Source organism: Eleutherodactylus coqui, chromosome 5 (assembly GCF_035609145.1).
Source record: "Eleutherodactylus coqui strain aEleCoq1 chromosome 5, aEleCoq1.hap1, whole genome shotgun sequence".
NCBI classification, from domain to species: Eukaryota; Metazoa; Chordata; class Amphibia; order Anura; family Eleutherodactylidae; genus Eleutherodactylus; species Eleutherodactylus coqui.
Window position 1 is genome coordinate 39,325,551 of NC_089841.1, and position 115,171 is coordinate 39,440,721.

General features: G+C 45.4%; 1 protein-coding gene across 1 annotated transcript; it reads right to left on the minus strand.

The window, feature by feature from the left end:
- Positions 1 to 34,843: 34,843 nt before the first annotated feature.
- On the minus strand, positions 34,844 to 107,832 carry LOC136629101 (zinc finger protein 585A-like). The gene is made up of 11 exons (XM_066605235.1): positions 107,805 to 107,832; positions 69,025 to 69,191; positions 48,921 to 49,021; positions 48,627 to 48,806; positions 48,424 to 48,544; positions 48,277 to 48,341; positions 47,014 to 47,116; positions 41,548 to 41,639; positions 39,656 to 39,835; positions 39,450 to 39,573; positions 34,844 to 38,256 (listed from the first exon to the last, which is right to left on the minus strand). Exons 3-11 carry the CDS (start codon positions 48,996 to 48,998, stop codon positions 35,984 to 35,986), a joined length of 3,216 nt encoding a protein of 1,071 aa, XP_066461332.1. The 5' UTR covers positions 48,999 to 49,021; positions 69,025 to 69,191; positions 107,805 to 107,832; the 3' UTR covers positions 34,844 to 35,983.
- Positions 107,833 to 115,171: the final 7,339 nt, after the last annotated feature.

Below are 115,171 nucleotides of genomic sequence, written 5' to 3' on the forward strand. Positions count from 1 at the left end.
AGCAGTTTGGGGCCTTTTTAAAGCCCCAAGGGCTGCCATTTCAGATTGCATATCAAGTCATGCCAGATCACAGTACCCAGTTTTCCATGTGGAGCCTGACAAGTGCCTTATATAGTGGAAGAATAACGTTCTCGTTCCTCGCCCCTATAACTCTTTTAATGCACTTTAAAGGGGTGGTCTCGCGAAACCAAGTGGGGTTATACACTTCCGTATGGCCATATTAATGCACTTTGTAATATACATTGTGCATTAAATATGAGCCATACAGAAGTTATTCCACTTACCTGCTCCGTTGCTAGCGTCCTCGTCTCCATGGTTCCGTCTAAATTCGCTGGCAGCTTGCTTTTTTAGACGCGCTTGCGCAGTCCGGTCTTCTCCTTTCAGCACGAGCCGCTTCAGTGTGCTCCCCGCTACAGCTCTTCTGCGCATGCGCAGACGAGCTGTCACTGCTCGGGAGCGCGCTGGAGCGGCCATTCTGTACCTTCCTCTGTTAGAGGAAGGTGCAGAGCCGCCCAGCTGTCCGGAGAAGCCGCCCAGCTGTCCTGCCGTCCAGGTAAGTGATGGGCCGGGGGGGCTGCCGCTGCGCTGGGGGGGCTGTCGTCGCTGTCGCTGCGCCGGGGGGGGGGGCTGCCGCTGCGCTGGGGGGGCTGTCGCTAGGCCGGGGGGGCTGCCGCTGCGCTGGGGGGGCTGTCGCTAGGCCGGGGGGGGCTGCCGCTGCGATGGGGGGGCTGTCGCTAGGCCGGGGGGGGCTGCCGCTGCGATGGGGGGGCTGTCGCTAGGCCGGGGGAACTAGCGCTGGGCTCCGGAACCTAGCGCTGGGCTCCGAAACCTAGCGCTGGGCTCCGGAACCTAGCGCTGGGCTCCGGAACCTAGCGCTGGGCTCCGGAACCTAGCGCTGGGCTCCGGAACCTAGCGCTGGGCTCCGGGGCCTTCACCTGGGCTGAGGGTCTAGCACTGGGGAGCCGGGGGCTAGCGCCGGTTACCTGCTGCCTGGCGGTGGGCGACTGGTCGGCGGCTGCGGGGCGTCTGGTCGGCGGCTGCGGGGCGTCTGGTCGGCGGCTGCGGGGCGTCCGGTTGCCATGGAGACACAGCTGGCGGCGTCTCGGGAGCGCGCACGTCGGGCTGCAGCGAGCGACGGGGGAAGAGCCGGCGGCCATCTTGAGGAAACTTTTATAAGTTGCTGAAATGCTGGAACGGTAAGTACAAACCAGCTAGGAAAGTAATTTACAGGGGTAATTAGTAATGTATGTTTAATTAGGGGGACTGGGCAAAAAAAAAAAAAAACTGCTTCCTCGAGACATCTCCTTTAAGACTTTATTTGCTTTTGCAGCAGCTGACTGGCATTGATTGCTCCAGTTAAGTCTACAGTCATATAGAACCTCCAGGTCTTTCTCCATCTCACTTTTCCCTAGCAGTACCTAGGAAATAGTACATTGGTGACACCCGTTTCTCCTGCATAACCTTACATGTATCAATATTGAACTTTATTTGCCATTTTTCTACCCAAGCCCCCAGCTTATCGAAGTCCGTTTGTAGCCACATATTATCCGCCTTTGTATTAATTATCTTCTATAGTTTCGTATCATCTGCAAACATCAATATTTTACTGTGCAGTTCCTCCAACAAGTCATTGATAAATATATTGAACAGAATGGGGCCTAATACTGAGCCCTGTGGCACCCCACTAGCAACGGTGGCCTAATCAGAGTACGAACCATTTATTACCACCGCCCGCTTTCTATCTCTGAGCTACTTCTTTACCCAGATACACACGTTTTCACCCAATCCGAGGTGTCTCATTTTACATATCAATCTATTATGCGGCACGGTGTCAAATGCTTTACAAAAATTTAGATAGAAGAGATCAATAGACTCTCCCAGGTCCAGCCTAGAACTTACTTCATTTTTGAAGATGATCTAATTGGTCTGACATGATCGACCCGTCATGAACCCATGCTAGTGAGGAGTTTTACTATTGTTTTCCTTGAGGTACTCTAGGATGGCATCTCTCCAAAACCCATTGAATATTTTTCCAATTATTGAAGTGAGGCTTACTGGCCTGTAGTTACCAGTTTATTTTTTAAACGCCTTTTTGTATATTGGAACCACACTTGCAATGCGCCAATCCAGTGGTACAGCCCCGGTCTCAACAGTCTCCCTAAATATAAGAAATAGTGGTCTATCTATCACATTACTTAGTTCCCTTAGAACCCTTCGATGTATTCCATCTGAGCCCGGTGATTTTTTGATTTTAATCCTTCTTAACTATTTCCTCCTGTGTTAGGCGTGCAATATTTAGTGTGTGTGTGTGTGTGTGTGTGGGGGGGGGGGGGTATTATTCCCCTGCATCTTGTGTGACATTTTTTTTTATTCGTGAATACATTTGAAAAAAGCTATTTAATAGATTTACCTTCTCCCCATCGTCCTCTATGTTTTATCCTGTATTAATTGTAAAGGGGCCAGTGCCTTCAGTGCAAATCCTTTTACTGCTTACATAATTGAAGAATAGTTTAGGATTATTTTTGCTCTCTTTGGCAATCAGTCTTTCTACCTCCTCCATGACAGTTTTTATCTTTTCCTCACATATTTAGTTTTTTCCCTGTATGTTTTTAGCGCTTCTTCACTAACTTCTTGTTTAAGTAATTTAAATGCTTTCTTGTAGAGCCACATTGGCTTCCTTCTACTCATAGTGCTTTTATTTTGAAAGGGTATGAAAAAGTATCAAATGAAGTAATTTGGATGTTTTTAAACTTCTCCCATTTCTCGCCTGTACTCGGGCTTCATACGCGTCATAGAATACCTGGAATTGTCATGGAATTTTCTAACTTGTCATGGATTTTTGTTTTTGTCATGGAATTTTTTCTGAGTAATAATAATTTCTGAGATTCTTGTGTGTTTTACTTATGTTTGTCCAAAACTATTTCTTTATTCCATTAGAATCCAGTATTGTGTTTAACACTATAGATAAACATAACTAAAAAATACACAAGAATCTCAATACTCAGTCTTAACCCTTTGCAATCCAATCTTGGATTCAGGGTTTCCTAGGGGGCTTTCTCTTTCTGCCATCTGCTGGCTAGGGCTGGTATTGCGGTATGTGACATGCTTGAGAGACCCCTGACAATAGAGCAGCCAGTAATCCACAATAAGAATACCCTGCCGGACATCATCCGACATCGGAGCTGTACAGCCTTCAATCAGAATGTCTTTAGATGTCAGTGGATTGGAATGGGTTAAAAATACAAAAAATATTTCAGATTTTAAAGTGCATTGTAGTTTTGCTTTCAACCGCCCTCTCATGGTTGAGGATTTTTTTTATTGAAAAAAAATTATTTAACGGGGAATAGCTTGACTTAGCAGGGTGTGTCTTATTATTTTTATATGTAAAAAAAACTAGCTTACTTGTCACGCGTTGCTGCGAAGACAGACAGACATACATTCATATATTTATATATCTCAACCAATCGCAGTGCAGCTTTCATGTTACCTCAACAGTATAATATATAGCAACCAATCACAGTGCAGCTTTCATGATACCTCAGTAATATAATATATAACAACCAATTACAGTTCCGCTTTAATTTTAACTCAGCAGTATAATATATAACAGCCAATTACAGCGCAGCTTTCATATTACCTCAGTAGTATAAGAAAAAGCAACCAATCACAGCGCAGCTTTTATTCTGCTCCAGCAATATAAGAAATAGCAACCAATTAAGCGTCTCATTTATTTTACCTCAGCGTTATAATATATAGCAACCAATAACAGCGCAGCATTCATGTTACCTCAGCAGTATAATAAATAACAACCAATCACAGCGCAGCTTTAATTTTAACTCAGCAGTATAATATATAACAACCAATTAGAGCGCAGCTTTCATGTTACCTCAGCAGTATAAGAAATAGCAACCAATCACAGCGCAGCTTTTATTCTGCTCCAACAATATAGGAAATAGCAACCAATCTCTGCCTCTCTGCACTATTTGCAATGAGAGGAGGCATGACGGGGCGGGGCTAAATACTGGGAATTAGCTCCGCCCCCGCCCTGCCTCTCCTCATTGAAAATAGTGCAGGGGTGGAGAGGAGGCAGAGAAGGGGCCGGAGCTCAGAGCACTGCTCCCGGCTCTTCCAGCCTCCTCCCCCTGCAGAGAGAGATGCCGTATATCGGCTGGGCGTGAAAACCCAGCCGATATACGGTCGTCTGAATCCACCCTAAGAGTAATTTTGAGCTGATCAAATTTTTCTTTACTAAAGTTTAGTTTTTTCTCTTGTTCCCTAATAGGGCTTCCTATTGAATGACATCTGGAACTTTTTTATATTGTGATCACTATTTCCCAAGTGTTCCTCAGCCTGCACTCCTGTGATTCTGTCCAGGTTATTGGTTAATACTAATGTTCTCTGAAAAAGACAAAAAAATGCAATACCTGATGCGCTGCAGAGCAGGCACAGTCGCCGCAGGGCAGGCACAGTCGCCATAGGGCAGGCACAGTCGCCGCAGGGCAGGCACAATCACCACAGGGCAGGCACAGTCGCCACAGGGCAGGCACAATCGCCACAGGGCAGGCACAGTCGCCACAGGGTAGGCACACTCACCACAAGCACACTCGCCATGGGGCAGGCACAATCGCTGTAAACTCTAATAGAATGTAGTCAGCTAGACTATGATATTGAGGAACAAATTGTTCACTGCTGACTAATGTGCAATCACCAACTCAACCCAGCCCAGATTGGGGAGGAGCGATGGCAAACAAATCTTGCTGTGGATGACCTTTGGGGGTCCTTGTCGTAATTAATAGGAATGTTTGCATCCTTCCAAATTAATGTTATGAGGCTGTGTGCACAGCCAGAAGCAATCACACTGATACAAGTTCACTATAAGAAAACGTCCTCATTTCTGCTTTATTTGTGGGCGCAGAGCCTCTTTTAAAGAGTTTAACATATCTGCCCTTTTTGGGCATGCCAAAGATTACATAGATACAACGTATTGATTAATAATTGGATAATCGTCTTAAGATTCTTCCTTCATCCGGTCATCTGTTATTCGTGGCGTTGCCGGTCACGTGGTATCAGTCCGGGAATGGGGGGGGGGGAGATGAGATGAGTGAGGAGTTGTCTTGGGTACCATGTGTGGATGGTCCGGTATGATGATTGGAGATTATGACTTGAACTATTATTTGCATAAATTTCCCGTATTATTTGCATAAATTTAGCGTAAACTGCTTATGTTGACTAGCGCATCTGCTAAGAAGCGGTAATGTTAAAGACTGCGATTTCGTGTGTTTGACTTGTCTTAGCTAAAGTCTGCTAGCAATCGGGAAGTAGAGTGTTCCACTTAATGTTAAAGTCTGTTAGAGTATAGGGAATGGAGAGTTTCATTGTACATATGAGGAAGTGGATATATGAGATATATAAAAATATATGTGTGTAAGCAAATACAAAATGGAAAAAATACTGTTATAGCTATTGTGACAACACGAGGGTTACATATCAAGCCAAACGGCCACTTTTCTTCTTTACTTGCACTTTATTCACACAATCTTTATCAGCAACATAAACGACTGGGTCTCCAGAGCAATAATCAATAATTGACACTACAAAAGTCTCTGTTCAAGTTTTAACCCTTTACAGTCCGTAGGGCAAGCAGATAAATCCTCAGCTGAGGAGACTATATAAATCCATAGAGTCTCACAGACCTGTGAATGTCCAGAGCGCAGCTGGTCCTCAGTCTGTCATGCCTTCAGACCCTTAGTCCCAGGGCAGGCGTACTTCAGGGGTCCTGCTACCTCTCGCAGCGCCTTGTCCACAGCGCCTCTCCGCTCACAAAGGGAATCACCGCAGCCTGGATCTCCCAACCACACACCTCTCCTAGGTGTGGAGGTGAGGGGCGTCTCCCTCTCCACCTCTGGCCTTCTTAGTCACACACTGGGCTTAGCAGCCCCAGCTCCACTGAGCTGTCACACCATCTCTGGTGTTGAGGTGAGGGGCGTCTCCCTGTCCACCTCTGGCCTTCTTAGCCACACACAGGGCCTGGCAGCCTTACAGCTCCACTGAGCTGACACACTGGGCCTGGCAGCCCTGCACTCTTCCTCTGCAGTGGGAACAACCCTTTTTTATAGCACTGACCACACCTGTGGGTGTTTTCCTTCTTACTTCAGGCATCAGACTGATTGTCTGTTGCCCCCTACAAGCCATCTTCTGTAGCGCACCCCTACACTATATAGAAGGTAAGAAATGTATAGTATGCGTAAAACTGTCTATTACAGGTCCACTGTCCACTACATATGAAATGTATGTCCAGTCCACTGTCACAGAAATATAGATTTTGCGTATATCCACTACAACCTACCCTGCAATGTGAATCATACCAAAGAAGGATTATAGACTAAACTGGAGTAACCAATGCTAGTCATCTGATGCAAAAGCTAATAAAGTATTGGGGTGCATTAAAAGAGGTATAGGGGCGAAGAACGAGGACATTATCCTTCCACTATATAAGGCACTTGTCAGGCCCCACATGGAATACTGCACACAGTCCTGGTCACTGGTGCTCAGGAAAAATGTTACAGTGCTGGAGGGGGTTCAAAGACGGGCAACTAAATTATTACATGGAATGAAGGGACTGAAATACCCAGAGAGGCTATTCAAATTGGGATTATTTACTCTAGAAAAAGGACGGCTAAAGGGCGATCAAATAACTATGTATAAGTACATGAGGGGACAATACAGGGATCTCTCCCATGATCTGTTTACACCCAGGACTGCAACGGTAACAAGAGGGCATCCGCTACGTCTAGAGGAAAGCAGGTTTCATCACCAACATAGAAAGGGGTTCTTTACTGTAAGAGCAGTTAGACTGTGGAACTCTCTGCCTGAGGATGTGGTGATGGCAAAATCCATAGAGGAGTTTAAAAGGGGACTTGATGTCTTTCTGGAGAAGAAGGATATTACAGGATATGAATCTTAGGTTAATTGTTAATCCGAGTATACAGGCAGGTAGGAACTATTAGGGGTTGATCCAGGGAACAGTCTGATTGCCATTAGGGAGTCGGGAAGGAATGTTTTTCCCCAAAAGGGCTAATTGGCTTCTGCTCTTGGGGTTTTTTGCCTTCCTCTGGATCAACAAAACAGGAGGATAAACAGGCTGGACTAGATGGACATTGTCTTCATTCGGCCTTACAAGCTATGTTACTATGTTAAGCCAGCCAAAGATGGTGTGCCCCACCATACAGGATAGCAACTTTTTTGGCTTTTTCAGTGAATGTTTTTGTTTTTTTGCTCTCACCTCTGTGATTTTAATGTAGTTAATAGTGAGATAGCATAGGTTCTGGTGGATGTGTGGTGGCCTCGTCGTGGCCCCTCAGCCTATGCGTTTTGGCCAAAATGCAGAACTAACACCAGCATTTATTAGTATGTATCAGTATTTTTTGTATGCAGTTTGCTGGAGATTTTGGGGGAGCCCAAGATGTCAGACAGTGTGTCCCACTTTGCAGATACAGGGCAACCCACTACTTGTCAGTGAGAGTTGCTATCCTGTATGATAGGGCACACCCATCTGTAGCTGGCTTCTTTGGTATTGGTCACATGTGCGGGCTAGGTTTGTTTGCAGTCGCTCCTCCCCATTTTGGGCTGGGTTGAGTTGGCGACTGCACATTAGTCGGCATTGAACAATTTGCTCCTCAATATCATCCACGTGCCGGCCCTATGGCGATTGTGCCTGTGGCGACTGTGTCTGCTCTGCAGCATATTAAGTATTGCATTTTTTGGCTTTTTTAGTGAAGGTTTTTGTTTTTTTGCTCTCACCTCTGTAATTTTAATGTTGTGTAGGCAATTAAAGGGTGAAGTTGTGGATGGAGTATATCTCCCTCCCAGGCTTTAGGTCTGGACAGGGTGGTGGTCCAGTCCACAACTTCACCCTAGCTCTCAGGAAGCGCAGCTGCAGGCACTGATCCCAGTACTGGAGCTGAAAAGAATGCAGCTCCAGGAGGTCAGGGCCTGACAGCCTGAGGAGGAAGCCTCTGAGCACCTTGCATGGTGCAGCTTTCATTTAGTGATTCTTGCATGGACTTGAGCACCTTGTGTGGTGCCTTGTTTTATCCTTCTTTATGGTTCGGTGTGTCTGTGCCAACCCTATCCCCCCGGAAGGACTATTACATTTGGTGCTCGGATGCGGGCAGCAATCCTGACCGCTAAGGGCAAGGACAAGACACTCGGTGAATGTCCTGGGTAAAGTCTGCGACCGCAATGCAAGCGCCAACCCCGGCTATGGAGGAGCTGTGGGCACAGATGGACCAGCTGACAGATGTCCGGCTCAAACATTCTGCCTTAAGGAAGGACGGGGCCCCTACTACAGCTAGGCCCAGGGAGACTGTGCAGAAGTTCCTGCAAAAGATGACTCCCAATGATTATGCTGAGGCCTATCTGACCTCGTGAAAAAGAACCGCCGAGCGAGGGAACCGCCCCAAGGCTCCACCCTCGAAGGCTCACCTTCTCTCTTCTTCCCTCCAGCTGTTTGCAATGGGAGTGAGTGGGACGGGGGTAGAGCTGAGAAACCACCCCCTCCCCACCCCTTGTCAGCAGCCAGCAATGGGAGGGGTGGAGCTTAGCTCCACCCCCATCTCGCCCCCTCCCATTGCAAACAGCCGAAGGGGAGGATAGAGGAGAGAAGAGGGAGTTTAGCAATCACGCTGCTAAACTCCCTCCCACCTCGCTTCTGTGGCCGCTATCATTGGCTCCCATAGGAGACCATGCAGCAGATAACGTATTCCAGCCAGAAGGATAGTTCCAGGACTATCTTTTTGGCCCGGCATGAAAGCGCTCGACACTATATTGGCCCAGCCGGGTGCTTTTATGCCACGGGAATATGGCCATATGATCTGATGCATTGGAATCCAATGCATCAGATCGTAGCATATATTAGCCGTCCGTGAAAACGACGTCCGATATAAACTTGTGTGAAAGAACCCTGAGGGGTGGTAATGGCAAAAGCAATAGAGGAGTTTACAGGGACTAGATGCATTTCTAGAGCGCTATGATATTACAGGATATAGACATTAGGTGACCAGCGGGGTTGTGGATCCGGGTCTTGGAGTTAGGTTAGGAACTCAAAGGTTGATCCAGGGATTATTCTGACTTCCATTACAAAGTTGGGAAGGATTATTTTCCCTCAAGGGGGATAATTAGCCTTGCCTAATTGGGTTTTTTTTTGCCTTCCTCTGGATCAACAAGGGGGGTGGAAACAGACTGAACTAGATGGACCCTGTCTCCTTTCAGCCTAACCTACTATGTTACTATATTACTATGATAAAATGCATATACTGATAATTAAATATTAATTAAAAAATGCATATGTTGGTGCTTATATATTCATAAAATGCATATTTTGATAATTACAATTAATAACTATTATTTAATAAAAATATGGTTCTTAATGCAGATACTATGATTGTGGGTAGTGATAGAAATCTATATATATATAAAATTGAATGTATGCGTGTCTGCCTCTCTGTCTGTCTGTTTGTCCTTTATGCAAATTCATCCGATCGCCATGAAACTTTGGGAAGTTGTTGAGTACACTCCTGGGAAGATTACTGGCATAGTACATCTATCCTATGATAAATGGCGCGCGTGCGAGCGTCATCGACAGTTACTCCCCCCACCCCCACATAGATCGTTTGATTTCCAACATTGCCACTAATTCTTTCCCTTCCCGATGTCATAAAAACTTGAAATTTGGCACGAGCATTGATTATGTCATAAATAGGAACAGGTAATGGGTCCCAACTCGATTATTCAATTCTATGCGAAAAAGAATTAGCGTCCAAATTTTACGTACGGAATCTAATTCTTCAACTTCCCGATGTCATAAAAACTTGAAATTTGGCACGAGCATTAATTATGTCATAAATAGAAAATGCTAATAGGTCCCAACTCAATTATTCAATTCTAAGTGCAAAAGAATTAGCGTCCAAATTTTACGTACATAATCTAAATCTGTCACTTCCCAATGTCATAGAAACTTAAAACTTGGCACGAGCATTGAATATGTCATAAATAGGAAAAGTTAATGGGTCCCAACTCGATTATTCAATAATATGCGCAAAAGAATAAGCGTGCAAATTTTACGGACGGAATCTGATTTTCTCACTTCCCGGTGTCATAGAAAAGTGAAATTTGGCACGAGCATTGATTATGTCATAAATAGGAAAAGTTCATAGGTCCCAACTCGATTATTCAATTCTAGCGCAAAAGAATTGGCGTCAAAATTTTACGTGCGGAATGTTATTTTTTCACTTTCCGGTGTCATAGAAGCGGGAAATTTGGCACGAGCATTGATTATGTCCTAAATAGGAATAGCTAATGGGTCCCAACTCGATTATTCAATTCTATGCGCAAAAGAATTAGCGTCCAAATTTTACGTGCGAAATGTAATTTCTTCACTTTCCGGTGTCATAGAAACAGGAAATTTGGCACAAGCATTGATTATGTCATAAATAGGAAAAGCTAATGGGTCCCAACTCCATTATTCAATAATATGCACAAAAGAATTAGCGTCCAAATTTTACGTGCGGAATGTAATTTTCTCACTTTCCGGTGTCATAGAAACGTGAAATTTGGCACGAGCATTGATTATGTCATAAATAGGAAAAGCTAATGGGTCCCAACTCGATTATTCAATACTAGCGCAAAAGAATTAGCGTCCAAATTTTACGTACAGAATCTAATTTTCTCACTTTCCGGTGTCATAGAAACGTGAAATTTGGCACGAGCATTGATTATGTCAAAAATAGGAAAAGCTAATGGGTCCGTACTACATTATTTAATTCTAGCGCAAATGAATTGGCGTCGAAATTTTACGTACGGAATGTAATTTCTTCACTTTTCGGTGTCATAGAAACAGGAAATTTGGCACGAGCATTGATTATGTCATAAATAGGAAAAGCTAATGGGTCCCAACTCCATTATTCAATTCTATGCGCAAAAGAATTAGCATCCAAATTTTATGTACGGAATCTAATTTTCTCACTTTCCGGTATCATAAAAACGTGAAATCTGGCACGAGCATTGATTATGTCATAAATAGGAAAAGTTCTTAGGTTCCAACTCGATTATTCAATTCTAGCGCAAAAGAATTGGTGTCGAAATTTTACGTACGGAATGTATTTTTCTCACTTTCCGGTGTCATAGAAACAGGAAATTTGGCACGAGCATTGATTATGTCATAAATAGGAAAAGCTAATGGGTCCCAACTGCATTATTCAATTCTATGTGCAAAAGAATTAGCATCCAAATTTTACGTACATAATCCAAATCTCTCACTTCCCAATGTCATAGAAACATGAAATTTGGCACAAGCATTGATTGTGTCATAAATATGAAAAGCTAATGGGTCCCAACTCAATTATTCAATTCTAAGCGCAAAAGAATTAGCGTCCAAATTTTACGTATGGAATCTAATTATCTCACTTCCGGATGTCATTTCATATAAAGGAAACGTCGCACAGTTGCCTCCACGTGGGGTTTCCTGGGTAACGCAGAGAACTATGCAAAATGGTGAATATATGTTTTTCCTCAGTATCTCTAAAGTAACCACGACTTCATAAGATTTTCCGTGTGAACACCAGATAAACACCAGTACCAAATTAACTCGGGCGAAGCTGGGTATATCAGCTAGTATATATATATCAACCAATCGCAGTGCAGCTTTCATGTTACCTCAGCAGTATAATATATAACAACCAATTACAGTTCCGCTTTACTTTTAACTCAGTAGTATAATATATAACAGCCAATTACAGTGCAGCTTTCATGTTACCTCAGTAGTATAAGAAAAAGCAACCAATCACAGCGCAGCTTTTATTCTGCCCCAGCAATATAAGAAATAGCAACCAATCACAGTGCCTCATTTATTTTACCTCAGCGGTATAATATATAGCAACCAATAACAGCGCAGTGTTCATGTTACCTCAGCAGTATAATAAAAACCAATCGCAGTGCAGCTTTCATGTTACCTCAGCAGTATAATATATAACAACCAATTACAGTTCCGCTTTAATTTTAACTCAGTAGTATAATATGTAACAACCAATTACAGTGCAGCTTTCATGTTACCTCAGCGGTATAATATATAGCAACCAATAACAGCGCAGTGTTCATGTTACCTCAGCAGTATAATAAATAACAACCAATCGCAGTGCAGCTTTCATGTTACCTCAGCAGTTCAATATATAACAACCAATTACAGTGCAGCTTTCATGTTACCTCAGTAATATAAGAAAAAGCAACCAATCACAGCGCAGCTTGTATTCTGCTCCAGCAATATAAGAAATAGCAACCAATCACAGCGCCTCATTTATTTTACCTCAGCGGTATAATATATAGCAACCAATAACAGCGCAGCGTTCATGTTACCTCAGCAGTATAATAAATAACAACCAATCACAGCGCAGCTTTAATTGTACCTCAGCAGTATAATATATAACAACCAATTAGAGCGCAGCTTTCATGTTACCTCAACAGTATAAGAAATAGCAACCAATCACAGCACAGCTTTTATTCTGCTCCAACAATATAGGAAATAGCAACCAATCTCCACCCCTCTGCACTATTTCACTATTTGCAATGAGAGGAGGCATGATGGGGCGGGGCTAAATCCTGGGAATTAGCTCCACCCCCGCCCTGCCTCTCCTCATTGAAAATAGTGCAGGGGGTGGAGAGGAGGCAGAGAAGGGGCCGGAGCTCAGAGCACTGCTCCCGGCTCTTCCAGCCTCCTCCCCCTGCAGAGAGAGATGCCGTATATCGGCTGGGCGTGAAAACCCAGTCGATATACGGTCGTCTGAATCCACCCTAAGAGTAATTTTGAGCTGATCAAATTTTTCTTTACTGAAGTTTAGTTTTTTCTCTTGTTCCCTAATAGGGCTTCCTATTGAATGACATCTGGAACTTTTTTATATTGTGATCACTATTTCCCAAGTGTTCCTCAGCCTGCACTCCTGTGATTCTGTCCAGGTTGTTGGTTAATACTAACGTTCTCTGAAAAAGACAAAAAAATGCAATACCTGATGTGCTGCAGAGCAGGCACAGTCGCCGCAGGGCAGGCACAGTCGCCATAGGGCAGGCACAGTCGCCGCAGGGCAGGCACAATCACCACAGGGCAGGCACAGTCGCCACAGGGTAGGCACAATCAACACAGGGCAGGCACAGTCGCCACAGGGTAGGCACAGTCGCCACAGGCACACTCGCCATGGGGCAGGCACAATCGCTGTAAACTCTAATAGAATGTAGTCAGCTAGACTATGATATTCAGGAACAAATTGTTCACTGCTGACTAATGTGCAATCACCAACTCAGCCCAGCCCAGTTTGGGGAGGAGCGACTGCAAACAAATCTTGTTGTGGATGACCTTTGGGGGTCCTTGGCGTAATCAATAGGAATGTTTGCATCCTTCAAATTAATGTTATGAGACTGTGCGCACAGCCAGAAGCAATCACACTGACACAAGTTCACTATAAGAAAACGTCCTCATTTCTGCTTTATTTGTGGGCGCAGAGCCTCTTTTAAAGAGTTTAACATATCTGCCCTTTTTGGGCATGCCAAAGATTACATAGATACAACGTATTGATTAATAATTGGATAATCGTCTTAAGATTCTTCCTTCATCCGGTCATCTGTTATTCTTGGCGTTGCCGGTCACGTGGTATCAGTCCGGGAATGGGGGGGGGGGGGAGATGAGATGAGTGAGGAGTTGTCTTGGGTACCATGTGTGGATGGTCCGGTATGATGATTGGAGGTTATGACTTGAACTATTATTTGCATAAATTTCCCGTATTATTTGCATAAATTTAGCGTAAACTGCTTATGTTGACTAGCGCATCTGCTAAGAAGCGGTAATGTTAAAGACTGCGATTTCGTGTGTATGACTTGTCTTAGCTAAAGTCTGCTAGCAATCGGGAAGTAGAGTGTTCCACTTAATGTTAAAGTCTGTTAGAGTATAGGGAATGGAGAGTTTCATTGTACATATGAGGAAGTGGATATATGAGATATATAAAAATATATGTGTGTAAGCAAATACAAAATGGAAAAAATATTGTTATAGCTATTGTGACCACACGGGGGTGACATATCAAGCCAAACGGCCACTTTTCTTCTTTACTTGCATTTTATTCACACAATCTTTATCAGCAACATAAATGACTGGGTCTCCAGAGCAATAATCAATAATTGCAACAACAAAAGTCTCTGTTCAAGTTTTAACCATTTACAGTCCGTAGGCCAAGCAGATAAATCCTCAGCTGAGGAGACTATATAAGTCCATAGAGTCTCACAGACCTGTGAATGTCCAGAGCGCAGCTGGTCCTCAGTCTGTCGTGCCTTCAGACCCTTAGTCCCAGGGCAGGCGTGCTTCAGAGGTCCTGCTACCTCTCGCAGAGCCTTGTCTACAGCGCCTCTCCGCTCACAAAGGAAATCACCGCAGCCTGAATCTCCCAACCACACACCTCTCCTAGGTGTGGAGGTGAGGGGCATCTCCCTCTCCACCTCTGGCCTTCTTAGTCACACACTGGGCTTAGCAGCCCCAGCTCAACTGAGCTGTCACACTGTCTCTGGTGTTGAGGTGAGGGGCGTCTCCCTGTCCACCTCTGGCCTTCTTAGCCCCACACAGGGCCTGGCAGCCTTACAGCTCCACTGAGCTGACACACTGGGCCTGGCAGCCCTGCACTCTTCCTCTGCAGTGGGAACAACCCTTTTTTATAGCACTGACCACACCTGTGGGTGTTTTCCTTCTTACTTCAGGCATCAGACTGATTGTCTGTTGCCCCCTACAAGCCATCTTCTGTAGCGCACCCCTACACTATATAGAAGGTAAGAAATGTATAGTATGCGTAAAACTGTCTAGTACAGGTCCACTGTCCACTACATATGAAATGTATGTCCAGTCCACTGTCACAGAAATATAGATTTTGCGTATATCCACTACAACCTACCCTGCAATGTGAATCATACCAAAGAAGGATTATAGACTAAACTGGAGTAACCAATGCTAGTCATCTGATGCAAAAGCTAATAAAGTATTGGGGTGCATTAAAAGAGGTATAGGGGCGAAGAACGAGGACATTATCCTTCCACTATATAAGGCACTTGTCAGGCCCCACATGGAATACTGCACACAGTCCTGGTCACTGGTGCTCAGGAAAAATGTTACAGTGCTGGAGGGGGTTCAAAGACGGGCAACTAAATTATTACATGGAATGAAGGGACTGAAATACCCAGAGAGGCTATTCAAATTGGGATTATTTACTCTAGAAAAAGGACGGCTAAAGGGCGATCAAATAACTATGTATAAGTACATGAGGGGACAATACAGGGATCTCTCCCATGATCTGTTTACACCCAGGACTGCAACGGTAACAAGAGGGCATCCGCTACGTCTAGAGGAAAGCAGGTTTCATCACCAACATAGAAAGGGGTTCTTTACTGTAAGAGCAGTTAGACTGTGGAACTCTCTGCCTGAGGATGTGGTGATGGCAAAATCCATAGAGGAGTTTAAAAGGGGACTTGATGTCTTTCTGGAGAAGAAGGATATTACAGGATATGAATCTTAGGTTAATTGTTAATCCGAGTATACAGGCAGGTAGGAACTATTAGGGGTTGATCCAGGGAACAGTCTGATTGCCATTAGGGAGTCGGGAAGGAATGTTTTTCCCCAAAAGGGCTAATTGGCTTCTGCTCTTGGGGTTTTTTGCCTTCCTCTGGATCAACAAAACAGGAGGATAAACAGGCTGGACTAGATGGACATTGTCTTCATTCGGCCTTACAAGCTATGTTACTATGTTAAGCCAGCCAAAGATGGTGTGCCCCACCATACAGGATAGCAACTTTTTTGGCTTTTTCAGTGAATGTTTTTGTTTTTTTGCTCTCACCTCTGTGATTTTAATGTAGTTAATAGTGAGATAGCATAGGTTCTGGTGGATGTGTGGTGGCCTCGTCGTGGCCCCTCAGCCTATGCGTTTTGGCCAAAATGCAGAACTAACACCAGCATTTATTAGTATGTATCAGTATTTTTTGTATGCAGTTTGCTGGAGATTTTGGGGGAGCCCAAGATGTCAGACAGTGTGTCCCACTTTGCAGATACAGGGCAACCCACTACTTGTCAGTGAGAGTTGCTATCCTGTATGATAGGGCACACCCATCTGTAGCTGGCTTCTTTGGTATTGGTCACATGTGCGGGCTAGGTTTGTTTGCAGTCGCTCCTCCCCATTTTGGGCTGGGTTGAGTTGGCGACTGCACATTAGTCGGCATTGAACAATTTGCTCCTCAATATCATCCATGTGCCTGCCCTATGGCGATTGTGCCTGTGGCGACTGTGTCTGCTCTGCAGCATATTAAGTATTGCATTTTTTGGCTTTTTTAGTGAAGGTTTTTGTTTTTTTGCTCTCACCTCTGTAATTTTAATGTTGTGTAGGCAATTAAAGGGTGAAGTTGTGGATGGAGTATATCTCCCTCCCAGGCTTTAGGTCTGGACAGGGTGGTGGTCCAGTCCACAACTTCACCCTAGCTCTCAGGAAGCGCAGCTGCAGGCACTGATCCCAGTACTGGAGCTGAAAAGAATGCAGCTCCAGGAGGTCAGGGCCTGACAGCCTGAGGAGGAAGCCTTTGAGCACCTTGCATGGTGCAGCTTTCATTTAGTGATTCTTGCATGGACTTGAGCACCTTGCGTGGTGCCTTGTTTTATCCTTCTTTATGGTTCGGTGTGTCTGTGCCAACCCTATCCCCCGGAAGGACTATTACATTTGGTGCTCGGATGCGGGCAGCAATCCTGACCGCTAAGGGCAAGGACAAGACACTCGGTGAATGTCCTGGGTAAAGTCTGCGACCGCAATGCAAGCGCCAACCCCGGCTATGGAGGAGCTGTGGGCACAGATGGACCAGCTGACAGATGTCCGGCTCAAACATTCTGCCTTAAGGAAGGACGGGGCCCCTACTACAGCTAGGCCCAGGGAGACTGTGCAGAAGTTCCTGCAAAAGATGACTCCCAATGATTATGCTGAGGCCTATCTGACCTCGTGAAAAAGAACCGCCGAGCGAGGGAACCGCTCCAAGGCTCCACCCTCGAAGGCTCACCTTCTCTCTTCTTCCCTCCAGCTGTTTGCAATGGGAGTGAGTGGGACGGGGGTAGAGCTAAGAACCACCCCCTCCCCACCCCTTGTCAGCAGCCAGCAATGGGAGGGGTGGAGCTTAGCTCCACCCCCATCTCGCCCCCTCCCATTGCAAACAGCCGAAGGGGAGGATAGAGGAAAGAAGAGGGAGTTTAGCAATCACGCTGCTAAACTCCCTCCCACCTCCCTTCTGTGGCCGCTATCATTGGCTCCCATAGGAGACCATGCAGCAGATAACGTATTCCAGCCAGAAGGATAGTTCCAGGACTATCTTTTTGGCCCGGCATGAAAGCGCTCGACACTATATTGGCCCAGCCGGGTGCTTTTATGCCACGGGAATATGGCCATATGATCTGATGCATTGGAATCCAATGCATCAGATCGTAGCATATATTAGCCGTCCGTGAAAACGACGTCTGATATAAACTTGTGTGAAAGAACCCTGAGGGGTGGTAATGGCAAAAGCAATAGAGGAGTTTACAGGGACTAGATGCATTTCTAGAGCGCTATGATATTACAGGATATAGACATTAGGTGACCAGCGGGGTTGTGGATCCGGGTCTTGGAGTTAGGTTAGGAACTCAAAGGTTGATCCAGGGATTATTCTGACTTCCATTACAAAGTTGGGAAGGATTATTTTCCCTCAAGGGGGATAATTAGCCTTGCCTAATTGGGTTTTTTTTTGCCTTCCTCTGGATCAACAAGGGGGGTGGAAACAGACTGAACTAGATGGACCCTGTCTCCTTTCAGCCTAACCTACTATGTTACTATATTACTATGATAAAATGCATATACTGATAATTAAATATTAATTAAAAAATGCATATGTTGGTGCTTATATATTCATAAAATGCATATTTTGATAATTACAATTAATAACTATTATTTAATAAAAATATGGTTCTTAATGCAGATACTATGATTGTGGGTAGTGATAGAAATCTATATATATATAAAATTGAATGTATGCGTGTCTGCCTCTCTGTCTGTCTGTTTGTCCTTTATGCAAATTCATCCGATCGCCATGAAACTTTGGGAAGTTGTTGAGTACACTCCTGGGAAGATTACTGGCATAGTACATCTATCCTATGATAAATGGCGCGCGTGCGAGCGTCATCGACAGTTACTCCCCCCACCCCCACATAGATCGTTTGATTTCCAACATTGCCACTAATTCTTTCCCTTCCCGATGTCATAAAAACTTGAAATTTGGCACGAGCATTGATTATGTCATAAATAGGAACAGGTAATGGGTCCCAACTCGATTATTCAATTCTATGCGAAAAAGAATTAGCGTCCAAATTTTACGTACGGAATCTAATTCTTCAACTTCCCGATGTCATAAAAACTTGAAATTTGGCACGAGCATTAATTATGTCATAAATAGAAAATGCTAATAGGTCCCAACTCAATTATTCAATTCTAAGTGCAAAAGAATTAGCGTCCAAATTTTACGTACATAATCTAAATCTGTCACTTCCCAATGTCATAGAAACTTAAAACTTGGCACGAGCATTGAATATGTCATAAATAGGAAAAGTTAATGGGTCCCAACTCGATTATTCAATAATATGCGCAAAAGAATAAGCGTGCAAATTTTACGGACGGAATCTGATTTTCTCACTTCCCGGTGTCATAGAAAAGTGAAATTTGGCACGAGCATTGATTATGTCATAAATAGGAAAAGTTCATAGGTCCCAACTCGATTATTCAATTCTAGCGCAAAAGAATTGGCGTCAAAATTTTACGTGCGGAATGTTATTTTTTCACTTTCCGGTGTCATAGAAGCGGGAAATTTGGCACGAGCATTGATTATGTCCTAAATAGGAATAGCTAATGGGTCCCAACTCGATTATTCAATTCTATGCGCAAAAGAATTAGCGTCCAAATTTTACGTGCGAAATGTAATTTCTTCACTTTCCGGTGTCATAGAAACAGGAAATTTGGCACAAGCATTGATTATGTCATAAATAGGAAAAGCTAATGGGTCCCAACTCCATTATTCAATAATATGCACAAAAGAATTAGCGTCCAAATTTTACGTGCGGAATGTAATTTTCTCACTTTCCGGTGTCATAGAAACGTGAAATTTGGCACGAGCATTGATTATGTCATAAATAGGAAAAGCTAATGGGTCCCAACTCGATTATTCAATACTAGCGCAAAAGAATTAGCGTCCAAATTTTACGTACAGAATCTAATTTTCTCACTTTCCGGTGTCATAGAAACGTGAAATTTGGCACGAGCATTGATTATGTCAAAAATAGGAAAAGCTAATGGGTCCGTACTACATTATTTAATTCTAGCGCAAATGAATTGGCGTCGAAATTTTACGTACGGAATGTAATTTCTTCACTTTTCGGTGTCATAGAAACAGGAAATTTGGCACAAGCATTGATTATGTCATAAATAGGAAAAGCTAATGGGTCCCAACTCCATTATTCAATTCTATGCGCAAAAGAATTAGCATCCAAATTTTATGTACGGAATCTAATTTTCTCACTTTCCGGTATCATAAAAACGTGAAATCTGGCACGAGCATTGATTATGTCATAAATAGGAAAAGTTCTTAGGTTCCAACTCGATTATTCAATTCTAGCGCAAAAGAATTGGTGTCGAAATTTTACGTACGGAATGTATTTTTCTCACTTTCCGGTGTCATAGAAACAGGAAATTTGGCACGAGCATTGATTATGTCATAAATAGGAAAAGCTAATGGGTCCCAACTGCATTATTCAATTCTATGTGCAAAAGAATTAGCATCCAAATTTTACGTACATAATCCAAATCTCTCACTTCCCAATGTCATAGAAACATGAAATTTGGCACAAGCATTGATTGTGTCATAAATATGAAAAGCTAATGGGTCCCAACTCAATTATTCAATTCTAAGCGCAAAAGAATTAGCGTCCAAATTTTACGTATGGAATCTAATTATCTCACTTCCGGATGTCATTTCATATAAAGGAAACGTCGCACAGTTGCCTCCACGTGGGGTTTCCTGGGTAACGCAGAGAACTATGCAAAATGGTGAATATATGTTTTTCCTCAGTATCTCTAAAGTAACCACGACTTCATAAGATTTTCCGTGTGAACACCAGATAAACACCAGTACCAAATTAACTCGGGCGAAGCTGGGTATATCAGCTAGTATATATATATCAACCAATCGCAGTGCAGCTTTCATGTTACCTCAGCAGTATAATATATAACAACCAATTACAGTTCCGCTTTACTTTTAACTCAGTAGTATAATATATAACAGCCAATTACAGTGCAGCTTTCATGTTACCTCAGTAGTATAAGAAAAAGCAACCAATCACAGCGCAGCTTTTATTCTGCCCCAGCAATATAAGAAATAGCAACCAATCACAGTGCCTCATTTATTTTACCTCAGCGGTATAATATATAGCAACCAATAACAGCGCAGTGTTCATGTTACCTCAGCAGTATAATAAAAACCAATCGCAGTGCAGCTTTCATGTTACCTCAGCAGTATAATATATAACAACCAATTACAGTTCCGCTTTAATTTTAACTCAGTAGTATAATATGTAACAACCAATTACAGTGCAGCTTTCATGTTACCTCAGCGGTATAATATATAGCAACCAATAACAGCGCAGTGTTCATGTTACCTCAGCAGTATAATAAATAACAACCAATCGCAGTGCAGCTTTCATGTTACCTCAGCAGTTCAATATATAACAACCAATTACAGTGCAGCTTTCATGTTACCTCAGTAATATAAGAAAAAGCAACCAATCACAGCGCAGCTTGTATTCTGCTCCAGCAATATAAGAAATAGCAACCAATCACAGCGCCTCATTTATTTTACCTCAGCGGTATAATATATAGCAACCAATAACAGCGCAGCGTTCATGTTACCTCAGCAGTATAATAAATAACAACCAATCACAGCGCAGCTTTAATTGTACCTCAGCAGTATAATATATAACAACCAATTAGAGCGCAGCTTTCATGTTACCTCAACAGTATAAGAAATAGCAACCAATCACAGCACAGCTTTTATTCTGCTCCAACAATATAGGAAATAGCAACCAATCTCCACCCCTCTGCACTATTTCACTATTTGCAATGAGAGGAGGCATGATGGGGCGGGGCTAAATCCTGGGAATTAGCTCCACCCCCGCCCTGCCTCTCCTCATTGAAAATAGTGCAGGGGGTGGAGAGGAGGCAGAGAAGGGGCCGGAGCTCAGAGCACTGCTCCCGGCTCTTCCAGCCTCCTCCCCCTGCAGAGAGAGATGCCGTATATCGGCTGGGCGTGAAAACCCAGTCGATATACGGTCGTCTGAATCCACCCTAAGAGTAATTTTGAGCTGATCAAATTTTTCTTTACTGAAGTTTAGTTTTTTCTCTTGTTCCCTAATAGGGCTTCCTATTGAATGACATCTGGACATTTTTTATATTGTGATCACTATTTCCCAAGTGTTCCTCAGCCTGCACTCCTGTGATTCTGTCCAGGTTGTTGGTTAATACTAACGTTCTCTGAAAAAGACAAAAAAATGCAATACCTGATGTGCTGCAGAGCAGGCACAGTCGCCGCAGGGCAGGCACAGTCGCCATAGGGCAGGCACAGTCGCCGCAGGGCAGGCACAATCACCACAGGGCAGGCACAGTCGCCACAGGGTAGGCACAATCAACACAGGGCAGGCACAGTCGCCACAGGGTAGGCACAGTCGCCACAGGCACACTCGCCATGGGGCAGGCACAATCGCTGTAAACTCTAATAGAATGTAGTCAGCTAGACTATGATATTCAGGAACAAATTGTTCACTGCTGACTAATGTGCAATCACCAACTCAGCCCAGCCCAGTTTGGGGAGGAGCGACTGCAAACAAATCTTGTTGTGGATGACCTTTGGGGGTCCTTGGCGTAATCAATAGGAATGTTTGCATCCTTCAAATTAATGTTATGAGACTGTGCGCACAGCCAGAAGCAATCACACTGACACAAGTTCACTATAAGAAAACGTCCTCATTTCTGCTTTATTTGTGGGCGCAGAGCCTCTTTTAAAGAGTTTAACATATCTGCCCTTTTTGGGCATGCCAAAGATTACATAGATACAACGTATTGATTAATAATTGGATAATCGTCTTAAGATTCTTCCTTCATCCGGTCATCTGTTATTCTTGGCGTTGCCGGTCACGTGGTATCAGTCCGGGAATGGGGGGGGGGGGGAGATGAGATGAGTGAGGAGTTGTCTTGGGTACCATGTGTGGATGGTCCGGTATGATGATTGGAGGTTATGACTTGAACTATTATTTGCATAAATTTCCCGTATTATTTGCATAAATTTAGCGTAAACTGCTTATGTTGACTAGCGCATCTGCTAAGAAGCGGTAATGTTAAAGACTGCGATTTCGTGTGTATGACTTGTCTTAGCTAAAGTCTGCTAGCAATCGGGAAGTAGAGTGTTCCACTTAATGTTAAAGTCTGTTAGAGTATAGGGAATGGAGAGTTTCATTGTACATATGAGGAAGTGGATATATGAGATATATAAAAATATATGTGTGTAAGCAAATACAAAATGGAAAAAATATTGTTATAGCTATTGTGACCACACGGGGGTGACATATCAAGCCAAACGGCCACTTTTCTTCTTTACTTGCATTTTATTCACACAATCTTTATCAGCAACATAAATGACTGGGTCTCCAGAGCAATAATCAATAATTGCAACAACAAAAGTCTCTGTTCAAGTTTTAACCATTTACAGTCCGTAGGCCAAGCAGATAAATCCTCAGCTGAGGAGACTATATAAGTCCATAGAGTCTCACAGACCTGTGAATGTCCAGAGCGCAGCTGGTCCTCAGTCTGTCGTGCCTTCAGACCCTTAGTCCCAGGGCAGGCGTGCTTCAGAGGTCCTGCTACCTCTCGCAGAGCCTTGTCTACAGCGCCTCTCCGCTCACAAAGGAAATCACCGCAGCCTGAATCTCCCAACCACACACCTCTCCTAGGTGTGGAGGTGAGGGGCATCTCCCTCTCCACCTCTGGCCTTCTTAGTCACACACTGGGCTTAGCAGCCCCAGCTCAACTGAGCTGTCACACTGTCTCTGGTGTTGAGGTGAGGGGCGTCTCCCTGTCCACCTCTGGCCTTCTTAGCCCCACACAGGGCCTGGCAGCCTTACAGCTCCACTGAGCTGACACACTGGGCCTGGCAGCCCTGCACTCTTCCTCTGCAGTGGGAACAACCCTTTTTTATAGCACTGACCACACCTGTGGGTGTTTTCCTTCTTACTTCAGGCATCAGACTGATTGTCTGTTGCCCCCTACAGGCCATCTTCTGTAGCGCACCCCTACACTATATAGAAGGTAAGAAATGTATAGTATGCGTAAAACTGTCTAGTACAGGTCCACTGTCCACTACATATGAAATGTATGTCCAGTCCACTGTCACAGAAATATAGATTTTGCGTATATCCACTACAACCTACCCTGCAATGTGAATGATACCAAAGAAGGATTATAGACTAAACTGGAGTAACCAATGCTAGTCATCTGATGCAAAAGCTAATAAAGTATTGGGGTGCATTAAAAGAGGTATAGGGGCGAAGGACGAGAACATTATCCTTCCACTATATAAGGCACTTGTCAGGCCTCACATGGAATACTGCGCACAGTTCTGATCACCGGTGCTCAGGAAAAATGTTACAGTGCTGGAGGGGGTTCAAAGACGGGCAACTAAATTAATATAATATAATGGAATGAAGGGACTGAAATACCCAGAGAGGCTATCAAAACTGGGATTATTTACTCCCGAAAAAGGATGGCTAAGGGGCAATCAAATAACTATGTATAAATACATGAGGGGACGATACAAGGATCTCTCCCACGATCTGTTTATACCCAGGACTGCGACGGTAACAAGTGAGCATCCGCTACATCTAGAAGAAAACAGGTTTCATCGCCAATATAAAAGGGGGTTCTTTACTGTAAGAGCAGTTAGACTGTGGAACTCTCTGCCTGAGGATGTGGTGATGGCAAAATCCATAGAGGAGTTTAAATGGGGACTTGATGTCTTTCCGGAGCGGAAGGATGTTACAGGATATAAATCTTAGGTTAATTGTTAATCTGAGTATACAGGCAGGTAGGAACTATTAGGGATTGATCCAGGTATTAGTCTGATTGCCATTAGGGAGTCAGAAGGAATGTTTTTCCCCAGAAGGGCTAATTGGCTTCTGCTCTTGGTTTTTTTTGCCTTCCTCTGGATCAACAAAACAGGAGGATAAACAGGCTGGACTAGATGGACATTGTCTTCATTCGGCCTTACAAACTATGTTATTATGTTAAGCCAGCCAAAGATGGTGTGCCCCACCATACAGGATAGCAACTTTTTTGGCTTTTTCAGTGAATGTTTTTGTTTTTTTGCTCTCACCTCTGTGATTTTAAGGTAGTTAATAGTGAGATAGCATAGGTTCTGGCGGATGTGTGGTGGCCTCGTCGTGGCCCCTCAGCCTATGCCTTTTGGCCAAAATGCAGAACTAACACCAGCATTTATCAGTATTTTTTGTATGCAGTTTGCTGGAGATTTTGGGGGAGCCCAAGATGTCAGACAGTGTGTCCCACTTTGTAGATACAGGGCAACCCACTACTTGTCAATGAGAGTTGCTATCCTGTATGATGGGGCACACCCATCTGTAGCTGGCTTCTTTGGTATTGGTCATATGTGCAGGCTAGGTTTGTTTGCAGTCACTTCTCGCCATTATGGGCTGGGTTGAGTAGGTGACTGCACATTAGTCGGCATTGAACAATTTGCACCTCAATATCATCCATGTGCCTGTCCTATGGTGATTCTGCCTGTGGCGACTGTGCCTGCCCTGCAGCATATTATGTATTGTATTTTTTTAGCTTTTTTGGTGAAGGTTTTTGGTTTTTTGCACTCACCTCTATGATTTTAATATTGTGTATGCAATTAAAGGGTGAAGTTGTGGATGGAGTATATCTCCTTCCCAGGCTTTAAGTCTGGACAGGGTGGCGATCCAATCCACAACTTCACCCTAGCTCTCAGGAAGCGCAGCTGCAGGCACTGATCCCAGTACTGGAGCATAAAAGACTGCAGCTCCAGGAGGTCAGGGCCTGACAGCCTGAGGAGGAAGCCTCTGAGCACCTTGCATGGTGTAGCTTTCATTTAGTGATTCTTACATGGACTTGAGCACCCTGCGTGGTATTTGAAAGACTATTTCTGTTTGCTGTGCTGGGAAATAAAACTGAGGAAAGTTTTATCCTTCTTTATGGTCCGGTGTGTCTGTGCCAACCCCATCCCCCTGACGGACTATTACATTTGGTGCTCGGATGCGGGCAGCAATCCTGACCGCTGAGGGCAACGGCAAGACACTCCATGAATGTCCTGGGTAAAGTCTGTGACCGCGATGCAAGCGCCCACCCTGGCTATGGAGGAGCTGCAGGCACAGATGGACCAGCTGACAGATGTCCTGCTCAAACATCCTGCCTTAAGGAAGGATGGGGCCCCTACTACAGCTAGGCCCAGGAAGACTGTGCAGAAGTTCCTGCAAAAGATGACTCCCAATGATTATGCTGAGACCTATCTGACCGTGTGAAAAAGAACCGCCGAACGAGGGGACCACCCCAAGGCTCCACCCTCGAAGGCTCACCTTCTCTCTTCTTCCCTCCAGCTGTTTGCAATGGGAGTGAGTGGGACGGGGGTAGAGCTAAGAACCACCCCCTCCCCACCCCTTGTCAGCAGCCAGCAATGGGAGGGGTAAAGCTTAGCTCCACCCCCATCTCGCCCCCTCCCATTGCAAACAGCCGAAGGGGAGGATAGAGGAGAGAAGAGGGAGTCTAGCAATCACGCTGCTAAACTCCCTCCCACCTCCCTTCTGTGGCCGCTATCATTGGCTCCCAAAGGAGCCCATGCAGCAGATAACGTATTCCAGCCAGAAGGATAGTTCCAGGACTATCTTTTTGGCCCGGCATGAAAGCACCCGGCACTATATTGGCCCAGCCAGGTGCTTTTATGCCACGGGAATATGGCCATATGATCTGATGCATTGGAATCCAATGCATCAGATCGTACCATATATCGGCTGTCCGTGAAAACGGCATCCGATATACACCCGTGTGAAAGAGCCCTGAGGATATGGTAATGGCAAAAAGCCATAGAGGAGTTTAAGAGGGACTAGATGCATTTCTAGAGCGCTATGATATTGCAGGATATAGACATTAGGTGACCAGCGGGGTTGTGGATCCGGGTCTTGGAGTTAGGTTAGGAACTCAAACGTTGATCCAGGGATTATTCTGACTGCCATTACAAAGTTGGGAAGGAATTTTTTCCCCCAAGGGGGATAATTAGCCTTGCCTAATTGTTTTTTTTTGCCTTCCTCTGGATCAACAAGGGGGGGTGGAAACAGGCTGAACTAGATGGACACTGTCTCCTTTCAGCCTAACCTACTATGTTACTATATTACTATGATAAAATGCATATACTGATAATTACATATTAATAAAAAAATGCATACGTTGGTGCTTATCTATATATATAAAATTGAATGTATGTCTGTCTGCGTGCGTGTCTGCGTGCGTGCGTGTCTGTTTGTCCTTTATGCGCTACTACACCATTCATCCGATCGCCATGAAACTTTGGGAAGTTGTTAAGTACACTCCTGGGAAGATTATAGGCATAGTACAAATATCCTACGATAAATGGCGCGCGAGCGTCGTCGAAAGTTACGCCCCCCCCCACGTAGATCGAGTAAGTAAGCCACCTGCTATTGTGATGTCATCACTGATGTCATCAACATCGGACGCCCTTGAACATGCCCCAACATGTTCTATAAAGCTGCATTGTGATGTCATTAAGGCTCTATTATGACACGTACAGCTTGGAACCACTAGAGCACGCCAGCCAATTACCATTGGAGTTGGAAGTGGGTAAACAAGTACTAGGATATCTTCCTAAGAAGCCACAGCAGCCGGATAAATTGTATGTTCCACCCAACGGCTATTTTATTCAGCCCGTACACTCCTGGGAAGATTATAGGCATAGTACAAATATCCTACGATAAATGGCGCGCGAGCGTAGTCGAAAGTTACGCCCCCCCCCACCCCACGTAGATCGAGTAAGTAAGCCACCTGCTATTGTGATGTCATCACTGATGTCATCAACATCGGACGCCCTTGAACATGCCCCAACATGTTCTATAAAGCTGCATTGTGATGTCATTAAGGCTCTATTATGACACGTACAGCTTGGAACCACTAGAGCACGCCAGCCAATTACCATTGGAGTTGGAAGTGGGTAAACAAGTACTAGGATATCTTCCTAAGAAGCCACAGCAGCCGGATAAATTGTATGTTCCACCCAACGGCTATTTTATTCAGCCCGCAAGGGGGAAGCAGCGGCCTACAAAATCTAATTCTCTCATTTCCTGATGTCATAGATAGATAGATAGATAGATAGATAGATAGATAGATAGATAGATAGACTGTATGCAATAACCCAGATAGATAGATAGATAGATAGATAGACTGTATGCAATGACACGTACAGCTTGAAACCATAAATACTAGAGCACGCCAGCCATTTACAGTCAGTCTCCATTGGAGTTGGAAGTGGGCAAACATGTACTAGGCCAGTGATGGCGAACCTTTTAGGGACCGAGTGCCCAAACTACAACCCAAAACCCACTTATGTATCGCAAAGTGCCAACACGTCAGGGGGCGGGGCTTATCACAACGTATGATTTTACCCCCGTCGTTCTAAAAAGGACAAGGCTGTTTCAGAATAGACCGGGTGCAGATTCTGACTGCTTTTTGGACGCGGAAATACTGCAGAATGTCCTCAGCGGAGATTTCTGTGGAAAATTCTGCAGCATTTCCGCATCTAAAAAGCAGTCAAAATCTGCACCCGGTCTATTCTGAAAGAGCCCTGCCCATTTCTGCCACATGTACACATACCCCAGCGGTAATAGTGACACCTTCACCCCAGCGATAATAGTGACATCCCACAGCAGTAATAATAGTGACACTCCCCCCATTAGTAATAAGAGTGACATACCCCAGCGGTAAACCTCAGTGGTCGCTGCTGCCGTCATCTAGATATATAAAAACGTAGTATGTATGTATGTCTGTCTTCGCAGCAACGCGCGAACATGCCCCAACATGTTCTCTAAAGCTGCATTGTGATGTCATTAAGGCTGTATTATGACACGTACAGCTTGGAACCACTAGAGCACGCCAGCCAATTACCATTGGAGTTGGAAGTGGGTAAACAAGTACTAGGATATCTTCCTAAGAAGCCACAGCAGCCGGATAAATTGTATGTTCCACCCAACGGCTATTTTATTCAGCCCGCAAGGGGGAAGCAGCGGCCTACAAAATCTCATTCAGGTAGGTAGGTTCAGTTCTTGGAGGTTGGGGAATGCTTATGGGCAAGGCCTTATGTCTCATCCCAACTCGATTATTCAATTCTAAGCGCAAAAGAATTAGCGTCCAAATTTTATGTACGGAATTTAATTCTCTCACTTCCCAATGTCATTGAAACTTGAAATTTGGCTCGAGCATTGATTATGTCATAAATAGGAAAAGTTAATGGGTCCCAACTCGATTATTCAATTCAAAGCGCCAAAGAATTAGCGTTCAAATTTTACGTACGGAATCTAATTCTCTCATTTCCTGATGTCATAGATAGATAGATAGATAGATAGATAGATAGATAGATAGACTGTATGCAATGACACGTACAGCTTGGAACCATAAATACTAGAGCACGCCAGCCATTTACAGTCAGTCTCCATTGGAGTTGGAAGTGGGCAAACATGTACTAGGCTATCTTCCCAAGAAGCCACAGCAGCCGGATAAATTGGATGTTCCACACAACGGCTATTTTATTCAGCCTGCAAGGGGGAAGCAGCGGCCTACAAAACCTCAGTGGTCGCTGCTGCCGTCATCTAGATATATAAAAACGAATGTATGTATGTCTGTCTGTCCTTTATGCATTACTACACCATTCATCCAATTGCCATGAGACTTTGGGAAGTTGTTGAGTACACTCCTGGGAAGATTACTGGCATAGTACAACTATCCTACGATAGGTGGGGGCGTGTGAGTATCGTCAACAGTTATGCCCCCCAGACAAAGATCATTTGATTTCCATTACAAGCACGAAAGCAAAAGGCATTATGAGAAACGGGATGCGCGTTCAACTACAAAATGATGCATCCGCCGAACGTTTCGGGAGACAATTGCTGGATATTGAGAATGCTGAGGTAACATGAAAGCTGTGCTGTGATTGGTTGCTATATATTATACTGCTGAGGCAACATGAAAGCTGCGCTGTGATTGGTTGCTATATATTATACTGCTGAGGCAACATGAAAGCTGTGCTGTGATTGGTTGCTATATATTATACTGCTGAGGCAACATGAAAGCTGTGCTGTGATTGGTTGCTATATATTATACTGCTGAGGCAACATGAAAGCTGTGCTGTGATTGGTTGCTATATATTATACTGCTGAGGCAACATGAAAACTGTGCTGTGATTGGTTGCTATATATTATACTGCTGAGGCAACATGAAAGCTGTGCTGTGATTGGTTGCTATATATTATACTGCTGAGGCAACATGAAAGCTGTACTGTGATTGGTTGCTATATATTATACCGCTGAGGTAACATGAAAGCTGCGCTGTGATTGGTTGCTATTTTTTATATTGCTGAGGCAGAATAAAAGTTGCGCTGTGATTGGTTGTTATATATTATAAAGCTGAGGTAACATGTGAGCGCGCTGCGATTGGTTGTTATTTATTATACCACTGAGGTAACATGAAATCTGCGCTGTGATTGGTTGTTATCTAGATATATAAAAACGAATGTATGTATGTATGTCTGTCTTCGCAGCAACGTGCGACGGGTAAGCTAGTATATTCATAAAATGCATATTTCGATAATTACAATTAATTACTATTATTTAATAAAAATATGGTTCTTTATGCAGATACTATGATTGTGGGTAGTGATAGAAATCTCTCTATATAAAATTGAATATATGCGTGTCTGTCTGTTTCTCTGTCTGTCTGTTTGTCCTTTATGCGCTACTACACCATTCATCCGATCGCCATGAAACTTTGGGAAGCACAGAAGAATTAGCGTCCAAATTTTACGTATAGAATCTAATTCTCTCACTTCCCGATGTCATAGAAACTTTGAGTACACTCCTGAGAAGATTGCTGGCATAGTACATCTATCCTATGATAAATGGCGCGCGTGCGAGCGTCATCGACAGTTACGCCCCCCCCCCCCACATAGATCGTTCGATTTCCATCATTGCCACTAATTCTCTCACTTCCCGGTGTCATAAAAACTTGAAATTTGGCACGAGCATTGATTATGTCATAAATAGGAAAAGCTAATGGGTCCCAACTTGATTATTTAATTCTAAGTGCAAAATAATTAGCGTCCAAATTTTACGTACGGAATCTAATTCTCTCACTTCCCGATGTCATAAAAACTTGAAATTTGGCACGAGCATTGATTATGTCATAAATAGAAAAAGTTAATGGGTCCCAACTCGGTTATTCAATTCTAAGCGCCAAAGAATTAGCGTCCAAATTTTACGTACGGAATCTAATTCTCTCACTGCCCGATGTAATTTAACACAAGCATTGATTATGTCATAAATAGGAATAGTTAATGGGTCTCAACTCGATTATTCAATTCTAAGCGCAAAAGAATTAGCGTCCAAATTTTACGTATGGAATCTAATTCTCTCACTTCCAATGTCATAGAAACTTGAAATTTGGCACGAGCATTGATTATATCATAAATAACAAAAGTTAATGGGTCCCAACTCGATTATTCAATTCTAAGCGCAAAAGAATTAGCGTCCAAATTTTACGTACGGAATCTAATTCTCTCACTTCCTGTTGTCATCTATATATATAAAAATGAATGTATGTCTGTCTGTCTGTCCTTTATGCATTACTACACCATTCATCCAATCGCCATGAATCTTTGGGAAGTTGTTAAGTACACTCCTGGGAAGATGACTGGCATAGTGCATCTATCCTACGATAGGTGGAGCGCGTGCGAGCGTCGTCGACAGTTTGCTCCCCAGACGTAGATCGTTTGATTTCCATCTCAAGCACGAAAGCAAAAGGCATTACGAACAACAAGATGCGTGTTCAACTACAAAATGATGCATCTGCCGAACATTTCGCAAGACAATTGCTGGATATTGAGAATGCTCAGTTAAAATGAAAGCTGTGCTGTGATTGGTTGCTATATATTATACCGCTGAGGTAAAATGAATGCTGCGCTGTGATTGGTTGCTATTTTTGATATTGCTAAGGCAGAATAAAAGTTGCGCTGTGATTGGTTATTTCTCTTACTACTGAGGTAACATAAAAGCTGCGCTGTGATTGGATGTTATATATTATACCACTGAGGTAACATGAAAGCTGCGCTGTGATTGGATGTTATCTAGATATATAAAAACGAATGTATGTATGTCTGTCTGTCTGTCTTCGCAGCAACGCGCGACGGGTAAGCTAGTCTATATATATATATATATAAAGACGAAAGCCCTCACTGACTCACTGACTTACTGACTGACTGGCCAAAAGTTCTCCAACTTCCCGATGTCGTAGAAACATGAAATTTGGCACAAGCATAGACTATCTCCAAAATAGGAAAAGTAATTTGGTCCAAACTCGATAATTCAATTCTAGCGCAAAAGAATTAGCGTTGAAATTTTACGTACGTAATCTAAATTTCTCACTTCCCAATGTCATCGAAACTTAAAATTTCGCACGGGCATTGATTATGTCATAAAAAGGAAAAGTTAATGGGTCCCGACTCCCAACTTGATTATTTAATTCTATGAGCAAAAGAATTAGCGTCCAAATTTTACGTACGGAATCTAATTCTCTCACTTCCCGGTGTCATAGAAACTCGAAATTTGGCAGGAGCATTGATTATGTCATAAATAGTAAAAGCTAATGGGTCCCAACTCCATTATTCAATTCTATGCGCAAAAGAATTAGTGTCCAAATTTTACGTACGGAATGTAATTTTCACACTTTCCAATGTCATAGAAACGGGAAATTTGGCACGAGCATTGATTGTCATAAATAGGAAAAGTTTATAGGTCCCAACTTGATTGTTCAATTCTATGCGCAAAAGAATTAGCGTCCAAATTTAACGTACGTAATCTAATTCTCTCACTTCACGGTGTCATAGAAACTCGAAATTTGGCACGAGCATTGATTATGTCATAAATAGGAAAAGCTAATGGGTCCCAACTCCATTATTCAATTCTATGTGCAAAAGAATTAGCGTCCAAATTTTACGTACGGAATGTTATTTTCTCACTTTCTGGTGTCATAGAAATGTGAAATTTGGCACGAGCATTGATTATGTCATAAGTAGGAAAAGCTAATGGGTACCAACTCGATTATTCAATTCTATGCGCAAAAGAATTAGCGTCCAAATTTTACATACAGAATCTAATTTTCTCACTTTCTGGTGTCGTAGAAATGGGAAATTTGGCATGAGCATTGATTATGTCATAAATAGTAAAAGTTAATGGGTCCCAACTCGATCATTCAATTCTAATTGCAAAAGAATTAGCGTCCAAATTTTACATATGGAATCTAATTCTCTCACTTCCCGATGTCATTTCATATAAAGGAAACGTCGCATTGTTACCTCCCCGTGGTGTTTCCTGGGTAACGCAGAGAACTATGCAAAATGGTGAACATATGTTTTTCCTCAGTATCTCTAAAGTAACCACGACTTCATAAGATTTTCCGTGTGAACACCAGATAAACACCAGTACCAAATTAACTCGGGCGAAGCCGGGTATATCAGCTAGTATTATATATAATAATACATTATTAATGTAGGATGCTTTATTCATGGTCATTTCATACAATGTATGGCTATAAAAGGTATTACTATAATTTTACCAACAGTAAGTTGTTTGTTTTTTTCAACATAATTTACATTTTTTCTAGGTCCTCATTTAGACCCCGGGGTGGAAGGGTATCTAAACTTTAAAATCCAAAAGCAGCTCTCAGTTTTTTAAGTATTAGAAAAGTCCAAGATTGATAGTTTCAAGTGGCGTAATTTTCAATTTCGAGACATCTTGGTTGAGGTATTTCAAAAGATGTTTCGAAACACTAGGTTTCCAAAAAACGTAAAGTATATTAATGTTTGTTAAGTCTTGTACACAAGGGGTTCACGGATCGAAGGCCACATGGGCATTTAATCATGTGAATCACGTATACAGTAGCACAACTCAAATATTGTGTTAATTTGCAGGGAGTTTGGTCTTTCTTTATAAAAACTTTCTTGTTGGCTATTGGTACAACACTTACACCTGTTGAGACCACATCTAAAAGCCCTATGACGGAGTTTAATGCATATATGTGTGTGCACTTTATACTACGTATTAGTTATACTTCATAGAGGTGTTTTGTATACACTAAAACGCGTTGTCCTTGTATTTTATTGTATGTTATGTTTTTAAACTAAATAAGAATATTTATTATCATCATCTTCATCATCACTCAGTTTCCTGAGTTCACCAACAGTAACTACTCTGGTTATCACCACTTGGAGGAGTTTTTTTGTGTTTATCCATAACTCCTTCCTTCAAAGTAAGTTTCCTCTTTCTTCATTTTTAACCTTGATAAATGGACACAGAATCAATAGCCTTCTTATGAGCGCAGGATTTTTTGTAATTGTTTTTCTATTAACTTTGTTTTTTGCTCCTGAGAACTCCTTCGGAGTTCTCTGCAATCCTTGCAGCTCCCCATCATGGGAATGGATGCCTTAGGCATAAGAGAGATGTATACTGATACGAAGACTGGGACTCCAGGTGTGGCACCTGGATATCCTTTATTGGATCCAGGCGTCCACACCAGGTGAGTCCCTAGGTTTTATTTAAAGTATTCTTCTTTATATCTTCTCGAGGCGCCTTCCTAACTATACCATTTAGGCCTCACTCAGACGAGCGTGTGTTTTGCGTGCGCATAATGCATAAAAGAACCAATGGGTTCCTATAGAAGAGTTTATACGCGCAAAATCTGAAGTGCAAAACAGCGCGCATCTAAAAAAGATAGGACATAGGTGCGCGTTTTGCAGGAGTTTATCAAACTCCTGCACATGGAACAGATTCCTCGCTGCTTACAGCAGGACATTTAAAAGATGCTTCTATTTTGAAAAACTGTGCTGTCACAGTGTTCAGTGATGAGGGGACCTTCGTGGAGCAGCTGCTCCAGTGAACGGGGAAAGTTTCACGAGCAAACAGTTTTCCACATAAGAGAGGAGCATATTTTTTTCGCACACATAGGCACACAGAAACATGTCTGAATGAGGCTTTATTGTGTAAAAGTAATTAAAAAAAAAATCAAAATCTTATTAATCCAAATACCAAAGTTAAGCTGTTATTTGGTATATGCCATAAAAATAAAAATGAAAAAAACAAAAACAAACAGAATTGCTGGTTTTTTGGTTCATCTTCCTCCAAAAAAAAAAACACAATAAAATGTGATTTAAAAAAGCCTTATGGTAAAGGTGGAAACGACAACTCGCCCCATATAAACAAGGTCTCACAAGCTCTGTCGGGGTAAAAATGCAGTGAGGCAAACACCAATTAAATTTTTTCTTTAAATGTTTATTGTGCAAAAGTAATAACACATAAAAAGGCTTTATAAATTTGTCATCAGTTTAATCGTATTGACACGCAGAATAAAGATCATGTCATTGATACTCTGCAGTGAATGCTGTATGAAAAAAAAAAACACATGACACAAATCTAGGGTTTTCCAATGTACCCATAATAGAGATGAGCGAGCATACTCGCTAAGGCTAACTACTCGATCGAGTAGTGCCTTAGTCGAGTATCTCCCTGCTCGTCTCTAAGGTTCGGCTGCCGCTGCGGGTGACAGGTAGGTTGCGGCGGTGAGCAGGGTGGAGCGGGGGGGTGGGGGGGGGTGGGGGGGAGGCGGGGGAGAGGGAGAGAGAGATCTCCCCTCCGTTCCTCCCGCTCTCCCCCGCAGCTCCTCACCGGCAGCCGAATCTTTGCTCCCGAGCTGGCAGGTACTCGCTAAGGCCACAGCTCGATCGAGCAATTGCCCTTAGCGAGTATGCTCGCTCATCTCTAACCCATAAATGTTTTTATAGTTAAAACAATACAATAAGTTTAGCCCAAAGTGTTGCCATTAAAAACAAGCCCCCCTATTAGCAGGTCTATCAAAAATGAAAACCTCATGGCTCTTGCAAAATAACCAAGAAAAAGGGAAAAAAAGTTGGGTCAATAAGGGGTTAAGACTGGTAATGTAAATGCTAGTTGTTAAGCTGAATGCCGCTGAAGTAAAATGCACTAAGTTTTAGAGATCTATGTCTCTTAAATTTGTCACATCTTCTAGCAGTCAATGTTCTAGGAAAATCAAATCCACCGACTGGTGTAGATTGATGGTGTAATGTAAGCTAATTTATAGTAAGTCTGTCAGGCCACAGGAGACCATGTCCACCCAATTTGTAGAAAACTGACAAGCACTATGAACGTTGGAAGGCAGACACAATATTTTGTGCTATGATGTGTGGCAAAATTTGCAGCTTTTTGACAGAAAGCTGGTGCAGGAACATTGATAAATGCTCTTCCCCATCAGCGCTCCATATTACCTTTCTTTTGTCTGACTTGAAACTTTTCTTTGACAGTCAAAGTTTCAATTTTTATCTCATGCCTTCTGTCAGTAAAATTATTTTGAAAAAAAAAAGGTTACTTTTCCAAGATAGCTCTTTGAAATTCAAGAAGACTTAATTTTGGGGTAAAACATTTCACCCATTCTCAACATGAAAAAGCATTCTCCCCCGTGTGACTTCTGTGATGTCTAACAAGCTTTGATTTCTCTGTATAACATTTGCCACATTCTGAACATGAAAACGGTTTCTCTCCTGTGTGAATTCTCTGATGTTTATCAAGATTAGTTTTATCCTTAAAACATTTGCCACATTCTGAACATGAATATGATTTCTCTCCTGTGTGAATTCTCTGATGTCGATCACGCAATGTTTTGTCCTTAAAACATTTGCCGCATTCTGAACATGAAAAAGGCTTTTCCCCTGTGTGAATTCTCTGATGTCTATGTAGATCTGAATTATACATAAAACATTTGCCGCATTCTGAACATGAATAAGGTTTCTCTCCTGTATGAATTCTCTGATGTTGATCAAGACGCGCTTTATTCCTAAAACATTTGTCACATTCTGAACATGAAAATGGCTTCTCTCCTGTATGAATTCTCTGATGTTGATCAAGACTTGCTTTATTCCTAAAACATTTGTCACATTCTGAACAGGAAAATGGCTTCTCTCCTGTATGAATTCTCTGATGTTGATCAAGACTTCCTTTATCCCTAAAACATTTCCCACATTCTGAACAGGAAAATGGCTTCTCTCCTGTGTGACTTCTCTGATGCCTAACAAGCTTTGATTTCTCTCTAAAACATTTCCCACATTCTGAACAGGAAAATGGCTTTTCCCCTGTGTGAATTCTCTGATGTTGATCAAAATTTGTTTTATCCTTAAAACATTTGCCACATTCTGAACATGAAAATGGTTTCTCCCCTGTGTGAATTCTCCAATGTTTATGTAGATCTGAATTATACCTAAAATATTTGCCACATTCTGAACAAGGATATGGTTTCTCTCCTGTGTGAGTTCTCTGATGTTGATCCTGACTTGCTTTATCCATAAAACATTTGCCACATTCTGTACATGAAAATGGCTTTTCCCCAGTGTGTCTTCTCTGATGCTTAACAAGCTCTGATTTCTCTTTAAAACATTTGGCACATTCTGAACATGAAAATGGTTTAGCCCCGGTATGAATTCTCTGATGTTGATTACGATTTGATATAGTAGAAAAATATTTTCCACATTCTGAGCATGGAAATGACTTTGCCCCTGTGTGAATTCTCTGATGTGCAATAAGATCTGATTTATACAGAAAACACTTCCCACACTCTGAACATCGAAATGGCTTGTCCCCTGTGTGAATTCTCTCATGTGTAACAAGACCTGATTTATACAGAAAACACTTCCCACACTCTGAACATGAAAATGGCTTATCTCCAGTGTGATTTCTATGGTGGGTTGCAAGTTGTGATTTTCTATGAAAACATTTTCCACATTCTGAACATGGAAATGGCTTCTCCCCTGTGTGAATTCTCTGATGCGTAGCAAGCCTTGATTTATGAAAAAAGCATTTCCCACATTCTGAACATGAAAATTGTTTCGCTCCTGTGTGAGCCCTTTGATGACTGAGAAAATGTTTTTTGTGGATGAAAGATTTCCCACATTCTGGACATGAAAATGTTTTTCCTGTGTGACTTCTCTGATGTTCAACAAAATAAGCTTTAGTTGAGAAACATTTCCCACATTCTAAACATGAAAATGGCTTCTCTCCTGTGTGAGTCTTTTGATGTGTAGTTAGAACAGACTTCCTGCTAAAACACCTTCCACAAACAATACATGAAAATGGCTTCTCACTTGTGTGAACAATCTGATGTTGATGCAAAGTTGAGTTTGAAGTAAAACATTTCCCACACTCTGGACATGAAAATGGCTTCTCCCCTGTATGAATCCTCTGATGTCTTACAAGCTCTGATTTATATAAAAAACATTTCCCACACTCTGAACATGAAAATGATTTTTCTCTTCTGTGAGTTATTTCATGTGTAGTAAGAGCTGATCTATGGTTAAAACACTTTCCACATACAGTACATGAAAATGGCTTCTTCTCCGTATGAACTCTCTGGTGTTGAGTGAGTTGTGGTTTAGTTTTAAAACTTTTTGCACATTCTGAACATGGAAATGGTTTCTTCCCTGTGTGAGCTCTTTGATTTTCTCCCCTTCTGTGACCTTTATTTACCTTATCAGTCAGTGATGAATCAGATGATGGGACCTGTATAAGAGGATCAGATGATGGATCTTTGCTGTGAAGAGCTGAGGGGATAACTGGGATAATGGCAGGTTCTTCATATGTATCTTGTGTAAGACTACAATCATCTGCGTTACACTTGGCAGATATCAGACGTCTATCTGAGCTCCTGGTACAGTCATCTGCCAAGAATAAAATGGATTTTACTATTTATTAATCAAAATGGCCTTAAAATAATATTTTAAAACATTTCTATATAACAATGTCATTACAAATTGCAAATCATGTAGCAAAATGCAATTAGTAATTGACTAAGACAGTAAAGGCAAAACAGATCAGTCTAATAGTAGACCGCTTACTGAGTAAATCATGATGTTTGACCACAGGTTGTTCTTTTGCAGAATATCCACTTTTGTAGTGAAGCCTCCAAATTATTTATAAAAAATTCTTTATAGTTTTTGCTTTCATTACAATAAATGCTTCTTAATAATAGGGAGCCCCTAGCTTATCTGAGGGGCATGCAATACATTTTGCAGCACCGCCCTCCACAAGCCTCGGGTTCTTGCCCTGGTAGATTTCTGAGCTCAAAGAACTCAAGAGGAGATTTTTTGCCTAACTGTAAAATCCTTTTCTAGTAGTCTTTATTGGGGGAGACAGGACCATGGGTATCGGCTGCTGCCAAGAGTAGCACTAAGAGTGAAAAAGTTAGCTCCTTCTAGGCAGGTTACAGCCACCTATAGCCACTGAACTAATCAGTTTGTATGCCAGCAGCCGGAGAAAAACAAGCTGAAGATAACTGGTATCAGAACACCAAAAAAACTGATAAAACTCAACAACATAGTACAACTGAGAAGGGTATAGTAAGATGGGAAGAAAATGGATGGTTGTATTGTCCCTTAATGAAGGCTACAAGAAATGGATTTTATAGTAAAATAAAAATCCTCTTTTCTCTCTCATTTCATTGGGGGAAACCATGAGATGTCTTAAAGCAGACCCTGGGGTGGGAAACAGAATGAAAAAGGCTGAATGCTGAGTCACTGTTGCCTGTGAAACCTTAAGACCAAGACTCATCTGCACCTTGTACAATTTGTCAAAAAAAGTGTGGCCAGAAGACGATGTGGCGGTTCTGCAAAGCTGAGTGGATTAGGCCTGGTGCTGCACTTCACATGAGCACCTACTGAGTGGGTAGAGGGCGCCAAACTCCTAACAGGGAATGTAGACCGTTCACTCTGTAAGCCACTAGAATGGCTGAGAAAATCTGACGGGGACATCTCTCTGGTGTTCTTCTCTTACTAGTTATAACTGGAGGAAACACAGACAGACACTGAAGTCATTCTCTACATAGAAATTATGTCCATTTAGTCATGTCTTTTACCTGGTGATGGGAGCGGCTGGCGGGTCTCCATCATGGCCTCCTTGTACAGATCCTTGTGTCCTTCTAAATACTCCCATTCCTCCATGGAGAAATAGACAGCAACATCCTGACACCTTATAGAAACCTGACAACACAATATACAGTCATTACCCAGAAGCCTCCAGTGCTGTTACTGTATAATGTCCCAGCATTCCCTGTAGCGTCACCTCTCCAGTCAGCAGCTCAATCATCTTGTTGGTGAATTCTAGAATCTTCTGTACATTGATGTCCTCGTGTATCAGGGGGTGAGGTGGGGGCCTTGTGATTGGGCTCAGGGGTCTCTCCCATCCATCACACACAGGGGCCCGACAGCCATCACTAGAGGTCTTCTTCACTACTGTGTAATCCTGTATATGGAGAGACATAAATAAATGTCATTACAGACATTTCCAGAGCCCATCACCTCTCCAGTGACATCATCTGTTATTATCATAGATAAGAATGATGTGACATCAGAATCTCTCCCCTCTTTAACCCCTTAAGGACATGCTGTTTAGTCTTTTTAGGGATTTTACCCATGTAGTGGTTTAACTGCCCTATTTTTTCCTTTAGCTATCTACATTATTTTTGTTGCATTTTTTTTCCATGACATATAGGGCTATTTTTAATATTTTTTCACTGACTTTTTTCCCCTGTTTTTTAGTTTTATTGGGGGCAAAAAGCTTAAAAAAAAAATCAATTCATATTTATTAAAATTATGTTTTTTAAATTGGTATACTAAAAAAGTATTCTGTAATTTTCTTTTACTTAGATAGTAAAAAACATAAATACATATAGTGTTCCCCGAAAATAAGACATCCCTGAAAATAAGACCAAGTAGATGTTTTGCTGAAGTACTAAATATAAGGCCTCCCCCAAAAGTAAGACCTAGCTCTGTCCCTGCTGTGCAAGTCTGCTGTGATGAGCCTCCCTGGTGGCCAGAAGCTGAATATCGTCCCTGCTGTACAAGTGGTCCAGTAACTGCTGTGGGTGATCGTTACAGTCTCCAGCCAGTGTGTGGGAGCCAAGTACTTTACAGCCCTTATTTTTGTGGCCCTGTGTGCGAGTCAGGCAAGACAAGAAGTACTCATTTAAGGACAGTGCTATTGCTAGACATGACAGATTTGCATCAATGATTCTGAAAGTCACAAGAAATTCACCAGGAAATTCAGGGTTTGGATTGTTATGATGTTCCAGAAGATGAGGATATGACTGTCATTGAATAAATTTTGCTTTGTGTTCATAAATATTGGGATCGGTAAATGTATCATAGATTGTTGTACATGGAAATAGTGGTAGTAACAAGAAATTCTTGATCGGATTCACAGTTTGTCTGGTTATGCTGGTTTGTGATGACAACTACTGTACAGCATTTCATAAATGTTAATTTTTTTGTTCAACAATAAATGTAAATTCTTTTTCATGGAAAAATAAGACATTCCTTTGAAAATAAGACCTAGCACATCTTTGGAAGCAAAAATTAATATAAGACACTGTCTTCTTTTCAGGGAAACAGGGTACATATGTCCCCCATGATGTCATACAAGACCTCTGGGAAGACATTCACATGTTTTGGGTTTGTTTTTACTTTTTACATTTTTCCACTGTAGCTGGGGAATCCATAGGAGCCCCAATTACAGGAAAAAACATTCCCTGTTGAGACATTAATCACTGGCAGAGCTGGTCAGGGTCTAGTATGACCCTGTAGCTCTGCTGTAGCAGGGAATCCCGGTGGTCACGTGACCCCCGGGCTCCCGTAATGAAGGTTACACTTCCACTTGTTAGTACATCGCGCTTATTGAGCGCTGTGCACTCGGGGAAGGAGAAGACAAATAGGGTTAAAAACCCGTCCTGCCTTCTCCCACGGGTTATCAGCTATGACTAAGAGCTGACAACCCGTCTTGTCTCTGATTTCTTGCAGAGCAGGAGGCTTAAATACCCGCACTAATTTTACATACAGCTGGGATTTAAGCCCCAGACCAGGCACCATAAGTTTACTGTGCCTGGTCCTTAACAGGTTAATGGTCAACTGTTATTACCATAGATAAGAATGATGTAATGTGACATCAGAATCTCTCACCTCTCCAGTAAGCTGGAAGAGTATATTTAGGGTGAGATTTATAATGCTCTCCGCCATCTTGTTCCTGTCCTTCTCCATCCTTGTGTAGGCACCTGAATAGAAATATGAGGCAACATTAAAGTCACGCAAAATCCCAGAATTGTTGCTAGAATGGGGGAAGCTTTAATGGATATATTATTTTATCAAATTCAAATGAATCACAAAGAGAACCATCCTAAGTTATTGTGCTGTAAGGGAAGATCTAGAAGGGGAGCTAAATAAGCTTATTTAGCCAAGTATACCAGACAAAAGGCATATATAAGACAAAAAGAATAGCCTAATGGTTATACCCTCCAAAAGAGAATGATCTAAAATTATATACTTTGTTGAATTATGCGCTTATAATAGACAAAGAATAGGTGGTTGAACTAAATCCTTACTGAGTGCATAAATTAGCTAAATATATATTGCTAGGCAGGCTTTGAGGGCAATTGTCTTAAGCCCCTAACATAGTCACACAGCATGCAGTGTTTGCGGTGATTACATAACTGTTAGCAACCAATAGTAGGATGCCCAGTGTGTCAGTTAATAGAGGTGCTATATAAGCAGCCATGTTATAATATCCCAGTAAACTGCTATGCTGATTATGCAGCAATCACAGTCGTGACAGAGGTCTCTGTCAGGCGACAAAGAACTGCCTCAACACCTAAACTGAAAAACATATAACACATGCCCTCCCAACCTCTTTCGCCACACAAGCTTTATCAAAGAGTTCAGGTAGGTTATAATTAAGGCAGCAATGAACTGACAGCTTTTTATAGAGAGGGTGGGATGATTAGATGTCTAGCCAATGTGAGGCTATGTCTATATAGGACCAATGAGGAGTGGTTCTATCATGAATGACAGCTCAGAGAAAGTAATCTATCCAATAGGATATAGTGACAATGTGTGTCCTATAGAGTGCAGTCACCGGCCCATGAGCAGGCAGGACAGGGTGTATGCAGTCCCCTCTGCCCTTGTGCCCAATGCTGTAAAAACTCAGTACACATGAAAAAAAGAAATTGACAGCAGGAAAAAAGGCAGATACAGCTGTCATTTCTGTAAGCGCCGGTATGCAGCGCATGTGCCCTAGTTGGAAATAGGGACTTTGAAAAAAAGACTCTGCCAGTGTAGTATTCAAGTATCCTAGGCAGGCAGTAAATGTAATTAAATACAGTAGTTGTATGCAGCTACGATCAAAACTCAGGGCCACCAGTCTATCATTTCAACAAGGATAATCTTCTATAAACCGCCCGGGATAGAAGAGTCTTCAATTTCTCCTTATTTTAAGGCCGTTTAACCTTTTTTTTTTACTTCTTCAAATATCCTGGAAAACACCTTTAAGATACTAACCTTAAAGGGGTTGCCCAGGGTTCGAAGAACGAGGCTGCTTTCTTCCAAAGACAGCACCATCCTTGTTTGTGGATAGAGTCTGGTATTGAAGCTCAGCTCCCATTCACTTCAATGGATCTGAGCTGCAATACCAAACACTATGGACAAGAGTGGTGCGATGGGTGAAAGAAAACCGGGGACAAGAAGCAATCAAATTCAACCCAATTGTCACCAAGCACCAACCATTGAGTCTTTTTTCTTACTAGCTACAATGCGTTTCCAACTCTATATCATCTGGAGAAAGTTATGGATAACCTCACAGACAAGGAACATCTGGCTAATCAGGCCATTGTGATAGAATATGGATATTGTTATCCAGGCAGCCGGCAAGAGATGAAGTACGGTTATCCAAGAGGGAAGATCATCCTGTAAATGATGAACTGGCTTTATCAATATTGCTTCTCCTCCTTCTGTTTTTTTTCCTTTTGTTCTCCCCGATACCTATACTGATCTGCCGGCTGCTTTTTGTTTTCCTCTTTTTCCTGCAACCTATATACATTACTGGTCAAAAATTTTACACCACCACAATTTTCTCCACTTTTATTGCCATTTATGCAGTTTAATGTCTCAATTATACTTTGAAATGAAAACATAGAACTAACAAGTTAAGATGAATAAAAATAAAGATAGTCGTCTACTTACAAACAGGTTCCATTCCAGGAAGATATTTGTAAGTACCATGTTTCCTTGAAACTAAGACCTACCCCAATAATAAGCCTTACCTTGATTTTTTGGGGGGAAAGGGTGGGAGGGGGGGGGGGCTTGAAATATAAGCCCTCGTCACACTACATGAAAAAAACTCCCAAAAAACACAATACTCACTTAGTAGGTGTCGTCCCTACCCCTCCCACTGGGCAGTGGCACTCTGACCAGGCTTCTGTATAGTCCTCAATGCCAATGTAATATCTCTTGTTGGTGACAGGGCTTGAATACCCCGCCTCCAGCAAGCGATTGCTCTGATTGGTTAATCCAGCTCTGGCTCTTATTGGCTGAGGCTGTCAGGGTTTCCTCCAGTTTCCAAGTGTCTTTTGATGGTATAGAAAACTGTACTGCCTGCAACCTTGGCCAATTCTCTGTAGGACAGACCTACACTTCTAAGGGTTATAATTGTCTGTCTGTCTTCTTTGGTTAATTGCCTGTTTCTTGCCATTATGATAACAATGCACGTGTCTTGAATTGGCAAAACTGTCCATACCACAGTGTTGTAATGCAGTCTGTTTCAACACTGGTTATATAAAATCAAAGGGTTTGAAAATCATCTACAAAAGTTAAGACACCTGTAGGAATAGTTTGCATCCAATTTCAAACCATAATTTGCTTTCTGTGCTGTCTTTGATTTGTTTCCGGAAAAAAGTCCTTTAATTCATAAATTCCGACTATCGTTGCATTTCAGGTTAAAATATCAAAATATTTTGATGTCTAACTTATTTTTGACCCTTTGAACCATTTTATGTTATTTGGACCTGAACTGTGCTAATGTCATAAATAACTGGAAGATTGAGATGTTCTAAAACTTTGACTGATAATGTTCTGCCACTCATTCATCTACTGAATTATATGCAAACTCATTAGAGCAATCTGAGCCTGTTCTGCCATTAATCTTCCTTCTGTTTTTTTTCTACCGTACAGTTTCATAAGGTCTGGTTTTCATATTGTTCTGGTTTTATCTCTTCTAATTCCTATATGTTTTTATATATTTTTATGTATTAATTGAGTAATCTGATTTGGAATAACTGTGTTGCATTGTGCCTGAGTCCGATCAGCTGACAGGGTGATGTCACACGCTACGGAATACCTGCAGCTTTTAAATTCTGCCTGTTGCCTGTAAGTGACCGGATGAAGATGTCAATCCGACACCAAGATGAGTTGTACCTAATAAATGCGGAGTACTGAATGATTTCCATCCACCAGCAGTGCCACGGATCCTCCTCCTCCTCTGTGGTAGACCTGATCTCCTGAATACTAGTGTGATGCCTTAGGATATGTTTACACAGAATGTTTTTGGTGCGGACTCCACCTCCCTCTGTGACCAATCTGTGTCCTATCGCTTCTAATAGCAATCGGCGTGGATTATTGCTGTAGATGGATTTGAAATTGGTGTTTTTGATGGCTTTTTTCTCAAATATGAGGTGACAGATGTTACTATAAGGTCTATAACAATATAAATTAGTAAGTCTACATACGCAGCGGTTTGGGCGTGTTCTTTTGGCTATAAACCCCTACTGTAGGTGATGTTTAGTGAATCCTTAAAGCTGTGAAGAAGGGATAGTTCAGCAGCACAGACGAGCAGATAAGGCTTAGTGTTGTAGCAGAGTCGGATGCTAGCAACGGTGCAGCAGAGCCGGATCCTAGCAACGGTGCAGCAGAGCCGACTATGGCTTAACCCCTTAATGACGCGGGCATTTTTCTTTTTCCATTTTCGTTTTTTCCTCCCCCCTTTAAAAAAATCATAACTCCTTTACTTATCCATCCACGTCGCTGTATGAGGGCTTGTTTTTTGCGGGACGAGATGTATTTTTCAATGGTGCTATTTAAAGTACCATATAATGTACTGAAAAACTTTAAAAAAATTCTAAGTGGAGTAAAATGACAAAAAAACGACATTTTGCCATCTTTTAGTGCGTCTTGCTTCTACGGCGCACAAATGGCAACAAAAAGGACATGATAACTATATTTTATGGGTCGGTACGATTACTACGATGCCAAACTTGTATAGGTTTTTTTTTACTATACTCCTCTTTTTTTTTTTTAAAGACATAACATTTTTTTCAATTATTTTCTGCGGTCATTTTGTGCGCGCAATAACTTTTTTATTTTTCCGTCGACGTAGTTGAGCAAGGTTTCATTTTTTGCGGGATGTCCTGTAGTTTCTGATAGTACCATTTTGGAATACATACGACATTTTGATCGCTTTTTATTGTGTTTTTTTCTGGGAGACAGGGTAACTAAAAAAATGCATTTCTGGCGTTCTTCATTTTTTTTTCGGAGGACGTTCACCGTGCGGGAAAAATTATGTGGTACTTTGATAGTTCGGACTTTTACGGACGCGGTGATACCAAATACATATTTTTAATTTATTATTTAGATTTTTTAATAATAGATATGGCAAAAGGGGGGTGATTTAAACTTTTACAACTTTTTTTTTTTTTCAATAAAAAAAACTTTATTGATTCTTTTTTTTACTTTACTTTGAAGTCCCCCTGGGGGACTTTAAGATGCGATGCTTTGATTGCTCCTGCAGTATGACGTAATGCTATAGCATTACGTCATACTGCTTTTTGACAGGCAGCCTATGAAGCCACCCCACGGGGACGGCTTGATAGGCAGTCTGCTAAGGCAGCCCTGGGGCCTTTCATTAGGCCCCCGGCTGCCATGACACATGCACGGCTCTCCCGATCTCACCGCGGGGGGCCGTGCGGGACCCCCGAACATCGTTCGGGGGATTTAAATGCCGCTGTCAGAATTGACAGCGGCATTTCAATGGTTAATAGCCGCGATCGGCCGCGCGGCCGCTCGCGGCTATTGCCCGCGGATGTCAGCTGTTATAAACAGCTGATGCCCGCGCTGTATGAAGAGAGGTTGCCACGCAACCTCTCTTCATACATACCCCGACGCTCCATGACGTACCAGGTACGTAATGGGTCGTTAAGGGGTCAATGTGAAATTTCAATTATCTGTGTGTAGGACGCACAGGCTTTCTGCCCTTAATGAAGTTATTATATTACAAATATATCTCCATTCCTGGCAGGTTATATCAGACTAATGACTGTAATAACTTTATTATAGCTAATAAAATTAAATAATGCCCTATAATTTACACATTTCATACTTCACTACAGGCGAGTAGTTATAGTGCCCTGATGACTGGGGGTCTACAGTCTAATATATCTACTTCCACTTAAAGGCTTACAGAATGAACCAGCTGGGAGGACGGGGCCCGGACTGCAGGATCTGTCATCCCCAATAATCCCACAGACCACAGAATAACATATCTGCAGCCGCTGACTGAGGAGAATCTGTGACTCCTCTCTGCTGTATTTAGTGGTTACTACTCACCTGGGCGGTTACCTGTAGGAGTCTCCTCTTTACACCGCTGATCGCCCCTCACATTTGTCTCTGTAGCATTAATATCGGTCAGATCTTCATCCGGATACAAAAGCTGTGAGACAAATATTGTAAAAGTCAGCAGACGGTTGGAGAAATCATGTGGAAGGTTTTACATGACCAGAAAAGATCATTAATCATCAGGAGGACCTAAAATGACCTGACACGAGTAGTTATCTGAGCCACATAGCTGCAGGTCTAGAAGGTCTGTGCATATACGAGTTGTGTTCAAAAAGTATCCAACCTCTATTTTCTAAAAAATATTGTATTCAGATACAGCAACTTTACACTAATCTCCTTCTAAGTAGTCTCCTTGGGCAGTCACACACTTCTCCCAACACCTCTTTTAAATGGCGCATACCTGGTCCATCTCATTCTGCATGAGGTCTTCTCTAGACTGAAATCTGGTTCCTTTCAAGGGCATTTTCACCTTGGGTAAAAACCAGAAGTCACATGGAGCCATGTCGGGAGAGGATGGAGCCTGACTCTCCACTGATGTGCGCCCATCTTTGAAGCGGTTTTACCACTCCTTTATCTGTGTGATGCCCATTGCTTCATCCTCAAAGGCCTTTTGAATCTTGCAGATGGTTTCCACTAGGGAATTGCCAAGCTTCACACAAAATTTAATGCAGTAATGTTAAGTTTCTCTGTCATTTTGTCAAAAAAGAAAAAAAGTCAGACACTTCCTCACTCATTGGCTGTCTGCCGGCGACCGGCAGCTTCTGTAGGCAGGAAGAAAAGCCAAGCGTGCGTATTAGGGTCACCTAAGTACATGCACCAAACCGCGCATCTCTAACTTTATTGGTTTATGCACAAAAAATTATGGTTGAACTTTTTGAAGATAGCGGCTCAATGACTCCATCAGGAACCCTTATACACATGTATATCCGGCATGGCTAGACACACTGCACGTTCTCAGTGGAGAAGATCAGCGGCTACCAGACACATCCGCTGTTTGTCTTGGGGGACATAAAGGAGCAGATAGATATAAATCCATCCTGTTGGCTCCTTATTGCCACCAGCAGTCTCCACTGCCAGAAAACTGGGAGAAGATCCAGACAACATGTAATAATAATAATCTTTATTTGTAATGTCTCTGGTCAGCGGTAATCCTGCCATCTCCACCGGCCTCATCACACAAGGAGAAGACATCTAATAAGACTGAAGACAAGAGCTTCACAGCCTTCTACAGATCAGAGGGACATCTCCATCTACCTGGTGGTCCTGTGGAAGAAGAGGACGGGAACATCTCTCTGGCGGGATTCTCTTACTGGATGGAACTGGAGGAAACACAGACAGACACTGAACTCATTCTTTACATACAGATAATAAAGTCCCCGTGTATTTAGTCCTGTCTATTACCTGGTGATGGGAGCGGCTGGCGGGTCTCCATCATGGCCTCCTTGTACAGATCCTTATGTCCTAAATACTCCCACTCCTTCATGGAGAAATAGACAGCGACATCCTGACACCTTATAGGAACCTGACAACACAATATATAGTCATCACCCAGAAGCCTCCAGTGCTGTTACTGTATAATGTCCCAGCATTCCCTGCAGCGTCACCTCTCCAGTCAGCAGCTCAATCATCTTGTTGGTGAGTTCTAGAATCTTCTGTACATTGATGTCCTCATGTATTAGGGGGTGAGGTGGGGGCCCCGTGATTGGGCTCAGGTGTCTTCCCCATCCATCACAAACAGAAGGCTGACAGCCATCACTAGAGGTCTTCTTCACTACTGTGTAATCCTGTATATGGGGAGACAGTAATAAATATGACTACAGACATTCTCATCTCAGTGACATCATCTGTTATTACCATAGATGAGAACGATGTATTGTGACATCATCAGAATCTCTCACCTCTCCAGTAAGCTGGAAGTGTATCTCTAGGGTGAGATGTAATAAACTTTCTGCCATCTTGTTTCTGTCTTTTTCCATCCTTGATCCTATATTGTGGGCACCTGAATAGGAAGATGGACTAATGTTAAAACACCCAATTCAACATGAAGATACACAATTTCTAGAGCTAATGAAAGGAAACAGTTGGGGGGATAATAAAGTGTAGATTTTCTCTTCTTTTCTTGTATGTGACTATCTTGTCAGGTCGGCTCCTCCATGTTTGATGAAGTCAGGTCTTTATATGACCACTACATCCAAATCGCTCCCTACAATAGTGTTTGTATATACGACACGTGATCACTATAGACCATCAAGGCCAATGCAGTTCCATGAGATACACACTGCCATTACAGATTTGACCAAGCTTCTGATTGCAATGAGTATATCTGGAGACTGGATGCAACCAGAGGAGATTCGGCTCTGAATTGGGGCAGATATAATGGAGGTTTGGTTATTTTAACAAATTCAGACAACATATATTTTACGGCTGGGGAATCCAATCACATCAGTGCTGTATATAGCAATCCATTCCGGATGCGGTGCACTCCCAATCCCCGGGGCTGACATGTACGTTACCACAGGAGAGGGTCAAGCACCCGGCTTCCATCCAGAGAAATGCAGAATCTGCCAACAGCACAGACGTCATGGAAAAGTGGAATCCTCCCGGTTTATTCACTACTTGTGAACATGCACAACGTTTCAGCTCATATGAGGTTTTGTCAAGCAGATTGTGATGTTATGTTGTATATTATCATCAATCAACCAATCACAAGTTAATATACACAAGTTAATATACATGTCATTACATATAGTATACAAATCCGTAAAACATATGCACAGTCATCAGCTAATAAGGAAACATTATAAAGTGTCCGGTACATAAATGCATATTACAGCATTCACTTCAACTGGCTGCAGATGATGCACAGAAGTATATACGAATTCAGCTCAGGTGCGCAGTATACAGATTATCCAGGTAATAAAGTTATAATTTACAGTATCCCACCCGAGCAAGGAGACACACCACCCCAACGGGCAACACCAAAGTGAGGAAACATGCCGCCCCACCGAGTGAGAAGATACGATACCCCAACAGGCAAGGAGATACACCACCCCACCAAATAAGGGAGAAAATTTGCCCCCACATCAAAACAAACCCACTGAGCAAGAAGTGTCACTTCATAACATGGACACCACTCTGAATGCATGTTGTTAAATCCACACATTAAAAAGGGCTAAATCCGCTTGCAGATTTGCCTTCTATGGCAAAAAAAAAACAAAAAACTGTAGCTCAGAAAATTCTGACCCAAAATATATGTGGAAAATGCTAATTTGGATTCCGATGTCTGAACATACCGTCAGGTTACATAGTAACATACTGTGCTGTTTTCCCACCCCGATAATAAGCTCTACACTGATATTCGGGAAGGAGGGGGGCGGGGGGCTTGAAATATAAGCCCTACCCCGAAAATAATCCCTAGCTACACTACATGAAAAAGAAGAAGAAAAAGAAGAAAAAAAAAACAATACTCACCTAGCATGTACAGTCCGGGTCTCTCCCGCTAGGCTGCGGCACTCCGGCAGGCTTCTGTGCAGTCCTCAATCTCTTTTTGGTGACGGGGCTTGAATTCCCTGCCCCAGGCAAGAGATTGCTATGATTGATTCCTTAAGGGCCTGCTCTGATTGGTTCAAGAGTGCTGCCTCAGCCAATCACAGCCATTGATTGAATGACATCATTGAATGGCTGTGATTGGTTTTTCAAGCACCGACTTTGATTGGCTGAGGTGTCATTCCTGAAACAATCAGATCAATTGTAGTGGCCCAGCGGGTCCTACAGAATATTCACACCAACACTTGTCCTGTCTCACCTGTCTATGTGCTGACAATGGGCATAGAAAATGCCGTCTGTAGGAGAGACCCTGTTTCTCTCCACTAAGCCTAGAGCTTAGCTCTGATGTCAGATAGTATCCTATTGGCTGATAGTCAGCTTCAATCTCACTGGTGCAGAGTCCAAGGGCGGGAAAGCCAGAACACAAGTTCCTATGCTAGAGTGAGAGAAGTTCAGAAAGTTCGGGAAAGAAATAGAGGAGATAAAAGGGAGGGACGGTGGACAGTTAGGCAGACTCAACCAGGTGTGAGAAAGGAGAGGTTGCAGTCAGTCATGTCAGAGAGGAGGAGGTACATGTACAGAAGCAAGTCAGCAGTTCAATACGATTTCTCCCAAGGTCAAGCGTGGTGTGAACCAGTTCCCTTGGCATCCTACAGCAAAGTGAAGGAGACCCTTTCTGAGGTCGGCCTTCTACTAACAGTGAGTCATAGCTACCCGGTGAACTCAAAGCCAGGATTAGCATACAGCCACATTGCCCTCTGCCTCATCTATACTCCACTAAACTCAAATCAATCCTTCAGCTAGATCAACTAGTGGGGAGATGGTCTGTCAAGTCAGTTCAGTTAAAGGGGTTGTCCCGCGAAAGCAAGTGGGTCTATACACTTCTGTATGGCCATATTAATGCACTTTGTAATGTACATTGTGCATTAATTATGAGCCATACAGAAGTTATAAGAAGTTATTCACTTACCTGTTCCGTTGCTAGCGTCCTCGTCTCCATGGTGCCGTCTAATTGTCAGCGTCTAATCTCCAGATTAGACGCGCTTGCGCAGTCCGGTCTTCTTCTTTTCTCAATGGGGCCGCTCGTGCCGGAGAGCGACTCCGTGTAGCTCCGCCCCGTCACGTGCCGATTCCAGCCAATCAGGAGGCTGGAATCGGCAATGGACCGCACAGAAGCCCTGCGGTCCACCGAGGGAGAAGATCCCGGCGGCCATCTTCAGCAGGTAAGTAAGAAGTCACCGGAGCGCGGGGATTCAGGTAAGCACTATCCTGTTTTTTGTGTAAACCCCTGCATCGAGTTTGTCTCGCGCCGAACGGGGGGGCTGTTGAAAAAAAAAAGAAAAACCGTTTCGGCGCGGGACAACCCCTTTAAGTAAAGTAAAGGAGAGAGAGAGAGAGAGCGTTGAAGTCAGGTCCTACTCAAGTTAAAGGTTACTGTATTTCTTATCAAGTTCAATTGCCTGCCTAGTACTTCATCTTTGTGTACCTGTTAAAAGTACTTTTGTGGAAAATTGTGAATTCAATTATACTGCAAAATACCAAAGTCAGTAAATCTGCATACTTCCAGATTACTAAAATACTACTGGACTCAACTCATTCATTTAATCGTCATTTCACCCCTGAGGTTCCAGTTGGAGTACTGGCGTCACCGTGACAAAACAGGCCTTCCTGCCACCCGTACTAAGGTAAATTTCTTGAGCCGCTGTAAGTAAACGTTGTGATTGGATTGAGTGCCAGGCAATCACAGCCGGTGCTCGATCATTCACAGCCATTCAGTGAATGACACCACTGAATGGCTGTGATTGGTTTATCGAGCACCGGCTGTGTGTTAATATCTTTACAGAGTTTTTTGTAATCTACAAATATTGATATTTTACTGCACAATCCAGTGACTCTACAGTTTAGTCTAGAATTTAACTCCTCGTAGAAGCTGATCAGATTGGTTTGACAGGAGTGATCTGGCATAAACCCATGCTGATACAGAGTTATACAGTCATTTTCCTTGAGGTGCTCCAGGATAGCACCTCTTAGAAACCCTTCAAACATTTTACAATGGTAGTAAGATATACCTGCCTGTAATTTCCAGGTTTTCTTTTTTCATCCCTTTTTGAATATCGCAGCACATTGGCTATGCACCAATGCAGTGGAACAGACCCCGTCGCTATAGAGTATAGATTATAGAATATAGATACAAGTCTGTTTATCACATAACTTAATTTCCTTAAAACCTGCGATTGCACGGCTATCTCTCTTCATACAGCACGGGTGCATGCTGTTTATTACAGCTGACACCTGGCTGTGCAGGCTAATCGTGGCTGTTAACCCTTTAAATGCTGCTTTCCATTCTGACAGCAGCATTTAAGTCCCCCAAACATACGTCCCATACGGCCCCCGCAATGAGATCGCAGGGAGCCGTGCAAGTGTCATGGTAGCCAGGGTCCTTTCCTGGCAGTATGCCTATCAAACCATCCTCGTGGGGTGGCTGACTAGACAGCCCGTCAGATCGCAGTACGATGTAAATATATGGCATTACAGCATACTGCAGGAGTGATCAAAGCATCGCAAGTTGTGGTACCCTGCAGGGAGGTGTGTGGCTAAAAAATAAACTAAAACTTTATTGTTTTTATTTTTACTAAGTATTGAAAAAAAAAGTAATAAAAGTTAAAAAATAAATAAAATAATCTAAGTAATAAAAAAAACTACATATTTGGTATCGCTGCATCCGTAAAAGTCTGATCTATCAATGTGATGCATTATTTGCCACGCATGTTGAACGTCACCCAAAAAAACCATAAAAAAATAAAGAACACCAGAAATGCTTTTTTTTGGTCACTCCGTCTAGAAGAAAAAAAATCCAATAAAAAGCAATCAATAAGTCGTATGTTTTCCAAAATGGTCCAAACACAAACTATAGGATGTACTGTACCAAATGAGGCCTTGTACAACTAAGTCGATGCAGAAGTAAAAAAGTTATTGCATGCATAAGATGGTGGCAGAAAATAAATTTAAAAAAAGTAAAGGTCTTTGAAAAAAATAAATAAAAGTAGAACAGAAAAAAACTGTATGTTTGATATCCTAGTAATCGTACCGACCCATAAAATAAAGTTATTATGTCATTCTTGTTGCAGTTTGTGAGCTGTAAAAACAGGACAGACTGAAAGATGCCAGAATGTCATTTTTTTTTCATTTTACTCCGCTTAAAATTTTTAAAAAGTTTTTCAGTACATTATACAGTACATTAAATCATACTATTGAAAAATACAACTTGTCCCGCAAAAAACAAGCCCTCATACAGCGACTTCGATGGATAAATAAAGGAGTTACGATTTTTTTAAAGGGAAAAGGAAAAACCAAAAATGGGGAAAAAAAGGGCCGCATCATTAAAGTGGTTTTGTCATTAAAAGAAAAATTATCTAAACATACCTATTCCTTCCCTGTCTGTCTCCTTATCACATCTTCTCCTGGTTGAGCTTCTCCAGTGCCCTAGGTCAGCTCACTGCAGGCTGGGCCAGCTTGTTATGAAGGCTGCTTATCACAAACTCCTTCCAGCTGGGTCAGTGAAGGTCACATCCCTGTGCTGTAGCTTCACTGCCTAGGAAGGAATTGTAATCTATTTCAGAGATAGCTCACATGAGCAATCTCTGAAGAAGATAGGCAGTCCTCCTGCTGGCCTTTCAGACTGCCAACCTAATGTATGTAACCTCACAGGAAGGAGAAGAATCGGGCAGCTGGAGATGAAGTGACCCCCTGGACTGCAGGAGACAGGAGAAGATAAGGGAGGTGAAGATCTGGTAAATAGACTGATAGGGGAGGAATAGATAAGTAGAGCATTTTTCTTTTTTTAGTGACAGAACCCCTCTAAGGGGTTAAGGACCTTCCACCTACTATTGGTGCCAATATGTACCATGACCGTGATGTGTCGAACTCGAGCACCAGGAAGACAACACACCGTTCGACGATCCCGGTCTTTGTAACAGATCTTCTGGTCTGTCCCCCTAATAAATAAGTCTCCCACTACCAGGACCTGTATAGGCTGCTGAATAGACAAAATTGCTACAAAATATGTTGACGCCATACAAATAACAAGTCCCTCTTGTCCTCTGTTTGGAATGGTTCACTCAGAGTAATTTGCATTATTAAAGGCTACATGCACAGTGGTTTTGGTGTTTTTTTTAGCATTTCTTACTAATGTTTTCCTATAGAACTTGAGGAACACCAGAAAAACAAAACGAAAAAAAACAAACAAACACGTTTTAACTGTTAAGGACTGAGCACAGTAAATTTACAGCATTTGATCCTGGGCTTTAATCTTGTCTGATAGCAAAAATACGGCACAGGATTAAAGCCTCCACACCTGCAATGTAGCAGGAGCAGGTCGGGTCCTTGGCTGTAACAAACAGTCATGGCCCTGGAGGAGAAGGCAGAAGCGTATTTTAATTGCTTCTGCCTTCTCTCTTGCAGGGGACATAGCACTCATTGAAGTGTTTCTTCAGCTATTTGCCCAGCGATCATGTGACCGCCGGGTGATCCATGCCACAGAAGAGCTGCAGGGTCCTAACTAACCCAGATCAGCTCTGTTAGTGTCTACTTTCACTACAAGGGGATGTTTTGCTCTGTAACCGGGAATCCTCTGGATGCGCAAATGTAGACTAGACAGTCCTAAAATGAAAACATTACAAATGAGAATGAATCCATTGAAAATCATTGGTTTCATTATCATACATTTTCACTCACTCTTGCATCGCAGGGAAGTCAGATCGCCAGTGGGCGTGAGCCTTAACTCTGCTGGATGATACATTTGGCTAATTTTTATACTGTTTAGTCCAACTTTAGGCTGGATTCACACAGGCGTCAGCATTTTTACCTTCATCCGCTGGCGACATAAAGACGGATGAACGGGCGCACAAATCAAAATGCTTGTGTGCCAGTTCAGACGGCCTGAGCCCAGCGCATATACGCTGAGGCAGCAATGCTATTTGGTGGGGGCAGAGAGATTAGCTCTGCTTCCCTCCCCATCTCTCGGCAGGGAGAGGAGGCAGTATGAGGCGGGAGCTAGTGTGCCAAGCTCTTGCCCTCTCTCCGCCCCTTGTCACATCCAGCAATGGGATGGGGCGGAGCTTAGCCCCCCTTCCCATTGCAAACAAACGGCGAGGATTGGAGAGGAGCAGGGAAGGGGGTGGGAGTTTAGCACTTATGCTGCTAAGCTCCCTCCCACCTCTCTTCTCCAGCAGCTGTCATAGGCTCCCATAGGAGTCAATGCAGCCATTGCCAATGTAAAAGCGCCCAGCCCAAATGCACTATCGTAGCTGGCTGGGAGCTTTTACACCACAGAAATATGGCCAAGTGTAAACCAATGCATCAGAGGGGCAGCGTATATCGGCCGACCGTGAAAACCTCGCCCATATACGCCTGCGTGAATCCAGCCTCATATGCTCTTTGGCTTAGTTCATGCTACATTTTTGGGACACATTGTCACATTTAGGCTTCCTTTTCACAAAACCTACCGTATATACCGGCGTATAAGGCGACGGGGCGTATAAGACGACCCCCCAACTGTCACCTTATACGCCGGTATACAGTGGAGAAAAAAAATAAATTCATTACTCACCTCCCACGGCGTTCTGTCGCGCTCCGGCAGGCTGTCGCTCGCTCCTCGTCCCCGCCGCAGCATAGCTTTCTGAATGCGGGGCTTGAAATCCCCGCTTCCAGAAAGCTAGTACACACGCCGGCAGCCATGACATCATTGAATGGCTGTGATTGGCTAAAGCGCACGTGGCTTCAGCCAATCACACTATTCAATGACATCATTGAATGGGTGTGATTGCTAACACGTGCGCCTTCAGCCAATCACAGCCATTCAATGCTGTCATGGCTGCCGGCGTGTGTACTAGCTTTCTGGAAGCGGGGATTTCAAGCCCCGCATTCAGAAAGCTATGCTGCGGCGGGGACGAGGAGCGAGCGACAGCCTGCCGGAGCGAGCGACATCCTGCCGGAGCGCGACAGAACGCCGTGGGAGGTGAGTAATAAATTTATTTTTTTTTACACTTTTTTTTTTTTTGTATTACCGGCGCATAAGACGACCCCCGACTGCAGAGCAGATTTTTCGGGGTTCAAAAGTCGTCTTATACGCCGGTATATACGGTATGTATTTTTTACAGAAACAGCAAAAAAAAATTAATAAAAGTGTCCAAAAGCCTCTAAAACACATCATAAATGTGGAGCAAAGCCGATCAGACAGTTTTGTGGAGATAAGATCTGGGCATCTCATGGATCCTGGTGCAAAAATTCAGTTTAGGCGCCTCTGTGCAACTTGACCAATGGACAGTATTGCCGAGCAGGGACACACTGGGTGAGCTTGGCAAAAAAGTGAGTGGTCCAAAACGTATCCCTCTTTTCTCCGTTGAAAACTTGAAAGTAAGACGTATGAGCATATACTGTAAGACCCCCTTCACACAAGCGCAAGCACGCTACGTTTGTTTTGGACACGACTGGAGTGGACAGGTGAAAGAACCTTTACAAATCAATGGGTTTTATTCTCTGTGTATTGTGTGCATAAATACACCTGTGTTAAGGGAACCTAATATGCAGTGTTGTATAGGTCATATACCTCTGGTGTAGTTAGTGCTATTCTCCACTAGATGGCGCCTGTCTACTGAGGAATGCAGCACAGCTACTGAACTAGGAGAGAAGAGGTGAAAAGCCGCTTCTATCAGTCACCTCACAGCCGGGACAGCTGATCTCACACAGGGAGTGAAGGGTTAATAATAACCTGCCATGATTGGGGGGGGGGGGGGGGGTACACAGGCTTTCTGCAGTGACAGAAAGAAGGCAGCATGATGTCATTTGTAGGTTGGTGAGTCTTCCACACAGGGACTCGCAGTCTATGGAAAGCAGCGTGTCACCTTGTATTAGATCCTCTCCAAGTCAGAGAAGATTAACCTGTGACATTCCACCAATTCCAGTTAGAAGTTATGGTGGGCAGCCAAAATGCCTGCTGCCATTTTCTAATTACACTATGAAGTGCTCTGTGATTGCAAAGCCACAAAACAAGTGTAATACTATGGTAGTCCTAAAAGTGTGAGAGGCTGAGTGTCCCCTCAGAGACGTCCTGTACAGTACGAGAGGCCGAGTGTCCCCTCAGAGACGTCCTGTAGAGTACAAGAGGCCGAGTGTCCCCTCAGGGACGTCCTGTAGAGTACGAGAGGCCGAGTGTCCCCTCAGAGACGGCCATTACAGTACGAGAGGCCGAGTGTCCCCTCAGAGACGGCCATTACACTACGAGAGGCCGAGTGTCCCCTCAGAGACGGCCATTACACTACGAGAGGCCGAGTGTCCCCTCAGAGACGGCCATTACACTACGAGAGGCCGAGTGTCCCATCAGAGACGGTCATTACAGTACGAGAGGCCGAGTGTCCCCTCAGAGACGTCCTGTACAGTACGAGAGGCCGAGTGTCCCCTCAGAGACGTCCTGTACAGTACGAGAGGCCGAGTGTCCCCTCAGAGACGTCCTGTACAGTACGAGAGGCCGAGTGTCCCCTCAGAGACGTCCTGTACAGTACGAGAGGCCGAGTGTCCCCTCAGAGACGTCCTGTACAGTACGAGAGGCCGAGTGTCCCCTCAGAGACGGCCATTACAGTACGAGAGGCCGAGTGTCCCCTCAGAGACGGCCATTACAGTACGAGAGGCCGAGTGTCCCCTCAGAGACGGCCATTACAGTACGAGAGGCCGAGTGTCCCCTCAGAGACGTCCTGTACAGTACGAGAGGCCGAGTGTCCCCTCAGAGACGTCCTGTACAGTACGAGAGGCCGAGTGTCCCCTCAGAGACGTCCTGTACAGTACGAGAGGCCGAGTGTCCCCTCAGAGACGTCCTGTACAGTACGAGAGGCCGAGTGTCCCCTCAGAGACGTCCTGTACAGTACGAGAGGCCGAGTGTCCCCTCAGAGACGGCCATTACAGTACGAGAGGCCGAGTGTCCCCTCAGAGACGGCCATTACAGTACGAGAGGCCGAGTGTCCCCTCAGAGACGGCCATTACAGTACGAGAGGCCGAGTGTCCCCTCAGAGACGTCCTGTACAGTACGAGAGGCCGAGTGTCCCCTCAGAGACGTCCTGTACAGTACGAGAGGCCGAGTGTCCCCTCAGAGACGTCCTGTACAGTACGAGAGGCCGAGTGTCCCCTCAGAGACGTCCTGTACAGTACGAGAGGCCGAGTGTCCCCTCAGAGACGTCCTGTACAGTACGAGAGGCCGAGTGTCCCCTCAGAGACGGCCATTACAGTACGAGAGGCCGAGTGTCCCCTCAGAGACGGCCATTACAGTACGAGAGGCCGAGTGTCCCCTCAGAGACGGCCATTACAGTACGAGAGGCCGAGTGTCCCCTCAGAGACGGCCATTACACTACGAGAGGCCGAGTGTCCCCTCAGAGACGGCCATTACACTACGAGAGGCCGAGTGTCCCCTCAGAGACGGCCATTACACTACGATAGGCCGAGTGTCCCCTCAGAGACGGCCATTATACTACGAGAGGCCGAGTGTCCCCTCAGAGACAGCCATTACACTACGAGAGGCCGAGTGTCCCCTCAGAGACGGCCATTACACTACGAGAGGCCGAGTGTCCCCTCAGAGACGGCCATTACACTACGAGAGGCCGAGTGTCCCCTCAGAGACGGCCATTACAGTACGAGAGGCCGAGTGTCCCCTCAGAGACGTCCTGTACAGTACGAGAGGCCGAGTGTCCCCTCAGAGACGGCCATTACAGTACGAGAGGCCGAGTGTCCCCTCAGAGACGGCCATTACAGTACGAGAGGCCGAGTGTCCCCTCAGAGACGGCCATTACAGTACGAGAGGCCGAGTGTCCCCTCAGAGACGGCCATTACACTACGAGAGGCCGAGTGTCCCCTCAGAGACGGCCATTACACTACGAGAGGCCGAGTGTCCCCTCAGAGACGGCCATTACACTACGATAGGCCGAGTGTCCCCTCAGAGACGGCCATTATACTACGAGAGGCCGAGTGTCCCCTCAGAGACAGCCATTACACTACGAGAGGCCGAGTGTCCCCTCAGAGACAGCCATTACACTACGAGAGGCCGAGTGTCCCCTCAGAGACGGCCATTACACTACGAGAGGCCGGGTGTCCCCTCAGAGACGTCCTGTACAGTACGAGAGGTTGAGTGTCCCCTCAGAGACGTCCTGTATTAGAGACCAAGGGTCCACTCAGAGATGTCCTTACTGTATTAGAGGTTGAGTGTCCCCTCAGTGATGTCCTGTACTGTATTAGAGTCCGAGTGTCCCCTCAGAGACGTCCTGTACAAGAGGCCAGGTGTCCCCTCAAAGCCGTCCTGTACTGTATTAGAGGACAAGTGACCCCTCAATGATGTCCTGTACAGTGTGAGAGGCCGAGTGTCCCCTCAGAGCCGTCCTGTACTGTATTAGATGCCATGTGTCCCATCAGTGATGTCCTGTACGGGGTGAGAGGCTGTGTCCCCTCAGTGATGTCCTGTACAGTGTGAGAGGCTAAGTATCCCCTCAGTGATGTCCTGTATTGTGTGAGAGGCCGAGTGTCCCCTCAGACACGTTCTGTACTGTATTAGAGGCCAAGTGTCCCCTCAGTGACGTCCTGTACTGCATAAGAGGCCAAGTGTCCTCCCAGAGATGTCCTGTACGGGAGGCCGGGTGTCCTCTCAGAGCCATCCTGTACTGTATTAGAGGCCAAGTGTCCCCTCAGTGACATCCTGTACTGCATAAGAGGCCGAGTGTCCCCTTAGAGACGTCCTATTCGGTGTGAGAGGCTGACATCACTGCAAACAGGCCTTTACCGCTACTACGGTAATTTGGACAGGTCCAAAAGGTATAATAATTTGCACTATACAACGTGAATGTTATGCTAAAGAAATGGACTACCTTAGCAAAGGCCAGTATCAAGGATAGCGCTTTGTAGAAGCTTGATCCCATTATTGACCAAAATGGGTCGCTAAGAATAGGGGGTTGCCTTCAAGCAGCTAAGGTGGATTTTATGGAGAGACATCCTATGGTAATTCCCGGGCATCATCACATCACGATTTTGCTTGCGCTGCATCACCATGTTTAAGTGAAACATCAGGGCTGATTGTTTACCGAAGGGAATCTGCAAGCTGCGGGCCTATGGATAGTTGGAACAAAGAGGTGTGTGAGCAAGCTAATTTTCAGCTGCGTTACTTGTCGCAAACTTTGTGGCATGTTCCAGAACCAGAAGATGGCCAGCTTCCCAACTGAGAGACTCAGTACGGATCCTCCTTTCACTAACGTCGGTCTAGATGTATTTGGTCCTTGGTCAGTGGCTACACGGCACACTAGAGGCATTGACGCCAGCGCGAAACGCTGGGCGGTCATATTCACTTGTATGTCCAGCAGGTCTGTCCACATAGCAGTGGTGGAATCCATGGACACGTCAAGCTTCATAAATGCATTCCGAGGGGTGTGGCCAGCGCATGGCGGGATAGGTCACAGTTTGAGAGCTCCCGCAACACCTACCCTGTGAAAAGCCCTGAGGCACCGACAAACTTCCTCAGAGAGGTCCCCAGCAGGAGAGATGGGTCGGCAGAGGACTGGTGGACCAGATGCAGCAGCAGAGGAGGGAGATAGTGGAGTGTTGGAGCGCTTTCTCGGCACCCCACGCTCTGCAGGAGAACAAGCCAAGATCGCGCCGGACCCTCCAGGAGGCCAAGTGCAGGAGACCCACATGGAGGGACCAGGAGACCAGCTTCTCCCTGCTGACACAGCCAGCGTGGAGAGAGAGCGGGGATCTCCCTCACAAGGGCAAGCAGATAACGGCTGCTCCAGGGACTCAGAGGGTGCTACAGTGAGTAATAAATACAGCCAGCAGCCTCTCTGCACTTCAGGGCACTCACTCCCCTTCCCCCATAAGAAGCAGTGCCAAGCATCTGACACAGCCGGCATGGAGGGAGATAGGGAATCTCTCTCACAGCGCAGGCATATAACAGCAATCCAGGGACTTTGACGGCACCCAGTGCTGGGCTACAGTGAATTACACAGGCAGCAGCCTCTCTACACTTCAGGGACACTCACCCCCCCTTCCCCATAAGAAGCAGTGCCTAGCATCTCAGAGGGGTAGTAGTCCCCCTGGCCAGTCACACAGCCTTCACCCTCTGCTTCATCTATGGCTGCATACACCACAGAACAGGATTCAGCAGCAGTGACCCCAACCAAGAGAGGAGAAGAAGCTTGGAAGGCACGCATAATGGCCATTCCTACTAAGGATGAGCTGAGTGCTTTATTTACTAAATTTGAGGCTTCTAATAAACAAGCTCTGCAAGCAATCCGCAGCGAGGTGCACCAGATCGGTCACAGGTAACACCAGGTGGAGGAGGCTCAGGAGGAGACCACGACCATTTTAGAGTCACAGAAACAAGCTATACAGGCGCAGGCGGACCAGATTGCGAGCCTCACTATGCACCTAGAGGACCTGGAAAATAGACACAGGAGAAATAATTTACATATCAGAGGTCTCACTGAGGAGATAGGAGGGAACCAGCTGGAAGCTTGGGCACAAGACCTCTTTCAGCGCCTGTTGGGCCGACCGCCTGAGCGGCGTATTGAAATTGACAGAATTCACAGGGCGTTGGGTCCCAAGACCACCGATATCAACTGTCCCAGGGACATAATATGCAGAATGCATTTTTACAGTGTGGCGGGTCTGGAACGCAGACCGAAATGCGAATGTTGCCTGTGTCCAAATTAAAAGGAAATATTATATAGAGTACTCATAGTTGAGAACCATAATAAGCCACTACACAGACCGTCTAGTGATATCAGTACGAGTTCTGTTTATTGTTGTACATTGCTAGTTTATATGCAAGTTGTAAAGAAGGCGTCTCCAAATGTTACCTGATACTTTCAATCTACTTTTGGTGGCCAAACCCTCATTCCAACAGATTACAACATGACTGTAAATCAAAAAGCTTTCTAAACAAAAGGTATCAACAAAGCTGTTTGAAGTAGACATAAAAACAGTTACATGTGATAATAAAGGTCGACTCCTGGCTGTCTAAGTACCTTGTCTCTTGACTACTGGCTGAGTACTTTTGTTAATTACATTTCTTGTTTGACAAGAAATGTAATCTTCAAAGTCCATCAACAATTTGCACATCAAAAGAGAGGGCATTGTTTTTAGTTTACACATAAACAAAACTGGTTCAGCCACCTACTTGGGGTCAGTACATTGTTAGTAAGTTGGGATTCAGTAAGATAGCTGAATAAAATCTAATTAATCATACATTTAGTATTCTAAAATCAATATTCAAATAAATGCTTGAATATACCTTTTTACATATGATTCTATATCCAAATTCTACTAGCAACTTCCGGAATGTTTTACATATAATACATAACATTATATAACCAAATAACTAATGTCACATTTATTATACTGTTTCCTTATCTTTCTTATGTTAGGTTATTAAAAATATTGATTGACCCCTATCATTCCCCCATTTGGACATCAGAGCCACCATTATCTCCTGGTTCTGTCACCCTTAGGTGCCTGGTCCCCAGGTAGGAATGGTGCACTCTATGTCCATCTAGGATATGAAGACATAATATCAAATATTGCAAGTCAATCAAGTTTACAATACAGTAATCTTAGATTTATCAACATCAATATCATTGTGTACTTTTGAGTATATGTCTCGAAGAGTCTCTACAGGAGTGGGGACAGATAATAGACAAGTCCGCAAAATGTCCTCTCCACTCCTGAGGTTGGACATACAAGTGTGGGAAATATTTGCCCATCCAGTCCATCGCTTCTCCATGTGGATCGTTCGTAGTGGTGTTTCCCAATAAGAAGACAGTCCAATAAGACAAAATGCAAAAGTCAAAATGTCCAGTACCTCCCCCACCCAAACAACGCCGGGATCCCACCCATCACTTTTCCTCTGGCTCGGGAACTTTCTTGCAGTGGGAGGCATGTATCCACTTTTTACAGAAGTAGGTGTTGACAACAGAACTTGGTATGGTCGTCAAACCTTGGGTCCAAGGCCTTTATTACGTGTCTTTTTGCAACCACCCAGTCTCCAGGCTGCAAGAAATGAGTCCCCTCTAGATTGTCAGGGTCTGGAATTGGGGAAAACACTAGATCGGGTGTTATTTTCAGTTTACGACATAGTTCTTGTACATATTCAATAACCTTATCACACCCCTGCTGTAGGGCCTGTGGATGATACAGGCCTAATCTTGGCATAGAGCCAAACAACACTTCTTTTAACTTAAGCATGTCATTTCAGTTCTTTCAACTTTGTTAAACTCTGCGTGTGGTATGGAGTGTGAAACGCTTGTTCTACTCCCAGGGCTGACATCACCTCTCGCATCACTTCACCTGTAAATTGTGTACCTCTGTCACTCTCAATTGTCTCTGGTACCCCAAATCTACATACAAGTTCTGACACAAGTTTAGTCACTGTACATTGTATGGTAGCTTTGAGCAGGTCCACGCACACAAGGACGTACTCATACCTGCCTGATTTGGGAAGCCGGATGTAATCGATTTGTAATCTCTGAATAGGATACAGTGGTCTGGGTTTGCACTTCACATGCCTTCACATATGCCTTTGCCAACCTGTCGAACCCTGGAGCATACTATACCTTGTCCACAACAGAAACCATGGCATTCCGAGAGGCATGCACTTTCCCGTGAGCTAGGACGGCGAGGTGGGGGTAGGCAGCCATTGGTACATCATCTACGTCCCGTAGGACGCCAAATCCCAAATCAACAAGAGTGGTGGGACCAAGATCCAACTTACAGCACAAGGGGTCTTGCGTACTGTCCAGGAGGGCTGCAGCCTTGGCTGCCCTATCCCCTTGCTCTCTGGTGACTGCCCCTGTGTGTGTGCTTTAACCTTTATTATGGCCACCTGTCCTGGCAACATGATAGCTTAATGGGCTTGCCTTGTGCCGTGAGAAAGCTCCTGGACCGCCAGATGGGTCCATAATCGTGTGCAGTACCAAAGGCGTACCTGGAATCAGTGTAGATGTTAGTAGTGCTATCTTTTTCAATCGTACAGGCCTCAGTTCCTGCGCTGACATGTATGGCGGCAGTGGCTTTTGTACAAGCATCTCATTCAGTGTGACTACTTCAAAACCTGTTACAAACCTTCCTTTGTCATTCAGGTATCTAGATCCATCCACAAACATTTCAAGGTGGGGGTTTAGGAGGGGTTTGTCAGTGACATGTGTGAACCCAGCTGTCTCCTGCTCCATGAGCGCTGCACAATCATGCTGGTGTTCTGCGTCAAAGGCCTCCTCTTCATCATCAGTCAGAGAATTTGCAAAAAGCAAAGCTGGTCCTCTGTACTTACTCCCCCATTTGAATCAGTGTCACCTAATGGTAATAAGGTGGCCGGATTCAAAGTGGTGCAACGTTGAAATGAGACATTGGATGAAGAGTGTAATGCAAGTTCCATTTTGATCTGTCTAGGAAGGGACAGATGTCTACGGCTTACCTGTGTCAGGATACCATGTATGTCATGTGGGGTGTAGATCACCATGGTGTGATCTAGGACAACGTCAGAACTTTTGTCCATTAGTGCCTGAACTGCTAGAACCGCTCGGACGCAGGATGGAGACCCTCTAGCCACCGCGTCAAGATTGGCACTGTAGTATGCTACAGGTCGCTTTTTGTCACCATGCATTTGTGTCAGTACAGCGGTGGCGTGTCCCTCCATCTCAGTGACGTACATTTGGAAAGGGTTGTCAGTCTGGCAGCCGCAGTGCACCCGGTTACCTGTACTTTCAGCTGATAGAAGGCTGACTCGGCCTGCGGGGTCAGGGCAAATGGCTGTGAACCCAAACAGTCGTACAGAGGCTGCATGGTCATGGAGGCAGAGCGTCCATTGCCAATAGTATGAAACCAGTCCCAAGAAAGTACGCAACTGGGCATGGGAGGTGGGAAGTTGCATGTCACTTACCACCTTCGTGCGTTCCGGCGTCAGGTGCTTAGTACCTGGACCTAGGCAGTGGCCCAGGAACACTACATGAGACTTGCAGAACTGAAGTTTCTCTTTGCTGGCTTTGCAGCCATTCTACTCTGATGGAGGAAGCACAAAAGGCTTAGTGATGCATTGAGGTAACTGTTTGTGTCAGCAGTACATAAAAGTAAATTAAAAACAAATCATCAACATATTACAAGAGGGCGGTGCCCTCGGGAATTGGTCAGGCGTCTAATACCAGTTTCATGAATCTGGTGAACTGGTTTTGGGCTATTCTGTGCCCCTTGTGGCAGCACTATCCAACAGTACTGCTTTCCTCTGAAATTAAATGCAAACAAATACTGACAGTCTGTCGAGGTCCGTCTGACTGGTAGCCCAAAGGCTCGAAGGAACGACACTAAGAACTTGTTTCTCTGCGTGCGTAAAAGTGAAGACAGGTAGAGGTGTCGCTAGGTCTGCTGCCATCCGACCGAAGGTCGGGTGACTTTCAGACCTGGGGTGTATACGAGCCTCACCGGACGGGTGAAGTTCGATACAACATCCCAAGGATCCCATCACTTCGGTTCCCAATATGCTTTCAGGACTTTCCAGCACAAGGAAGCGTATGAGGCATCGTGACCCTTTAAACATTACCTCTAGCGGTTCAGTTTCTGCCAGCTGAATTGGCACTCCTGAAACCCCTTGCACCAATTACTGCTAGACAATCAGGCTGGTATTCTATTTAAAATAGATCAGAACCTTGTTGAAAAAAATTAAAAATTTAGAAATTGCTGACCTGCAATACCTGGATCAATTATGTCAGATATCCAGTTCCTTGTGCTAAGCAATGACTCAGGAATTGGAGTTTGTCTTGGAGGTGACTTACTATTTGTCAGGACCTGCGGAAAGCTGAGTTTCTGCAGTAGCTATCAAGACAAATACATGAGCCGGATCCACCAAGAGAGTAGTTAGTTTACAAACCTCCTCTGAACTGTCACCTTGAGGTCTCAACCCGTACCGATGCATCCGGTGAAAATTTGATGGATGCAGATAAGGCTTGTAAGATATCAATACAAATAGCAGAGACATGAATTACAACAAGGCAGAATAATCCACAAACATCTAGCCACATTAAAATATGATATTCCTTAAGCAAATTCATTATTAATGTGATCCTGCCTGCAATGTCTCATCAAATTTGAGAAGAGAAAAAATTTTTTTCCTAATTGCCCAAGCTCCTCACCCCCGCCCTTTGTAGACAAAAGAAGGATGAAACATTACCTACTTTTACATTATCTAGCTCCACCCCTTCGATGCTGGTCGTTTGCATGTCTTTCCTACAGAGCATTCTCTCAGAGACAGTGCAGTACTAACAGCATTTAGCAGTGATATAGACGTCCAACCAATCACAGAACTGACATTTACACAAAAAGCAAAAATATATCCTAAAATCCCTATGTTCTCTATTTTTAAGACCGTATAATTCACATAATTCATTACAAGTTTCTTATTTTATCAGCGTCTGTCTTCCTTTCTATGACACTGAATTTTATCTCTATGAAACAGAACAATAGCTAAGATATTAATAAGCAACTAAAACATTCAGACTTTGAACATTAATTATTAGTAATTACAAGACGTATACTTCTCTCCTAGGCTGGTCTGTGTGGAGGGTGGAGCAAGACCTCTTCCTATTGTTCTTCCGTCCCATCTCCTTACATCACCTAGCTCCACCCCCTGTGGCCTGGCTCAGTGTTTGGTCTTTCTTGCCTCATTTTATTTCTAGCCACCGGACAGTATATACCATATAACACAATCTAACTCTCATACAGGCCCTTCATTAATACACAAATTCACACTCACTGGGGTTTTCATTCACTCATATACAGACTGATAAGTATCTCATGTGAAGTAGAAACTGGGATTGTATTTACTGTACATAGGACTTCCCATATTGAACAAAGTATATATATATATAAGGAAAAAAACTGTTATGTACCGCGGTTTTTACATATTTTGTTCAGAATAGGCTATGCAATGACAAACATAATACAACTTATGCCCATTTCCATCCACATACTTATATTCACCACTCCAGATAGCAGCTATTATCACCGTTCATTGTTAAACCTTCTACCTTTCCTTAACTCATTGAACCTTCAGCTAAAATAGTTTACATCAACTTTTTCTTTTTACTTTCTTGTAACAAGTTATACTACACATTCTTTGTTCCCTATTAACCTGCACAGTCTGTTCACACCATTCACTACTACAGAGACAATATAAACGTCCCCCCCCCCCCCCCCCCCCCATAGCTCACACCTTCTTACACTCAGAACATTACTTCACGGACAACATAAAAACCACACAGTATATACACTTCATTGTTCTTTTGAGCCCCCACAGATGTGAGTGGGGTATAACTTTCTTACACTTAGAAATTAGACATTACAAGAACACTAAGATGTACAACAAAGATTAGTTTACATAACAACAAGACTTACAAGACAAACAATATTGGTTATTTGTCACATAATTGTCCACAGATTTTGCATGAACTTACTTTATGTCCCAGAGGGACACAAACTATAAGAGGATTCCCTTTCTCTGATAACCCCTTACTGCCATATCTATACTTGCCTTAATCCATCTGTCTAACATATTTTTATACAACCTTTTGACTATCTCTGCATCTTTTCCCCAAACTTGCTGGTCTAAGACTCCCAAAATTCTAAACACCTTACTACATTCTTCTTCCCACAGCTAACGTGCCTTCTTTGTCTTTTACTATTTCTCTAGCTGATTTCCATATAGGCATACTACTTGCCCTGTACGTTTCCCATATTGTCTGTTCCTTTATCTAAACCGGCGTCTCTGATATCTTTCATATGCTTTTTCCCGTACTGTTACCAGAACTCATAGTTAAAGGTTCCCACTTTTCTAAGTCCTATCTTTCTATATTTTATACACTTGTCTGCCACCACCAATCGTCTCCCCCTTCCCTTTCTCACACAGCTTATGGCACACAGACCCTTATTTGTCACACAGGCTTCTATTTGTCACACAGGCTTCTATTTGTCACACAGGCTTTTATTTGTCACACAGGCTTCTATTTGTCACACAGGCTTCTATTTGTCACACAGTACACTAAGGACCCCTGGTCCCTGGTCCTGGAATAGTTTTACGGACTCCTTAAGGGGGGGGGTTTAGGGGAGACCAGACCTCTCTTCTAAGGGAACTTCTGGTGATATTATAACAGACTCAGTAAAAGCAAATTATGGCTAACATGACACAGACTATCAACGTACAGATTTCAACAATTACTACAGGCAACATGGCAATATACACACAAGGGTTCTTCCGTCTAGCACGGTTACTAAGAACACCGTAAATAACAGGCAGAAGCGTCCTATATAACATGCAGCAACTCACCCCCTGTCGACACGAGACTGAATGAAGCCAGGAGAGCCCAGAGCTTGAGTGGCAAGTCAAGAGCTTACCGTATACCCGTGTTTTGTAGATCTGCGGTCCCGTGGCCTCTGGTCCGGCTGGTCGGCAGGTAGTGTAGTCAGGTATCGGCTGCAGGTAAGGAGTTAGCTTCTGCCCCACAATGGGCGCCAAATAAACTGTGGGGGGTCTGGAACGCAGACCGAAATGCGAATGTTGCCTGTGTCCAAATTAAAAGGAAATATTATATAGAGTACTCATAGTTGAGAACCATAATAAGCCACTACACAGACCGTCTAGTGATATCAGTATGAGTTCTGTTTATTGTTGTACATTGCTAGTTTATATGCAAGTTGTAAAGAAGGCATCTCCAAATGTTACCTGATACTTTCAATCTACTTTTGGTGGCCAAACCCTCATTCCAACAGATTACAACATGACTGTAAATCAAAAAGCTTTCTAAACAAAAAGGTATCAACAAAGCTGTTTGAAGTAGACATAAAAACAGTTACATGTGATAATAAAGGTCGACTCCTGGCTGTCTAAGTACCTTGTCTCTTGACTACTGGCTGAGTACTTTTGTTAATTACATTTCTTGTTTGACAAGAAATGTAATCTTCAAAGTCCATCAACAATTTGCACATCAAAAGAGAGGGCATTGTTTTTAGTTTACACATAAACAAAACTGGTTCAGCCACCTACTTGGGGTCAGTACATTGTTAGTAAGTTGGGATTCAGTAAGATAGCTGAATAAAATCTAATTAATCATACATTTAGTATTCTAAAATCAATATTCAAATAAACGCTTGAATATACCTTTTTACATATGATTCTATATCCAAATTCTACTAGCAACTTCCGGAATGTTTTACATATAATACATAACATTATATAACCAAATAACTAATGTCACATTTATTACACTGTTTCCTTATCTTTCTTATGTTAGGTTATTAAAAATATTGATTGACCCCTATCAACAGGGACAAAGACGCCATATTCCGCAAAGCAAGAGATCAACCAGAAAGTCTTACGACCGACGGCAAATCAATCAAAATATTGCAGGACTTGGCCCGTCATACCTTTCAGCTGCGGAAAGCAGTGAGACCCCTCCTGTCTACACTTAAAGAGCAGGGTATTCAATACCGTTGGGGCTTTCCATTTTCCTTGTCAGCGAAAAAAGATGGCAAAGTGGCTGTTTTCCGCACATAAGGCGACCTCCCCAAAATCTTAGGGGTGTTTGAATTACCCATGGTCGTGCTTCCTGAGTGGCCCACACCTCCTATTCTGCTCACACAAGCTTTGCAAGAGCAGTAGCAGACAGCACAACCCAAGAGGCAACAAGATCATCGCAGAGGAAGAGAACATCCCACCTGAACTTGAACTGTGAGGTCCTGATGGGTCGCAAATTGGACCTGATGGTTGATCGGGGGGGCTCGCACCTGTCCACCTCCCTCTTTCCCATTGTTTCTGTGATAGGGAGGGAGGAGTCAGATTGTGCGTTTACCCATATAGAAGTCTAAATTGGGGGGACCTGGAAATTATTATTGAGGACCTCTTGGAGGTCAGTTCATTTACATAAGTTTGGGGGTGGGTGTGAGTATCACACGACAAGAACATAATGGCAAGTCTCTCATTCGGCACCTTTAATCTAAGGGGCCTAAACAAACCAGCAAAGAGGGGACAGATTTTTGATTATTTACACAAAAATAAAATTATGATAGCGTTATTTCAGGAAACGCACTTTCAGACTGGGAAAATACCTGGGCTCACACATCACCATTATACCACCTGGCATCACAGCACCCACCCGGAGAATAAAGCTGGAGGTACTTCCATATTCTCACCAAAGGAATGGCAGCATCCAGGGCGTGGTATAATATAATAATTTATTCCTCCAAAGTCCTGCTACGTTTCGACGATCTTGGGGTCTTTGTCAAGCATAAAGACAACATACATCTAACACCTACATATAACAAACCAATACTCATACCACCACCAATCACCTTTACAAGATCCCATCTGTGTGCAATTAGCCTTATTACCTTATGGCTCAACCTCCCAGTCTGGTAAATTTCCATTACTAATAGCATGGGGAATGTCCACCCCGGCTGTCTCCATGTGCAGTCTCCATTGCATTAATGTCCAGCGTTATCTTTATCTTACTGCGCACGCGCAGAATATAACAAGTCTCGCGAGCCCTTCATCTATCTGAGCTCACGTCCGCTAGTGCCTAAGTGCCGGACTAACTCCAAATACCGCGATATCTCGCTGTCCATAAGGAACAGCCCGTGGAGCGATGCACTTTATCAGTGCTCTGGTTACTGAGTAGTCCCATGTATATGGGTGGGGCACTTTAACTGTGCTCTGGTTACAGAGCAGTCCCATGTATATGGGTGGGGCACTTTAACTGTGCTCTGGTTACAGAGCAGTCCCATGTATATGGGCGGGGCACTTTAACTGTGCTCTGGTTACAGAGCAGTCCCATGTATATGGGCGGGGCTAAAGCTCCGGACCTCGGAGCATCCAACTGCGGCAGTGTGGACAGAGAGATTATGCACCTCGGGACCTGAACTATGTGTCCCAACTGCTTCAGTTGCATGACAGAAACGGTTATATTGCGTAGGGGTACCATAGTTCTCATAGTGTTAAATACATATTAATCTGTTTATTCTCTTACCCAGAAAAAAGAAGAATACTGACTAGGTTATTAATGCTCAGTCACATGTAATTTATTCAGAGTCACTTGACCTATTACATCATACTCTTTCTCATATCGTATCATAAAGGAGAGATATGGAAAAGGGGAGACACATATTCAATTAGAAAGGGCCTCCAGATTGTGCGTTTACCCATATAGAATTCTAAGTTGGGGGGACCTGGAAATTATTATTGAGGACCTCTTGGAGGTCAGTTCATTTACATAAGTTTGGGGGTTGGTGTGAGTATCACAGGACAATAACATAATGGCAAGTCTCTCATTCGGCACCTTTAATCTAAGGGGCCTAAACAAACCAGCAAAGAGGGGACAGATTTTTGATTATTTACACAAAAATAAAATTATGATAGCGTTATTTCAGGAAACGCACTTTCAGACTGGGAAAATAACCGGGCTCACACATCGCCATTATACCACCTGGCATCACAGCACCCACCTGGAGAAAAAAGCTGGAGGTACTTCCATAGCCATTCATAAACACCTTCCACATAAACTCATCTCGTCTGAGGTAGACTCAGGAGCGTTATGTATAGAGATGAGCGAGCACCAAAATGCTCGGGTGCTCGTTGCTTGAGTCGAACTTTCCGCGATGCTCGAGGGTTCGTTTCGAGTAACGAACCCCATTGAAGTCAATGGGCGACTCGAGCATTTTTGTATATCAGCCATGCTCTGCTAAGGTTTTCATTGGTGAAAATCTGCAAAACCCAAGAAAGTGCTGAAAACGACACAGAAACGGATAGGGCAGGCAAGGGGCAACATGCTGGGCTGCATTTCAGGTTCCCAGGTCCCACTATTAAGCCACAATAGCGGCAAGAGTGCCCCCCCCCCCTAACAATTTTTACTTTGGACAAACCCTCATTAGTAAGCCACACCTTAGCTAAGCACCACACTACCTCCAACTAAGCACAATCACTGCCTGCGGGACACACCCCTGCCTCTTCTCCTGGGTTACATGCTGCCCAACCCCCCCCCCCCCCCCCGCACGACCCAGTGTCCATAGCGCACACCAAAGTGTCCCTGCACAGCCTTCAGCTGCCCTCATGCCACACGCTGGCCTCACAGCCACACCACCCTCATGTCTATTTATAAGTGCGTCAGCCATGAGGAGGAACCGGAGGCACACACTGCAGAGGGTCGGCAGGGCCAGGCAGCGACCCTCTTTAAAAGGGGCGGGGCGATAGCCCACAATGCTGTACAGAAGCAATGAGAAATCCAATCCTGTGCCACCTCCGTCAGGAGCTGCAAACGTGGGCATTGCAATGGGGAATCCATGTGCCACACAGTATTCATTCTGTCAGGGTGTCGCATAGCTCAATCCACACTGCAAGGGGAAAGCCATCTGCGCTCTGCCGACATACGCAAGTCAGTCAGTGCCTTTGTGCCAGACAGGTCAAACACCGCAATGGGAACTAAGTTTGCACCAACAGCATAGGTGGGTCCTAGGAAGCCCAAGACATGAACAAAAAATTGATCTGAGCGGCCAAACATGGCAGACTTGCACCGCGCCCACGACATAGGCCTCGGCCCACAGCTTCAGCAATCCTAGGCAGGAAGCGGACTTTCACTGTGCTCAGGACATAGGTCTCTGCACAAACCCTCAGCAATGCCTGCCCCAGTCTGACCGGGGTTTTTTTATAAATAGTCACAGGTAGGTACAAGTCAGCAATGGGAATTCCGTGTGCACCCACAGCATGGGTGGCTCCCTGGAACCCACCGGCGGTACATAAACAAATCCCATTGCAGTGCCCTGGACAGCAGAGCTAACGTCAGATTAAATGCAGGTGGGCTTCGGCCCACACTGCATGCCCCAGTCTGACCGGGGTTTTCAATACATAGACACAGGCAGGTACAAATCCCTAATGTGAAGTCCGTGTGGACCCAAAGCATGGGTGGCTCCCTGGAACCCACCGGCGGTACATAAACAAATCCCATTGCAGTGCCCTGAACAGCAGAGCTAACGTCAAATTAAATACAGGTGGGCTTCGGCCCACACTGCATGCCCCAGTCAGACTGTGGTTCTTTATAAGTAGACACAGGCAGGTACAACTCCGTGTGGACCAACAGCATGGGTGGGTCCCAGGAAGCCACCGACGTTACATAAATAAATCCCGTTGCATTGCCCAGCACAGCTGAGGTAACGTCAGATTAAATGCAGGTGGGCTTCGGCCCACACTGCATGCCCCAACCTGACCGGGGTTTTTAATTCAAAGACACAGGCAGGTACATCTCCCTAATGTGAAGTCCGTGTGGACCGACAGCATGGGTAGCTCCCTGGAACCCACCGGCGGTACATAAATATATCCCATTGCAGTGCCCTGGACAGCAGAGCTAACGTCAGATTAAATGCAGGTGGGCTTCGGCCAAGAATGTTTTCATTGTTGGAGGAGGAGGACGGGGAAGTTTTTGAGGCAGTACGTGTCCTGTCCCCGTGTCCGTGGTTATATGCACCTTCCCAGTGACCGCGTCGCTGAAAAGTTGTCGCGCCTGTTGAACCTATTAGCGTGGCCTCGCCACCATCATGTCTTTGGGAAGCCTCCGGTTCCACTACCCTGTAACATAGCAGTAGCAGCAGTATAGGCAGAGCCGAGAATTAGTAACATTTCAGCGGTAAGAGTATGCACAAACCCCTGTAACATTTCATTGGCAGCAGTGAGGACAGACCCCACTAACATTTCATTTGCAGCAGTATACACAGACCCCAGTAACATTTCAGTAATATCAGTATAGACAGACCCCAGTAACAGTAACGTAGAAGCAGTATGGGCAAAGCAGCAGATTCATATTTCCCTGGCAGCAGTGTAGGGAGAGCATAGTATTGGTAAGATTTCAGTAGTAGGAGTATAGTCAGACCCCAGCAACAGTAACGTAGAAGCAGTAGGGACAAAGCAGCAGATTCACATTTCCCTGGCAGCAGTGTAGGGAGAGCGTAGTATTGGTAAGATTTCAGTAGTAGGAGTATAGACAGTCCCCAGCAACAGTAACGTAGTAGCAGTATGGGCAAAGCCCACTATTAGTTAAATTTCTGTTATAGCAGTATAGACCTGCCCCAGTAACATTTCCGTTGAAGCATTGTGGGCAGAGCCCAGTATTAGTAAAATTACAGTAGTAACACTATACACCAACCAAGGTAACATTTCAGGAGCAGAAGTATTGGCAGACCGAAGTAACATTTCTGTTGCTGAAGTATAGACAGCCCCCTGTAGCATTACTGTGGCAGAAATATAGGTAGGCAGAACAGAGTTACATTTCTGTAGCAAATGTGTAGGCCAACCCCAGACACAGTGGTGTACCATGAGTGCAGGCGAAGCCCATAAAAATTACTTGGATTACATTGTAGGCGAGGGCCCGAAAAATTGTTGTACCGACAGTACAAATGTACCCCAGAAAAATTGCCCATGCCCAACCCAGAGGGCAGGTGAAACCCATTAATCGCTTAGCGTACTGTGGCTTAATTTTTAACTAGGCCTGGAGGCAGCCCAGTCTAAAAAAACAGTAGGTTCAGGTGGAAGTTTCAATGCTTTAATGAGAATTAAAACAGATAAATATTATTTAGAAAAGTTATATGAGCCTTTTGGCCCACAGAAAAATTGCCCATTCGCGGTGATTACGAGAGGTTTCAGGAGGAGGAGCCGGAGGAGGAGGACGAATAGCATACACAGATTGACAAAGTTCTTTAGGTAGCACTGCTGTCCGCTGGTGAAGAAGAGAAGTCTGGGGAAATCCAGGCTTTGTTCATCTTGATGAGTGTAAGCCTGTCGGCACTGTCGGTTGACAGGCGGGTACGCTTATCCGTGATGATTCCCCCAGCCGCACTAAACACCCTCTCTGACAAGACGCTAGCCGCAGGACAAGCAAGCACCTCCAGGGCATACAGCGCGAGTTCAGGCCACGTGTCCAGTTTTGACACCCAGTAGTTGTACAGAGCAGAGGCGTCACGGAGGACGGTGGTACGATCGGCTGCGTACTCCCTCACCATCTTCTTACAGTAATCCCTCTGACTCAGCCTGGACTGGGGAGGTGTGACACAGTCTTGCTGGGGAGCCATAAAGCTGGCAAAGGCCTTGGAGAGTGTTCCCCTGCCTGTGCTGTACATGTTGCCTGATCTCCGCGCCTCCCCTGCTACCTAGCCCTCAGAACTGCGCCTTCTGCGACTAGTGCTGTCGGATGGGAATTTTACCATCAGTTTGTCCGCCAGGGTCCTGTGGTATAGCATCACTCTCGAACCCCTTTCCTCTTCGGGTATGAGAGTGAAAAGGTTCTCCTTATACCGTGGGTCGAGCAGTGTGTACACCCAGTACTCCGTAGTGGCCAGAATGCGTGTAACGCGAGGGTCACGAGAAAGGCATCCTAACATGAAGTCAGCCATGTGTGCCAGGGTACCTGTACGCAACACATGGCTGTCCTCACTAGGACGATCACTTTGAGTATCCTCCTCCTCCTCCTTCTCCTCCTCAGGCCATACACGCTGAATGGATGAGAGGCAAGCTGCATGGGCACCCTCTGCAGTGGGCCCAGCTGTCTCTTCCTCCTCAGGCTCCTCCCCCCCTCCTCCTTCTCCACGCGCTGAGATATAGACATGAGGGTGCTCTGACTATCCAGCGACAAACTGTCTTCCCCCGCCTCTGTTTCCGACTGCAAAGCATCAGCCTTTATGCTTTGCAGGGAACTTCTCAAGAGGCATAGCAGGGGAATGGTGACGCTAATGATTGCAGTATCGCCGCTCACCATCAGGGTGGACTCCTGAAAGTTTCCAAGGACCTGGAAGATATCTGCCATCAAGGCCCACTCCTCTATAAGGAATTGAGGAGGCTGACTCCCACTTCGCCGCCCATGTTGAAGTTGGTATTCCACTATAGCTCTACGCTGCTCATACAGCCGGGACAACATGTGAAGCGTAGAGTTCCACCGTGTGGGCACGTCGCAAAGCAGTCGGTGCACTGGCAGATTAAACCGATGCTGCAGGGTGGCAGCGTCCGTGTTGGACTTGCGGAAATGTGCGCTGATCCGGCGCACCTTGTCGCGGAGGTCTGACAAGTGTGGGTAGCCTTTCAGAAACCGCTGAACCACCAAATTAAAGACATGGGCCAGGCATGGCACGTGCGTGAGGCTGCCGACCAGGTTACGGCCGTTGTCACACACGACCATGCCTGGTTGGAGGCTCAGTGGCGAAAGCCAGCGGTCGGTCTGCTCTGTCAGACCATGCAACAGTTCGTGGGCCGTGTGCCTCCTCTCTCCTAAGCTGAGTAGTTTCAGCACGGCCTGCTGATGCTTGCCCACCGCTGTGCTGCTGCGCCGCGCGACACCGACTGCTGGTGACGTGCTGCTGCTGACAAGTCTTGATTGCGAGGTAGAGGTTGCCTTGGAGGAGGAGGAGGAGGAAGGTTTAGTGGAGGTGGCATACACTGCCGCAGATACCAGCACTGATCTGGGGCCTGCAATTCTGGGGCTGGGTGGTACATGAGCGGTCCCAGGCTCTGACTTGGTCCCAGCCTCCACTAAATTCACCCAATGTGCCGACAGGGAGATATAGTGGCCCTGCCCGCCTGTGCTTGTCCACGTGTCCGTTGTTAAGTGGACATTGGCAGTAACCGAGTTGGTGAGGGCGCGTACGCTGTTGCGTGAGACGTGGTCGTGCAGGGATGGGACGGCACACCATGAAAAATAGTGGCGACTGGGGACAGAGTAGCGCGGGGCTGCCGCCGTCATCATGTTTTTGAACGCCTCAGTTTCCACCAGCCTGTAGGGGAGCATCTCCAGGCTGATCAATTTGGCTATGTGGACATTTAAAGCTTGAGCGTGCAGGTGTGTGGCGGCGTGTTTGCGCTTTCGCTCCAATAATTCTCTTAGCGACAGCTGGACGCTGCGTTGAAAGACATTGCTGGATGGGGCCGAGGACAGCGGAGGTGAGGGTGTGGGTCCAGGCCAGGAGACGGTCGTGCCTGTGTCCTGAGAGGGCGGTTGGATCTCAGTGGCAGGTTGGGGCCCAGGGGGAGAGGCAGTGGCGCAAGCTGGAGGCGGTGAACGGCCTTTGTCCCACCTTGTGGGGTGCTTGGCCATCATATGCCTGCGCATGCTGGTGGTGGTGAGGCTGGTGGTGGTGGCTCCCCGGCTGATCTTGGCGCAACAAAGGTTGCACACCACTGTTCGTCGGTCGTCCGGCATCTCCGTGAAAAACTGCCACACCTTAGAGCACCTTGGCCTCTGCACGGTGGCTTGGCGCGAGGGGGTGTAGAGCTTAGGCTGTGCAATGCAGAGGTACTACAACTCCCAGCAACCACGGCGTTCAATGCACACGGTTGCAGATTGCCCTAAGAAGAACCGTTGGGGTACTTCTAGACAGGATTCTACACTAGCACTGTCTGTCTGACCAATACTGCCCCTATACTGAAGTACAGACTGCAGCCTGAGAACGCTACAGCCTGCACGTCCGATATACATAAAAAAAAAAAATTGTGCAAAACTGCTCACAGCAGCCACAACAGTAATGCACTAGGTGAGCTGTGGCCCTAAGAAGGGCCCTTGTGGTTCTTGAAGACGCTAACACTGTCTCTATAGGAGCAGCAGCATCAGCAGCACTGTCCCTCATCTGTTAGCGTGTGTCTGTGGCGAGCCGTGGGCGGGGCAGATTTAAATACTCGGGGGTCACTTGATCTCGCCAGCCACTCACTGCAGGGGGGTGGGATAGGGCTGGAACGTCACAGGAGGAAGTTGTAATGCCTTCCCTGTGTTTCTATTGGCCAGAAAAGGGCGCAAATTTCTCAGGAAAGGAAATGTAATGGAGTTGAGTTCCACGTGGTGCTCGCCTCGAGTAACGAGCATCTCGAACACCCTAATGCTCGAACGAGCATCAAGCTCGGACGAGTGCGCTCGCTCATCTCTAGTTATGTATTCCTAAAAATACAACTGGGTGCTGAAATATTTACAATTGCAAATGTGCATTTTCCAAATCAGGCACAGGTCCGTTTCGGGATCCGGATGCTGGAGGCTTTGGCGACCTTCGCCGACGGCTCCAACATAATCCTGGGAGGCAAATTCAACATGGGTATGATTCCTGACCTTGACTCGTCGGGTGATAAGTCAGGGGTTTCCCCCACAGCGACACGTAGACTACAGAGGGAGCTAACCAACCTTCATCTGGTGGACATGTGGCGGGTCTTACATCCTAGAGATAGGGATTACAGCTTCCACTCACCGGCCCATAATAGTTATCATCGCCTGGACTACCTCTTCATTTCCCATAGATTACTAGACCGCAGCCCTAAGTGTTCCATTGGATCCTTTTTATGGTCAGACCATGTTTCGGTCTGGGTGGGGGTCACTGGAGGGGGGGAGCGGGGAGGGAGAGTTGACCACAACAGGATACTTAACGACCACCTGCTGAATGATGCAGTGTATCTTCAGGAGATCCAGCGGGCGATAGAGCAGTTTAAAAATGATCATGTACGAGGGGGCGTGGCTAGCCCATGCAGGAGTGAGTCGCACGCCAGCTCAGCTCCTGCGACTGACCCCGGCAAACCCGCAGGCAGATGACCCAGACCCGGCTACTCACGGCCATGACGAAGGGGAAGAGAAGAGGAGCCCCCAGGACACCATCGGACGACACTGGGAGAGGCATCGTGGCATTCCTGAGGAGAACGGCGGGAGAAGAGTCACGCGCAGCAGCACGCAAGATGGCGACGTAGCACTTCCGGTACGACAGACGAGCTCCGAGAGGCCGCCCGGCCCGAGCGCACGAAAAAGGGCCAGCACAGACGGAGAGAGCGTGACGGCACACAGCCCCGAAGGCAGAAGAGGCAGGGGAGCTGCTGAGGCCAGAGGGAGGATGCCGGAGGGGGGCGGAGCCTCTGAGCCCGCGGCCATCAACAGCTCAGGAGGGAGAGGACGGTCCCTGAGCGGTGACAACAATACCCGCAGCGGCGGGAGCGGTGAGTGGGGTGGGCATAACAGCCACAGGAGAGGGGGGTGCCACATCACCTACAGGTAATCAATGAAGAAGCGTCAGGCAGCATGTTACCGGTGCGAACTGTTTTATGTATCCATCAGAATACCGGCAAAAACCAGCACAGAAGGTTGAAACGTCGCTATTCACTGTGATGTAGAGGTTTTTGCCTGTAGTCTGATGGATACATAAAACAGTTTGCACCGGTAACCTGCTGCCTGACGCTTCTTCATTGATTACCTGTATCTGCAAGGGACTTGGATCTGATCCCGGTTGGGCGTGCATATTAGCTATTTGAAATAAGGCCCCCCCAGACTGGTGGTGGTGAGTGCTGCTGATACCATTTCTTTTTACATCACCTACAGGGGCTGAAACCTCCACAGCCCCAGCGGCCCCCCCACAGTCTCCCCCACCCAAGCCCCATAGGGACACAGGAGCCAGGAGAGAGCACGCTCCAGGACTGTGCCCCAACCCAGGCCCCCATGCATAAGGGGGCCCCTAAGCCACAAGGGGCAACAGGCTCAGTCCCCACCAGCAATAAGAGAACCACAAGAGCCCACACCAGCTCAGGCCCCCTGCAACCCCCAGATCTAGGGGGAGAACTCTCTCAATGTATACCCCCTCAGAGCGGCCCAACACCACCGCCAAATTGCGGTTCCCCCCACCATGCAGCTCTCCAGAGCTACAAAGCTCCCCCAAATCGCAACACAGCGCCAGAAGTGCCTCCAAGGGCTCCTCAAGAGGCCCATACTCGGACCCGAAGGGGGCCACAGGAACCCAGCTAACCTGGGACTATCCGCAGCCTCAAAGAACCCCGAGTCAAGGAAGACCCAGGCAGCCCGACACCCAGGGCACAACTGTGCCCGCAAACCATACACCTCTGCCACAGGAGCTGACCTCGAGGCATAACAGCCATGAACATTCTAGCAACAGAGAAGGGCAATCAACTGAGGCCAGACGACCCACCCCAAGGGATCCCAATAATTTCCCTACGCCGACACCGGAAGATAGCTGGGACTGGAAAAAGCATCTTAGAGCCTTACCGACATAGAACCATTTTGACACCCAATTCCAGCAACTGGAAACCGCCCGTAAGAAAGACATGGAGTCCCTCCAATTTGAGATTCGACAGATAGGCCAAAGAGTAGAGGCGGTGGAGGAGGCCCAGGAGAAGACAACAGAGACCCTCGAGTCCCATAATCAAGAACTCCACCTACACTCCCAGCAGCTTCTAGATCTCTATACTCATATAGACGATCTGGAGAATCGTCACAGAAGAAATAACCTGTCATAAGAGGTCTCACAGAGGAAATAGAACCATCCCAACTTGACTCCTGGGCCCAGTCTTTCTTCAACAATATTCTGAAAAGACCCAAATCCCCCATCCTGGAAATTGATAGAATTCACAGATCACTAGGCCCGAAACCCTCCGATCCTAGCAAACCGAGGGACGTGGTCTGCCGAATCCATTTTTACAAGGACAAAGACTTAATACTACAAAAAACCCGCGCCATTAAAGAATTGACATTTAAGGGAACACTGATTTATATTCTCCCAGATCTTTCTTGTAGGACTCTCCAGCTGCGTAAAGCCTTAAAACCTCTATTGACTCTACTACAGGACAGGGGAATACCCTATCGCTGGGGGCTTCCCTTCCAACTACATGCATCCAAGAATAGCAAATCTACGACATCCAGAGGACTGGGAGACCTACCAAACTTCCTGGGCACCCTTGAGCTTCCCCCGGACCGGCAACCGGACTGGCCCACCCCGTGCGCCCTACCGGTGATGCCCCCAAGGAATACATAGCAACCAGCACCCGCAAAATCCAGCCGCCGCCGCAAAGAATCACGACAGGGAGAAAGGATCGACACCAGAAGCGAACCCCCGGAATGATCCGATGAACCTTATATTTATCTTAACTCACCCTGTGACTTTACTTTAACCTAATCCTCTATCTCACTCGTTAGCTATCCCCCCTTCTCTCTTCCATAATCATCACCCTGCTAGGGGAACGTGCCACCAGATCCAACCAGATGGGGGGCAAAATTTGACCTGGCCGAGTCTGGGAACATCCACTCCTATTATTACCAGTCCTGGTTTCTAATAACCGGGAAACAATAAATACAAGGGGTTGGGAAGCGGGAGGAGCCCACCCCTCCTTGGCTTCCACTCTCCCACGTAGGGCTGACAGCTAATTAAAGCTGCCGATTTCTGCCTGATCTAGGCAGGCTGTTAGTTGAAGGGGACCAGTAGGGTCACCCCAACAGATACTGTTTGTACCCCAGTTAAGCGTTATCCCCATATGTGTTTCCCATCCACCTCCTTCCCTTATGTGTCCCCCCTTCCCCCCAACAACCCGATCGAGAGGAGACAAAGGCACACACCTATCCTTGCAATAAACTCCAAATGGCGAATCTAACATTTTGTTCATTCAACACCAAAGGCTTAAACAGCCCACAGAAGAGAAGGCAGCTCCTTTACCATCTCCACAAAAAAAAGGTGATGGTGGCCCTATTACAAGAAACCCATTTCAAGGTTGGCTGTGTGCCGACCTGCTCCTCCTCGTTCTACACCACATGGCTGCACAGCCCTGACCCCCTGAGAAAGGCGGGAGGGGTCTCCATACCTTTGCATAGGACTCTTCAGAACCAGCAAATTGACTCACTGACCGATGAAGGTGGTACAGTAGATATATTTTTCTCAAGGTAGAAATTCTGGGTAAAGTAATCACATTTGCCAATATTTATCTTCCTAATCAGAACCAGGTACCCCAAGCACTGAAAGTGTTAAACATCCTTGCCAAATTCGCGGATGGCTCAAAAATTATCCTGGGAGGTGATCTCAACCTGGTTATGGATCCCGCCATGGACTCTTCATCGGGTAAGTCCTCTATCTCCCGAACAGCAATCAGGACACTTAAGAAAAAATTTGACACACTACAGCTAGTTGATCTCTGGAGAATATTGCACCCAGAGGACCGAGATTTTACCTTCCACTCAGCAGCCCACAATTCCTATAGTAGGATAGACTACTTACTGATCTCCCACAGCCATTTAGACACCTACCCCTCATGCGCACACGGAGACATACTGGGGTCAGATCATGCCCCGGTCCTGGGAGGCTTAGCGGGATGGGGAACCACTCCAAGACTCCAGTCCTGGAGACTCAATAACAATCTCCTAAGAGACCCATTATGCACTGCGGCAATCAGGAATGCAATAGAAACATTCAAAGAGGTTCACCAAACCGATCAGACCCCGACACCAATAAAATGGGAAACACTCAAATGCATCCTGAGAGGGGTATTAATTTCCCATGGGACAAGAATTAAAAAAAGAGAGATCAGCGACCCTGACGGGACTGTTGGCCTCTCTGAGGGACAGAGAAAGCGCTAATAAAAGACGGCAAAGCGAAGTCCTGAGATCAGAGATGTCGTCAATTCGTCAACAAATACTAGAAATTCTAGATCAGCGTTCCCTGACCTTCAGGGACAAGCTCAGGAAGAGGTCCTTTGAATATGGAGACAAATGTGGAAGCCATCTAGCCAGAATCCTCCACCCCAGGTCGCCACTTACTTATATCTCCAAAATTCAATCATCTAGAGGACACATGGTCCACAGCACCAAAGACATATTAGAAGAATTCAACTCTTACTACAATAAACTTTACAATATCCCAACAGAGTCCCCTTCTCCCACATCTCCCCGGGACGAAGAGATAGAGGCATATCTACTAGCACATGCCCCAAAGAGCTTGACGTCAACGGAGGTGGAGGAATTAGAACAAGACTTTACTCCACAAGAATTGACTGCCATAATCCAAAATTTAAAGACAAACAAAAGCCCAGGACCAGACGGGTATACGGACAGGTTCTATAAACTGTTCATAGAAGAACTGGCCCCAATAGCACTAGATGCATTCAACACAGTAAATAGAGGACACCCGTTCCCCAAACAGGCGCACATCTCAATCATTCTCAAACCAGGGAAGGACCCCTCGGCCTGCGGGAGTTATAGACTAATTTCATTAATAAATGTAGACGTCAAGATATTTGCAAAACTGACAGCAAACAGACTACAGAATCTAATACCCAGGCTGATCCATCTGGAGAAAGTGGGCTTTGTACCAGGCAGAGAGGCAAAGGACAACACTATTAAGACATTGTCTTTAATAGCCAGAGCCAAATCCACCAATACCCCGCTGTGCCTCCAGGCAATTGACTCCAAGAAGGCATTCGACAGGGTGAGTTGGACCTTCCTCTCTGCCACACTTAAAAAAATTGGAATGGGCCCTCGAATGCTCCAGTGGATCATGGCACTGTATCAAGACCCCACAGCTAGAATTAGAGTGAATGGGTCCTTATCTGACCCCTTCAGAGTGAGCAATGGAACGAGACAGGGGTGTCCCCTCTCCCCCTTCCTATACATTTTAACTATGGAGGCTTTAGCTAACTAGATTAGAAGCAACGACTCGATAAAAGGATTCAAGATAAACACCTCAGAGCACAAAATGGCACTATTTGCAGACGATCTGCTACTTTATTTATCCAATCCCCGAGTCGGCATGCCTTTGCTTCTTAAAGAATTCGAAAAATTCGGGAGAATAACAAGGGACAAAGAAAGGGGAGGCCTGGGCTTGCCAGACTTTTTTCTATATCATAAGGCCAAGATAGCAAATTGCGCCCTAGACTTCATCAAAGGACGGGGTTTCAGGCTCTCGGTAAATATAGAGCATTCAGGTGAAGTAGATGGGATATACGGAGCCCCCTGGATTCCTCCCAAATGGGTCAAGTCTATCCCCAATATCCCCCCTTCAGCCTCCAATTATTCACCACATGGGCGAGCTTCGCGTCCCGACTAGGATTAGTCACAGTACCAGGCCCTTTAACACCACTCTTAGCAAATCCTCTAACAAGCAGCGGAAATCCGCGGCATTGCCCTGCAGCTATTAGGTTCTATTGAACCTAATAGTGCAATGCTCATGGTGCAGAATTCCGCCCTGTGAATTCACCCGTCCTCACCCGCGGCATGCTCTATTTGCCGCAGGCGTACGCGTGGACGGCTTCCATTGCAGTCAATGGAAGCCGTTCGTCATGCTATCTTCCGCTGTAGCACAGCGGAAGATAGCGTGAAAACGCTTTCCCGCCTACTGCTGGCTGGCATATGACGTTGTGGGTGTGTCATATGACGCTGACGGCGCATCATGCGCTCTACTGCGCATGCGCGCTGAAGTGTCATGCAGGACGTCGGGCGGCGGATCCGGAGGTAAGTATAGGGGCTCTGGTGGGGCGGAATTCTGCAGCGGAGCTCGTCACGGCCGCGGGCACTGGGCCTTATTCTACAGGACCTATGTTTTCATGGTCCTGTAGAATAATAAAACCCAGAATATGAAAACACGTATAAGTGGTCACTAAGGAGTTAAAACAATAAAAGTAGAAGGAATGCCAGAAACTCCCAAGTGTTTCTGTGTTGACTTCTCTCTGCTGTGCTGCCCATCAGTCAGTGAAACCAAATTATGGGCGGTACACCAAATTTCTAAAGAAGGTCTGGTCCTTTAGGCCCAAAACATGCTGGTCTTTAAAGAGTTAAAGTCTCTGTATTGTCATTTCCGGCAGCATTTTTGGTGGTGAAGTCTCTCAATAGTTTCCTTTTGGTTTTCTTTCACTTGAGGTTGTTAGAGAATTTAGCTGCTTTTAGGTAATACACAAGGCGTTTTGAAACACCTAGTTTGACAATATTCCCTGTAGGAGCTTTTCAGATGTGTCTGCTAAGGCCCTACAGCTCTGACATAATGGGAGTCACCGATGATCACGTGAGTGTTGGGTTCCATGCAGGAAATCCGACATTCTCTACATAGCACTAAGGCCTGCTTCACACGGTTTTGCATGATCTTGTAGCGATGCATGTGAGGCCCAAGCTTTCCAATGGGTTCTTTCACATGAGATGTTTTGTAGCCTGAAAGAACCCATTGAAAACCATGGGCTTCACATACATGCGATTTTGTAGCGATGTTGCATTGCTATAAAATTGTGCGATTTTGTAGCCCGTGTGCAACAGGCCTCAATGCGCTCTATGTTGCCTGCAAAAAAGAAAGCAGAAGAGTTTAAAAATTCCTTCCATCTCCTCCAGGTCCTCGGCTGTTTCTGACAGCTGAAAACCCGACCTGTTCCTGCTGGATTGAAAACAATCGGGAACATCTGCTGATCCTCTAACGCGCCTGAAAGCCGCGCCAAAGGACTGCTACTTCATAGAAGTGATGGAAGATGTTTTTTGGAAAAAAGTGCCTCGCATTGCCGTGAAATGCACGGTGGCGTGTGCGATATTAGGACGACTGTATCTAGATGGCCTTAGGTGCATCTTGCAAAAATATTCTGCACGTGTCAAAGATCCCTTCCCTAACACTGCTGCAGCTTAACCCCTTAACGCCACAGGACGTAAATGTATGTCCTGGTTGTGGGTCACATATCACAACAGGATGTAAACTTTTGTCCCGGTGATAGTGCAAGATCAGAAGAGATCCCGCACTATCCGGCAGCGGGATCCGGCTGTCATCGATAGCTGGTCTCCGGCTGCAACAATGGGGGTGCATGGGGACAGCGACCCCTGCTTTAACCCCTTCCCTTACGCGATCTATGTAGGTTGTGGCATGCAAAGGGTTCACAGCGGGAGCGTGCTCCCTCTGTAACGTCATCGGACTCTCGCAATATAATCAGAGAGCCCGACGGGTTGCCATGGCAACAGGATACCATATACAGGCGTCCTGCATTGCCAGTGCCTATGATCGCTATTACAAACAATAAGGCATTGCAGGATAGGTGTCCTGCAATGCTTTATCATAGCGATCAAAGCTAATATTGTACAAGTTCCCTACAGGGAAACAAAAAGTGTAAAAAAAACAACAAAAAACACTTTTGTGCTTTTTCCCATATTAGCATAAGAAAAGTTTTTTAAATTAAAATCCCCACGTAAGGGTACGTCATGGGAGTGGGGTACTTCCCGCAAAATGACGTACCCTTACATCATAGGAATAGCGCGAGATCATAGCAGATGTCCACTATCCCGCAGCGGGAGTCGGCTATCACAGCAGGGGGCAACGGAGATGCGCCCACCCGCTGTTAAACCCTTCCCTGCCGTGATCTAAGTAGATTGCGGCAGTGAAAGGGTTTACAGAGGGAGTGCGCTCCCTCTGTCACTGTAGCCACGGCTCTCGTAATAACATTGCGAGAGCCCGGCTGGTTGCTATGGCAACAGGACGCCAGATACCGGCGTCCTGTATTGCCATTGCCCAAGAGAGAAGTCCTGCCATGCTTTATCGTAGCGATCATTAGTGCTGCAGTGTAAGTCCCACAGAGGGACACAGATGGTGTAAAAAGAGCAAAATAAAGTACAAAAAATAGTCCCAGGCTACCCATTTAGGACTATGCGAGAGGCTTATAGGTTTTTCTTCTAGGGTTCCTTCATTAATGTATGCTCCCATATCAAAAATGAGTGTAGTGCTCATCTTTGGGACCTCTTAGCACGTATATACATTGTGAAGGAAACATACAAAACTACTTTAGAGGGAGTAATAGGAGCTGAACTGGCACAATTCCAAAATCAGGTCTGCCCTCACTGCCCATCACAAGCTAAAGTGTCATCAACTGAGTGCAGACGTCTCTTTTTGAACTTGGCAACAAATCTACCTGCACACTGGCCAGGGCCCTACAAAAAGCGAGAACATTGCCACATGACAAGGCCATTTTCATCACCTACCTCAGTAGATCACTGAAGCATTCTCTTTTCAGACATTGAATGGGTCTCACATAGAACTGTAATGCAATCTTACCTTCAAATCCTGGGCATTGGCTGTCTCTCACGAGAAGCAGTTTTGTCTATGGAAGCAGAGGAGGAGCTCACTCTTACACTGAAAGAATCCCAACCAGGAAAAGCCCCCAGGCAGGATGGTTCCCCCCTCTCTTACTACAAGAATTTCTAACTCTTCATTTCCTTCAGGCCTTTAAATCTTTATCTTCTGGAAACCCCCTTCGGAGAGACACTGTGAAAGCACAGTCATACTGGAAGAAGGAAAGGACCTTGCTCTCTGCCAAAGTTGTCTCTCTATATCCCTCTGTAAAGGGCGCCATTTAATTATGGACAATCATGTACTAAGTAATATATATTTAAGTGATGTTTGAATTTAAACTACACCACAGAGTAAGAATTTAGGTGAAAGGTTGCCAGAAGTTTTTTAGAGGGCAACTAACACATGACTGTGCAGTTTTCCCTATGCACAGGGACACATATGTTGAGATAAGATAAGAACTTTAAGAACATTTACTACATACTGTGGAGCTCTGTCAAGAGAGTCGGAATGTATCCAATGAATGCAATTTAATGTCTAACGTAACAAAATTAGATGTTGTATTAAAAAATGTCCAATGATGTGTTACACCCCAATAAATGAGGACTGTAAATAAAGCTGCCTGATTCTGGTCAGGTAGTAATATTTTGCTGAGGTAATACCTGCTTGGGCTCCATTATTTTACTCTTCCGTCATATAACGTTATTTTCTGGTTACATCGAGCTTTCCCTCTAGTGGCTTTTGCAGCAACAACTTTTAAATGTGGACTTTAAACTTTTCTGTAAGAGTTTAGCTAACAGGTTGTCCCCTTTTCTCCATCATATCATGCACAGAGTGCAGGTGGGATTTATACTCCTTTGTGAGGCACCATCAGAGCCATAAACCTCATTATCCTAAACAAATATCCCAGCCATCATTTCATTTATTATCCACAGACGCCAATAAGCTATTGGATAGAGTGAACTGAGAGTTCATGCTCGAGACCCTCTGAAATCTTGGATTGGGTATCAATATATGGATCACTAGCCTGTAATCCTTCCCTTCTGCCTCGATGAAGGCCAATAGCCTTGTCTCCACCTTGTTTAAGATATCAATTCTACAAGGCAGAGATGCTCACTCATCCTTCTTTATCCTCTGCTTGGAATCCAGACATATCAGGGATTCGGATAGGAGAAATCAATGCACAAAGTTGTCACATACACAGAGGAATTATTGTTCGTCTTATGCGTGTATCATTACCCAACTTATTAGTGGAACTCTGGCAATATGCCCTGCTCTACAACTTCAAAATTAATTACCAAAAATTTGTACCACTCAGCATCTTTCTACATCAACCCATAGTAATGGAATTAAGGGATTCCTTTACCTTCTGTTGGGTCGGGGAGCACATAAAATACTTCACTTTACCAAAGACATCAATAATAGAGATGAGCGAGCATACTCGTCCGAGCTTGATGCTCGTTCGAGTATTAGGGTGTTTGAGATGCTCGTTACTCGAGACGAGCACCACGCGATGTTCGAGTTACTTTCACTTTCTTCCCTGAGAAATTTGCGCGCTTTTCTGGCCAATAGAAAGACAGGGAAGGCATTACAACTTCCTCCTGTGACGTTCCAGCCCTATACCACCCCCCTGCAGTGAGTGGCTGGGGAGATCAGGTGACACCCGAGTATTAAAATCTGCCCCACCCGCGGCTCGCCACAGATGCATTTTGACATAGATCAGGGAAAGTGCTGTCTTGCTGTAGCTGCTATAGGGATAGTGTTAGGTGTTATTTTAGTCTTCAAGAACCCCAACGGTCCTTCTTAGGGCCAAATCTGACCGTGTGCAGTACTGTTGAGGCTGCTGGGTGCAGTGTTGCACAATTTTTTTTTTTTTTGTATATCGGGCGTGCAGACCATAGCGTCCTCAGTCTGCAGTCATTTTACAGAGTATAGGGGCAGTACTGGTGAGGCAGGGACAGTGGGAAAGGTGAAAGAGATATACTGGCTATATAGGCAGTGTGGTTGTTCCCAAAAAGTTCAAAAATATACAATATTTGGCATGCCTGTCACTGCCTTCAGTTTACTGCATCTCTGCTGGGGGTAGTAGTTGGTGAATTAATACCCAGCCTTGCGCATAATTGTTTCCTGCCTCTGCTGTGCGTTACGTACGCGAAGTCAGCCTCCAACAGGGAAATCGAAATACAGTGTATATCACAGGCAGTGTGGTTGTTCCCAAAAAGTTCAAAAATATACAATATTTGGCCTGCCTGTCACTGCCTTCAGTTTACTGCGTCTCAGCTGTGGGTAGTAGTTGGTGAATTAATACCCAGCCTTGCGCATAATTGTTTCCTGCCTCTGCTGTGCATTACATACGCAAAGTCAGTCTCCGACAGGGAAATCGAAATACAGTGTATATCACAGGCAGTGTGGTTGTTCCCAAAAAGTTCAAAAATATACAATATTTGGCCTGCCTGTCACTGCCTTCAGTTTACTGCGTCTCAGCTGGGCGTAGTAGTTGGTGAATTAATACCCAGCCTTGCGCATAATTGTTTCCTGCGTCTGCTGTGCGTTACGTACGCGAAGTCAGCCTCCAACCACAGGCCAATGAGCGGCACATTTAATTACAGCGTTCTGTTTCTGCTAATCTCGTAATACACCATGCTGAGGGGTAGGGGTAGGCCAAGAGGACGTGGACGGGGGCGAGGACGCGGAGGCCCAAGTCAGGGTGTGGGCACAGGCCGAGCTCCTGATCCAGGTGTATCGCAGCCGACTGCTGCGGGATTAGGAGAGAGGCAAGTTTCTGGTGTCCCCAGATTCATCACACAATTAATGGGTCCACGCGGTAGACCTTTATTAGAAACTGAGCAGTGTGAGCAGGTCCTGTCGTGGATGGCAGAAAGTGCATCCAGCAATCTATCGACCACCCAGACTTCTACGCCGTTCACTGCTGCAACTCTGAATCCTCTGGCTGCTGCTCCTCCTTCCTCGCAGCTTCCTCAAACGGAGGCTTTCAAAAACATGATGGCAGCGGCGGCCCTGCGCTACTCAGTTCCCAGTCGCCACTACTTTTCCCGATGTGCCGTCCCAGGCCTGCACGACCACATCTCCTGCAACATTGTACGTGCCCTCACCAACGTGGTTACTGCCAAGGTCCACTTAACAACGGACACGTGGACAAGCACAGGCGGGCAGGGCCACTATATCTCCCTGACGGCACATTGGGTGAATTTAGTGGAGGCTGGGACTGAGTCAGAGCCTGGGACCGCTCACGTCCTACCCACCCCCAGAATTGCAGGCCCCAGCTCGGTGCTGGTATCTGCGGCGGTGTATGCTTCCTCCACTAAACCACCCTCCTCCTCCTCCTCCTCCTCCTACGCAACCTCTGTCTCGCAATCAAGATGTGTCACCAGCAGTCGGTGTCGCGCGGCGTGGCAGCACAGCGATGGACAAGCGTCAGCAGGCCGTGCTGAAACTACTCAGCTTAGAAGAGAAGAGGCACACGGTTCACGAACTGCTGCAGGGTCTGACAGAGCAGACCGACCGCTGGCTTGCGCCGCTGAGCCTCCAACCGGGCATGGTTGTGTGTGACAACGGCCGTAACCTGGTGGCGGCTCTGCAGCTCGGCAGCCTCACGCACGTGCCATGCCTGGCCCACGTCTTTAATTTGGTTGTTCAGCGCTTTCTAAAAAAAGCTACCCATGCTTGTCAGAGCTGCTCGGAAAGGTGCGCCAGCTCAGCGCACATTTCCGCAAGTCCAAGACGGACGCTGCCACCCTGCGGACCCTGCAACATCGGTTTAATCTGCCAGTGCACCGAATGCTGTGCGACGTGCCCACACGGTGGAACTCTATGCTCCACATGTTGGCCAGGCTCTATGAGCAGCGTAGAGCTATAGTGGAATACCAACTCCAACATGGGCGGCATAGTGGGAGTCAGCCTCCTCAATTCTTTACAGAAGAGTGGGCCTGGTTGGCAGACATCTGCCAGGTCCTTGGAAACTTTGAGGAGTCTACCCAGATGGTGAGCGGCGATGCTGCAATCATTAGCGTCACCATTCCTCTGCTATGCCTCTTGAGAAGTTCCCTGCAAAGCATAAAGGCAGAAGCTTTGCACTCGGAAACGGAGGTGGGGGAAGACAGTATGTCGCTAGATAGTCAGCACGTTGGGAGGAGGGGGAGGAGCATGAGGAGGAGGGGGAAGAGACAGCTTGGCCCACTGCTGAGGGTACCGATGCTGCGTGCCTGTCATCCTTTCAGCATGTATGGCCTGAGGAGGAGGAGGTGGATCCTGAAAGTGATCTTCCTAGTGAGGACAGCCATGTGTTGCGTACAGGTACCCTGGCACACATGGCTGACTTCATGCTAGGATGCCTTTCTCGTGACCCTCGCGTTACACGCATTCTGGCCACTACGGATTACTGGGTGTACACACTGCTCGACCCACTGTATAAGGAGAACCTTTCCACTCTCATTCCCGAAGAGGAAAGGAGTTCGAGAGTGATGCTATACCACAGGACCCTGGTGGACAAACTGATGGTAAAATTCCCATCCGACAGCGCTAGTGGCAGAAGGCGCAATTCCGAGGGCCAGGTAGCAGGGGAGGTGCGGAGATCAGGCAGCATGTACAGCGCAGGCAGGGGAACACTCTCCATGGCCTTTGCCAGCTTTATGGCTCCCCAGCAAGACTGTGTCACCGCTCCCCAGTCAAGGCTGAGTCGGTGGAAGCACTGTAAAAGGATGGTGAGGGAGTACGTAGCCGATCGCACGACCGTCCTCGGTGACGCCTCTGCCCCCTACAACTACTGTGTGTCGAAGCTGGACACGTGGCCTGAACTCGCGCTGTATGCCCTGGAGGTGCATGCTTGTCCTGCGGCTAGCGTCTTGTCAGAGAGGGTGTTTAGTGCGGCTGGGGGAATCATCACGCATAAGCGTACCCGCCTGTCAACCGACAGTGCCGACAGGCTTACACTCATCAAGATGAACAAAGCCTGGATTTCCCCAGACTTCTCTTCTTCACCAGTGGACAGCAGTGATACCTAAACAATACGTAGGCTGCACCCGCGGATGGAAGCATTGTTCTCTATCACCATCAAAAACGTGGACCTTTTAGCTTCATCAATCTGTGTATAATATTCCTCCTCCTCCTCCTGCTCCTCCTCCTGAAACCTGACGTAATCACGCCGAACGGGCAATTTTTCTTAGGCCCACAAGGCTCAGTCATATAATTTTTCTAAACAATTTTTATACGTTTCAATGCTCATTAAAGCGTTGAAACTTTCACCTCAACCAATTTTTATTTTTACTGGGCTGCCTCCAGGCCTAGTTACCAATTAAGCCACATTAACCAAAGCGATTAATGGGTTTCACCTGCCCTCTTGGTTGGGTATGGGCAATTTTTCTGAGGTACATTAGTACTGTTGGTACACCAATTTTTTGGGGCCCTCGCCTACAGTGTAATCCAATTAATTTTTTGCCCACCTGCATTACAGCTGACGTTGCATCATCTGTGCTGGGCACTGCAATGGGATATATTTATGTACCGCCGGTGGGTTCCAGGGAGCCACCCATGCTGTGGGTCCACAGGGAGTTGTAACTACATGTGTCCACTTCTAAAGAACCCCAGTCTGACTGGGGCATGCAGTGTGGGCCGAAGCCCACCTGCATTAAACATGACATTACCTCAGCTAAATGTGATTGTTCTCAGCAAGAGAAACGACGTAATCTTGTAGATATGATACCTTTTAATGGCTAACAAAAATACATGATGTAATAATAGCGAGCTTTCGTACCAACGCAGGGTACTTCTTCCGGCTTAAATGGATTGGATCTGAAGAGGCATGCATATTTATACACACTTATAACATACATACTTATGACAAGGCACAGATATGGATGTGATTGGTTCGCACTTAAAAGGAATTCTGCAAACCAGAAAACAAACTTTTTTTGTCTAGGCACTGATAGCGGAGTGAAAGTTTTATGGTCTCTAAATTACTGTTGGAGGGGGGGAAAAGGTCAACAGGCTTGAATTGTTATAAGAGATACACAAACATTTTTAGCTAAATACTGATAAGGGAGTGAAAGTTTATGGTCCCTGAATTACTGTTGATGGGGGTCTTATCTGTGCAATCAAGTCTCACACTTCCCATTCACGCATAAATCCTGGGGAATAATTTAACCCAGTATTCAGCGTGTCAAAGGTTGTTATCAATTTATATTCCCAAATTCTTCTGTGGTTTTGTGACTTGAAACCACCCTTCAATATCAAAACTCTCATATCTCCTATGTCATGTCCATGGCTAGAGAAGTGTTCGGCCACAGGTAATTCTCTTCTTCTGTGTTCAATCGTGTGGCGATGAGATCTCATCCTGGCTTTCAGTTTCTGTCCTGTTTCTCCAACATAAACACCCCCAACAGGACATTTACTGCACATGATCAGGTACACAACATTGGACGAGGAACATGTGAATGTCCCCTGGATCTTATAGTCCTGCTGTGTGTTGGGGATCCGTATCCTGTCCGCAGTCAGTACATGTGAGCAGGTCTTACAGCTCCTTACATTACAGGGATAAGTTCCTTTCTGTGTGTCAGAGGGTAATGCACTCCTGATTATAAAGTTCCTCAAGTTAGGAGGTTGCCTGTAACACAGAAGCGGAGGGTCCGGGAATATGGTTTTCAGACGGTCATCCTTGTGCAGGGTATGGTGGAGTTTTCTTGCGGTTTTCCTTAGTACCTCTAGTTGCGGATTGTAGGTCACTACTAGAGGCACACGATTGTTTCTTTCCTTCTCCTTGTATTGGAGTAGTTGACTTCTGGGTATCCTGGTGGCTCTGGTGATTTGGTCATCAATTGAGGTGGGATGGTAGCCCTGATTTATAAATGTTCTTTTAAGATGGTACAAATGTTCCTCTCTGTCTGTTGGGTTGGAGCAGATCCGGTTGTATCTGATGGCCTGGCTGTAGACAATGGACTTTTTGATGTGTTTAGGATGGAAACTGTCCCATCTGAGGTATGTGGGCCGATCAATCGGTTTTCGGTACAGGGATGTCTGTATTGAGTTATTTGAAATCTTTATGGTGGTGTCCAAAAAGTTGATTTCTGTATGCGAGTAGTTTAATGTCAGGTTTATGGTGGGGTGGAATGCATTGAATCTTTCATGGAATTTTATTAATTCTTGTTCGGTGTTGGTCCAGATGATCATGATGTCATCAATGTAGCGGAAGTAGGCCAATGGTTTGCTGGGGCAAGAGGCCAGAAAGTCACTCTCCAGTTTTGCCATAAAAAGGTTGGCATATTGCGGTGCCATTTTACTGCCCATGGCAGTCCCTGTGAGTTGCAGGAATTTCTCTTTGCCAAAGGAGAAATAATTGTGTGTGAGAATGAATCTTGTGAGTTGTAGCACTGCATCAGAGGCGACCCCATTGGCCTCAAGGTGCGCCTGGCAGGCAGTCAGTCCATCCTCGTGTGGGATGTTGGAATATAAGGATTCCACATCCATAGTGGCCAGGATGGTGCCATTGGGGAGGGGACCTACGGTTGACAGTTTGTTCAGTAGGTCCGTGGTGTCTTGCAGGTAGCTGGTTGTGTTTCTCACCAGTGGTTTGAGGATGCCTTCCACCCATCCTGAGATTCCTTCAGTGAGGGTTCCCACACCTGAGATAATCGGTCTTCCTGGGTTGCCAGCTTTGTGTAGTTTTGGAAGCATGTAGAATGTCCCCACCTTGGGGTTCTCCGGTATCAAGTCCAGAAGTTTTGTGGAGCCCACAGACAGGCTTCTAATGACCCTTCTCAATTCCCTCACATATTTCTGAGTCGGGTCTTGATTCAGTTTAGTGTAGTATCTGGTGTCCGTCAGCTGTCTGTTTGCTTCCTTTTTGTAGTCCGATGTGTTCATGAGGACTATAGCCCCACCCTTATCTGCAGGCTTAATTGTGATTTCCTTGTTGCTCTTAAGTGCATGGATGGCCCTTCTTTCCTGCATATTGATATTAAATGTTTCACTTCCATGCTAAACATTTAATATCAATATGCAGGAAAGAAGGGCCATCCATGCACTTAAGAGCAACAAGGAAATCACAATTAAGCCTGCAGATAAGGGTGGGGCTATAGTCCTCATGAACACATCGGACTACAAAAAGGAAGCAAACAGACAGCTGACGGACACCAGATACTACACTAAACTGAATCAAGACCCGACTCAGAAATATGTGAGGGAATTGAGAAGGGTCATTAGAAGCCTGTCTGTGGGCTCCACAAAACTTCTGGACTTGATACCGGAGAACCCCAAGGTGGGGACATTCTACATGCTTCCAAAACTACACAAAGCTGGCAACCCAGGAAGACCGATTATCTCAGGTGTGGGAACCCTCACTGAAGGAATCTCAGGATGGGTGGAAGGCATCCTCAAACCACTGGTGAGAAACACAACCAGCTACCTGCAAGACACCACGGACCTACTGAACAAACTGTCAACCGTAGGTCCCCTCCCCAATGGCACCATCCTGGCCACTATGGATGTGGAATCCTTATATTCCAACATCCCACACGAGGATGGACTGACTGCCTGCCAGGCGCACCTTGAGGCCAATGGGGTCGCCTCTGATGCAGTGCTACAACTCACAAGATTCATTCTCACACACAATTATTTCTCCTTTGGCAAAGAGAAATTCCTGCAACTCACAGGGACTGCCATGGGCAGTAAAATGGCACCGCAATATGCCAACCTTTTTATGGCAAAACTGGAGAGTGACTTTCTGGCCTCTTGCCCCAGCAAACCATTGGCCTACTTCCGCTACATTGATGACATCATGATCATCTGGACCAACACCGAACAAGAATTAATAAAATTCCATGAAAGATTCAATGCATTCCACCCCACCATAAACCTGACATTAAACTACTCGCATACAGAAATCAACTTTTTGGACACCACCATAAAGATTTCAAATAACTCAATACAGACATCCCTGTACCGAAAACCGATTGATCGGCCCACATACCTCAGATGGGACAGTTTCCATCCTAAACACATCAAAAAGTCCATTGTCTACAGCCAGGCCATCAGATACAACCGGATCTGCTCCAACCCAACAGACAGAGAGGAACATTTGTACCATCTTAAAAGAACATTTATAAATCAGGGCTACCATCCCACCTCAATTGATGACCAAATCACCAGAGCCACCAGGATACCCAGAAGTCAACTACTCCAATACAAGGAGAAGGAAAGAAACAATCGTGTGCCTCTAGTAGTGACCTACAATCCGCAACTAGAGGTACTAAGGAAAACCGCAAGAAAACTCCACCATACCCTGCACAAGGATGACCGTCTGAAAACCATATTCCCGGACCCTCCGCTTCTGTGTTACAGGCAACCTCCTAACTTGAGGAACTTTATAATCAGGAGTGCATTACCCTCTGACACACAGAAAGGAACTTATCCCTGTAATGTAAGGAGCTGTAAGACCTGCTCACATGTATTGACTGCGGACAGGATACGGATCCCCAACACACAGCAGGACTATAAGATCCAGGGGACATTCACATGTTCCTCGTCCAATGTTGTGTACCTGATCATGTGCAGTAAATGTCCTGTTGGGGGTCTTTATGTTGGAGAAACAGGACAGAAACTGAAAGCCAGGATGAGATCTCATCGCCACACGATTGAACACAGAAGAAGAGAATTACCTGTGGCCGAACACTTCTCTAGCCATGGACATGACATAGGAGATATGAGAGTTTTGATATTGAAGGGTGGTTTCAAGTCACAAAACCACAGAAGAATTTGGGAATATAAATTGATAACAACCTTTGACACGCTGAATACTGGGTTAAATTATTCCCCAGGATTTATGCGTGAATGGGAAGTGTGAGACTTGATTGCACAGATAAGACCCCCATCAACAGTAATTCAGGGACCATAAACTTTCACTCCCTTATCAGTATTTAGCTAAAAATGTTTGTGTATCTCTTATAACAATTCAAGCCTGTTGACCTTTTCCCCCCCTCCAACAGTAATTTAGAGACCATAAAACTTTCACTCCGCTATCAGTGCCTAGACAAAAAAAGTTTGTTTTCTGGTTTGCAGAATTCCTTTTAAGTGCGAACCAATCACATCCATATCTGTGCCTTGTCATAAGTATGTATGTTATAAGTGTGTATAAATATGCATGCCTCTTCAGATCCAATCCATTTAAGCCGGAAGAAGTACCCTGCGTTGGTACGAAAGCTCGCTATTATTACATCATGTATTTTTGTTAGCCATTAAAAGGTATCATATCTACAAGATTACGTCGTTTCTCTTGCTGAGAACAATCACATTTTGCTCTACTGGCTAACACGGTACCAGATCTTTGTTTTCATTACCTCAGCTGTAATGGGCAATGCAATGGGATATATTTATGTACCGCCGGTGGCTTCCTGGCACCCACCCATGCTGTCGGTCCACAGGGACTTCACAATAGGGAGTTGTACCTGCCTGTGTCTATGAATTAAAAAGCCCAGTCAGGTTGGGGCATGCAGTGTGGGCCGAAGCCCACCTGCATTTAATCTGACGTTAGCTCTGCTGTCCAGGGCACTGCAATGGGACACATTTATGTACAGCCGGTGGGTTCCAGGGAGCCACCCATGCTGTGGGTGCACATGGAATTCCCATTGCGGAGTTGTACCTGCCTATGACTATTTATAAAAAACCGCGGTCTGACTGGGGCATGCAGACACCTTGACAGAATGAATAGTGTGTGGCATATAGGTTCCCCATTGCTATGCCCACGTGTGCAGCTCCTGATGACGTTGGCACAGGATTATTTTTCTCATTGCTTCTGTACAGCATTGTGGGCTATCGCCCCGCCCCTTTTAAAGAGGGTCGCTGCCTAGCCGTGCCAACCCTCTGCAGTGTGTGCCTGCGGTTCCTCCTCATGGCAGACGCACTTATAAATAGACATGAGTGTGGCGTGGCATGAGGGCAGCTGAAGGCAGCGCAGGGACAATTTGGTGTGCGCTGTGGACACTGGGTCGTGCAGGGGGATGGGGGGTGGGCAGCATGTAACCCAGGAGAAGTGGCAGCGGAGTGTCATGTAGGCAGTGATTGTGCTTTGTTGGAGGTAGTGTGGTGCTTTGCTAAGGTATGCATTGCTAATGAGGGCTTTTCAGAAGTAAAAATTGTTGGGAGGGGGGGGGCCACTCTTGCCGCTATTGTGGCTTAATAGTGGGACCTGGGAACTTGAGATGCAGCCCAACATGTAGCCCCTCGCCTGCCCTATCCGTTGCTGTGTCGTTCCCATCACTTTCTTGAATTGCCCAGATTTTCACAAATGGAAACCTTAGCGAGCATCGGCGATATACAAAAATGCTCGGGTCGCCCATTGACTTCAATGGGGTTCGTTACTCGAAACGAACCCTCGAGCATCGCGGAAATTTCGTCCCGAGTAACGAGCACCCGAGCATTTTGGTGCTCGCTCATCTCTAAAAAAGACCCTACGCATCAATTCCTGATAGAACTTTGAGGGATTTTAACATCTGCCCTAGAAAAGCGTCTCATTAGTGATCAAGAATATGAACTTCTAAATATAAAACATCGACAAGTAGCGACCTTTTATGCAATTCCCAAGGTCCTTAAAGGACTCTCCCCTCTCAAAGGATGCCCAATAGTGTAGGGTATAGACAGTGTTACCCAAAATATGAGATTGTATATAGACAAAGTCTTTCAGAATTTCGTGGAGGCACTTCCGTCATATGTCCGAGATACGACGGATGTGCTCAAGAGACTTGATGGCATACAGGCCTCGGACACGATTTTCCTTGCCAGTCTCGATCAAGAAGCATTGTATACATCTATCCCTCATCAGAGCGGTTTGCAAGCTGTTGGGTTTTTTCTCAGTCAAAGGGGTACACAATTCAGTCTGCATAATAATCTAATAATCCAGATGCTACAATACATCCTTGAACACAATTATTTTCTTTTCAATGCCAAGTACTTCCACCAGCTCAGGGGTACTGCAATGGGGAGCCCTTGTGCCCCCACGTATGCTAATTTATACCTGGGCTGGTGGGAGGAAAAGCACATTTTTAAAAAGTCCAATCATCTCTGAATATCTACGGTGGAAGTATGGGTCAGATATATTGATGACGTCCTGATCTTGTAGTCAGGAAGCATAAAGGATTTTGGAGAGTTCGTGACCACCTTGAACACAAATGATCTGGGACTGTTTTTCACCTCAGAAATCCACTCTGACGCCATCACTTTTCCGGATCTCAAAATCTCCAAGACCACCACGGGTATGTTGGAGACCACCATTTTTAGAAAGCCGACCGCCACGAAAAGCCTCTTACGTTTTGAGAGTCACCACCCTTGGGCCCTCAAGAAAGGCATTTCGAAAGCGCAGTTCCTAAGGGCCAGGAAAAACTGCTCAAACACACTTGACTATGAAGTAAAGGTGGAAGACATGGCTTATAGGTTTGAACAAATGGGGTTCCCAACTGAGACAATCAGAAGCGCGCAGGATTTTGCCTCGAGTAGATCAAGAACTGATCTGCTAATGGCTAGTAATCGAGAAGAGGAAAGTGGTAAAATTCTACTCATAAGCACCTTCAACGAAAAATCAACTTGTGTCAGGAGTATTGTTGGCAAATACTGCAGTATTTTAAGAAAAGACACAGATTTGGCAGACTGTTTATTGGAAAGACCCTCAATAACATAGTCCATAGTCATTATGTACAGTCACCTGACACACAGATGTGGCTGGGATTGACACCAATAAAAGGATCTTTTGCATATTCAGGCTGTCATTTTTCACAAGTGCGTTGACTGGCAAGACCTACAAGATCAGGGTTCACATCAATTGTAGATCCTCTGCTGTAATATGTTGCCACATGTCCCTGTCCCAGGGATTACATAGGGAAAACCATCTAACAACTACGGAGGCGCATTCTAGCCCATATAGGCAACATTAATCGTAGTGAATCTACAAGTCTCGCAAAGCATATACGCGAAGTACACGGAAATGATCCACATTCTGTGGGATTTAAAGGGATAGAAATATTAAGACCAACAGGACGTAGGGGAAACATTGACCGCAAACTTCTTCAAAAAGAGACCGTTTGGATTTACCATCTCAATTCATATCCCCCGAAAGGACTAAATAAATGTTTATCATTCACCTCCTATATTCAATTATAACGTTCTGTTTTGTTATGTGCATCATTAGGAGGAGTGGTCACAAAGGAGAGAGATCAAATGCGGACTTGTGTCCAAATTTAGTCCATACCTATGTTCTCGGTGTAAAGGTTGATAATGAGACCCCTGACTCTCTATTCATTCTGTGGAGAGCCTTAGGTCCTATGGGGGGACAACGTTTATATAATAACACTCAGTCATAAAGTTATATGTGACACAGATACAACAGAAGGACTTTGAGTCTTTAATCAGTCTGTAAAGCAAGATAAGAAAGTATGCCTTTTGAAGTAATGCAGTTTAGAAGAAAACCTTATTTGATAACCAAAATAGTCTCAAGTACAGATGAGCAAGCAACAAAATGCTCGGGTGCTTGTTACTCGAGTCGAACTTTTCGTAATGCTCGAGAGCTCGTTTCGAGTAACGAACCCCATTGAAGTCAATGGAAGAGTCGAGCATTTTTCAAGTTGACCGGTGCTCTGCATGGGGGAGGTTGTGTGAATCACCTGAAAACATCAGAAAATGATGGAAACACCACAGAAACGGAAAGGAATAGCAGGAGCAGCATGCATGCGTGCATCTGAGGTTCCCATGTTGCACTATTAAGCCAAATTGGGGGCAAGAGCCTGGTGGTCACCACCCTAAGAATTTACTTGGGACAGACCATAATCAGCAAGGTACACGCGCTGGCACATCTTAGCTAAGCACCACACTAGGTGCAACCGAGGCCAATCTCTGCCGGCGGGTGACACCGCTGCCTTCTCCTGGGGTTACATGCTGGCATTGCTGTCCAATCCCCCGCACAAGTCTGCGTCCACACCGTACTCTAATTTTTCCCTGCACAGCACTCAGCCACACCCTCATGCCACACGGTCACTTGATAGCCACACCACCCACATGTATATTTATATGTGCGTATTTGACGAGGAGGAACCGAAGACACACACTGCCGAGGGTTGTCAGGGCCTGGCAGCGACCCTCTTTGAAAGTGTGGGCAATAGCCCACAATGCTGATGCGAATTGCTGATAAATTAACGTACGAACATAATTCCAATCCCGTGCCACCTCCGTCACAAAAAAGTCAGGAGTGGGCATAAAGGGGACTTCTACACATCTCCACAATACAGCAACAAATTCTTAAACCAAAGTTTGGTTTGAAGCAGGAGGTGTCGCCAAAGCAGCCACCACAGCTATACAGTGACCCTGTGAAAGTCTCATGAAATCAGTTACGCTTCCTGTGAACGCTCCAATCCAGTATCTTGGATAACTGTGTTAACGCGAGAGATAATACATGGTGACCAGCGTTGACCCCCAGGGATGCGTGCGTTTATCAGACCCAAACCAATCCGGCTGTTTACCACTCAGGGCATTATACGTCAGCGGACATCCAAAAACAGGCAGTGTACAATGAGTTGAGCCGGGATGCTTGTGAAAGACTAGTGCGCACTACTAGGCACAGCAAACATTGGCATAAAGTGGACTCGGATGCTAGTACTGCTGTGAACGTCTCATTAAATCAGTTAGGCTTCTTTTGATTGGTCCAAACCAGTGTCTCAGATAAATGTGGTAACGCGAATACAAGTCGACCAGCGCTGATCTTCAGATCACAAGGAGGAGGTGGCATAATAAGCCCGAGAAACCGTGACTGAGGTAGGACGCACTATCCTCTGTATGGGAAGCACGTGGGTGGGCCCAGGGTCAGACTCAGTCCCAGTCTCCACCTTGTGTGATCCAATGTGCCGTCAGTTACATTGCTATGGGAAACCCTTGTGTACCAACACAATTCATTCAGTGTATGTGTCGCATAGTTTAACACCGCTATAGGAAACTCTTGTGTACCCAAACAATTCATTCTCTACATGTGTCAGATAGCTCAACACCGCTCTGGGAAACCATTGTGCACCCACAGTATAGGCGAGCCCCTGAAACCTTTTTGTAGCAAGACTATAGGCGAACCCCTATATCCTTTCTGTAGCAAGGCTATAGGCAAACACATGAAATGTTTCTGTAGCAAGAGTATAGGAGAACCCAATGAAACATTGCAGTAGCAAGTGTATAGGTGAACCCCTGAAACATTTCTGTAGCAAGAATAGGCGAAACCCTGGAACCTTTCTGTACCAAGAGTATAGGCGAACCCCTCAAACATTTCTAAAGCAAGCATATAGGTGAACCCCTGAAACATTTCTGTAGCAAGAGTATAGGCGAATCCCTCAAGCCTTTCTGTAGCAAGCATATAGGCGAACCCCTCAAACATTTCTGTAGCAAGAGTACGAGTGAACCCCTGAAACGAGTATAGGCGAACCCCTCAAACCTTTCTGTAGCAAGAGTATAGGCGAACCCCTCAAACCTTTCTGTAGCAAGAGTATAGGCGAACCCCTCAAACCTTTCTGTAGCAAGAGTATAGGCGAACCCCTCAAACCTTTCTGTAGCAATAGTATAGGCGAGCCCCTCAAACCTTTCTGTAGCAATAGTATAGGCGAGCCCCTTAAACCTTTCTGTAGCAATAGTATAGGCGAACCTGTGAAACATTTTTGTAGCAAGAGTATAGGCGAACCCAGTAAAACATTGCTGTAGCAAGAATATAGGCGAACCCCTCAAACATTTCTGTAGTAAGACTATAGTCGAAACCCTCAAACATTTCTGTTGCAACAGTATAGGCGAACCCCTCAAACATTTCTGTACCAAGAGGATAGCCGACTCCCTGAAAAATTGGTGTACCAAGAATATAGGCAAACACCTGAAAAACTTTCTTACTAATAGTATAGGCGAAGCCCGGAAATATTGGTTTGCTATGAGTATTAGCGAAGGCCTGAAAAATTGGTTTGCTGTGAGTATAGGCGAAGCCCAGAAAAATTTGTTTGCTCTGAGCTTGGACGAAGGCCGGAAAAATTGGTTTGCTCTGAGTATAGGCGAAGCGCAGAAAAATGTGTGTACCAAGGTGTTCCCATGGTGCATGGGGAAACCCAGAAACATTCTTTAAAGATAGATTTCGTAGTTAGTAGTTCCTTAATTTGCTAACAGAGCCTGGAGGCAGCCCTCCGAAAAAATTAGTTTTACCAGAGTCTTTTGGCCCACAGAAAAATTGGCAGTTCAGCGTGATGAGTAAGATCCGAGAGGGATAGACCAAGCTACTTCTCCCCTTTTTTGGGGTGATACAGGATGCATGGTTCTCCTGTTCCAGCTGAAAGAATCTTTATTTTCCGCTGCTTTCCACCGGTGGAGAAGAGAATTCTGGGGAAATCCAGCCTTTGTTCATCTTAATGAGTGTAAGCCTGACGGCACTGTCAGTTGACAGGCGGGTACGCTTATCTGTGGTGATCCCCCCAGCAGCAGTAAACACCCTCTCTGATAACACGCTAGCGGCAGGGAAGGCCAGCACCTCCAAGGTGTACAGCGCATGTTCGTACCACGTGTGCAGCTTTGACACCCAATAGTTGTATGGAGCAGAGGGATCACGGAGGACGGTGGTACGATTGGCTATGTACTCCCTCACAATCCTTTTAGTGTTCCCTCTGACTTGTCCTAGACTGGGGAGTGGTGACACGGTCAGGCTGGGGAGCCATAAAACTGGCAAAGGCCTTGGAGAGTGTTCCCCTGCCTGTGCTGGACATGCTGCCTGATCCCCGCGCTTCCCCTGCTAGTTGGCCCTCTGAACTGCATCTTCTTCCGTTAGTGCTGTCAGATGGGAACTTTAGCATCAGTTTTTCGACCAGGGCCCTGTGGTATTGCATCACTCTTGTACCCCTTTCCTTTCCAGAAATGAGAGTGAAAAGGTTCTCCTTATACCGTGGGTCGAAAAGGGTAAACACCCAGTAATCCGTGTTGGCCAGAATGCGTCTAACGCGAGGGTTATGGGAAAGGGAGCTTAACATGAAGTCAGCCATGTGTGCCAAAGCCCCAGTATGCATTGCTGTCCTCACTAGGAGGATGACTGTCATGATCCTCCTCCTCTTCCTTCTCCTCCTCTTCAGCCCATACACGCTAATTACCCTGACATGTTGGTGGGCAGGGACACTACATCTCCCTGATGGCACATTGGGTGAACTTGGTGGAGGCTGGGACTGAGTCAGACCCTGGAACTGCTCAAATGCTGCCCACACCGAGGATAGCAGGTCCTACCTCGGTGAAGGTTTCTCCAGCGTATTATGCCACCTCTTCCTCCGCCACCTCAACCTCTCAATTAAGAAGTGTGAGCACGTCGGTAGCGTGAGGCGCAGCAACACTGCGGTGGGAGAAGCTTCAGCAAGCCGTGCTGAAACTACTCAGCTTAGGTGACAAGAGGCACACCGCCCAAGAGCTGTTACAGAGTTTGACTGAGCAGACCGAGCTCTGGCTTTCACCGCTGAGCCTCCAACCAGGCATGGTCGTGTGTGACAATGGGCATAACCTGGTAGCGGCTCTGCAGCTTGGCAGCCTCACACACGTGCCATGCCTGGCCCACGGGTTCAATGTGGTACTACAGCGCTTTCTGAAAAACTACCTCCACTTGTCTGACCTGCTCGGCAAGAGGAGTGGGCATGGATGGCAGGTCCTAGGAAACTTTGAGAAGTCTACACAAATGGTGAGCGGCGATGCGGCCATTATCAGCAAAACCATCCCGCTGCTTTGCCTGCTGAGAAGTTCCCTGCTAAGCATAAAGGATAACGCTTTGCGGTTAGAGCAGGAGATGGGGGATGACAGTATGTCGCTTGTATATACGCTGCCCCTCTCTGCAAGGGGAGGAGGTGGAACGGGCTGGGAGCAGTGCATTAAGCTTCCGCCCCCTACTACTGTTTGCAGTGCAGGGGTGTGACAGGGGTGGAGTTCCGCTTCGCCCCTCTGATTGTAAATAGTGGAGAAGTGGTGGGAGCTCAATACACTAGCTCCCAGCCCGACCTGCCTCCTGCCCGTGCAGAGAGGGGCAACGTATATCAGCCGACCATAAAAATCTGACCAATATATGCCCGTCTACATAAGCCCTAAAGAAAGAGTTACAAAACTGGATTGAAAAAATACGTACAGCGATTCCCGTTTAAGATGTTCCCGCATAAGAAGTCGATTTGTCTTGGTCCTGATTTTTGTCCATAAGATCAATGTTATTTTCTCCCATCTAAAAAGTTTTCGCTTAGGAAGTGGAATTTTTTAGGTTCTGGGCAGAAAACGTTCCCAATTTTTTTTACCAATGCAATCCCTAATCACAGCAGCGCGTGCAATTCTTATAAAACATAGCAACGCCATACTTACAGTACTTTATATTACTAAGGCCTCATGGCCACGGCGCGGGGATTCCGCATGCAGATTCTCGCAGCGGAGGACCTACCAGTCAATGCAGAAATGATTTTTAAATGCTTGCAGGAGATCGGGGATTCAGTGTTTTTTTGCGCGGATGCACAGCGGATCATCTGCATAGAAAAAGAAGGGGAGGAACACAAACAAACAAAAAAAACAACCCGTAAGCCCAATGGTGACTTCCCGCAGCTCCCTGCCCGGTCTCCAAGCTACCTAAGAAGTATCCACTAATGTATTTACATTGTGGATCATACGCTTCCATAGAGATCAATGGAGCCCGCCCGCTAAAATGGGGAATCCTGGCTACTCGCTTAGTGCTTCATATTCTGTGTGCCAAGACAACTGTATGCTCAAGAATGCCCGCCCCGGCGCAGTGCATTCGCACATGAACAAGGTAGGTTGAGGTACATCTGTGCACATGTGTATATTACTGTAGGTTTTGCACATGTAGGGCAGATTCACACACAGGCGTGCAGCACACCCTGTCCATGGATATAAAGGCTATTTAGCCCAATGAGGTCCAAATGTGTTCTTTTTTCACAGTTTGGCGCAGTGTTTCGCGCATCCTCTTGCATATTTGCGCACCCCCCCCCCCCCCATAGACTTCTGCCAAATGCAGAAAGAAAAAGCAGCAGCTATGTTTTTCTGCGCGCAAAAATTAATGGCGTCTATTCTGTGCGTATATTTTACATGTGCAAAAAACGAGCACAAATACGGCTTCTTTCCATAATTGTAAGGCCGGCTTCACACGGGCATACGCGTTTTTGCACATGCCTCAGCACAATATATTTGTGCGGTGTACAAGATTTAATTGGATATTTAACCTAATGAGGTCCCAATGTGTTCCTTTGATCACAGAATTGCGCATCCCGTTGTGCATTGTCCGCACATCTCATTCTTAGGGCTCTTTCCCACGAGCGCATATACAGTGATGGTGTTTTTATGTTTTCACGCCCGTTCCGTATGAGCGCCTGAATGCACGTTTTTCCGCAATCTTGGCCAGTGTTTTCTTGTCCATTAACATGACTGCGAGTGTCATTTTTAGCAAAAAATTACGCCGCACCCCGGAAAACCTGTGCTCTGCCAAAATCCTCGGGGTGCCTTCCAATGTCTATACAGAGGCACCTGTAAGCTTCTCGCAGCATTGGATGATGCATAAATGCCTCCCCCTCCGTTCTCTTTCCCTGCTCCCATAGGAGTCTATAGGAGCCGCCGGCGTATATTGGCCAAAGCATAGTTCCAGAACTATGTTGTGGCTGAGCGTATATACACCGGCCGCGTATATGGTCTATTTTCCGCGCTGCCGGCGTATTTACGCACAGTATATTCACCCGACTACATTGGAAACCAATGCCTCATATGGGTACCGTATATGCGCCCGTACGTGAAAACACGCTGTATATGCGCTCGTGGGAAAAAAAGCGTTATATGGGGATCCTTGGTGCCCAAACAGAGAGAAAGATAGAACAGGTCCGAAGTTTTTTTGCGCACAATGACAACAAAATCAATGGGTTGTATTCTCTCTGTATTAAACATAAATATGCACACAGCTCTGCTGCCCCCATACTTTGCGCACGCGGCTCTGCCGCCCCGTGTACATTACGCACGCGGCTCTGCTGCCTTTTACCCTGCATTGGAGTAGGGGGTCACCACAAGCTAGATCTCTTCGGTCAGGACATAATGTACATTGTATGGGGGACGTAATCAGTAAAACCCATAGAAAGTAACTTACTTCATGGAGTTCTGGCCACAAATACAGGAAGAGAAGTCCCAGCTGCTGCTACACATGTCGGGGGAGAACCCGCGCTGCCACTTTATCAGGCCTAGTAATGTTACCCCAGACTCACCTTAGTATATATGGTATCCACACTTATAGCGAATTAGCGCCAAAAGTCATCTGATTACCCGCTCACCTGGGCTCTGTGGATCCGCACACTGACTGCTGCTCCGTAGCCGGAAGGTCCTGCGGCTTCACTGCTATGTCTGCTTGTGTTTCACAAGTACAACTTCATTCACTGGGAGTTCTACTGTTCTATTACTAGTGCTATAGCACCATCTAGTGGTGATTGTATAACGACTCATTCACTTAGGCGTGAGTGGATTCATGAACCCAAAAATGGTGTTTTCCTGCACATATACATTTTTAAGTGATAAATAAAGAAGGGCCGTTCCATTCCATCATAGTAAGGTTCTTTTATAATCTCTGCGTATTTACACACGCCCATTAACTACAATGGGCCTGCGTGGTAATACATACCGAAATAGGACATGCTGTGTATTTTCTCAGCCGACCAAAAGTCACTTGAAAAATACGCAGCTGCAAATGAACCCACTACAAACAATGGGTCCTATTCACTGTGTAATACGTGGCATGTGTACACCCATGTGAATGAGCCCTTAAAGCGGGTCAATGTTGGATATTGAGTATATGTGCATATGTGGTCTATTTCAACTATGACATCTAAAGGGTTAAAATAATATAGGAACATTAAAGACGTCATACTACATAAAAAAAACATAATAAAAGTAATTCCTTCATAGGGGGTCAATAAAATGTACTGTTTACATCCAACTGCAGATGTGTGTGTATGTGGCAGAGCTGTGTGTGTGTGCATGTACATGTGGCAGAGCTGTGTGTGCCATTCCTTGATGTACCTCTTGGTTGTTCTCCTGCGGGAGTGTCTGGTATCGGTTCCTGGCAGTAGGGGTGCTGGCTGACTCCTGATCCTCCTACTTCTTTGGGTCATATGCTTCCAGTCTTCTGCAGGTCTACTGAACATTTATTTTCCTTCAACATTTTGAAGACTCTGGCCTCTCTTACAGAAGTGTTTGTAAAAACATTGCATTTCTCAACACAGCATTTTACAGCGTTTTTGTGAGCATTTGAATTCAACCCTACTCAACCCTACTCAACCCTACTCAAAAAACGCGGACCTATACTCACCATCCGCAGGGTTGCCTCTAGAAACCTCCAATCCACCCTGTCAAATGCTTTCTCGGCATCTAAGGATAGCAGGCACAGTGGGTCTCCCGAGCAATGTGCCCTTGATACAATAGCCAATGTTCTAATTGTGTTGTCCCCTGCCTCCCTTCCGGGGACAAATCCCACCTGATCCTTGTCTATTAGCGAGGCGACAAGCGGCCTCAGACGAGCCGCCAACATCCCAGAATAGATTTTAGTGTCAATATTTAACAGCGTTATAGGCAGAGGGGTCTTTCCCAGGTTTAGGGATGACCGTTATAATGGCCTGCAGGGCCTGCAGTGGGAAAAAACATTCATGCAATATGGCGTTAAAGGCGTCTAACATTATAAAGCCCATCGCTTCCCTGCAGATCTTAAAGAAACGCGGGGTGAAGCCATCGGGCCCAGGACTCTTTCCCACCTTGAGGGCCCGAATACCATTGGTTAACTCCTCGAGTGAGAAGTCCTCCTCCAGTGAGCGGTCGTTGGCTTCAGGGATGTTTTTAGGGCAATTTTGTAGTAGATAGGCGTCCTGACCCCCTACTATTTCTTCTGGATTTCCTGTGTGTTCTTTCTGCAGATTATATAGATTGTGATAGAAAGAATGGCAACTATCTAGAATTTCCGTGTTGGTATGTACCTGTTCCCCTTTTCGCGACTGAATGGAGAATATGTATGTCTGTGGGGACCTTGGATTAAGAGCCCTACCCAGCCCTCTACTACACTTGTTCCCATATTCGTAGAAACCTCCCTTCGCCTTATTTCTCTGGCATAGCGAGGTCTGATCCAGCAAAAGCAGGATTTGGCCGCGAACATCTGATATCTCTGCCGCCCCCTGGTCCTAAGGTGTCGCTTTGTTGGACGATTCCAGGAGACCCAGCCTAGTGAGTAGACCCTCAAGTGCACTACTTCTTTCTTTTTTCAGGCGTGCCCCGTGGGATATAAAAATACCCCGTAGCACGCATTTAAGCGCTTCCCACTTAATTGGGGCTGGGGTGTCATCCAGCTGATGATTGGCTTTAAACTTCTCTATCGCCAGCTGGATCTCCTGCAGACAAGCCCTGTCATTCAGCAGATTGTCGTTAAGCCTCCAACTGTTGTTAGTGTTGTCCTTCCGACCCCATTCTAGTGACCCCCAGACCAGATCATGGTCCGACCACAAAAACGACCCCATGTAGCACCCCGGACCCCTATCTAAGAGTCTATGTGAGATGAATAAGTAGTCTATGTGGTGGTAACTATTATCTGCTGAGGGGTGGTAATTCTAGTCCCTAACCTTGGGGTGTAGCACACGCCACATATCTACTAACCGAAGGTTTGTCAGCTCACTCACTAGTCTGCGTATTGCTGTGTGTGATATGCCAGACTTACCCTCCGATGAGTCGAGGCCAGGGTTCAAACCCAAGTTGAAGTCGTCTCTTAGTATTATAGAAGACCTGTCAGCAAAGGACGCCAGAGTCCCCAGCATCTGGATCCCAAAGCGAACCTGCGCCTGATTAGGAAAATAAACATTGGCAATTGTGAATATCTCCATACCCAGTTGTATTTTCACGATCAGATAACGTCCTTCAGGGTCAATCTTTGAAGAGAGGAGTTTGCGTGAAAATTTCTGTGGATGGCGATGGATGTTCCTCCTGCCTTTTTTTGTGGGTGGGGGGCAGTGAAACCAGGTCGTGTAGTGGCGGTGTTTGCATCCGGGGACGCTCTCCGCTTAGAAGTTAGTTTCTTGCAATAATGCGATCATTATGTGATGTTTGTGTAGGTAGTCTAATATTTGCCCCCTTTTGGCCGGTTTGTTTAGGCCCTCACATTGAAGGTGCCGAATGTGAAGTTAGCCATCATGTGGTTGCCATGTGGTGTCTTTCAGAGACTGGACAGACATAGAATAGAAAAAAGAGAAACAGCAGAATATGAAAGGAAAAGACAAGCTCTGAAGTGGGAGAGAGAAAAGAAATAGTGAACTGCACAAAACGGTCATTAGTTGGTGAATCAACGGTACCAGCGATTCGCCAGGGGTCGCGCTCAGTTGCGCGCCTAGTCACCCAACAGGGAGAGTGAGAGCACATCAAGGGTCAAGAGGCACCCCCCCCCCCCCCGGCTATGACCACCATTTAAAATATCAAAACTCAAACTTGTGACCTCAAAGAGGTCTCTGCTGATAAACCCCGGACACCGATGTCCCAATAGAATTATGTAATCTCTAAACAGTAGGCCCCCTCAGAACTGGGCCCTTTTCAACAGGAAGGCATGAACAAACATTGCGCCCTTCGACAGGACCCGTCCCCATCTCCTCCCCATCCCCGGCAAGTGGCCCTAGAGGGGGAGTCGGCCAAGGACAGACCCTGCCATTCTGTATGAAAAGGCATCGGGCGGACATCCTATTCTCAAAGATCCCCCTCACAGGACACACACACTGATAAACTTTCGGGACATAAAAGTCTCTATTCACGTGGCATGGCCTCATCCTCTGCGGCCTTCTCGTTGTCTCCTGGGGCGCACTGTCTGCCACTGCTCTTGTGTGGTCTGCGTAAGCAAGCTAGGAGGCAGGGGCCATTCAGGGAGTGCAATCATTGGCAGTTCGAATGTTCCCAAGAATTTGGGCAGGTCACCAAGTGATTGGAAAACTGCAGCTCTGCCATCCTTTTTCGCTGACAGCGAGAATCGAAATCCCCAACGGTACTGTATTCCGTGATCTTTGAGTGCTATCAGGAGGGGCGGCAGAGCCCTTCTCAATTGCAGTGTGTGACGGGCTAAGTCCTGTAGTATAATAATGGGTTTGCCCTCGCATACTAGGAGGTCTGGCTGGTCTCTTGCTTTGCGAAGTATAGTGTCCTTGTCCCGAAAAAAGTGAACCCTGCATATACATTTCTAGGATGGTTTACATCAGTCGCTCTTGGGACTAGTGCTCTGTGAATCCTATCAAGTTCAACAGGGCGCTCGGATGGTCTGTCCAGTAAACGCATAAAGAGAGCTTGTGCCCACGGTTCTAGCTGGTTCCCTTCGATTTCCTCAGGGATACCTCTGATGCGCAGGTTACTTCTCCTATTCCTGTTCTCTAAGTAGTCAAGAAGCATGGTAAGATTGGCGATCTGATCTGCCTGCGCCTGAATTGCTTGTTTATGTGATTCCAAAATGGCTGCCGTCTCCTCCTGCACCTCCTCCACCTGGTGCGGCCTATGGCCAACCTGGTGTACCTCTGCGTGAATAGACTCCAAAGCTTGTTTGTTGGACGCTTCAAATTTGGTAAAGAGGGCGCTCCATTCATCCCTTGTGGGTATCGCCATTATGTGGGCTTTCATTCAATCCATGGATTGAATAAAGGTCCTATCTTTTATTTCACTGCTGTAAGAAGTGCTGCCTTTTACCATCGATACTGTGACTGTTATTTGGGGCAACGGGATCCAGTCCCTTGTTAGGCGTGCACAGGCAAGTTTGTGCAACTGCATGAGGAGTGGGGGTGCTGCTGGCAACCTAATATTACTATTATGGGGGCTTTCAGCTATCCTCCCCTGCATCGTGTGGTGACATGGCCGGCAGCACCCTCCTTGCCTTTTTGAGGGTCACAGTGGGGTAATCTGTGGGGGATTGTGACTCGCTCCAGGGGGGACTACCACTCCTCTCAGGCATCTGACCCTGTTGTTCAGGAGGGAGGGGGGTGAGGAGTGCTGGTGTGCAGGGCAGCTGCTGCCTGCTGTACTCACAAATGCCCTGCCATGGACACTGGGGAAGTTCATATAGCTGCTACCTCTGTTGTCCTCGTAGGCTGTGGGACTCTGTGAGGGAGATCCCCGGTCAGCTGCAGTGCTGTCTGAGCCGCCGGAGTCTCCTGCACATGGCGCTCCGGCGCCACCTTGGGTCTGCCGGGGGCTGAGCGCGGGGTGCTCAGGAAGCATTCTATCGCCTCGCTGCTGCCATCATCCCCCGCCACCTCCGTCCTGTCGGTCCTGCGCCTACCCATGACCGCTGTTGGGGCTCTTAAGGTGGGTTTTGCTGGTGTCTGGGGTCTGATTACGGGTGGGTGCCGCGGGAGCTCTCAAGGCTGCGTCCTTATCCCTCCATGCGCTGGCCACGCCCCCCCCCCAGTTTCTCTTTTACACGCCTTTTTCTATAATGGAACAACACTTGCAATGCGCCAATCCAGTGGTACAGCCCCGGTCTCAACGGTGTCCCTAAATATCAGAAATAGTGGTCTCTCTATCACATTACTTAGTTCCCTTTGAACCCTTGGGTGTATTCCATCTGAGCCCGGTGATTTACTGATTTTAATCCTTCTTAACTATTTCCTCCTGTGCCAGGCATGCAATATTTAGTGGGAGTTCGTATTATTTCCCTGCATCTCGTGTGACTTTTTTTTTTATTTGTGAATACATTTGAAAAAAACTATTTAATAGATTTACCTTCTCCTCATCGTCTTCTATGGCTTTCCCTGTATTAATTGTAAAGGGGCCTTCAGTGCAAATCCTTTTACTGTTTATAGAATTAAAGAATATTTTAGGATTATTTTTCTCTCTTTGGCAATCAGTCTTTCTACCTCCTCCTTGACAGTTTTTATCTTTTCCTCACATATTTAGTTTTTTCCCTGTATGTTTTTAGCACTTCTTCACTAACTTCTTGTTTAAGTAATTTAAACGCTTTCTTTTTTCACTTGTTGCCCCCCTTACAGTCTTGTAGAGCCACATTGGCTTCCTTCTACTCAGAGGGCTTTTATTTTTAAAGGGTATCAAATGAAGTAATTAGGATGTTTTTAAACTTCTGCCGTTTCTCGTCTGTACTCAGGGTTCATACGCGTCATGGAAATCTGGAAGGTGATGAAAGTCATGGAATACAATGTCATGGAATTTTCTAACTTGTCGTGGATTTTTGCTTTGTCATGGAAATTTGTCATGGAGTAATAATAATTTCTGAGATTCTTGTGTGTTTTACTTATGTTTGTCCAAAACTATTTCTTATTCCATTAGAATCCAGTATTGTGTTTAAAACTATAGGCCAAAGGAATAAAGAAATTGTTTTAGATAAACAGGACTAAAAAATACACAAGAACCTCAATACTCACAGTCTTAACCCTTTGCAATCGAATCTTGGATTCAGGGTTTCCTAGGGTGCTTTCTCTTTCTGCCATTATACAATGGTGCCATCTGCTGGCTAGGGCTTGTACTGCGGTATGTGAGAATCCCGACAACAGAGCAGCAAGTAATCCACAGTAAGAATACCATGCTGGATGTCATCCGACATTGGAGCTGTACAGCCTTCAATCAGAATGTCTTTAGACGTTAGACAGTGTATTGGAAAGGGTTAAAAATACAAAAACTATTTCAGATTTTAAAGTGCATTGAAGTTTTGTTTTCAACCGCCCTCTCATGGCTGGGGATTTTTTTATTTAAAAAAAAAATTAATTACCTGGAAATAGCTTGACTTAGCAGGGTGTGTCTTATTATTTTTATATATAAAACAACTAGCTTACCTGTCACGCGTTGCTGCGAAGACAGACAGACATACATTAATCTATATATATAAAATTGAATGTATGTCTGTCTGTCTGCGTGTCTGTTTGTCCTTTATGCGCTACTACACCATTCATCCGATCGCCATGAAACTTTGGGAAGTTGTTAAGTACACTCCTGGGAAGATTATAGGCATAGTACAAATATCCTACGATAAATGGCGCGCGAGCGTCGTCGAAAGTTACGCCCCCCCCCCCACGTAGATCGAGTAAGTAAGCCACCTGCTATTGTGATGTCATCACTGATGTCATCAACATCGGACGCCCTTGAACATGCCCCAACATGTTCTATAAAGCTGCATTGTGATGTCATTAAGGCTGTATTATGACACGTACAGCTTGGAACCACTAGAGCACGCCAGCCAATTACCATTGGAGTTGGAAGTGGGTAAACAAGTACTAGGATATCTTCCTAAGAAGCCACAGCAGTCGGATAAATTGTATGTTCCACCCAACGGCTATTTTATTCAGCCCGCAAGGGGGAAGCAGCGGCCTACAAAATCTCATTCAGGTAGGTAGGTTCAGTTCTTGGAGGTTGGGGAATGCTTATGGGCAAGGCCTTATGTCTCATCCCAACTTAATTCTCTCACTTCCCAATGTCATAGAAACTTAAAATTTGGCACGAGCATTGATTATGTCATAAATAGGAAAAGTTAATGGGTCCCAACTCGATTATTCAATTCAAAGCGCCAAAGAATTAGCATTCAAATTTTATGTACGGAATCTAATTCTCTCATTTCCTGATGTCATAGATAGATAGATAGATAGATAGATAGATAGATAGATAGATAGACTGTATGCAATAACCTAGATAGATA

Excerpts from the sequence above, each read along its gene's own strand:
- LOC136629101 (XM_066605235.1), bottom strand. The coding sequence starts at position 48,998 with ATGGAAAAAGACAGAAACAAGATGGCAGAAAGTTTATTACATCTCACC. Across the intron at positions 48,807-48,920 it reads ACTTCCAGCTTACTGGAGAG|GATTACACAGTAGTGAAGAA; the intron begins GTGAGAGATTCT and ends CCCCATATACAG. Across the intron at positions 47,117-48,276 it reads TTCTTCCACAGGACCACCAG|CTTTTGTATCCGGATGAAGA; the intron begins GTAGATGGAGAT and ends TTTGTCTCACAG.